Source organism: Pseudonaja textilis, chromosome 1, assembly GCF_049901715.1.
Source record: "Pseudonaja textilis isolate UNSWEBS1 chromosome 1, rPseTex1.2, whole genome shotgun sequence".
NCBI classification, from domain to species: domain Eukaryota; kingdom Metazoa; phylum Chordata; class Lepidosauria; order Squamata; family Elapidae; genus Pseudonaja; species Pseudonaja textilis.
The window spans coordinates 285,022,972-285,143,811 of NC_141990.1; the positions used below are offsets into that span (position 1 = coordinate 285,022,972).

The window sequence follows — 120,840 nt, forward strand, 5'->3', positions numbered from 1 at the left end:
TCTTAACTAATTAGGATAGGGGATAAGCATTTTCCTAGAATTGTTCTTATATCAAAGTTGTGTATTCAACTCTTAGTGAAGCGTGAAAAGTAAAAGATAGAATATTTGGCCCAACAGTTCTTTATACTATTCCATAAAATTGGACAAACATTTTTCATGATTAAAATAGGAATAGCTTTGGCTTTGTAAACTTTTGCTGGATATTGGGTGATAGGTTCTCAATGTAAAGATATGGAAATGTAACCCAATAATAATGGAGTATTATTAATGGAATATTTATTTATAAATATTTGTATGTCACAACATATTCTCATGATTGTGGACAGCTTGCAAAAAATAATAAAATATGTACATTTGTTATTGCTAGCTACAGTGATCTCTATACTAATCTAATGCTGGAAAGAATGGTAACTTCTAAAGAGGCTGAGAACCTTCTCTAGGAAACTGCTCATTCCTACAGAAAAATTGGACTTTGAAAACGATACAGCAAACTACTAAGAGTTAACAAACTCTGGGACTGCTCTGCAGAAGAGAAGTGGAAAAATAGGAGATGGTTCATCAGGGGTTGCTTAAGACATTTCTGGAGATTGAAAGAGAAATAACTCAGGCAGCACTTGAATGTTTAAAACCTTTGAGGTGTATGATCCCATCTGCAAGAAAGAAAAATATCAGTCTGTTTATATTGGACCAGTAGCAGTAAAGATCAGGAGCAAAAATAAATTGAATAATTATTTTGGCAAATGAACTGCACAACAGCCTGTCTTCTTTGAAACCAGAAGGACTGCCTATATAAAGCAGCTAATAAGAGAAGCATCAAATGTGAATTAAATTATTTGCTACTCAAAAAAACATTTGTTCAGATGAAAGAAGTTGGAGATTAAAAAGAACTGGAAGCTACTAATCAAGCCTTTTGTTGTGACAAAAATGTAATTAGATGGAGCTATTTTTTTCAACTGTACAAGCATAATAAGCAAATTTTACAAGCATGCATGCAGACATTTTGCACTTTGTCCAAGTGGTTTTCAAAGGCGATCCCATGAAGTGCATATTGTAGTAGTTCAGTCATATGATGATAAGGGCATGAATCACCATTGTCAGATCCTCCCACTTTAGGTAGACCTGCAACTGGTCCCCAGCTGATTCCTGGCAGCAGCCTCAACAAGCTCCTTTGGCAGAAGCCATGAATCTTGGAGGATCCAAAGTTGCAGTTCTGCTTGAAGAAGTATCCCCCCACTATCCTCAGTTACAACTGAAATAGAAAACTCTTCTGAACAAATAGCACAAATAGTAACTACATCTTCCTAGAGTGAACAGCAGCCTGCATTCATCCAGGTCCCAATAACCTTCGAACTCCCAATGAAGACTTCAAAAGCAACTTTAGTGGAGATGTAAAGCACACCTCACTGAGATCCAATGGTTTTATATGGATAGTGAAAAGCAAAGAGAATTTGGGGACAACCCAGCAGTGAATGCTCAACTTCTGATTCCTCAGCACCATCAGCTTGAAATGCACACTCAGGAAACAGTGCAATTAACCTCTCCAACTCCCAACCCTCATAGACCGACCTGAAGAATATCATGATCAATGGTGTCAGATGCTACTGAGAAGTCTCGTAAGACCAGAAGAAACACCTACCTCATTTTGATCACCACAAAGGATATCGACTAAAGCAAGGACTGTTATTTCCATCCCAAGTTCAGTTTGGATCAGGCTGAAAGGTGTTTGGATAATATTCATCTGGGCACTGTAAATGGATAGATACTTCTCAACTTTATTGACAACCTTCCCAAAGGGAAAGCAAGAGACCATAAGATAATTTCCCAACAGCTGGAGCCAGAGAAGCTGTTGAGAAAGAGGCATATCACTAGTGCTTTCAAAGTGGCTGTCCTCACTCCCTACCTCCTGGACTCAGTTCCTCAGCTTCCACTCTGCTACCACTACCATCACCTGAAGGAGCCAGGAGGGTGGATTTAACCCACAAGAGGCAAAGGTTACCTAATTAAAGTCTACAACTGAAAATGAGTTTGTTTGTTTACTTATAACATTTATAAAGATGCCCATCTTATATCAAATGTTGGCAGTTCCCAAACAGCAATTAACCATCAATAATAAAACAAAATTATAAATATATTAAAACCATAAACATTAAAAACATTGCACCAAAGTTGAACTTCTGATACACAGTTCTTCATAGTAATTTTTCACCCACCTCACCCTATTCCAGGGAGAAAAGCCAGGTCTTCAGTGTTTTTCAGAAAGCTAGGAGGGCAGAGGCCTGCTGAACTTCAGTGGGAAGAGCAGGGACTGATACTGAAAAGGTTCAGTTTAACTGCATGACATTCTTCAGGCCACACTTCAGACTCCACGAAGAGACAAAAACTATGATAAATAAGAGCAACTTTATCAGCAACGTGTTGTAATTTTTGACAATCATTCCCCAACAGGAATTGAGCACCTACAAACAGTGCCATTGGATGGCAACAGATTGGTTCAATAAGAGCAGAGAAAAAGAAAACTCTGCTGTTTTTACCACCATTGTGTAGATTCATATATAAGCTCATAGCTGTACTGGGTCCGTATTGATGTTTCTCTTCCTCCACACGTAATTCAATGTTGTCTCTGTGATTTCATGTCTTGGGTGCTCATTTATTCAAGACACTCTGATCAATAGAGGAACATTATTGGCCAACAATATAATCATGTAAAATGTGTTCCATTTCCAGGAAGCTACCAGGTGCTCAACAACTGCTTGCCAGATCACTACATTCTAATCTATAGGCTCCATCTCAGTTCAATGGGCACCTGGAGCTGGTGATCTTAATGGGCTGCACTACCCTACAAAAGTAGTGATCAGCAACAAATCTTACCTAGACCAAAAAGTGATGTGCATGATAAGAGATAGGAGCCTCTGTGCCACAGTGGTTAGAGTGCAGTACTGCAAGCTACTTCTGCAGCCAGCTGCCTACAATTTGGCAGTTCAAATCCCACCAGGCTCAAGGTTGACTGAGTCTTCCATCCTTCTGAGGTGGGTAAAATCAGAACCCAAATTGTTGGGGGCAATATGCTGACTCTGTAAACCGCTTAGAGCACTATAAAGCACTATAAAGCAGTATATAAAGCTAAGTGCTATTTCTATAAAGGACTCAGTATAACAGATGGGACAAGGCCATATTTGTTTTGGAAGACTCATATTGGCATGAAGGACTAGCAAGGAATTTGAAGTTCCCCAGTACAGTAGTAAAAGTCAAGGGAAGTCTAAGAATCAACCTAGCACCAAGCTGCAGGCTCTCCAGAAAGGCAGCAGGATGACCAGTACATGAACGAGACCCCTAACCTGCTCCTATTACCCAACTTCAGCGCAGGTATTCATATCAAATCAGGTCTAGGTAGGAAGTGTTCTGTGATGAGCAGGAGCGTGACACAAAGGCAACACAGTCAGGAGTCCCTTTATTAGCTCCAACTTTGCCCCCAATGTCCTGGTTACGTTCTGGCTGGAGAAAAATTCTCCCAGGAACAGCCTTTGACTGCAAAGAATCAAGTCCAAAACATGGTCAACAAAAACTAACTATAAGTCCAATCAAGACAAAATGAGGTAATTAGTCTGGCAAGGCAGGAGCAAGAATTCCAGACGTGAAGTTATGACAATAACTCCACATGATTGGGAAGACGCCAGGAACACAGATAACTAAAGTCAACACAAGATAAACTCACATTTGCTACCAGCAGCTGCCGCACTCAGCATGCATTTCTTTTAAACTCTTCTCAGCTGTGGCTAATGAAGGGAATCAGGGCCCTTTCCTCCCCCCATGAGGCATGCAATCCACGTTGCTCTCTTCTCTGTTCCTCCCTGTGTGCCCTAGGATGAAGAGGGGGTGGGCCTGGATCTTCCCCTGAACTCCCTCTCCCTTGTTCTACCTCCCCCTGCTCTGCCCAGCCAGATTTTGTCCTTCCCCAGTTTCTTCTGCAGCCAACGTAGCCACACTCCCACTCCCTGTCAGCTGTTCATCTTCCTCCTCGGATTCAGACTCCAACAGGGACATGACACTATCCCCCCCTGCAGGACCCCCTCCCCCGGGACCATGTGAACGGGGAAGTTGAGGAAACCAGGTGTGGAAGTCACAGACCAGACAAGGGACATGGACGTCTGGCATCGACCCAGGTGAAGTCCTCTGGTCAAAAATCTTTCCATGCCACCAGATACTGAAACTGGCCCTGCAACTGGCGTGAATCTTGGATGCTGTCCATTCATACTCTGCCTCTTCCTGAGGGGCTACTGGCGGTGGTGGAACTGGTCTATGCGGACTGTTGGCCGATACCGGGACTAACAAGGACCAATGAAAGACCAGGTGACTCCGCATTGTCTGTGGCAGTGATAGGCAAAATGCCACAGGATTGATTACCGCCTCGACCAGAAATGGTCTCAGGTAGCTCAGTAAGTACTGTCTAGAGCAGCGGTTGCCAACTGGTGGGGTCTGCGAGAAAATTTTGGTGGTCTGCAGAGAAATGTCACCCCCAGAGCACCCCCAAAGCAAATAATCCAGGCTGCGCAGGAACACAAGGCTTTGCCACCCACATGGCCCGCCCTCCCCACCCACTCACTCCTTACCTGGCAAACTTGCTTGCTAAGTTGCTATTTTTCCTTTTTCCCACCATCAGCTGTTCTGCTGTCCCGGGAGATTTAGATTAGCTAGAAAGCAGGAAATAGTTGGATTTCTTGCTTTCTAGCTAATCTTTAGATCTTCGGCTCTGCTTTTAAGCAGAACCGAACCTTCCTTAGGACTGAAGCAGTGCAGATTCAGGTATTCAATGGCAGAAACACAGATCTCTAAGTGAATCTGTGAGCAACTCAATCTGCCTGCCTGCTTTGCCTGATTTTGGGTAAAAGTTGCTCTTTTTTTTAAATAAAAAATTCAATATTTAGATACATTGTGAGTTAATTTTGTGAGTTTGCTTGCTAGCAAATGTTATGGGTTTGCTTGGAAGCAAATTTTATGTGACAGGCTCAGATAGCTGATCTCACAGATCTCTGAATGAATTTGTGATTTTCCTATGAGCTGTTCAGAGCATCCAGTAGTGGGGAGGTGCTCCAGTCTCTTCCCAATCAGGCTGGGCTTAATTATTAGGACACTCCTCCTCCTCTGCGGGACTCCTCCCTAGCGTCCCCAGTTTTTAGCTCAGCCTTCATGGGAACAGGCAGTTTTTACTTTGGCCAGAATAGAGCTAAAATTACCAGAGATTACAAAGACCCAGGTTTGGAGTTTAAATTGTGTTTGGGGAATCCCTTCATCATCAAGGAGTCCCTGTAGCTACCAACAGCTTCCTTATCATCTGGCCGTTGGGGCTCATTAAACCTTTCGCAAGAGCAAGCGCGACACCCCGAGCTCAAACTGAGGCGGCAGCCTCCAAACCACGACAAAGAGAAGCGCTTATCTTTACAATCATTCTGCTGCCTCTCCGAACATCAAGTGCACAGGCGGCAGTTGAGGCTTCCCCCTGCAGAATGCCTTCCAGGACAGAGACATTAGCGATTCTGAGCCTGTCCCGCCTGACGGCCTTGGTCCCCTTCCTGGGACCACAGTAGCTGCTTAATTACTCGTGATCATGCCACACAGCGGCCAGCATCATTTTAAACAAGCCACCTGGCGCTTATTAGAACTCTTGATGGCAGACTGTGAGTGGTTTTTCTCCCTATTAGGTTTCCCTTCCTGGGGACCAGGGGACAGGCATTCGTACCCCCAATCTTCCTTGGGGTAGGGATTTCAGGATCGTTGGCTAAGCCTCAAAGAATTCAGATTTAAGCAGCGCAACAGCGAGCTCCAGGCACAACCCGCCTGTGCAGGGCAGCTGTTGCAGGCCATCTCATCTCAAGGACCTGGCCAGAAGAGGTGTTCTTAATTTGGCTTTTAATTTGGCCTTAATTTGGTTGTAAATTAGTTTAAAAGACACTAGAATGGCTATTTGACATAATCCAAATTGAAATAAAATCAAATACTTTTCTCACAAAATTTATTATTATTATTATTATTATTATTATTATAAAATAAAACAAAAGGGGGAGAACTAAGTTCTTGATAAGGATCCCCTGCCCTCTAAGGGAGCAGGCCCCTAAGTGTGTGAACCACCTTTCACTGCAGCCTCTTTAACTATTGAGCTTGACAATATAAACACCATAATGGTAAGTGGCTACAACTCAAGGGCCAGAGCAGCAACCACGGCCCGGGACAAATCCACAGAGCCCAGGAAGTAATTCCAGTCCCTCATATGTTTTCTGACCTAGTCCAGAAGCAATGGACTTCTTCAGTGACATACTTCGCCCAACGGGATACAATAAGAAATTTTATAACCTGGCACCTGAACGTTCAAACTCTCTAAATACACTGGAAGTAGATGATCTGATAGTGGCCCTGGCATCCTCCTCCGCTATTCCAAGTGAGGTGGAGGAGGCTCTCAAACCTGAGGGGAAAAAAGGCAGAATTGGCTCTCCGTAGAGCACACATCTCAAATGTGTGCGCCATAAGAGCGGTTACGGCCACATCCTTCTTTACAAGGTCCTCCGTTAGATGACTTCACCACCTGAGGGATATCATACCAGCTTCCAATATCCAAGCGCATCAGGACATTGCCAAACTGATTGCTGCAGCAGAATTTTCTGCGGATGCAACTTTCAACACTAAAATTTTCTTCAAGGGCCATTGCATCACAAATCTCAGTGAGGAGATTATGGCTCAGGCATTGGCAAGCTGACACTAAGCACAAATGGAAGCTAGCCTCAGCGTCCATTTTGGGGGATAAGTTGTTTGGCAGTGCCCTCGATCCACTCTTGATAGAAACTAGGAACAAGAAAAAGATCCTCCCCTCTCTTTTTCGAAAATCGGAATCCAGGACTCCCCAGCCATTTTGGAGAGGCTCCTTTCGTCTCTTCTCTCAGGGATCCTATTATTCAAGATATCAGAGGGCACCAGTATACAGACAAGGGCAGCAGTCGGACAGATCCGACTTTGGGGACAGGTCTAGATAGGGAGGACAAGCCAAGAGGCAGTTCTACGGAGCGGGAAACAGGGCTTTCCACTGCCCCAAATAGGAACTATGAGGAAGTACCCATTGGGGGCTGCCTAAAATTATTTGCCAACCAATGGGATTCCTTGAAATCTGACGCTTGGGTCAGGGACACTATTAGATTCGGCTTGGCTCTGGAGTTCCAATCCACCACCACCACCACCAAATTTTTTTATGAAATGCCCACTCTCTAGGGACCCCGGGAAAAGATCTCTTATGCAGACAACTATTGCCCACCTATTGGAGATCCGGGCTATTCAACCGGTCCCACTGGACCAACAAGGTCAGGGATTTTACTCGCACCTTTTTGTGGTCCCTAAAAGTTCAGGAGGATGGAGGGCAATTTTAGACTTAAAATGCCTTAACCGATCCCTAGTAAATTTAAAATGACCACCCTACAATCCATTCTGCTTAGTATCAGACAGGGCAATGTCCTGACATCTATAGACCTCACAGAAGCATATTTACACATCCCAATTAGACCTTCCCACAGTAAATTTCTCAGGTTTTGCTACAATAATCTACACTATGAGTATGTCACCCTCACATTTGGATTAGCATCTGCTTCTAGGACCTTTACCAAAGTTCTAGCAGCCCTGGCCACTTTCCTCAGAGATAGGCCCATCCAACTGCACTGTTATCTTGATGACATTTTACTCTTGTCATCATCCATTCAACAGGCCAATATGGATACTCACATTACTCTAAGGACCCTTCAACAGCATGGGTTTTCTATAAATTGGGCAAAGAGTCACTTTTCTCCCTCGACTAGATTAATTCACCTAGGGGCCATTATCAACACTGTAGAAGGCAAGGTCTTCCTTTCCCCAGACAGACAGGAAAGTATTAGAGCAGTGGCCCCCAACCTTTTTTGTGCCATGGCCCGGTACTGGCATCACAAAATGATCCGCGGCCCGGTACTGGCATCAGCACGCATGACAAGGCAAGGCGAGCCGAGCGACTGGCCAGCAGCCGTCCCCCGCTTCTCCCCGCCACCTTCAACTCCTCCTTTGTACCTTTGTCAATGGGCTTCGCTTTGGGACGGCTTCAGGACGGTCACTCGGCTCGCCTTGCCTTGGGTGCTGAAAGAATCCTCGCACCTTAGTTTCGTTCGAAGCCCCCCCTCTTCGATGAAACTAAGGCACGAGGATTCCTTCAGGACCCAAACACCACTTTCCAACCGGAAAAGCTCACCCAGAAGCACTTTCTCGTCAAAGAAGATGGCGGCACCCAGCAAACCGGCAGCCTGGTAGGAAATGTTCCACGGACCGGTACCGGTCCGCGGCCTGGTAGTTGGGGACCTCTGTATTAGAGGATTGTCCCAGGAGATCAGAACCCTTAAAAGTGTACCCCTAGCCCTCCTATCTCAATTATTAGAGAAAATGATCTCCTGCATCTCTATTATCCCTTGGGCCCGATTTCATGCCAGAACTGTGCAATGGTTCCTGTTGCCGTACCAATGATCTGGGAGAGACATTTCCAAAATTCAAGTCACAGTACCAACAAACGTCCTGAGGTCACTTCACTGGTGGACACTACCCACAATCAACAGGGGTTGTCCTTTCAAGGATCCACACAGATCAATTGTCATGACAGATGCCAGACTGTTTGGATGGGGAGCTCATTACCATTACCACACGGCTCAAGGACATTGGACTGTCCCAGAGCAATCGTACAACATCAACTGGTTGGAGCTGCGAGCGATCCACCTAGCCCTATGCAGGTTTCTTCCACTGCTTTGGTCCAAACACATCCTCGTCCTGACCGACAACATCACAACAAAGGCCCATATAAACAAGCAGGGGGGCACCCATTCCAGGCAACTGATGAGAGAGGTGGGGAGATTGTTCCTGTGGGCCGAAAACAATTTGCTCTCCCTCAAAGCGGAGTACATAATGGGATTGTCAAATGTCCAGGCAGACTGGCTCAGCAGGGCCATGGTCGACCAGTCAGAATGGCGCTTGCACCCAACTATCTTTCAGGAAGCATGCCAGAGGTTTGGCCAACTGGTTATCAACCTGTTTGCCTCCCCCCTCAATTCACAACTACCATGGTTCATCTCACGATACCCATCACAAGGGGCAGAGGATGTCAATGCCGTCCGCTGTCGTTGGCCTCCCAGACTGCTATACGCGTTTCCTCTCTCCTGGTAATACCCAAGTTAATTCAGAAGCTTCTGGAGGAGAGGGAGAAATGTTGTTGGTGGCTCCCAACTGGCCCAGACGAACATGGTTCGCAGACCTGAGGGATATGTCGATGGAAGACCCATGGAGAATCCCACCGTCGATAGTCTCGCTCTCTCAAGGTCCAGTTCACCACCCGGACCCACAATATCTCCACCTAGCCATATAGAGATTGAGCGGAGACGTCTGAGAAGTGAGGAAATTTCCAACGAAGTCATTGACACCATACAAATGGCTAGATGCGCCTCGAAAAATCGAATATACAATGCCACCTGGTCCATCTTCTGCCGCTGGTGTGTTAGATCTCAGGTTGATCCTACCTCTCCATCGGTAGCACAGCTGTTAGACTTCTTACAGGAGGACCTAGATAAGGGTCTATTGCCAAACACCTTACGAAGACAAGTGGTGGCGCTAGCTTCCGTTATCTCTTGGGGTGACCTTCGCTCCATTTCTCATCATCCGTGAGTTCGCAGTTTTATTCGTGCCACTAGCAACTTGCAGCCTCCTGTAGTTCATCATTATCTAACTTGGGACCTTAACAGGGTGTTAACTGCGCTTACTAAAGATCCTTTCGAACCCCTGAGGACCACAAGTCTCTATTTTCTAACATATAAAGTGGCCTTTTTAATTGCAATAACATCAACAAGGAGAATCTCCGAACTGGCAGCCTTATCTGTAAGGAAGGATCTTTGTATTTTTCATTCAGACAGAGGGGTCCTTAGATCGGATCCAACCTTTACCCCAAAATCAATTCGGCATTCCACAGAGCATAAGAGCTGGTGCTCCCAAATTTTTGTCTGGCTCCATCTCATGGACTTGAACGTCAGTGGCATTGTCTTGACGTAAGATGGGCCCTACACATATATTTAGAATGCACAGCACCCTTTCAAAAGACAGAGGCCCTCTTTGTTTCATTTCAGCCTAAGACTCAGGGGTGCAAGATTTCCTCTTCAAAAATTGGTAGGAGGCTGAGAGCCTCAATTGCTAAGTCATATGAAATTCACTCGCTACCAGTACCCAAGGGCATAGCAGCCCATTCCACTAGGAGTGCGGCAACGTCAGCAGCATGGGCCACGCAAGCGCCAATACAGGAAATTTGTAGAGTGGAAACTTGGGCTTCTCCGTCGCCCTTTATTAGAAACTATAAAATCGATGTCTTTGCCTCTGCTGAGGCCTCATTTGGTAGGAGGGTCTTACAACGAGTCCATAGGGACTAGGAGCAGACTTAAGCCAGAGGAGTCCCTCCCTTAGGACAATCCAAGCTTTGGTATGTCCCACTACTGGATGCTCTGAACAGCTCATAGGAGAAAGAGGCATTGGTATTTACCTGATATGTCCATTCTCTTTGAGCTGTGAAGAGCATCCAGCCCCACCCATGTTCTGTCTGCTGAGGTACTGTTCCGGCCAAATGTTTAGATAGAGTGAAGTATAGAATATTTCATCACTTCAACTTTGCCAAAACTGGGGATGCTAAGGAGGAGTCCCGCGGAGAAGGAGGGGCATCCTAATAATTAAGCCCAGCCTGACTAGGAAGAGACTGGAGCACCTCCCCACTACTGGATGCTCTTCACAGTTCAAAGAGAATGGGCATATCAGGTAAGTACCAATGCCCCTTCTGTGAGCAACTCAATCTGCCTGCCTGCTTTGTGTGATTTTGGATAAAAGTTGCTCTTTTTTTATAAACAATTGTATGTATATACATGTATGTATGTATGTATGTATGTATATGTATATAATATTTACATACAAACCATGCCCAGCCAGTCACATGATGACCAATCCACACCCACAAATTAGGCCATGCCCACAGAACCAGTTAAAAATTTTGAATCCCACCCCTGCCTCTGTGTGTTTGTGTATGTGTGAGAGAGGGAGGGAGGGAGAGAGGTTAGATCAGATCTCTCTCTCCCACCCACCAACATCAGCAAGTCAGTCAAAATTCATATTAGTGATCCCCGGGATTTAAAATTATGAGTTTGGTGGTCCTTGAGGTCCAAAAGATTGGTGACCTGGTGTAGAGAGCCAAACTCAATCGCTTACAGCTAAAGGCGGTACATCATGATGATGCAAAGCATGTGTAGCCTCCTTGTAGTTGGTGTTGGACCATGTGGTGCACAGCTTTTAGCTCTTGCAGGAACATATCCAATGCCGGAACCGGGGAGTCAGGACCAAAGGGAAGAGCCATGGATGAAAGCCATAGCTGGTGAAGAATGGGGACACGTGGGTGGATGCATGCTGGGCATTATTATAAACAAATTCTGCCACAGCCAGCACCTCCACCCAATTGTCTTGTTGGGTATTGCTGAAACAGCCGAGGTTCTGCTCTAAGATAGCATTCACTCTTTCTATACCCCCATCAGTTTCGGGGTGATGAGTGGATGACAGACATGCCTGTACCTGCAGTTCTGTGAATAGGGTCTGCCAAAAGTGTGCCGTAAATTGAACCCCCCAGTCTGACACTATTTGGCCCAGTAGCCCATGCAATCAGAATACATGGGAGATATATAAGTGAGCCATCACCCTTGTCATAGGAAAACCCGCACATGGAATAAAATGGGGCATTTTGGTCAGCATGTCCACCATCACCAAAATGTTGTGGCGCCCTTCAATGGGGCAACACAGCTATGAAGTCCAATGAGACTGCACTCCAGGGTCTTTCTGGCATGGGTGGCAGCCTCAAGAGACCCGGGGGCACACCCAGAGCATACTTGGCCTGTTGTCAGATCCCACATGACGCCACATATCACAACATGTTATGGCGGAGTCACGGCCACCAAAACGTCCTAGAAATGAGGTGCAGCATTTTGAAGACCCCAAAGTGTCCTGCTGCCGTGCTGTCATGGCATTGGTGTAGAATACGGCCACAAAGAGGACCTCCAGGCACATAGATGTGATCCCAGAACACAGCACGTCCCCTGTATATGCCCAAGGAGTCTCCCGTCCCCATCCAATTCTTGACAACGAGCTGCCACAAATGGATCCTGCTGCTGATTCCACCCACTCAGAACATAGGTCACCTGAAAATCAAATCAGGCAAAAAACAGTGACCATCACACCTGACACTGGTTCAGTGTCGTAAGTGTTCTAAGTTGCAATGGTCTGTCCAAACCTCAACCTGGTGGTGAGCCCTTTCCAGATGGTGCTGCCATGTCTCAAAAGCAACCTTAACCACCAATAGCTCCTTGTCCCATATCGGATAATAATGCTCCTGACTCAACAGCTTCCGTGAATAATGGGCACATGGGAACAAGGTACCTGCAGGGGCATAGGCCTGGAGGAGTACTGCCCCAATGGCCACATCAGAGGCATCAGTTTCCACCACGAACGGCTGGAATGGATCAGGGTGTTTCAGAGGCAAAGGCGACCTTCAGGGCATTGAAGGCTTCCAGCTCCTTAGCAACCCAATGGAACTTCTCCCCTTTCTTGAGCAGATTAGAAAGGGGAGCAGTCAAGGCAGCAAAGTGGGGAATAAATGTGCAGTAATAGTTTGTGAACCCCAACAGTTGCTGCATATCTTTGACCCACTGTGGAGGTTTCCACAGGTTCTGTATTGTGATTGCATTCAACTTGCGATAATCATAGTACAGGCACAGCTCCCCCAACTTTTTCTTGACAAAGTCAATGGGGAGATAGAAGGCAGATAAACCCTTTCCAGAGAGCCTTCTCAATAAAGTCCTGCAAAGTCCCACAGCCAGCTCCGGTTCCAACAGAGTGTATATCCGACCCACTGACAATTTAGCATTGGGCAGCAAGTCAATCAGACAGTCATACAACCGATGTGGGGGCAACTGATCTGCCTCCTTTTCCCCAAACATGTCAGCATAGTCCACTGATTCTGCAGGTAGATCCACATCCACAGGCATAGCCACACCCCCTACATAGGTGCGTAGGCAATGAGTGGCAAACTTCTTGCCAGGGAACTGCACTGCTCTAGATGACCAGACAATCTGCAGATCATAGGCCTGCAACCACTCCAATCCCAGCACCACCAGAAAGTAAAGTACTGCAGCAATGTAGAACATGGCTTCCTCCACATGCTGCCCAATACGCATGTGAAGGGGTTTGGTTGCAACAACTACAGGTCCCGAACAAAGGGGTCGACCATCAATTGTTTCTACCAATACCGGCGGTGACACCTGCTGCTGGGGAATGGACCAATGCATGGCAAAGTACATGTCCATGAAATTGGCCATGGCCCCTGAGTCCACCAAGGCCTGGATCTCCACCGCTTCCTGATCAGGCATGAATACACTCGCTGTCAGCACGAGGTACTTCACAAAGGATGACTGTGGTGATGGCTGGCTTGATGCCACTTGAGCCCAACCTACAGAACCCTGTAGGTCAGATGCTGCCCATTTTCTGCCACTGCTGATGTAGCTGCTTTGGGTGCCTTAGTGGGACACTTTGCCGCCAAATGGCCTTGGCTGCTGCAATACAGGCATAGATCTTTGCGGCGATACCAATCCTTTTCGGCTTGGGTCAGGTGAGGTCAGGCAGCCCCCAATTCCATGGGCTCATCCAGAGGCACTACCAACAGTGGTACCATCTTAATGGGAACAGATGCAACCTCCATCCATCATTGTGCCTGTTGATGCTGAAGCCTGGCGTCGATGCAAAGGCACAGATGCATGAGCTCCTGCAGAGTGGGAGGAGCGCCAGCTCGTCCAGGAGCTCCGATGACAGGCCTTCCTGGAACTGGTCCATCAGTGCTGCATCATTCCATTGCAGATCCTGGGCAACCACCCAGAAGTCAGCAAGCCTCTCCCAACCTCAATTCTCTCAATCACCCGTTTGCTGTTTGGGCCCGAACAGGGTCCTCAAACATGGCCCTTAACTGATGACAAAACTCGGCATAATTATCCAATGACTGTTTGAGCTGGGTCAACAGGGGCGTTGCCCAACACACGGCAGACCCCAACAACAGGCTAATCAAAAACCCCACCTTATCCCAGTCAGTGGGGAAGTCCTCTGGCCGAAGGCTCATATAAAGCTGGCACTGCCCCCAAAATGCTAGAAATTGGGCCAGTGAGCCATCAAATTTATCCGGCATCGCTACTGGGCATTTGCGGCGTGGCCGAACAACTTGCATCTGCGCCACCACAGTCAAGAGAGCCACCTGCTGGGCTAGTTTGTCATTGTCTGCTCTGAGCTGATCCATAGTCACCCCACGTAAGACAAGCAAGTTGGAGGGGCTGGGAGCAAAATGTGATTTGGTAAGTTTACAAAAATGTAACCTGTTGGTATAAGAATTTATAGTTTCTCTTCAAGGATTAATCTTTATTAATTTTATTTTTTACATTATTTGTTTATTATATTTTATAGTTTATTTTTTTATATGTTTATATTGTTATATTATTTATTAATTTTTATCTGCTTCATTCTAGCTCTGAATGCTTGCATGTGAGAAAGTGAATGAGGTCCTCCAATGAATTTCATTATTTTGTACAGGGAGTAAAACTGAATCAGGTAGATCCTCTGTTGATTCTCACAAACTTTCTCTCTAGAGAACAATAAATTTTCCTGGATCTTCACAAGGCTTTTAATGCCACTGCAGCTGTTTAGAAATCACCTATCCCAGTACTGTTCTAAAGGTAAGAAGTATTCTTTTGTCCTAAGACTTGATCACTGTATCCATTTGATGCATGTTAATTTTCTCTATTGTGGAATTTGGCTCTATTACATTAAGAACAGACATGTTTTAATTCATGCAAATCTAGCAAACCTTTTTTTGCCCTTTATAATTTTCAAGTTGTGAAATGATTGTATGTCCTGTGCAAAATGCTTTAGGCAGGTCTGTTGAAATATCAGACTCATCTGAAACATGTAACCCTTGTGCTTCATTTATCAATTCCCTTTAAATTCCTAATCACAATTCAATAAACTTATTTTAATCTACTGTTCTAATGGCTTAGTTCTAAGATACTCAAGATGTTTCTACCTTCTTATTGTCGGGCTCCAATCCCGCCAACATCTTGAGGTGCGGAGCTCTGTTCCAGTTGTATCCCTCCTTTCTGACATCCTGCTGTGCGGAGTGGAGGCGGCGTTGCGGCTGTTTGCCCAGCTGTTGCATTTTGCCTTCAGGTTGGCGTTCTACGCTTCCCTGGCACCCTGTGCGTCCCCAGCGGTTCCCACAGTGTTCAGATTCCCTGCTGGGGTCTTGCTGGAGGAAGGAGTGGAGCCGTGCCGTGCTGGCTGCTGCAGGCTGTTCTAAAGACGGACTTGTATCTTTCAGGCAGGGTTAGAGAATTGTATCTTTAAGTCAGGGTTGGAGTGTAGAGGGAGTGATTAGGCACAGGGTGGAGGCATGTGAGGATGATTGCAGGGTGCTGTAGGTGTAATGATAGGGTTGTTAATACATCAGTTGGGGAGCGTGGCTGTATTGACAGAGTTATTGTATTAATTGGGGTGTATGGACTGAATTACAGGGTTATGCTATGTTAATTGGGGGAAGGAGGGTATAAGGTCAGCATGGAGAGGAGATTGGTCTCAACACTGACTTTGAACAAATCCTTGTTACTGTTACTACTGAATGTCATCTGGAAAGCCTACATTAAACCTTATCATCGTGTTTCTCTTCACTGTGAGTAGTGTGATTTCTGGTAAATGTGTCCAGCGCTTTACAGGCTGTGACACTTACGCGTCACACATTTCCAAATGGCTACAGATAGGTTGATATGCAGTGTGGTGCTTAGTACTCTCTAGAACTGTTATTATTTTTATATCTGGTCTGTATGGCTTCATGAAAGTATTGTAGCTTTTTTATACTGCACTTCCATGGTATGCTTTATTTTGTTCACCTGAGACATGGTGATGCATTTTGGTGAAGTTTTCAGACACTCCTTTAAAAGTATTGCACTGTATGGCTTTTAATTGTTTGGTTGTTTTTAATTTGTATGGTTTATGCTTTAATTATAAGCCACCCAGTCATGAATATATAAATTGAATAAATAAAAATAAAAGTGATATAGTTCAGGAAAAGATAAATGTGTGTTTTTTCACATGCCAACAAATGTTAATATGACATTTCAGTATTGTATATATTGTAAATTGTATTAATCTTTGTAGAATATAAAACTGTCTGGAGTATTTCATCATCCATGTAATTTTGCTTGGAACCTTGCATAGAATTCTAATTCATAGTGACAACACTATAATATTTACAGTTACTGAGATAATGCTGAAAAAAGCCTTGTCCATGTTATGATAATTGAAAATACCATACCAGCTCATCCATTCTCTCCAAAAGTGCTGCTAGTAAAATCCCTATACAAATAAAATCCATGTGGAATGTATGCTGTAAGTCTGAAAATAACTGATCTCAAAATGCTGACATACAGGTAAGTCCTGAAATGTCCAAGCAGGTAGCATCTATCAGCTAAAGCAATTATGGTTTCTGAAATATCAGCTGAGACCAATACATGCCTCCTCTGCAATAATGAATTATTTTCAAGCTTTGACCATCCATCCTTATACACAGTGACTAGATAATTGGGTCCTAAGCCGATTCCCAACAGTTAAAATTCAGAACATGTTTGCTGAAAGTAAACAGTATTGCAGCAGCTACTTTGCATATATACATTGAAAAACTAGGAATTTCTTAATTTATTATTGAAATGAAAAATGTTTAACTGGAACATGATTTTGCTTTATTTCCTTCAGTTAACCATATCCCAATTGTTGTTATTTTTTAAAAAAATCAATGTACTAATTTATTGGGTGATGCATTTTTTTTTCTTCCTGAAAGCAACTGATTATATTTATTGTATATAAAAAATTAATATGGTTCATTGAACTCCCTTAAAAATAAAAATGAATGTGGCAAAACCTCCATCAACGGGAAGATTATTTTCCCTACAAATACATTTGTTTCTATTACGAATTAAGAAAGCTTCGGTTGTTGCATAAAACTTGACAAAGCGAAAGGGAAAAAAAGGGAGAACGTTATGTAGAGTATCCTTTGCAATATCTGATATGGGATACCTGCAAGCGGAATGAGACAACTCAGCGTGGCGAGCTCACCACTACTAAGTCCCCTCTACCAACTCATCGCCTCTAAGTTGCTGCAGGGCAACTCCACATGGCCAACTTGCCTCATGGTCAACTCACTGCATGGACTACTCCCTGCAGGCGGCCAGAAGGAGAGCCAGGCAGGCAAGCAAGCTGGTGGGCAGAGCACAGAATGATGGCAGTAACCAGGAGCTGCCCATTTTCATGCCAGCCACTGCCGCCACTGATCTCCAAGTCTAAGAGGCCTGGGACTGCAGCGTTGGTGGTTTGGGTAGGCAGGTGACCAGGGGCATCCCATTTTCACAACCCCTGCCACCACTGCACCAAGCTGTGGGTCAAAGAGGCCAGGGATGGCAGCAGCTATGGGATGTGTGAAAATGGGGTGTCCCTGGGTGCCACCGGCTCCCTGCTGCCTACCCACCACTTCCATCCCTGGCCTCTTTGGCCTGGAGCTTAGAGGTGGCAGTGGGGGTTGTGAAAATGGGAAAGCTCCGATTGCCTCTCTGCATTCTGCCAAGCCACTTGCTCGCCTGCCCTCCTGGCTCTCCGTCCAGATGCTCATAGCAAGTTGTCTCCATGGTGAGTTGGCCGTGTGAAGTTGTCCTGTGGCAATTTAGCAACAGTGAGTTGGTGTACTTGGCAGTGGTGAGCTGGCCGTGCCAAGCTGGCCTTGGCGAGTTGTCCTAGATCCACCTGCAAGATGGTTGTTTAAAACCCGTAGTTCTGCAATACTTACCTCCATGAATGTTTTTTTTATGCACACAAGGAAACTGATAGCTTTTTGAACAAAGTAATTAGTGTTATTTTTGAAAGGCTCATACTGAATTGTAAATCAACATTGTATTTCTGTGGAACTCAACAAAGAATTCTTGACTATACCTGTAGTCCCCTGAGAATTGGAGACATGCAAGCAGACCCACACTACAGTATTCTTCATGTACTTTTTAAAATGTAGTAAAATTTTGTAAGAATATATGTTGTATAAGCATACGTTATATAAAAAAAGAATAAAAAGATTTGAAATATATTTGTTGTTCTGTTATGGGATTTATTTTCTGAAATTAATGACAATCAATTAATCCATAACAGTCTTCTAATATTGGCAGCATACAAAGAGAAGACAATTTCCACTTGGTACACAGTAAGGCAATGTAAATCACTTAGCTAAACCCTAGATCACGTGGAGGTATGTTATTCAACTTCAATTAACTTCTAATGAAAACTCTGAATCAAATTTTTGAATAGCTGTTCTTGTTATTTCTGTCTCTTCTATGAAATCTGAACCATTTCATTACACATTTGTGACTTGACTGCATAAAGAATGGCAAAGGGAATCCATAAATGGAGCAGGCATCTGCCAGGAACTGCTAGTTAGTTTGTGCCATCGTTAGATGAAAGACCTGAAATCTTTTACATAGAAAATAAAACAGCTTCACAACAAGACATTAAAGAGAACACAATTTTGAATGAAACTAGTAGCTCAGCAAATTGCGAATTAATTCATAATTTAAACAGAGTAAGCAGGAGAGGATTGGCAGAAATCCTAATTTAGGTAGGCAATACTTGCAGAACACTAGATCTTATTCAAGCACCAATGCATAAATAACAGCCAGAGCAAACCTAGTAATTGAAACTAGACAGCAAAAACAGTTGTATACAGCCCATAGGGAACAAAATAGATGTCATCTTCGTTTAAAATAAAATGCTTTGGCATAACTGAGAGACCTTGTAGTATAAAAGATATAATTACAGATATCCTTGACTTATGAGCATGATTGAGCCCAAAATTTCTGTTGCTAAGTGAAACATTTGTTAAGTGAATCATTGTGGTTATTAAGTTAATATTTATTGATTTATTGATTGAATTTATATTGCCGCCTAATCGCCCATGGCGACTCAAGGCGGCCTACAGAAAGTAAAACCATATTTAAAATTAAATAAATAAATAAAAACTAACAAAAATAATCAAATAAATTAATAAAGTACAATAGAACAAAATCTGGGGGAAATCACACACCCCAACTCCCTCCCACCCACCCACCCCCGCCCCGACGACAGCAGATCACATGAGCCATTTGATGGGCTCCATCCTGCTCTGGGTTCCCCAGGCCCGCTGGCAGAATCAGGTCTTCAGGGCCTTTCGGAAGAATATTAGAGAGGGGGCCATTCTAATCTCTGGGAGAATGATGTTCCAGAGAGAGGGAGCCACCATGGAGAAGGCCCTTCTTCTGGGTCCCACCAGGTGTATCTCCCTCAGGGATGAGACCCAGAGTATTCCCTGCCTCCCCGTTCTAATGCGTTGGGTAAATATGACTGGAAAGAGATGTTCCCTCAGATAACCTGGTTCCAAGCCATGAAGTAGCACCATTAAGTGAGTCTGGCTTTCCCACTGATTTTGTTTGTGGCCACATGACCCAGGGACACTACAACGGTCATAAATGAGTCAGTTGCCAAGCATCCAAATTTTGATCATGTGACTATGAGGATGCTGCAACGGTTGTAAGTGAAAAACAATCGTCACTTTTTTCAGTGCCTTTGTAACTTTGAACGTTCACTAAATGAACTGTTGTAATTCGAGGATTATCTATATAGGTTGCCACCAATCAAGCTGGCCTATGACCCACTAGGGAGATTTTAGATTTTTCATCAATGACATTTCAGCTTGGCTCTAGAAAAACTAAAAAGGAAAGCACTTTACATCTTCTTGTCCAATTGCAGAATTCCTGTCTACAACAAGCAACAATGTGTTTGTGTACTATTGTGTTGGATTGAGCAACAACATTCAAATGCCAATTAAGTTTTAAAAATACCTATGAAAAACCAATGCAAAGATCAAGCTTTGTGAAACAGGACAATGAAAAGTTAATTGTATACACGAGCAGCCTTAGAAATCCATTAAATAGATGAAATAATGTGCAACCTGGGAACAACTCAGCTCCTATTGCTTTCAGCAGCAGCAGCAAATACAGCCCTCCCCTGGGTGGGTGGCTTTCCTTTGATAGCAGAAGATATCAGGAATAGAAAATAAAGTGCTCCCAGGATAAGTTGTCAAGACTGATATAAATAAATAAAATGTCCCAACTGAAGGACAGCAGAGTTTGCTGAAACAGGCAAGAGTTCTAGTAATAACCATAGAAAATTCTCCACGGCCATTATCAGGAGTGGAATTCCTCCCTGGTTAGCAAAGAAGTAGCAAGCCAGTTTCACTCCACTTTCTGCTGCCAAGAAAAGCCGATGAAATTAATTTCCCAGGGATTCCCTTTAACGGTTCCATGCACAAGACCTGCCCTGACCCCACTCCTCTATGAGGACTTGCAGGTAACCTACATGTGAAGTAATAAAGCAATCTCAAAAGAAGGAAGTTTATACCCACCCTTGCACATCCCATAGGCACAACATTTGACACAACAGAGTTGGAAGGGACCTTGTAGTTTATCTAGTCCAACGCCCCTCCCCAAAAGCGGGAGACCCTATACCATTTCTGACAAATGGCAGTCCAACCTCTTCTTGAAGGTCTCAAGTGATGGCGCTCCCACAACTTCCAAGGGCAAGCTGTTCCATTGGTTGTTCTCCCTGTCAGAAAGTTTCTCCTTATTTCCAGGTTAAATCTCTCCTTGTTCAGTTTCCATCCATTATTCCTTGTCTGGCTTACAGGTGCTTTAGAAAATAGCTTGACCCCTTTCTCTCTGGCAGCCCCTGAAATATTGAAAGACTGCTATCCTGTCTCCCCTGGTCCTTCTCTTCACTAGACTAGCCATGCCGTTTCATCCCACCAAGTTTCTGTTATTCCAACTATATCATATCTACCTTCATATATTCGTAGTTCGAGTTCACCCTGTTTGTTCTCCGAACTTTGTGGATTTGTATAGTCACTGGAGATCTCTTTGTCTGGCACTGTGTTTCCTGTCTGCAAAACCTGTGTTGTGCCTGCCCGCCCCTACTTTCTTGCCACCTGTTTGATTAGTGCACATGATATGGCACTCACTATTAAATGCTTGATTTTGGTTTTGCAGCAAGGGTGATAATCTTACCTGCACAAACATCTATTTTGCATGCACTGGTATCCTTATTAATTTTAGGTTGCTGGGGACAGAAATGTTCTGTATCCATTAATTCTCTGTCCACGCTGTTCCGGTTAAATGTTTACACATGCACAAGCCCTATTTTGGGGGACTTGAAGGTGAAAATGCTTTATTAAATAGCTGCACCCCGAGACTACATTTCAGGACAAGAACACGCTTCTCTGTAGCCTTTAATGCCACTCCTTCCCAGGGGGAGACGGAATAACTTCTCCAAACGGCCTGGCACTTCCACCCATCACACCCTCCGGGGAGCTTTTTTCCTCGCCTTAATTGATCAACGTTTCATCCATCCAGGGCGTCTATCCGGTTAACTGAAGCAAGGCAGGAAGGGTAGCAGCACCGTTAAACCGAGGGAAGGCTGGGTGAAAGTCAGCAGGGAATCCGCGAGAGGGCGGGGGAACAGACGCCAAGACTCAGGAGGCTGCAGTTGCACACTAGGTTCCCTTGTGAAACAAGGCAACGTTACAAAGGCCCCAGAAATACTGAAATTAGAGTTATTTCTAACTCTAAATCACCGGGCATAAGATTTATGCAGAGTGCAATTTGGTCAATTCACCTCAGTCCATGCAAAGCAAGGACTGGATTATAAACAAGATTAGAAAGAGTTCACACCATTGGAAATCAGCAGCCAGCTATATCGTTTTACTTTTCAGCACAATCAGTAAAATCATAACTTGGCGGGCAGTCCGCGGAACACCGAAAAATCCAAGGAGGCGGGGGTATACGGCCTCCGCAGAAAGCCAGGCGAGCGAGGCACCGCCCAGCCCACACAGTCCACGCGGCGAAGGGTCGACAAAGAGGAGGAGCTCCGCGGGCCGTATGCAGATGAGGCACCGACGCCGTGCATTGTGGGGAAGCGGCAAGCGCGGCGCACGGAGGATCGCGGGTTGTGTGTTGCCCCCGCGGCCTCCCCTCGCGGTGTTCTCAGCAAATTACCGTATGTGAAAAGCGTGTTCGGGAGGACCTGGGCGTCGTAGCATGGGCCACCGTGACATGAAGTGAGTGTAGCGGTGGTGGGAAGGGGTCCCGGCGCGAAGCAAAGCATACTTACCTGGCAGGGGAGATACCTTGATCACGAAGGAGGTTTTCCCAGGGTGAGGCTCATCCATTGCACTCCGGGTGTGCTGACCCCTGCGATTTCCCCAAATGCGGGAAACTCGACTGCATAATTTGTGATAGTGGGGGACTGCGTTCGCGCTTTCCCCTGATTTCTCTGGTTAAAGAATAGATTTGAGGTGCTTTCTTGACACTTTTGATAGCATTTTTAAACTGATGTAGTTACGTCCGACCAAGCGCGAAAACTTGGACAAAGTTTCTCCAGTCCTTCACTTCATTCTCTGTTGTCCCCTTTCTTCTATTGCTCTCAATCATTTCCAGCATTAGGCTCTATCTCCAGTGAGACCTTCCTTCTCATTAGGTGGCCAAAGTATTTTGAGTTTCACAGAGCTTCTTTATGAGGGGTGACAAATGTAAGAATGGAAAACTTTATAATGTTTCACAGTTCTGAAGAGAAGCTAAAACCTTTGGTGATTGGTAAACTGGCAAAGCCACACTCGTCCCAGAACCTGCGGCCCGAAGACGTTCCCATCACCTGGAAATTAACAAATCTGTATGGATGATTTGGTGCCCTATGAGGAGTGCTCACCAAGAAATAAGAAATGGTCCCTTCTCCTTGTAGTGAACAGTTGTCCTAAAGTCCCCAAGTGAATCATCTTATTGCCTCCAAACAATAGATCAAAAATTCAACCTCTCAACCAAGGCATTGACGAAACATTCAAAATGCACTATAAAGCCCAGCTTTTACAGTGGGTCATTGCTAGAACACAAACCTATGGTCCATCTGCAGAAGCAACTTTCCAATCAGTATCGATCGTGGAAAATGCTGAAAGCAATTGATGAAGCAGAACCGGTTGCTTCTCTGCTTACCTTCTTTAAAAGAATAAGAAACACACAAACGTTTTTTCTGAATGATCAAACCATGAGAAAACTACACCTATATGTATTGATTTTGTTTGCTACTATTGTATGATTCGCCTGTTTCATATGTGTGTTTTGTATGGTATTCTCTTAAAAAAAGCTATACAATAAAATGAGGCCCCACGGAACCACCTCAGTTCCCTTAGACCACCACCGTATTTTGACCACTTTAACACCCAAAGTCCCACTAACACTTGTACTTTGATGGGGAAAAAAAATTCTTTGAAGAGTGTCAGTAAAAGAGCACAAATCTATTCTTTAACCAGAGAAATCAGGGGAAAGCGCGAACGCAGTCCCCCACTACCACAAATTATGCAGTCGAGTTTCCCGCATTTGGGGAAATCGCAGGGGTCAGCACACCCGGAGTGCAATGGATGAGCCTCACCCTGGGAAAACCTCCTTCGTGATCAAGGTATCTCCCCTGCCAGGTAAGTATGCTTTGCTTCGCGCCGGGACCCCTTCCCACCACCGCTACACTCACTTCATATCACGGTGGCCCATGTTACGACGCCCAGGTCCTCCCGAACACGCTTTTCACATACGGTAATTTGCTGAGAACACCGCGAGGGGAGGCCGCGGGGGCAACCGCGATCCTCCGTGCGCCGCGCTTGCCGCTTCCCCACAATGCACGGCGTCGGTGCCTCATCTGCATACGGCCCGCGGAGCTCCTCCTCTTTGTCGACCCTTCGCCGCGTGGACTGTGTGGGCTGGGCGGTGCCTCGCTCGCCTGGCTTTCTGCGGAGGCCGTATACCCGCCGCCTTGGATTTTTCGGTGTTCCGCGGACTGCCTGCTAAGTTATGATTTTACTGATTGTGCTGAAAAGTAAAACAATAGAGCTGGTTGCTGATTTCCAATGGTGTGAACTCTTTCTAATCTTGTTTATAATCCAATCCTTGCTTTGCATGGACTGAGGTGAATTGACCAAATTGCACTCTGCATAAATCTTATGCCCGGTGATTTAGAGTTAGAAATAACTCTAAATTCAGTATTTCTGGGGCCTTTGTAACGTTGCCTTGTTTCACAAGGGAACCTAGTGTGCAACTGCAGCCTCCTGAGTCTTGGCATCAGGTACTGAAGAAGGATGGATCCAGTGGTGGAGTAAATGGAGATGGTGGATAAATGATTGCAACTTTTATTGGAGTCTCATCATTTTTTTTAGTCTATGGTACTATATTCTGTTGCTGCAGAGTGTTCCTTTTGGCAGATGAGCAGCTATATGTTTGCTTACATAGTTTAATAAATAAGTAATAAAACATGCATCTAAGGATACACCAGAAAACGTTTCTGTAGACAGACCCAAAATGTCCCTTTCATATATTTATAGAATATTAGAATACTGATCATGCTTTCTCTGATGATTCAGAGAAACTGTTGGGTTAGTATACGGTCAAAACTTACACAACAGTAAATGTAGAATCATTTCAGTCATATTCTATGGTCATTGTACATTAATCTTGGGTGAATTCCTTAGGGCAGTTAGAGGATTTAAATATATCTGGGATCTCACTATCAAGTTTGGAAATTATTTTGTAAATTGTTTTTTTCCAGGAAGGATCCAAATCCTGCCCTGCTCTGACAGCACTAAAGAACTTCTGAAGGGTCAGACTGGCAACATCCAAGAAACCATCAGGAACCTGTAAAGATAGAATGAAAAGTTTAGGAAAAGTTTATTAATTTGACACCTGTATGGTCAACAATCAGCTTCATTTTAGCAAAACTATTGCACTGCAATGTTTGCTAGAAACTCCTATGTTCCCCAAGGTACCATTAATTTTATACCATAACTGATAAGTTGTCAATTCTTGGTCCCAAAACCACCTTCCTCTAGCCATTTATGGTTTAACATCAGAATTGGATCCTACCAAGCAGGGATTCATCCATTCAGAGTATCTTAATTATTCCATTATGTACCTGTTCTCTAAAAAAAACTTTATATGATTAACAATGTAAAAACATAAATATAAAAATCTATCCTCAGAATAACAAAAACATACATAGTGTTAAGCTTCTCCTTAATCAAATATGACAGGAATCCAGTACGCATTCAGGCAGGGCTGTGTATTTGACAGTATCAGAACAAGCATAGAGAACACTGTATATGTGTGAACAACTGCTCAAGTATTTGCACCACATGATGTGGTTATAATTTAAGCAGCTACTGTTGTTACCTCATTGAATGTATTTGGAAGAGAAACATCTGTTATTATTAGATAATTCAGGTAGTATTTCAACACTTTAAGTCTCTAAATAGTACAATGTAACTAGGATCACAAGTTTTTGAGGTGCAGGGATTCCTTAATTAGATTCATAATAAATAATAATGGTAAGCTAAAGTGATCTCTGTGGTATTCTGATTTGAAGAGATTGTGGACTGTGCTTTTTCTACGCTATTCAAATATAGTCTTACCTCAAAATCATTGCCTTTGTTGTAATGGACATTAAGGATCCGGAAGAGCTCAGAGTCCCTGGTAACAATAAGATCGCTGAATTCTGTAATTCCTTCCAAGAGAGCTTGCCTTGCAAATTTTTCCATCTGGATGTAATAAAATTCACGGAAATTGCTAAACCACTTGATGAGCTGGGAGGTGATACAGCGAGTAAACTGTTAAAAAGAGCAGTTAACTGTTAGAAAGAGCAATTTATCTATCTATATGTGTGTGTGTGTGTGTATGTTCCAGCATAACTCTGGAACACCTCAAGCAATTTCAACCAAACTTGCTACACAGATGATTTACCCTCTGGAAACAAATACTGTGGGGGTAAGACACCCCTAACACCCCTTGGGGAGGCGCCTTAAAATGACTTCTACTGTACAGCACAGTGGACTTGCCATGGTAACAGCTTCACAGTATTCCGGTACTCCACAAGGGGACTCCCTCTCAGCCCTCCAAGGAAATGCAAGTGCAATAAAAAAATGAAATACCAGCATAGACAATAAACTCCCAAGGAGAGGAATAGAAGACTTGCAACGCTGCGCGAGAGACAGTACAACAGAGTGAGTCCCAACTACAGGATTTTCCTGTCTAATGTAGGATTGGGATAAATAAATACCCTGGCAATGCCGGGTTATCAGCTAGTAATGTTGTAAATAACATATGCTAACTTCTGTTTCCTCCTGGACACTACATTGTATTATATCTGTGTATGCACCAAAAACATTCCCTACATAAGTAGTACTTTCATAATGAAGTAATTCGGCCTGAAATTTTCATTACTAAGAAATAGTAATAAAGTGTGATGTCACATGATTGTGCACTTATTGGCAGAAATTCCAGCTCTTTGGCTTGCCATCATTAAGCAAATCACTCTGGATTGTCATCACTTGAAGCTTTCTGCTGGCTTCCCCATTGACTTTGGTTGTAGGAAGCTGAGAGAGATGGTTGATCACATGACCACAGGATGCTACAATTTCATAATCATGAGCCAGTTGCAATCACATGGGGGATATTGCAACAGCCAGAACTTCGAGGAGGTCGTAAGTATCACTTTATTGGTACTTATATAGGTTCAAATAGTTTCTGAACAAGTTTTTAAACAAAGGTCATGTGTACAGTGTCAATCTGCAAGTATTTTGTACACACTTGGGCATAATATGATTGGTACTTAATTTTTACATCATCTTAGCTTATCTTTCCAGTTTTCACAAGGATCCATGCTCTGCTAAAGAGGATTTTGGAGAATCTTGTTAGCAATGAAATACATTAAAGTTAAGCTTACCTGTATATCTAGAAAATAAGCTTTCAACAGGGAAGATGTGGGATAGCGTGAGAAGAAGAACATCAGTTTAGCCTTTTTCAGATGGCCTGGGGTCAATGCTTCGTGGATTTAATCTGGAGTCAAGGAAAAAATATTTGCCCAACTTGGGGCTGTACAACCATCTAGATGCATAGGACAGGATGTGTAGCATCTATTGGGAATGCCTTACATTAAAAACAACTTTTTCTGCAATTAGAAATCAGCTACAGACAGCTCTCACGCAAGCCTAAGAAAACATTATTATTTTTTTGCTTTAAAGTGTTTCCAGGAGCAGATGCTACTTGAAAGTCCAGTGTGCTTCAGATTTTACTGTACTCCACAAATCAGATACTCTGCACGCAGCCCAATAAATGCTACATGTTGTCCCCATGAGATTCCTTTCTACTGATGTGTATCAATACAATAGCAATGTTATCAAGTGGGATTTTGAGGGAAAAAAAATCTAAGATGTCATCTTGGAAGACATGTGAAGAAATACAGATTAGCACCTAAAGGGTGATGTCCCTGCCAGAACATAAAGATGCCCACTAGTGCTACTATAATGGAAATATTATCTTAATCCCATGCAATGGGGACTAGCAACAGAGACCTATTTTTGATTTTTTGCTTCACCTGATTGATAAAAGTAGAAATCAGTTAACTCATTGTCATAAAAGTACCCCTTGGGTATATTCCAGTATTGTGTAACATTTCTGTCTAGTGGCAGCTTTTATTTTAAGCAGGCATTTAAATTCATTTTACAGAGTAGAAGGAAATAGCACAATTCAGGCTTCAGTTGAAGGTAATAGCATTCAGGCATCTTTCTTATAAATAATGTACCATTAATTTGTTTGGCAAATGGCAACTAAAGGAATGTGGCTATAGGCAGAAATAAAACATTTCAAAATGTTTTTGGAGGTTCCAAAGGGAACAATGTCTTAAGTCTTGCCCCTTTTTGTCCCTTACCCATTGGCCAAAATAGGCCCAATCTTTTTTGTGCAATGTCACTTTTTTAAGGGGAACAAAATGGGACAAACAAAGTCCTTGTTTGATTCAAACTGACAGGAAAAATGGACTCTAACCACTTCAGAAATGTTTGGGGAATATTAAATGGGTACTAATGAGCTACATGCAAGCTGTCTCTCCTACCCTAAATGCAAAGATGTTTTAAAGACCCCTAAAGGATATATTTCTTGCTGAGAAGTACACTCCATCCACCATGGCATGCATTTCAGCAAACATTGCATTTGTAGAAGGAAGAGAAGCCAAACTTTCCAAGCGAGGTGGATATTGTTTCATGCCTGATGGTTTGATTGGTTGCCATGGCACTTCTGAAGACTCAGGAGATGCCATTCTTGGAGGAGGACTCTCCCAATGGCCTTTTTGACCACAGAATAGCATTTGACTAAGAACGCCATTTTCTTGAACTTCAGAGGTCAAGATCAAGGGGTAATTCTCTGGTGCCTGGCAAGGTTTTCTCTCCGTTTTTGTATGGATGGAATGAATAGGAAAGCCTGGAGATTTTTCTGTGATTAGTGATATAGGACCTTTAGGAGAAGAGATCTTAGGAAGCCACTTACTGGGTATATTTCTTCCAAGAGCTGTCCCTATGGAATTATTGGGCAAATGAGATGGAAGGCTCGATGATTTAGGCAAGATCTTTTTCAAAACAGAATCTACAGCGTGTATCATTACTTGTGTTAATTCTTGTTTTAATATTTCTGAAAGTGTTTTTTCTTCCAAATTTTGAATGCCTCTTTCTTCTTTCTCTGACAGCACAAGGTCTCTTACTCTGGGTGTGCTTTTCCATAAATAATCTTCATGTTGGTCGTAACACAACACTTGACCGTTGGTGTCTGTCTTTCCACCATACTTCTTCAACAAGCCCATAGTTCTCTCTATACTTTCTTGGCTTGGATCAGAATCATTTTCCTCATCATGTTGAAGAAACCTCTCCCCAAGTTGCTTCAACTGATGTTGCAAAGCATGGAGCTGCTTCTTCACCTGAAGGAATTCTTCTGCTGAGATGCTGCTTCTATGAGGTCTTGTTAGGGAAATTCCTGGCAAACTTTGCTGTTGAGGAAGTTTCTGCTTCCTCTTGTTCTGTCTACTGCTTTCCTTTCCTTTCTCAAAATTGTGATCCTGTTCCCCCAGAGTATCGGACATTACTGGGTTTGGCATGATACTCATTCCCTGGATAATATTTTCCACTCTAGCCCTCTTAGCTTGTAGTTGTTCATTGTGGAATTGGTTTGTGTTACCAAAGCCACAGGCAGGCAATGGACTCATGGCAATAGCTTCCTTAGAAGATGGGTGCTCAGTTTTCTGTGAGCAGGGGAGAAGAAAGCTTATATCTAGCTCACGATTTAATTCTGACCGATTAAGAAGATGTGATATAATAGATTCATAATAAGGAGGGAGAAAAGAATAATTTCCTTCAGTACAAAACTCTCCTTTTTGTCCATCTACACATACAGAACTAGGAATATAATTATATTGATTAGCAATGCTATTCACATTCATATCTCTTTCTTCTTTTAGGACAAAGAATTGATATCTAGTGAGACACTGACAATTGTAGAGGGAGATACAACTTTTGTTTTTGAGAGCACAGGTGCCTTGGGACTTTGTTTTTTATACTTTAATTAGCCAGGAATCTGGAGCACAAAGAAAGAGTAAAATATGTTTAGTATTGTAAACACGTGTGATTAACTGTCAGTGTACAAACTATCAAATATTGAGGACTCTGCAAATAAAATAGTCAGTGCAAGAAAAACAGCACACTAATCTACATTTTAATGTTACATCAATGTTACATCTTGCCCAAGTTAGTAGGTTTAAAACATTCCTAAAGAGGGGCTTGTAGATGAATATGAAGAAAGTAACTTTTGCTATCAGGTTCACAGTGTAATAGGATTAACTGATTTCTCACTATATCATTTATCTTCTTGAATATATATTCTTGGAATGTACCAAGATTTCTGGACATTTTGGACATGGGATCTGGTAAAAAAAATAATACAGGTAATCCTAGACTTAATGACCACAACAGAGCTCAAATTTTCACTTGTTAAACCAGGCAGTTGTTAAGTGAGTTTTGCCCCATTTTACTTTTTTCCACAATTGTTAAGTGAATCACTGTAGTTGTCAAATTAGTAACATGCTTGTTAAGTGAATCTGACTTCCCCATTGACTTTGCTTGTCGGAAGTCAGCTGAAAATGTTGCAAACTGATTACATGAGCCCAGGATAGCACATCTGTCGCAAATACATGCCAGAAGCCAAGTCCCTGAATTTTGATCACATGATGGGGGGTGGTGTTGCAACAATCGTAAGTTGAAAAACAGTCAGAAGTTACTTTTTTCAATGAAGTTTATAACTTCAAACATTCACTAACGGAATAGTTGTAACTCGAGGACTAGCTGTACAATATTGAAAACTGATGTGCAAAAATAGATTGTTGATATTGTACTATTTGAATTAGTCTTATTTCGTTTATTGTTTCTCTGTCCCTTTTGTGTTTTGATTAGTTTTTGACAAATGGGACAGGAAGAAAATGTGATCATTTTTGGGGAACTGTTTGTAATTTTGCATGTTTTCCCTGCTTTTTGTGGGGTAAAGTTGATATTATCTTGCATTTTTCACACGTATATTTCTTTTCTGTTAATTAAGTTGAAACAATAATAAAGTAAATGTAAACTATTTGTGAGTTAGTTTAGAAGCTTAGCAGAGGCCAGTGTAATCAGTACTTGGATCGAAAACTATTAGAGAATATCAGGACTATAAACTAGAGTGAGAATCAAAAAACATCCAGAAGAAAGCATGACTACTCATGCCTACGTTGATATCACCGGGAATCAAGCTTGACTATCTTTATCTCCACTATCCCATATGCTGAAGCTGAATTAATAGCATACTGATCACTCATGTAGATTATTAGCACAGATCCAACATGTGCACAATAAGGAATGTCAGCCAGTAACTCAGCTAATGTTTTCTTTGCACTGTAAATCCTCACAGCAGCAACACAGACTATAATAAAAGCATCCCTCTTGAGATTATATAAAATGTTGGAATTACTGTAGCCCAGTGTCCTGTCTAGAAATGGGCAGATCTTGTATACCAATCTAGATTAACAATAGGTGGTCATAGTTATTAAGGTCAGTATCCAGCTGACAATGATAGCTTGGCAGCACTTTCAAACTGCAGAAGATCCATATCAAATAATTTCTCTAATTTCAAGACCAAAGAATATTTGACTCAAATGCCACTATTTTATCAGGTTTCAAAGTTAGTTTTACTGGACCTCATCCATGTCTAGGTTGTACAGTATATTGACTTTTCTGTTTCAAATGTCACTGAAAAGTATTGCTGGATCTCATCAGTATTATGACATTTTGCAATCCTTGAAACTATTCTAAAATGAAAATTGGGTGTCCCCCACCCCCAACCTGTATGTATCTGCTGGATCCCTTTATGTACTTTTTCTGTAAGATAATGCAGTCTTGTTGCTGAATTGGATTCCAAGAATGTGACTACTTTGGACTATGACATAAATTAGTTCAATCTCCTAATTTATGCTCATTAACTACATTAATTTTATGAATTATCACTTGCACTCCCATACCTTGCTTACTCGTCTGAATGAAGACAAATATACAGGTACTTAACAATAAATCATTTTACAGTTTAATGTTCTCGCCAAAACAACCTCTCAATATCTGGTTATGAGGTTTTGAGCCACATCAAATAAGATGCCACTCATGATGAAAAGTAACTTTGATCAAAGCTAACCTCAGAACTAGTTATAAAAATAATACAAAGAAAACCAATTTACAAGAAAAAGCATGACAAATAGGTGAATTTACAAATATATCAAGTCAAACTTCTAAGAAGGGAAAAATATACAACATCCTTCCACCAATAGATTACCCAACACTGATCCCTTTTCTTGTGTTCCCAGACATAAAACACTCACCTTGGCTTCCTTGTCTTTGAAAGAATCTGAAGCCTGCTGTTAAATGACAAAGGGCAGAGCTGTCAACAAAGACCTCCCTTTATTACTGTATCAGTCACAGATGGTAATGAAGGAAATCAAGAACAGCCAATCAGTTTGAGGAGCCTATGAATATGCAAAAGAAACCAAAATCCATGTCTTCTATTGCATCTTCTCAGTCAGTACACAGGAAGATGCTATAGTTCTGATGAGAAAGTATAAGTGTGTATATATATACAGGTGTCTGTATATATACATACACATACACACCAGAATAGAGTAGAGTGACCCTGGACGAATAGTATTATTGGTTAAGAATTATTGTTCCTAGAATGTTTGTGTTTAGTGGATATTTTGTGGCCAACTAATGCATAGAAAAATGAAGTTTTCTGTGGGAAAGTGTTATTATTTTGCATACCCTAATAACATACTATACTATGAATGACAATATTGTTACAGATAACAAACTGTTGCACTGGCTTTGGCTGCTATTCCAAACACACAACCACTTTTGTCTTGCTGATTATATCCACAATGAATGCATTGCAGATTTTCTCCTTTTGCACGGTTCTATTTTATACTGTTTAGTTACTGGGGTGGGGTGGATGCCATTTTGGCTATTTCCAATACAAGATACAGTCACTTGCTACCAGCATCATCGGGGGGCATCCGTGGAGGTTGAAAAAATTAAAATGTCAGCTACAACCATGCAGTCCAGCCCATTTTAGTGGAGCACATGCTATAAGAAGTGGGTTTAACAACGCGTAATTGTGCTTTAATTGCTTTAACCTTCTTGTGCCCACTTTCCTCTGCAGGTGTCAGCCAGGCTGTATCTGGATACGCCGTAGTGCCGTTTCACAGACAAACGACAACACAGCCCATTCGGAGCAGCCACCCAGGCACCCCGATCGTCCTCCCACCCCACCTTAAGAACAGTTGGCTGTTTTTTCTCCGTTGGCAGATGATGCTCAGTGGGAGAGGAAGAGAAATAGCAATCGAAATGCAAATAGGCAGCCTCAGGGCTCGGGCGCAACAGTGATCGGTACAGAGAGCAGCGCATCGGGCTGGAATTTTGCATGGTGAAACCACAACGCGGATTTCGTCATCTTCCCTCCGCACAGACGCCTATGCGGATCCACCCTCCATAACAGAGGTCTCCCACCTTGGCCCCTTTAAGCCTGGAGGACTTTCAATTCCCTTCAACTCGGCTTTGCTGCCTGGTGAATTCTGGGAGTTGAAGTCCTCCAGGCTTAAAGGGGCCAAGGCGGGAGGCTCCATAAATCTGAGGTTTGAACTGAAATGCGTTGCCCCTTTTCAGTTATTGTCCGTGTAAGAAGCGGCTTGTTTCATAACGCCATCTGGTTTAAAGCAGAGGCTTCGTTCGTTGCTTCTCTCAGGCGACTTTCCCTCTCCTTTTGAACAAAAAAAAAGAAAAAAGACCTCCATACACCGCTCAAGGACCAACTCCCCACATAGGACGCCCATCTCCAACGCCCCTCCTCTTTTCTCTTAGCTAGTCCTAACGACGATTCCGCCTTCCCTCGGTTTGCCTCGATTGGTACGTCCCGCTTAATTCGTCGTCCCCCCCTACCGCTGGACTACTGTTGGTCGGTCCCAAGTCGCATCCGGCCTCCGCCGGGGCCTGATTCCGGCGCGCGCCCTGGAATTCTTTCCTTTTTTTTTTTGCCGTTGTTGCCGCCGCGATGGTGTTAGTTTCCCTAGTTCGGGCTCGTTGCTTCGCCCGGGTGTTCGGCCGCTCCCTCTGCGCTGTTCAGCAGGTAGCTCGCGGGCAAAAACGGGCGGCTGGCGGGGAGGTCACTCTGCTTGGGAACCAGGGGCTGAGGTTGGGGAGCGGCCCCCAAGGGCACCGGGGAGAGGGTGACGGGGGGGGGGGGGAAGCGGCAGCGGAGAGGGAGACCGTCGGCTTTTATTACCCTCCCCCGCCCCCGTTTTAGCCGGCGCTTGATTATAATAAGCGCGAGGAGCAGCGGCTTGTTCTCTAAGGTGCCTCCCAGAAGGTCCAACCCCCATCTGGTCGCAAGGACACGGCGCCTTCCCAGTTGGACGGGCGAAGTCCTGCTCGAAAGGGGTGAAGTGGAGGGTTGGAAATCTTTGGGGCTTCGCAAGGCCGAGACTCTGCAAGGAAACTTGCCCGGCGCGAAGGTGGCTCTGAAGGTTGAATGAAATACGGCGAGGTTCCCCTTGGAGCACCCGGAACGTGAAAGAGAAACGGGGGGGTGGGGAGCGGTTTAAATAAAGAATTCTAGTCATTTCGACCCCCAGTTGCCCTTCTGCCCCGGGTCTGTGCAGCGAAGCTTTGAGTTGGCGGACGTATCCAAAACCACCTTCCGTCTCTTTATTTTCCTCTTCAACAACCACCACCCTGTGAGGTGGGCCGAGTTAAGTGTGTATGTGAGACACTGGCCCAAGGTCACCCAGCTGCCTTGCATCCCTGTTTTAATTGAATCTCCCTCTTTAAAGCAAATTCAAATATGCGTAATGAGGTTTTCTTTAGGGATGGTTGTCAACATTTGTCCTGAAAATTGTTATGCTATCACATCAAGTTTGTACTGTGTACATATTCTGTACAGTTTGAGGAGATGGGAAGTTTAAAAATTTGAAATGTAAATAAATGTAAAAAAAAAAAAGATGTCTTTCACATTTATTTCCAAATGTGTTCATAAAGCTTTGTAAGGCAAGCACAATGCTCATTAGAAGCATCCCCCTAAAATGCAATTGCTCTCTAGTCTCCACTATATTTTTCTTCATTCTTTTACAATAGACACACTTTGTACAACAGCGTCTGTTGCGAAGTGATAAGAAAAATATTGGGATGTAGCCTGTTTCTTCACTGGAAACTTAGTATACTTTTATGTAGCACCATTCAGCCCATATTGAGTGGTAATATAAAACCTTTTCTCAATATACAATATGTGAGAACAATGATGATTAAATTATAGCAGACCCCCTAAGTCACTATTGTATATGAAGAGTGATTTGTGTGTCCAGAAAGACCTAAAAAGTAGTTTTAAAAAGTAAATGGGCTACAGGTAAGTGAGGATTGGTCCAAATTAGTCATGTTTTCCCAGATTTTGTGACAGAATGAAAAGGGAACCTATTAGATAAATTTATTTTCTATTATGTGTTGTTTGGGAGGGGGGTTATTTCTTCTTTGCAATTTTTTTAAAATTGTACGCTTCCCAGGGACATTGGCAGTTGGACAGTCTATATATTATATAAATATATAATTAGATAATTTTTATATGTATTGTATAGCGTATTTAAAAAGGAAGGAATCTGCAAGGCTAAATGTAATGTTCTGTAGGAAAAACTAAGTATAAACAATTATGAATTATTATTATAAAATGAAAAACAGAAGGAACACCTTCAAATTGTGGACTTGAATATTTAGTAAAATGAGAAACAAATATTTTGGAAATGATATAAGATGCAGTGATGAAATATACATAGTTCCTCCAAAACAGCTTTATGCGTTATTTATCTTTTGAGACTTGAGTAGTGAGTTGTCTATAGGATCATTGAGTTTTTCTACAAATAGAAGAAAAATTTGACAGTACAGAATATACTAGAATGTGACTATAATATTTATTTATTTATTTTATATTGCCGCCTATTCGCCCATGGCAACTCGAGGCAGCTTATACAATGTAAAACCATATTTAAAACAAAAAATAAAAATAAAAAAACAATAAAAAACTAACAAAAAGAATCAAATAAATTAATAAAGTACAAGAGAACAAAATCTGGAAAACAAAATCACCCCCCAACTCCCACCCACCCCAACGATAACAGATCACACTAGCCATTTGATGGGCTCCATCCCACTCTGGGTTCCCCAGGCCTGCTGGCAGAACCAGGTCTTCAGTGCCTTCCAGAAGAGTGATAGAGTGGAGGCCATTCTAATCTCTGATATTCCAGAGAGAGGGAGCCACCATGGAGAAGGCCCTTCTTCTGGGTCCCATCAGGTGTATCTCCCTCAGGGATGGGACCTGCAGCATTCCCTGCCTCCCCGCTCTAATGGGTTGGATAGATGTTACCGGCAAGTATATATTGAGAGCTTAGATGGATGTTGTAATAGCCATCTACATTTAGGATAATATGCCATCTATCATCTTGCAGGAAGTCTGTATAGTCACTAAACATACCTTGATGGCACATAATCAATCCATGGATCTGTTTTCTCAAACTTCATGAATGTGGGTAGTATCTTCCGCAAGTGAGGAAGACATGGTATGATAAAATGGCTTAGCAGACAAGGGGAATGTTGTGGATATAATCCATCTATTTCAGCAAAGCTTTTGACAATGTTGATTTGACATTCTCATTAACGAGTTCTTAAAATGTAGTTTGCATATAGTTGTGAATGGCTGACCCCACTTATAAAAGTCAGCACTAATGATTCTGTGCTGAGTTGAAAAACTAATGGAGTTCTGTAGAGGTTTTCCTAGGGGTAGTATTATTCAATGTTTAATGTATCGGCTGAATAACAATTTTGATAAGTGGGTGACACACAAAAAAGAGATCTGGCCAACACTCAGAAAGATAGAACAAAATTGCCAACTAATCTGGTTGCATTCTAGAAGGAACAATGTCCTCTTAGTACAGGGGTGTCACCTGTCGAATTGGGCTGTGTGAGTGGCTGGCTGGATGAACCATTCAAGCACTGAGCTACAATAATGCTATTTTCCCAACTTGTTGATTGTGGCAGGGATGGACATAATTCCAAACAAAGTACATTTTTATTTTCGAAGAAAGCTTCAGATTCCCATTTGGAGTCCTGAATCATTTTTTAGAGTAAAATATATTGTTGGCAGCTAAGGCTTTTCATATTGGCATACAAACTTCTTGTACTTCTTTTTTAAAAATTAAATAATATTCAAGGAAGAAAGAATACATTTGAGGGCACCCTGAAGCAGTATCTTGACTCTGTATCTGGCAGTTCAGGGTTAACAGACAGGAATGCAGATGGTTCAAGTCTGTTATGGCCAAGCAAAACATGGTATAACAAGTAATGTGAATATAATCAAAGAATCATAATCTATCTTAAAATAATTTGTGTCAATAATTGTTTAAATCCAAGAATTTCAATTCTGCAATATAGAGCAGGTTATATTGAAGCTTAAAAGGCATGTCATTGACAGTCTTATTTCCCGTGCTAAGCCATGGTTTGTTGACTAACAACAGGAATGACACAGAACTAAGTCATAAACTGTAGTTTTCAAAATACAATGGCCGGTTCACAAAATATTTTAAATTATAGATAAAAAGATAGGTTTTCTTTTGCATGTTGTATGAACTAGGTCAATAGTGCATTCTATGTTGCATGGAATAAAACTTACTGAATTCTGTGAGATTTGGGGCATGTCAAATTATTCCTAACTTCTTTTTGCATTGGTGATTTGTATTATTTTTTTCTTTGGCAGGGAAACTGTCCACAAGCAAAGCGCTGGCTCTCTGGTGAGTGTTATGTAGGATTGGGCACTTCATAAAGCTGTAACAAGAAAAATCTCATCAACACTTTCCTAGAGAATGCAATAAGAAATAAAATCTGTTTTAATAAGCTGGCTATTAAATGGTTAAAAATAATATGAAAAAAATCTGCATGTGTTGGTAAAGAGTCCGGAGAATAGTTAGGTAGAATAAATAGCTCGTTCAATCGGTGATCGTCAAGAATTAGAGTAATACATACAAGGAATAACATAAAAGTTGTGGAGGTTTTTTTCAAAGTCCTGGTAACTTCAGTATTAAATAATGTTTCTGCTTAAGACCTACGAATGAGCAGTGGCAAATATTCTAATCTGTCCAGTGTACATTTATATATATGAAAAGGAAAACAGCTGTCATGTATTTTGGACTCATTTGGTTGAGATTTGTGTTCAAGATGCTCCATTTAAAAAGCACCTTTTCCAATCATATTTATTAATCATTTTTAATATATTTAATTTTTAATTAAGTCAATCAAGTTTAGTGTTTATCTTCATTCTACTCTCAAATTTTTGGAAAGCATTGCTAAATCCTGCAAAAGCACATACTGGATAATAAATTTTGGCATAAATTGCTTTGTGTAAGTATTCATAGGTTCACTACTACTTGAGCAACAAATTAGTTTGATTCAGTGTTTGGTTTGTAGATATTTGAAGACTCCTGTTATTTTTCCAGATGATTTTAACATAACCAATATCTTCCAAGTAACATTTCCAATATAATTTTTTCTGGACCACTTTGTTGTAAACATGGTTATTATTGGAGGAGGGAAAACTCATATGATAGTCTGTTGAAGTAGTAGCAAAGTCTTGAGGCCACTTAAGAATTTAGTGAACTTACTTTGATAGAAACCACTAAGGACAAGAGTCCATTTTGTCAGAGACATGATATAATATCCTAGATTAGATAGATGGATGGATCATTATTTGCTAGAGCTATTATATTACAGTAGGTTAGTAGGAAAGGACAAACACTGATGATACTAACAGTGGTCTTTTACAAGCCAGTTCTTGAATAGCAAATTATTGCATTAATGAGATGACCTATGCAGTGTGATTGTTAAAAAAAAAAAGCCTAGAAACATCATTGTGCCTTTAAAGCTACCTGTATACAAGATAGTCAAGACTATTAATTGAATAGAGTGATTCTATAGCATTTTTTATTTTCATTACATAGTCTGGGTAGCATCAGCATATTTATTTCTTAAGAGACATTAACTTTATCTCTTTGGTCAACTTTATAATATGGGGCTGGCTTTACAAAAATACATTAATTGTTAAGTATGAACAGCTATACTTTTTCTGGTAACAATCAACTCTTGTCCTTCCTAACTTTTATGCCATTTAAATCTCCTTGTCTTTTCTATACATGACTGTACTAGGTGACTTGATAACTTGATACTTTCTGTGCTTTCTGCTTTACAGGGGTTTCTCGATGTCAGGCTCTGGTATATGCTAATAGCAGGAAGCATTTGTAAGTATCTAACCTGTGAAGTCAGCAAGTGAATTGGCTCAAACTAATTGCTACTGAATCAATTGTTAATCAGATTATAAATGCAGAGAGCCTTCGGTACACTTTGGTTGAAAGTACCTTATGCCTGAACAAATCAGATATTGAACCAAGAATATCAGAATTTTTAAACTACCGTGTTTCTCATAAAATAAGGCTGGGACTTTTTTTTTTTGACCCCCGAAAAAATGGCTAGGCTGTCTTTTTGGGGGTGACTTAATTCCCCCCCCCTTGCATCCTTGGGTGGGCAGGCGGCGACAGCTTGGATGTTCGGGAGACCTTCCGCCACCATTGCTTTCCCTTCTCCCTTGCTGCTGCGGCGTTAGAGCAATGCCGCGGCGTTTGGTGCAGCCACGTGCAGCCAGTCAGGGCTCCTCCCTGCAACCGGAGCCCTGTGGAAACACTTGGCTTCAGGTGCTCCTGTCGCCGCCTTCCCTTTGCCTTCGTAGGTAAAGTGAATTATTTTAAAAACGATACCCTACTACAACACAGCCTCCCCTGCCCGAGAGTGCAGCCCAACCCCACGTGGGGAGGTGAATCTCCTGGGGCCGCAGTGCAGGATCGGCCCACCTCGGGAGAAGCGCCCAGCCGCCATCCCTGCCTGGCACCGGGCAGAGCACGAAGCGCTTCGCCTGGGGCGTCCAGCGCAGCTGACAGGCAGGCCCTCCTTCCCGGCAGCAGAGCTCTCACCAAGGCAGCGAGCGCCTCCCCGCCAGACTCTCCACTCATCCCACCAGGGCCACGCCAGAGCCATGCAGGCTGGGCAGAGCCAGGAAAGCAAGCCACGGGTGCACGCCCGCCTGCCAAGCAAAAGAGCCGGGCCGACCTGAGCTTGGCTTCCTTCCCAAGTCCCTCCAGCATGAATCCAAAGGTGCCACCGGGAGAGGCTGCCCGAGGCAGTGATAGGGCCCACCCGTCTGCGGTGAGAGAGAGCCTGAAGCCCCCGTCCTTTCCACCCCTCGCCCAGCCCGTCCCCGTCCCCACGCATCTCCAAATGTGCCGGCAGCTCCAAACGCTGCAGCCGAACGGGCATCAGGCAGAGGTGCTAACTCGACGGGGCTCATCTCGGAGGAGGACGCGGAGCAGGCCGTCGCCTTGCCTCTCTGTCCACGGATGGGTGGGTGCTACCAGTGCCTCGGGCGGTCTCTCCCGGTGGCCCCTTCGGGTTCGGGCTGGAGGGACTTGGGAAGGAAGCCAAGCTTGGGTCAGCCTGGCTCTTTCGCTTGGCAGGCGGGCGCGCACCCGTGGCTCGCTTTCCTGGCTCTGCTCAGCCCGCACGGCTCCGGCGCGGCCCTGGTGGGATGAGCGGAGGGCCTGGCGGGGAGGCGCTCGCTGCCTTGGTGAGAGCTCTGCCACGGGGCAGGAGGGCCCGCCTGTCAGCTGTGCTGGGCGCCCCAGGTGAAGCTCCTCGCGCTCTGCCTGGCACCAAGCAGGGATGGCGGCTGGGCGCTTCTCCCGGGTTGGGCCGATCCTGCGCTGCGGCCCCGGGAGATTCGCCTCCCCATGTGGGGTTGGGCTGCACTCTCGGGCAGGGGAGGCTTTGTTATAGTAGGGTGTCGTTTTTAAAAAAATTTGCTTTACCTTCGAAGGCAAAGGGAAGGCGGCGACAGGAGCGCCTGAAGCCAAGTGTCTCCACAGGGCTCTGGTTGCAGGGAGGAGCCCTGGCTGGCCGCATGTGGCTGTGCCAAATGCGGCGCTGCTGTAACGCCGCAGCAGCAAGGGAGAAGTGAAAGCAACGGTTGCAGAAGGTCTCCCGATATGAAGTGCCCCACCAACGCAGGCAGCACCATATCCGGGCATGCAACAAAAGTACTTCCTAACGGCAAGCCCCCCCCCCCGCCATTCCCCCCCCATTTCTCATGTTTACTATGGGCCTTAATTTGGGGGGAGGGGCTTAATTTAATTTTATGCCAATAAAACATGGTGGGGCTTCCTATTGGTGGAGGCCGTATTGTTGGAGAAACACGGTATTTGTGTATTTGAATTAGGTTATTATCTATGTAGTCTATGTTTTACAATTTATTTGAGTAGTTCACATAGTATATAACATGATAGCTAGAATATTGAGCCCCTAATTACCATCCTGTTTCCAAATCTTCAAAAAAAAATACTTTTGAGATTTCTGAATGTGGAATTCTACATTCAATCTGCAATGTAAATACAGAATCCCTAAATGCTATTATTTATGTGCAGTCTAATGTGCAGTCCGATAAATCATAGCATACCTACATTTCATCTGCCCATTTGGGAAAAGGCTGGACCTCTGGAGTTACAATGAGCAGCCTCATCTTGCCAGGATTCGATTTAATACTATTTTCCCGCATCCAGCCAATTATCAAATGTGAGCTGATATTCAAGGGAGCCACATCATTATTGGAAGATGTAGTACAGAAAAATATTTGGATGTCATCGATATGTTGATAGTATCCAGTTTCAGCTACAGTGATTAAGGTTTTCTATGATCTTATGCTAAACAATTGGTATATATGTATATGTTTGTATGTATGTTTGTGTGCACTTGCATACACGTATACATAAACACAGATGAATTTATTCACAGGCTATCCCTTCCTGAAATGCTTTAGGATCTATGCCTCTAAGTATATGAATCAGTGAGCAAGTTAAAAATATTGATGGGGCTACTGATTGACAGTCAAGTCAATCAAGACAGCAGATACAAATCTGTACTACTTATATACTGATATTACTTTTCTTGCTCTGCAGGCTAAATGGTTCTCGTGTCTTTACTATCCGCTATTTCAGAACTTCAAAAGTATGCAGTAAGTAAGCCCGCAGGCAGTGGAACATTTGATCTACATGCCAACTTTCTTCCTACTAAATTCATGTGACCTTGTTCCCTAATTTAGTTTATATCTTTCCTCATCTTAAGTAAGGCTTAATGTATGTTTTTTTAATGCCACAGATAGTTGCACTCTGGCATAATGCATCATTTCTGCATTTTTCTTCTTCAAGCACTATTTTTTAATAAAATCATCAATGCACGAATGTTATCCAGAACAAGATAAACTAAAAAGTCTACTGACCTGAGAAATGTATGGTTTGTCCTTTTAGTATTTTATTTTGATCAGTTTGAATAAATGATGACTAATTTTATTGACTGGCCAACCAATTGCAGTTTTATGGGAGAGAAAAAAATAATTACCCGAAAACAAATGGGTTGAACTTAATTCAAGAGAGAAGTGGCCTCAAACAGAAGTTATATGGTATCTTCCTCTACATATAAAAAATTTAATTCCTAGTAATAGCCATGCTGGTTATTGAATGCTAGGAAGTGGTCTACACACCTGATAAGAACAGATAATATGGAAGTATTTAAATTTGGGGCTCTTAATGATTAGCATTTTCTCTAAATTTATTTATCCATCGTTCCCAAGGGCTGAAATGCCAAAATGTGAAGCATTTTATGACATGTATCTTTCACAGGGGAGGAAGTTGTCACAGTGAACACACCAGCATTTGCAGAATCTGTCACAGAGGGAGATGTCAGGTGGGAGAAAGGTAAGAGGATTTTTTTTTGCTTTAGTCTCTCTTATCTGCTCCTCATCTCATCAGATGTTTTTCATAGCCTGTTAGGAAAATATGTTAAACATTCAAGTAATAAAAATATATTCTGAATACTCCTATTATGTAGGTGAAGATTGATCAGATCTGTTATTGGTTACTAGTTCAGTTGCTTACAAAACAAAGTATGCCTTCTGTGTTGATGTTTTAAGTCCACCGTAAGGAGATGTATATAAAAATTAGGAAAGGAAATGCTACAACACAAGTCCTGTTCTTTTCATTTTTTTAGCTGTTGGAGATACTGTGAGAGAAGATGAAGTAGTATGTGAGATTGAAACAGACAAGGTAATTTTTTTCACTAAAAGCAACTCTAAATATTTTGTCATTTTATTCATAATAATGATTATTGTCAGAGACAAAGTGAACATTGGAGCCCAGGAAATGTTTTCAAGTTATGAAATCTACCGGCCTTATCAGTCATGAGAGCCCCTAGCTACAGATCTGTACTATTTACTCAGATTGTTTAAAATTTGATGCTAGATGACTCCAGTTGATTCTAGACCACTCACAACAATGAGAGTAACAAAAAAATAACAGAATGCAAAGGATTAACAGAAATAAATACAAATGTAGCTACAAAATAATTACCAGATGGCAAACCAATCAACAAAGAATACGACATACAGAAGAATCTCATCTACCCTACCCCAGTAGATAGCTAGTTTTTCAAGGCTTACCGAACATTATCAAGATAGGAGCCAAATGGATCTCAAGGGAACCTTATTCCAGATAGCTGGCACAGCTACAGAGAAGTCATGTTTTCTGAGTCCCAAAATTTGATGCTGTTTAATTCAGGAGTCCTAGAGTTCTGTCAGATCATACTAGACAAGCAGACCCATAGGTAATCCTTCAAATAACAGGACCTTTTGCCATGTAGCGCTTTGTGGGGGAAAAACAGCATCAGATGCATCATGCTTTTTGTATTAAGCACATTTAATACTGTCATTTCCATCAAAGAATTAAAAATAATATATACAATTCTTCCCCCATTTTTAAAAGTTAAGAGTTGAATCAGGATTTATTAAATGGCCTCTGCTGTTCTATTTTGGTGCTTTATCCATTGGAGCATTCCAATCTTGCAAAATAGTCCTTCCACACACTTTTATTTATCATGCTTTCTTTATTTCAACAATCTAACTTGTTTTGAATGCCTGGTGGTATGTTGGGGCTGCTTTTTCTAAACAATTAGAATACAAGCCTTTTTCTTGATAAATTGCAAATCACTTTTATCAATACATCATGGAACTATCTTCTGCTGATCCCTATTTTATATTATTTTGAGTAGAAGCAGGTAAATTTAATTTAATAATGTAACTTTTGAATATAAAGAGCATTTATAGATGTGCTATGTCCTTCACTTATCAGAGTGTTATGCCCTTCACTTATCTTGGAATTTCTGCACCAGAATTGAAAGTTGGTTCTTAAACATTATATCACTGACTTCAGGAATTAATGAATGTGCAAATAATTATTTTAAATGAGAATTAAATTCAGCAAGTTGATTTCCAGTATGTTGATCAGGTTGTGATATTTGCATGGAACTGAGTTCGTTTTCATTATTTTTGTTGAGTATCCTATGAATGTAGCATTCATCCCTCTTCAGGACCAGACCTTTTTGTTTATTTATCTCCCTCTTACATTCAATGGCTATTTATTTTTTCTGTACAGACTTCTGTGCAGGTTCCAGCTCCAGCAGCTGGTGTAATTGAAGCTTTTCTTGTCCCTGATGGAGGGAAAGTAGAAGGAGGAACACCTTTATTTAAACTCAGGAAAACTGGAGGTAAATTTGGATCATATGATCAAAAGCTGTTTACCTGGATGACTTGGGTTAGTTGCTATTCATCTTACTTCATTACGCAATTGTGGTATAAATTGAAATATATACACGAAGTTCTAATCAGATTAAATCACATAAATTAGGTTGTTTTTCATCCTTTGGAGGTCAATTTTTCATATTAATGCATTGTAAACCTTTATGGCAAGTATAGGGAATTGATTGTAAAGTTTGTTCAGAGGACAAAAACATGCGTTTTTTTCATGGGATAAAATGTAGGATGCTGAACTCACAAGCAAGGACAGCTTTTTTCCCCTAATGAAAACTGCCATAGACAAGAAATCTGAGTTTCAGGTAAAGGACTTGATTGGTGAATCTGATCATAACTGCTTTCTGAAATGACCAAAAATGAAGGTTGCCTGTTCTCTTTCATAAACTGAACATGGAAATAAAGTGAAGAAAATAGACATGAAATTATTACTTTCTATTTGAATAGATGAACAATTTAGAATATAGTCTATAGGATCAGATTTAATTATGGGTGTTGTTATTTCTAGCTTATATACTCAATAGAGGAAGCAATGTAATAAAATAGCTATTTAAAATAGGATCTCTCTCTTGATTCATGGCTTCAGATGGTAATTCCATGGATCAAGATTTGGGTCATGCAGGAATAGATGATTTTAGAGCTTTAGAATCCTGAAAACTACTGTATTTAATAGAAATAGTTCTGTCGCATATTTTGCTGCTTTAAGCATACACCTTCCACACTGCTGTGCCATGTCCATCGTTTATGAGTGCCATTAATGGAAAAACAGCACCTTCTACGTTTACTGCTGTGGATTCTGGCCCGAGAACTTTTTTGCTAGACAAAAAATGCTTCTATTATCCATATATGTAATACTTTTTCATGTTTTTTTTACTAAGCTGCACCTGCCAAAGCCAAGCCAGCAACAGCCCCTGCAGCAGAGCCTGTGGCTCCTGCAGCGCCACCACCTGCAGCTCCTGTAACACCTCCTCCTGAAGCACCAATTCCCACTACAATGCCTCCAGTGCCCCCAGTGTCAGCACTCCCTGTTGATGCTAAACCAGGTGATGTTCTTGCTTTCCCATCTATATAACAGAAGGTCCTCAGAACTTAAGATTGTGAAATGATACCTAGTTAGAGGCATTATCCCCAAACTGAGCCTTTCATTTACATTCAGAGTATTGGCGTTGACTCGTTTTTTCCCCATTGACTTTCAGTGTCTGCAATAAAGCCAACTGCAGCGCCAACAGCTGCTCCTGCTGTGGAACCTGGGACTGGAAAAGGTGCCAGATTGGAACAAAGGGTACTTGGAGGTTTCTCAGTCTGGTGGGATACTATGTGAATATTCATTTCTGTAAGGAATTGCAGTATGATAACATTGAGGCACAACAGAAAATATTTTCATAAGACCCTCATGAAAGGCTGTAACAAAGTAACACTAAAGAGTTAAAGGCAATGGCTGAATCCAATAAAGTTCTTACTCAGTGGTCTCTTAAACAGGTGGTGAGTACAGGTAATTGTCCCTTTACAACAGGCCGCTTATGACTGAACTATCACAAACTATTTATTACCTGATTCTGAATGTTATGATGTCTGGTGAGGTGGGGTGGGGGGTTGGCAACAGATGTGACTGCATTTTGGGTACTTGGCAAATAGCCCACATATACAGTTGATTGCAGCTTCCTCCTCCCTCTCCATCATGTGAATGCGATTTATGAAGATTTTTTTTCTGGAAATTGGTATTTACTTCCAGTTTCTGGAAAAAAAACATCCCATAGCAAACAATGGGTTTGCTTTATGACCATGGCATATGCTTTAGGACCACAATGTTTACTTAATGACTACCTCAAAAGAAGACATGATGATCCACTTCATCCTGGCTAATGACCATAATTGCCAGTTACAGCCATAAGGCATGATTACCTATAGTGGAAATCGCAAACCCCTTTAGCAAGTAACACTACTGTGGATGGTTGAAATCTGGTTTCTTAAAATCTACCCTGCTAGGTTCCTTGAGGTTTCAGAGATAAACTCCTATGTCATACAACTTATTTTTATAGCATTTGACTTCTGATGCCTTGTGATATCATTTGTTTGTGTGTGTGTGTCAGCTAGGCAATTATTTCAGGCTAAAAATGAGTTTTTATTAACTTTTGGGTTCACTGCTCAAAGATAACCCATTATTTGTAAATAAATTATTCTGATGTGTTCATCAGGAAGAGAGAGGAAAAAAGGGCATGCTTTTAATTTGTTCAGGGTCTTCACTATTTTTCTGTGATTTGTTTCTGTCTTCAGGTAAAGATGAACAGAATGCGTCAACGCATTGCTCAGCGTCTGAAAGAGGCCCAGAATACATGTGCCATGCTTACTACTTTCAATGAAATTGACATGAGGTAGGGCTTTGTTCTCATTCAGCATAAGAATGCCTGGATTTTGACCTCCGTGTTTGAGATTCTTCAATGTTTAAAGAACATTGAAATTTTGATTCACCGTGCATTTGGGTGCTTTTTTTAAAAGCTGTATTAATGTTACAAGCTGATTATTTTGGCTAGCTTTTGGGGAAAAGTGGTACTATTTAATATTGATAGAAACTACAGGGAACCTATTGTTAAATACTCATCTCTTGCTGACAAAAATATCCAATCTTGTTATTTTCTCTATTAAAAATTTAGAGTTCCTGTATTGATCATAGCATAATACCAAATGTTTGTAGGGGTCTGCAGCTGTGAATAATTTACACAAGCTTTGCTTGAGTTCTTACCATTCTTGTACATTGTCTTCTCATCTCTAGTTAGTTAACTGTTGTTGAGTTGAGATGCTTATAAGAAGAATTCAGTTAGTTTAGCGGTTCTGGAGAACTCATTGAAGTTTAATGTCAGTATTTGAGGTGAGAGAGCCAACAGTGTTCAAGCCGAGTGCTTGGGTGGCCTGAGCACTAATGGATTTGAGGAGGGGGGGAAGCTTATGTTTCAGAGCATTAGGGAAATGATGCCCAAATCAAATTGCCCCATGAAATCTTATCCTCCTCCTTAAAGCAAAACATGTAAATATTTTGTGCTTAGAATATTAAGGTTGGCAAAATAGTTATGATTGGAAAGGAAGTGATGCAGCTTATCTCCTATTAGAGACTAATGGAAGTGTCACTTTACTCTGGCCTTGTGCTCTTGTTGCAATCAGTAATATGTTTTGCATTGATTACCGACTGGCGGTATGCCATAGAGCTGACTTGCAAGGATTCAGACTGAGGCCTTTTGCTTCCCCACTCGGGGTCAGTGTCTGCCATGAAGCCTGCTCTTGATGGCTTCCTCTTTCCAGCCACCACTTCATACCTACAGATCTTGTATCTTGGGAGGCTGTAATGTCTTTGAACAGTAATCCTAGCTCTAAATGAGATTTGGCAAAGAAAAAATAAACAGACTAAACCCAGAGGGACATTTCTGTTTGCTAAAAACTGCTTCTCTAAAGCCATATTGTCTAGGAGATTGATGATGAAGGTTGAAACTTCAATATCTACCTAGAATTATATGACACAATTATTCAGTTTAATTTGTGTGACTGGCTTCTCTTCCAGTAAGTAAGGAAAATTGCTGTTTGCTGTTCTGATTAAAGATGTTTTTAAAGTGCCATTATATTGGAGACTTTGAAACATCCTATTCCCATACTCAGATAGTTTGCTTTAAGACTGGCCAAAGAAATGGGCATGCTGTTTCGTTTTTTAGATCTTTTTTAAAAAATTAAAAAATGAATTTGTCTATGGTAGATAGACCAAGCCAACATAAAAATATTAAATTCTTTATTTTCTAATATAACATACTGAAGTTTCAGGAAAATTGCTGGAAATCTATCTTTCCAGGAGAGTGCTTGACTTGGTATTCTATCTTCAGTCTTGGACATTCTGTTATCTCTTGCTTGCTACCAAAGAAGCTTTACTGAAAAAGATAGTCAAATCTTGTTTATATGAACATAATTGACTATATCTCATCACCCCTTTATATCCTTGCAAGCCTGCTTTGTTACCACCATGACCAAAAAGCACTTCTTGGGCTATATTTTGTTTTTCAAATGTGTAACTTCTCTCTTTTTTGAGGATCTCATCAATCACAAGTTTTTGATTCTTCCGTTTCCTCTAGACCCAATTCCCTTTTTTGTATACTTATTTTGTGATTTATGATCCTAGGTTGAATAAATTTAGAGAAATTTAGAGTGTACTTTCCTTGTATGGGAACAGAATCTGACTGATATTTATGTATGAATTGTAGTAAGTTATGGTTGAAAGACTCATTATGAAATAGGATGAAGTATAAACATTACTGAATATATTATATTAAGGAATAAAAAGAAAACATTACACTGTAAATATTTAACATTATTAATAATTTTCAATCTTTCTTAAGTAACTTATTAGTAACCAACATCAGATATTTGGCTATTGCAAGACAGCAAAAACCTAGCATGATTGATATTATTTTTAATAAAGGCAGTAAGGAGATCTTGGGAAGCCTCCCTATTAATTTTAAAAAAACCAGGAGAATATGTTCCACTGAATGTATTACACTGTTACAAGAACAAAATCTTTATACAGTATGAATATCTCAACAGAAGTGATTCTAGGACATTTAATCAAGCCTTAGTAAAAACAATCCAATATTTACTGTGGTTAAGGTTATTAAATAAAAACCCATTTGGAAGGCATGGTTATTTCTGATGCTGAAGTTTTGTAATAAATGTTTAACCTTTTACTTTCTGAACAGTTATTTATTTATCAAAGCAGATTACATTGATTTGATGTTTATTGTCTTTAAAAAGTTCATTAATTATGTTAGTTCATTCTTGAAAAGAAAGCTGAATTACTGTGTCCTTGAACATTAACATTAGTCTTGTTAGCAGTTTTAAGAATACAGAAGCTATTAAAAACCTTGGTATCCATTAAAGCATTTTTTTAAATTTGGAAAATATGCCACTCAATCTGAGATTTGGATATGCATTTGTTGATAATAGTGCCGCTTCTTGTGTGAGGCTTTTGTATTTACATTAAAAAAACATACATGGCATATTTGAGACACAAATCAATACATAAGTAGATACCAGGTGAAATGTACTGCAGATTTGAAAATCTTTTGTAAAATTTTTGGTAAATATTCTTATGATGATATTTGCAGTAACATCCAGGAAATGAGAGCCCGGCACAGGGACAACTTCCTGAAGAAGCACAATATGAAATTAGGTTTTATGTCTGCCTTTGTGAAAGCTGCAGCCTTTGCTTTGCAAGAGCAGCCTGTTGTGAATGGAGGTAAGAAGCCGGGGCTGGAATTAGCCCTCTTTGACATTAAATCTTTTGCTGCTAAGAAGGTCCGACTGTCTTACTGATTGTGTCATCTGGACTTGCCTTTCTCAGCAAAAGAGTAATCAAAGTGGGGATGAAAAAGACCCTCTGATTTGCATCTGGGAACATTTCATCAATAATAAGGAAGATGGTTTTATTAGGAAATGACAGTTTCCCAAAGCTTCTACTGTATCCTCTGAGAGGATACTCTCCCACTTTGAGAAAATCCTAACTTACTTTTGCACTATGATATGCAGAAACTTATTTTTTCACTATGATTTGTGGAAACATATTTTTTTTCACCATGATTTGCAGCAGCCCTAACTTGGCTTCCTACCTTGCCTCTATTTTTTCTTTTCTGTAAGGCTTTACCCCCTTGGCTTCTAATTTGAAAGTTCAGCTTCGGAAAAGAGGCAGGAATTTCTATCACTTGTACTATAGTATGGGGAAATAATGAATCAGACTTCCTTTTGCCGCCCCTCTTCAATAACTGGAATGGGAGACTACTGAGGGCTCCAACAAGAGGGCAAGATGTATGATAATAAGCATATATTTTTAAACGTTGTTCTGCTCTTTCTTCCAAAACTGCTGCACAAGTGGGAGGAAAAAAAAGTACTTCTCTTCTAAGCCCTCTAGCAAGTACCAAAGGCTTAGAAGAGGAATAGAGGTTTGTCTTACTTGGCTGATGATTTGAATAAGGTAAGAAATAATGGATGCCAATAGGCTCCACACTCCTATTCCTTACTTTATTCAAACATTGTTTAAATAAGACAGAACTTTATGCTCTGTCTTATCAGAGGTCTTGGGAAAAATGTGAAGCAATTTAAAAGAAGGAGCAGGATACATTGAAGCTACAATCTATTTTTCAGATTGGAATAAAATTATTTTATGTGTTGCCTCAAATTCTCTCTTTTGAGATTTGGGATAGCTACCATTCCCAAATTAATGACTGGTAATATTCATCCAGTATGAAAGATGGGAAAAATTGCTTTAAATCATAATTTTTTTTCAGATTTTGCAAGACTTTTAAAAAATGAGAGAAGCTCAACACATTGTGACTATATGAGCTCACCCTTGTAGATATTTTTGTAACAATACACACACAAGAAAACAAAAATGCAGTTTAACCTGCCTTTTTCCAGGATGTGTTTTCAACTTCCCAGTCCAATTTCAACTTATCTGCACACCTAGGATGCACACACACACACACACACACACACTCACTCACTCACAGAGTGGGGATCTGCAACAGTAGGGATACTAGCCCACACTGTATCCCTTGCTATCTATCAGGCTGCTTGTTTTTGAAAACAACACAGAAAGATGGTATGTAGCACCATCTTTACAAAAATGCTTCTCGGTCTTCCTTAAGAGTCATTGTTAGATAAGAACAATGCCAGAAAGTGCAGCACATATATTCATACATACATACATACATACATACATACATACACACACACACATATACATACATATATACATGCTGTTAAAAAAAAAGACAAAAGTAGCCCTGAGTGGTAGATATCATCTTAGAGTCTAGAAGAAATGCATTGAGATGTAGTTTTATATTTATATTAAAATTATCAAAATCAGTACCTTACTAGTTGGTAAACAGATTTTTTTTATGAGGGGGACACAACCATTATGGAAAATATTGCATGAACCAATAACACTCCAAAAGTGAGCATATGTAAGAGCATTATAACATACTGTCAAAATTCTAATTATATTCATTGGCCCCAAAAGATTATTTGGCATACACAAACAAGTTTGCATTAGGGAATATTGCAAAAATATGTTGTAGAAAGTATATACAATCTGTTAAGAAAAATATACCCAGAAATACATACACATTTTTGATAAGCAATATAGAAATCTGATTTGAAATTCAGCTGAAAAAAATTAGAAACTGAGTGAAATTAAAACTCACAGATATGTATTTCAAGTAAACTGAAGGAACTAATTCCCAGCAAATAGGAAAGTACTGGATAGGTCTTGATTCCTATTATTATATAGTTATTCTAAATTGAGTCTTGACTGTTGGTGTTGCTCTGTGTAACACGTACTTTCCTTTTTCAATTTAGTTATTGATGATACAACCAAAGAAATTGTATACAGAGAATATGTGGATATCAGTGTTGCGGTGGCAACTCCTAGGGTAGGTATTATGGAGACAATTTTCACCTTGCCAGTTGATTGCTCACATTTATGAAAAAGGGGTTGCTGGGGATAGAAGTACGCCACAGCTGGCTTTATGAAATGGAAGATGTTGATGTTTTCTTACTCTGCAGTGACAGATGAAGGTTACTCCTGCTCAAAAACTGCATACAGGTAATCCCTGAGTCACAACAGTTCACCGTATAACATAGCCCTCTCCCCATGTTCTTACGACCCAGTCCCAAAGTTACAAATGTTGCAGCACCAACATTCAAACAAACAAACAATAGCAGAGGCACTTCAACATTTGCCCTGCCTATTCCCCCCTCCGGGCACTCCATAGCCATTGGGTCTGTGGAGATTCACTCACCTTGTGATGATCTAGTGAGCCGTTGGTTCCTTTGCCTGCTTCCGTGTATTTGCAGAAAACAAAGGCTTAAAGTAGTGAGAGATCACGCAAGATCTCACACTACAATACTTTAGGCCTCTTATCTACAAACCTAGGCCTACATGAAATCTGTTGCAAAAAAAACTTGGTAAACAGGGAAGTTCTCTTTGTTTGCAAAGCTTTTTGTCCCATAGAGAACAGAGGCCTAAAGTACTGTAGTCCGAGATCACATGAGATCAGTAGTACAAGATCTTGCACTACAGTAGTGTAGACCTCTCTTCTTTGAAAACCGAGGCCTGTACCAGATGTGGCTGAAGAGCGCTTGCAAGCCAACGAAACTTTGGGGCAACAAAATTGCCTTGTTTCAAGCCTCCAGTCAGCTTGCAAATGCTTTTTGTGCCATTCCAGTTTCTGCAGGAAGAGCACTTGCAAGCTGATGGGAGACTTGAAGCAATGCAATTTCGCTGCCCCCAAATCTTCTTGGCTTGCAAATGCTTTTTGTGCCAAGACTGCAAGCAGGCAAAGAAACCACAGTAGAGAGGCTGGAGAGGAGACAGATCTTCACAAGGTAAGTGACCCAGCACAGGAGGGGTGAGGGGAGTAATTGTGGAGACCCCAAGGGAGGGAGCATGAGGTGTCTCAGTGGGTTGGGGGGAGGCCTTAGGTGGTCTGAAGCAGGTGGTCTATTCCATCGCTAGGCCCCCACCGCCTTCCCCACCCCTGAGATACCTCGTGCACTTAATGACTCACATATTCAATTAGGGAATGCGTGGGTGAAAGCAGGGAGTGATCGTGGTCAAGTTACACGATTCACTCCTACAAATCCTCATGTTACAAATGTAATTGGCAGGCTCCATTATATTTGTAACTTGAAGACTACCTGTAGTAGTTTTTGGACAAAACTCCATGGTGGTAGAAACTATTTCTATTTAATCTTAAATGTAATCCTAGGTAGCGGAATAAAAGTTCTTGTCTCCTGCATTTGTTTCCTATTTTATTTTTGAAGCAAGTAAGTTGAATTCACTTTCATTTTTCTGCTTCTGAAGGTGAACTATTTCTGAAGGCTTGTCTTTTTGAAGTCCCACAGTCCTAGTGCTACTAGATCACTGGGCATCTAAATACCTGTTTCACACTGTGTGTGTCTGTGTGCAACAGTTAGCAGAATTCTGATTCCTTATAGTTTTGCACTCAGTTTGACTACTTCCCACTTAACTCCTTCTCTCTGGCTTAACAAGCCCCAATATCCAGTGTGTGTCTCACAGTAAATTCACGGGGCAGTTGTTCAAATCCCTGACTCATTTGCTGTTGGGAGCAGTCTAGCAGTATGTGCCAGCATCTTGCTCATTCATGGTATAAGCTATAATTCTGCCTTATCTTGACAGATGAATGTAGTCATGGTCTAACATGACAAATATTCAATGATAAACTCAAAATATTAAACATATCCTATACATACTAAGAAAATGAATGAGCTGTTATAGTTTGAGATCGTTTTAAAAAGGCTATTTGACTCAATGAATGCTGTTCCTTAATTAGCTTTTTCTATATTTCTTGAAAATGTTAATATTGTTGGTTTTTATTTCCCATAGGGTCTAGTGGTCCCTGTCATCAGAAATGTAGAAACAATGAATTTTGCTGACATTGAGCGTGCAATCAATGAACTGGGAGAGAAGGTAATCACTCTGAAGGGATCTTCAAAAGAGACAGTAGAATCCACATGTTTTCAAAATAAAAAATAAAATGTAGCTTGCAGAAATTGAAAGTAACAGAATCAGAATTCCCATTCAGCAAGTTGAGGAAAAGACAAACGATATCTGGGTATTCTCTACTGTCATTAACCTTAACAGTTTAACATAAGACATTCCTTCATTGTTAATTGATCCAATAAGCATCTGGGTAGTTTAGCATTTTGTTTTGAAGACTAGCCAGAAAGATGTCTCCAGAAAGTCTGCAGCTGTGGAGGATAACTTTCTTCTTCTTCTTACCAAGTATAAAACTGATTTTATTTTATTCTTATTTATTTATAAGCCACCTTTATTATTTTTTTATAAACAATTCAAGGAGATTAACTTATCTAATACTCGTTCTTCCTCCCATTTTCACCACAACTATCCTGTGAAATGAATTGATCTGAGGGAGAGTGACTGGCCAAAGATGGCTCAGCTGGGTTTCATAGTTATTTGCTGGTTTTCTGGTTTCTAGCCTGGTGCCAGACTGATCTTGCCTAACTATTCTAAAACTATACCATATCAGGAACAGATAATTTTCTTCCAGATAGTAGAACCATATATACTTACGGTTTTTTTTAAACATCCAGAAAGGTTATCTCAGTGTTGTGTGGCAGAACAGGTTAATCCTTATCATTCTTAATAGCGTGTGTGTATGCTCTGTACTAGAAAAAATCATGTCCCACAAATCAGCCCTCTGCTCAGTGCAGGAGCCACCCACAGCATCTCTAACAGGTGATCATCAAGCACTAATAACTTGATCAAAGAAAACTCACTGCTTCATATGGCACCCCATTCCCTTGGCTGACAGTTTACACAGTCAGGAAGTTGTTCTTGAGATCTAGTTCTAACCCACTGGATCTGGCCATGAAACTAAAAATTGCTAAATTTCCTCTCAGTCATCTCATCTATATGCTGAACATGTCCTGATCCTTAACTGTTTGTCAGTGTTCCAAGTAACACCCCCAACAGAATCAAAACTCTGAGGCAGGCATATTCCTCAAAGTATATATTTATTAGGCATGTCATATTGGCACATCTGGGGAAACCTGACTATAAAGTCCCTCGGGTTTCCCCCTAGTTAAAAATACATTTTTTCCTCCTGCCCCCAGCAACCATCGCATGGCCCAATCAGGTCACAGTCCAAAGTTAGTCCTGCCTCCTCACACCTGGTGGGAACATTCTTGGTTCTCAGAGGAAAGAATTTTATTTTGGTTACAAAGCCCTTGCTATCTCTACCTCCCATTACCACAGCTTGCCCAGCCACTGCTGTGGCAGCTCTGAAGGCGCCAAGGGATATGGCTTCAGAGCTGACACTATTCTTCATACAGCTTAGCTTGCAGAACCTAAGTAGGGGTTTTCTGAACTTTTTGTTGTTTCGGAATACATTGCTGTCACAATTCTCCGCCTCTGTGAACTTTGAAGGGACTGCTACCTTTTACTAGTGATCGAGGCAGGACAGTAACACATTATTGCCTTTGCTCTGATAAGGGCTCGTATTTGTAATGTCCGTGTTTGTTCTGCTGAGAGTTGACACCCAGATACTATTGTTTTCTGATTTTCTTTTTAATATTCCAGCATAAGTCATTTGTGGTCATTTTTTTAATCTCATTTCAGGCTCGCAAGAATGAGCTTGCCATTGAGGATATGGATGGTGGTACATTCACCATCAGCAACGGTGGAGTATTTGGATCTCTTTTTGGAACACCCATCATCAACCCTCCTCAGTCTGCTATCTTGGGCATGCATGGCATCTTTGACAGGCCTGTTGCTATTGGAGGCAAGGTAGGCTCCGTGGAGATGATACCGAAATTTTAAGGGATCTCTTAACATTACTCGAGTCACTGAAAACCACTTTTCCATGATTAGCTCTTATGTAGCTCTTTTCAGCAGAGGTTTCTTAAATGGCCATCTAAATGAATATCAAACTCCTCAATGCTGCTCATAGAAAAGCACATCCTGTTTGGTTATGTTAATGTTGATAAGATTCTTTAGTTGAGAGGAAGGGAAAAATTGGTTAGCTTTAATCAAACAGTATAAAAGATATCATAACTGAAAACCTTGACTTTTGTGACTTATTTCAGAAAACAAAACCAGTGTTCAGATAATTCTTTTGAGCTATAAGTGATTTTAAAAGGATTTGGGTCTCATAACTCAAATTCTTTGCCAAGAAGTCAGAGATACATTTATTCAGTTTATATAGCCCTCTACTTACCAGGCAATTCAGGTAAGGATTAAAAACCAGGGTTTATTTACTTACTAAGAGTTAAAAAAAAAAAAAAGCAAAGGAAAAATGATGAAGCAGTGCCTTGGGGGCAAGTTACAAAACTCATCTAATTACAAAGAATTAAGAATTTAAAAGACCTGATTCTTTTCCCAAGTACCAAGTGCCTGGGAGAAGAATCAGATCTTTGAGATTTTCTTAAAGGGCTAAACAACCTTTTGGGAAGGGGGCTGATTCATAGGGCACTTGATGTTTTTGGGTAGTGTAGAGAAAGTACAGTAAGTGAAACAAATTGAGGCAGAGAATAACTGCCTAAGATGATGTTCAATTTAACAGTGAGACTTCTCTTAATTTAGGTTGAGGTGCGACCAATGATGTTTGTGGCGCTGACGTATGATCACCGGTTGATTGATGGGAGGGAGGCAGTGACTTTCCTGCGCAAGATCAAGGCTGTGGTAGAAGATCCTCGAGTTCTGCTGCTTGACCTATAAAGGGTTACAGCACGTCCTATCTCACCCCATCCAGTAGACCAAGGATACAGCACCAGCAGATAAAACAGAAGACACTGAGGAATCAGCAGGGCTTCATTCCAGTCTTTTCTTCCCTAGTTGCAAGAGGTGTTTTAAAAGGAAATTTAAGAGATACGCTCTCTTCAGAAGAGTTGACTTTATTCCCAGAATAAATCAAAGGCTGTCCTGGTCTATTCATGTATAACCTATCCTTCCTACCCACCTTGTCCAATCCAATTAGGTCTAACCTTGCCTCATTCCCGAAGGTTATTGCAGGAGGAGAAACTACTTGCTTCTTGGCTAGAGTTTCCCTCCCCACCTGGTCTTGCACAAAATTTCAGCTTTAATTCATTCTCTGGAGCAAGATGCCAGAAAAGAGATAAATTGCTGCTGGGTCTCTGTTTTAACATGATTACTTATATTTTGCAGAGTTAACAGGGGTGGGGTTGGGGGACCAGTTGTCTACCATTATTCTTTACACAGTGCCTGGTCTTACCACCTCCATAATAAAAAGATATTTATTGTACACCCTCCCACCCATATTTTTTTTTGGCTTTTACAGGCACTTCTGATGGTAAGACCATAACCCAAAGAACTTTTTATAGCCTGTATTGGCATCAAGCAACTTAAGGATGACTTTCAATAATTTTTCTTTGCTCCAGTTCTTTAAAAACACGATCATAGTATAACTCAGATTGGGAAAACATAAGAGCTACTTTTAAAACTTGAATAAGGCAGAATTGGTGTTCCTTCTTACAATTGGGACCAGTTCAAACTGGGTAATCTCCACAACTGTCCTAAATTCCATCCAATTCTCCTTGATTGACTTCTTCAGCTGTGTCTACCATGGTTTGGCCTGATGTGTGGTATTGTGAGTTGGGACTAGAGTGTCTCTGGCCTATATCCTGACATAAAATGACTGCTGGTTCATGGGGACATATCCTTAGTACGATAGTGTGCACATGTATTGTTGAGTAAGAGGGTTGCTAGTGCCTGCAGGGTTTACTACTCTTGCCCACTGCACAGAACTTGTAATTAAAATATTTAACAACAGATTTTAAAACAAAATAAAAGAAAGAAATTATGCATGAGTGTTGTTTCTGATTATCACTTTGATGATTAGAAAAGTTTTTCCAGCCTTTCATAGAAGGGAAATGAAATGTTTCACAGGGAGCTCTTGAGAATTGTTACTGCACTTGCTCTAAAATATAACCAGATGAGCTAATTAAATGAGAAATCTTCAGCTACTGAAATTTCACAAAAGTAAAATAACTGAGTATACAGGTGAAACTCGAAAAATTAGAATATTGTGCAAAAGTTCATTTATTTCAGTAATGCACCTTAAAAGATGAAACTAATATGTGAGATAGACTCATTACATGCAAAGCAAGATAGTTCAAGCCGTGATTTGTCATAATTGTGATGATTATGGCTTACAGCTCATGAAAACCCCAAATCCACAATTTCAGAAAATTAGACTATTACATGCAATCAATAAAACAAAGATTGTACATCAAACAATATCGGACCCCTGAAAACTTTAAGCATGCATATGTACTCAGGACTTGGTTTGGGCCCCTTTTGCAGTAATTACTGCCTCAATGCGGCATGGCATGGAAGCTATCAGCCTGTGGCACTGCTGAGGTGTTATGGAAGACCAGGATGCTTCAATAGCGGCCTTCAGTTCTTCTGCATTGTTTGGTCTCATGTCTCTCATCTTTCTCTTGGCAATGCCCCATAGATTATGGGGTTCAGGTCAGAGGAGTTTGCTGGTCAATAAAGCACAGTAATCCCACAGTCATTGAACCAGGTTTTGATGCTTTTGGCAGTGTGGGCAGGTGCCAAATCCTGCTGGAAAATGAAGTCAGCATCCCCATAAAGGTCGTCTGCAGAAGGAAGCATGAAGTGCTCCAAAATCTCCTGGTAGACGGCTGCATTGACCCTGGACTTAATAAAGCACAGTAGATCAACACCAGCAGATGACATGGCTCCCCAAATCAACAGACTGGAAACTTCACACTGGACTTCAAGCATCTTGCAGTGTGTGCCTCTCCATTCTTCCTCCAGACTCTGGGACCTTGGTTTCCAAATGAGATGCAAAAGTTGCTCTCATCAGAAAAGAGGACTTTGGACCCCTGAGCAACAGACCAGTTCTGTGTTTCTTTAGCCCAGGTAAGACGCTTCTGACGTTTGTTGTTCAGGAGCGGCTTGACAAGAGAAATATGACATTTAAAGCCCATGTCCAGGATCCGTCTGTGTGTGGTGGCTCTTGATGCACTGACTCCAGCCTCAGTCCACTCCTTGTGAAAGTCCCCAACACTTTTGAATGGCCTTTTCCTGACACTCCTCTCCAGGCTGAGGTCATCCCTGCTGCTTGTGCACCTTTTTCTTCCACTTTTCCCTTCCACATAACCTTCTATTAATGTGCTTTGATACAACACTTTGGGAACAGCCAACTTCTTTTGCAATTACCTTTTGAGGCTTTCCCTCCTTATGCAGGGTGTCAAGGATGGTTTTCTGCACAACTGTCAGGTCCGCAGTCTTTCCCATGATTGCAATTCCTACTGAACCAGACTGAAAGACCATTTAAAGGCTCAGGAACCCTTTGCAGGTGTTATGGCTAAATTAGCTGATTAGAGTGGGACACTTTGAGCCTAGAATATTGAACCTTTTCACAATATTCTAATTTTCTGAGATTGTGGATTTGGGGTTTTCATGAGCTGTAGGCCATTGACTTGTTGGGCTTGAGACTAGATTTGGTTTTCCCCCAAAGGATTTAAATATGATCTAATGTGTTCTGTTTTACACGAACAAATAAACTGTAATGTGTTTGACTTACGTGTGCTAACCCTCAGCTACTGGTCCAACAAGTCACTGTTAGTATCATTTACAGATTCATATTAAAGAACTATACATGTGCATGAAGAAAAATGTAATGATTAGAAAAATAAGGTGCCACCTTCTCTAGGCACTATTTAGCATGTACTGTATCTAAATTCACTTCGTATTAAGTATTAAATGAATCAATCATATTGCAAAAATATTTTCCAAGATTAACCAGAACTTCTTTCCATTTTCTGAGGAAGAACGTTTTTCCCTTGATTCAAATGAAGTATAATTTGTCCATTCAACATTCGTGTATGCTATGTACCTGGGGCCTGGTCAGCATGACCGCTTTCATACATGTGCCAAAACTAGCCATTCCTTGGACAAAGAGCACTGCTAGAACTGTAGCATCAGTGTGGCTTTTCTGGTACTGCCCAGCCTAGGCCTTGCTTGAAAACCTTATTTGTGGCAGGTGGCAACATTTCTAAAGATTCACACAAGTCCTTGTGCTCCAGTTGTTTTATTGATGTTACAGTAGTTAGAGACAAAACAAGGGATAATCCACAGAAGTCCAAAGAGTAGTCTTTTGCTCATTTTCTTGCCAGGTAAAAGGTGGTGTCAGATCTATAAAGAAGTCACATTTTTGAAGGGGAAATACATGGCACATAAAAGTTACTGAAAATATCCATCTAGTGGTACATTCGTGAAAATGCATAACCAACCTGTAAAGTTGTAACATGCTTCAAATAAAAAATGGGGTGAAAAATATGAAAATTTTATAGGGCGAATATATATGCAAGAGAAAGTTACAAGAATCCTCTGAAAGTTGAACTAAACATGACATATGGAAAGAGAAAATACAGTAGAAAGTTTATCTCCTACTCATTTGGTTTGGGAGGAGGAATCTTATCAAGTAGGATAAAACAAGAAGACCCCACTTATACTATTGTGAAGGTACATCAGATTTTTGTCTGAAGTACCAGAACTTGCAAGGGTAGGATGCTTGACTTCAGTTTCTATTTGGGTTACATTGGACATCTTTAGGGATCCAAATTGGTCATCACTGCCTTACAGGAAACTTGAAGTGCCTATGATTTTTATTTCACTGCTGCTGGCACACAAGTAGGAAAAAGAAAAGAGCAGAAGTGTTCTTTTGAGCATGGAATTCCCAGCCCAATTGTGTGGTTTCTTCCCTAAGTGACAGCAAGTGACAGTGTCTCAGATTCATTCAGCTTATAGGAGCAAGTGCTTTTCAATGGATGTGGATCATCTGGAGCACAATTCGACAGATGAACTACTCCATTTGGTTCTATTTGGCCCACCAAGCATATTTCTTCCACCATCCCTTGCATTTAGAACTTAGTTTGCAACCATCTTATTCCATTGAATCGAACTGAAAAAAATGTGTGACTTAATCTTGCTTGCACCATTTTCACCAGAGTTCAAACGTTGCTTAGGATCATACTGCAGCAGCTAAAAAAAAAAAAATTGTAATTCAGAATTGCACTGCATGCAAAACATTTTTTTCTTGCTAATCTTGCACTTCCCTTGCTTGAATAGCCACCTCACCTCTGAGAGCAGCGATGAAGCAGACTGGCTGAGCTTTTCTGGAAGATAGATCTGGGTGTATGGATGAATCCCTGAGGGATGATTCTGTGATAAAGACTGAAAAAGAAGTGCTATTTAGAAATTAGATTATTAGCTGCCTTTGCTTATAAGACAATATCTTTACTGAAGCACTCACTAAAGGTGACAATGTATTAACAAAATTTGACCACTACCAGTAAGTAGGTTTCAAGTGCAGACACTTGGTACGCTTGGTAAGCATAGTTCATGATTAACGTGAGTTTAAATTAATGCAACATTCTGTTTAGTGCAAATCATACAACAATATCAGGTCATGTTTAATGCAAACAAAAATTCAGTTTATGCAAGGTTAGTGCATGTGCCATCCAGAGTCACCTTAGAGAGGAGATGGGGGGGCGGCATCAAAATTTAATAAATTTTTAAAAAATGAGCAGTTGAGAGTATTAGTGCTAATCTAGCATTAGTTTTAGATGTTGCTACAGTACTTCAGTCTGCACTTATCTTCACGTATGCATGTACTTTATATGCTGATGCCTATCATTTTTGTGATTTGTTTTCATTTGTTTTAAGAAGTGCTTTTAATGAGCAAAAGGAGACTTTTTTCACATAAAAACACTACAAGTACAAAAAAGATGGGGCTCATTACCACTTTTTCCACTGTTACTTCCATTGAGCTGTAACCAATTACCATATTTTACATACAATTCTAATTCTAAATTCCAATTACCATATTTTACATACAATTATTCTAGAATTCTAAATAGTGCACATTCAAATAGTAAAAAACTTCATGGGATTCAGTATCTGCACTAATTAAAACCTACTTCTGTCATAACTGAACCACCTCACATAGAACATATTACATACCTTAAAACACAATATCAAACCATGTCCTTCATAGTCCATCAAACTATCATAAATATCTACTATCTACATAGTGATATCATCCAATAATGATTGAATCCCCTCCAGAACAATTCTGTTTTCACTCTCTTCTGGGAAGCCCATGATGAAAAAACTGTCCTAAATCCATGAAAACTGGAGTTTGGTTAGCTGAACTAACTGAATCACCATAATGGTTGATTTGCTTCTATGTGGAGGCAATATTACAGGTACTTTGGTCCTAAGCTAAACTGAATTTTAAAGCTGAATTGCAGTGACTGAGAAACAGTGCAGTAGTTATAGATGTTATGATGGTATGGAGGCCACTGCATTTTGTATCGGTTGTCTTTAAAAGGCAATCTTCAAAGGCAGTGCTATACAGAAGAGATTCAGAAACAGCCCTATGTAAGCGTGTTGCAGTTTTGCTGACGTGTAATTTATTTATTTAGTCAAACCAGTCTTAATGACTGGCCTCAGTGTGCACCAGGCTCTGAATGACTGGGGTCAAGGTCATGGACCATCGTCACCATGAACACCTGAGCCACTTATGATCCACCTTCCAGGGAAGGCAAGTTGAAATCCTCCAGAACAGTCAGTTTCAGGAACTCCACCACCAATCCAGCAATAAGATCCAGCATCTCAGGCAGGGACGAAGAACAGTCCAAAAAAGGCTCCCCACCTGGTCCTAGAACTGAGCTATTGAAGTTACATTTCTAGCTGGTGCTATTGGTAGCCATTTTTCTGTGATCTTAATACTGGATTAGATTACACATATCGATTCAATGTCTTCAGGCTACTTACCACTCCAGTCAATAATTCATAAAGCAGCGCTCCAAAACTCCACCAATCACAGGCTTCTGTCAGTTCAGAAATTCCACCCACTTCTGCAAAAACCACCAAGCACATCAACTTAAATTAAAACCTTGAGATGTAAAAAAAAAACCCGACAGTGTCAAAACCTTTAAATATTTTGGGAGCCATCTTATAGTACGTTAAATATTTTTAGAGCTGTTCTGAATATTTTTTGGAGCAGCCCTATGAAGAGGGGTCCAACTCCTGGTCCGTGAACCGGCCCTGGGCCGCAGCATGCCAGAAGCCGGACCATGCAAACAAGTGAAGCCCCATCCACAGGATGCAGGCAGCACACGAAACTATGCCCCCTCCAGCCCACGGAAAAACATCTCTCCACAGACCCGGTCCCTGGTGCCCAAAAGATTTGGGGTCACTGTTATAAAAGCATTCCCACTGCACTATTGTTCATCCCCTTCCCCCAGGTAACAACTTTGTATATGAACCTCCCCAGATATAGAAGGCAGGGTTACAACAGTCCTTAGCCATACCTGGAGCACAATACAAATCATCTACTGCTTGGCTGCTGCACTGTGGCTCAACCTCACTCCACTGGCCAAAGAATGTGAGACGGAGATGACCTATGAAGAATGTCAACAACAACAGTTAGCTCTGCAAAGCCAAGCAACCCTTTTTCATTTCTTAAATTGAATGACTCATTTTATCCCAGGTGCACATCTGAAGCCCCCATTTGAATATACAATGATACATGCAGTCCATCATTGTTTCCCTTTAAGTCAGAGGAAAAAAGACAAAGATGGGTCAAATGACTCTAAAGAGCATTGTCCTCCCAATATTTTGACAACGTTATATCTTAATGAAAGAATATTTATTTTACATCATATTATGAAGCTCAAGGAAAAGTGAAAGTGACTTTAAAAAAAAATCACATATCACTGCCCCACATGATGGACAAAAGTTTTCTTTCAGTTCTATCTTAAGAAAAACCCTACCAGTATCGTCTAAAAGCAAATTTCGTGGGTTGAGATCCTGGCACAAGATTCCCTGTTGGTGGAGACCTTCCAGAGCCAAAATCAATTCAGCTGCCCAAACTTGGATCTGCTCCTCATTTATGACCCAACTGACAGGGGTATGGCTTTGGGCAACTGGTTCCACTGAAGATCCATGCCATCCTATTGTTGATTGGGTTTTGAAATCTTTGTGATCAAGAATTGGTAACCTCTGCATAAAAGTGTCTTCTTCTCTTGCTTCTATCTTCTCTCTGTTGTCCTCTTCAAGAGTTCCAGCATACAACTGATTTTGCCATGGATTTTCTGCCTTTGATTTGTTGTATCCTCTTGTTACCTCTAGGGCAGAGTGGCTAAATCTTTCGCCTGTTTGTGGCTTTGGTTCTGGCTGAAGAGTCTCTTTTCCAGAGACATTTCCAATGCCATAAATTGTCATAAATGAATCACAGGATCTGAAAGTCAGTCTCTGACTGCCTGAATGATTAGGTTCTTGAGGTACTGTTTTGCTTGTAGATTCTGTAGCACCAGGAAAGGGATGGGTTGTGCTTAGATTCTTCTTCCATGGTCCACCTGCCTTTTCAGTATGCCATCTGTGGTCACTTGAGCTTCTAGAAGAAAGGTGGCTGGATGAATGTTTCACAGACATCAAAGAATCCATTTTTTTCAACAGGGGACGATTTACAGATACAGGAATTTTGCCGTTTTTGTTTTTGGGATAGATCTTGCAGCTCTGCTGGGAGTCAGAACCAGTTTCATGAAGGTTTTCTATGTGCTCCTCTTCCCTGATATACCCAAAATCCAAAGTGAGCTTTGGACTCAGCAAGGGAGAACGGACAGAGGCAGAACCATGATGGGAGCGAAGATATGACCAGAGGTTTCCTCCTGTAAAAAAAGGAGAAAAGTAAAAGCTAGAAATAGTTGGAAACACTGCAACCCCACATATCTATTAGCTTCGCCTATTATTCTTGCCAATACTAGCCACTATTATTAATCAGAGGTCAGGTGGCTCACTAGAATTCTTTTTTGCTGAATCACAAACAAGTAATTATCTTCCTATACGTGGGTTGCAACCTTGCTTTCTGCTATTGGCTGAGCTGTCAATGGGATCTTCTTGTGGTCTCTCCATGTTCAATTTCTTGCATAGCTTTTTTTATATTTATTGGGGGAGAACTGTTAATCTATGCTAGCAAAAAAATTTAAGCAGCCTGACAGGATTTTTTTATTAATCAGAAAAGATGATATGACATATTTCTCACGCATGGATTTTTACAGAAGACAGGTCTGGGAGATGGAATCAGGAATCCAACGTATCTAGCAATAAATACTCACCTTTCACATGTTCCAAGTGGAGGAAGATGGAATCCTTACTTACAGAATAGCGCAATAATTCTGTCATAAAGGGGATTCCATGAGGGATGATGGTCTGTCTTTCCCGGGTCTCCACGTAGGATTTGGGGATACTCTGATAAAAGTAAAATAGTATCAGAAAAAATAAGCTAAGGATATTCTTGGGCCAGAAGAGGCCAGTAGCTTACCAGTGGGGTTAAAAGTCCATCCTTGTTCTTACTGTTTCTTCTTCAAAAAGCATAGATGAAAGTTGACCTTTAAAGGCACCATTCCACATAGACCACAGAATTCCTTCATAATTTGTCTAATATACTATCTCCTTTTAAAAAATAATTTTCATTAAAAGAAAATTTTACAAATATTTTACAAATATTTTCAAAAGAATAAAAGAACAAATAAACAAGAAATTATAGAAGAAGAATAGTTAAAGTAAAAGATAAGATTGATAACCATTATTGTCATTTTTAGTGAGCATGCTGGCATATATTAAAAATGAAATTATATTGCCCACTTTCAAAAGAATACACACAGAGACACAGACACAGACACAGACACACATTAATCCCTGTCCATTTTGAATACATAGCAGAAAAAAATCAAACTTGAGAGTTCACAAGATTTATGCTGTACGGAACAAAGCTGTGAATCTAGATGTTCTGCTTCAAAGGCCATGAAGCCTCCTCCCAGAAGGTAACAAGGAAAACTGATCATGGAGAGGATGTGTAGCATCCCTGACAATTCTGCAGACTTTGCTCAAACAGTGCTTATATGCCATGTCCTGGATAGACGGAACTACCAATATTTTCTTCTGCTGTCCTCACCACTCTCCGCATGTTCCTGTCTGAAGCAGTAAAGCTTTCAAATCAGACGTAATGCCATATTACAGGATGCCCTCAATCATCCCTCTATAGAAAGTGGTAAGGACCGGGGAAGAAAGATGTACTTTTCTCATGCGACACACAGAAAATGCAGGTGCTGCTGTTTGCTTCACCAGTATCTCAATGTTGAGCGACCAAGCTAACCTACTCGTCAGCTGCACACCCAGAAACTTGATGATGCTAACCACCTCCACAGTTGAGTCATTATATATAAAAGCGAAATACCACTCACGCATCATCACAAAATCTCCAGAACTGTAAAGCCTACTAACTTGAAATTTGGCACATATGTTCCTCTTGGCTTCTAGGTGCTCACTAAGAAAGGATTTTTCGAAACGACCTTCAGAGCATTACTATTTCGTGTCAAACAAAATGGTCAAACAAATGGCAACTTCAAATCTCAACAAATAAATACTCTGTCTTACATATTGGCAAAAAAAATCAGAAAATAAAATACAAGCTGAATAGTCAAGACTTTTTTTGATGATCCAAGCTCTGTCAAGAACCTTGGAATTCTCATCTCAAATTATCTAAGTGCTAGAGCCCACTGTAACTACATAGCCAAAAAAGTATTAAGAGTTGTTAACTTAATCCTACGTAGCTTTTTCTCTGGTAATATCACACTACTAACTAGAGCATACAAAACATTTGCTAGACCAATACTCAAATACAGCTCATCAGTCTGGAACCCACATTATGTATCTGATATTAACACTGTTGAGAAAGTCCAGAAATATTTCACAAGCAGAGTTCTCCACTCCTCTACTCATTGCAGAATACCTTATGCCACCAGACTTGAAATTCTAGACCTAGAAAAGCAAGAACTACACCGCCTTCGGTCTGATCTAAGTATAGTAGATAAATTCATACATTACAGTGTCCTACCTGTCAATGAATACTTCAGCTTCAACCATAACAATACAAGAGCATACAATAGATACAAACTCAAGGTTAACCGCACCAAATTTGATTGCAGGAAATACGACTTCAGCAACAGAGTAGTCAATGTCTGGAACACTCTACCTGACTATGTAGTTTCTTCCCCAAACCCCAAAAACTTTAACCTTAGACTGTCTACTATTGACCTCACCCCTTTCCTAAGAGGTCTGTAGGGGGCATGCATAAGTGCACCAACGTGCCTACCATCCCTGTCCTATTGTTTCTTTTATTTTTCTTATATGTATCCATTTCATGTATTCATAAGTATGTTTATTCTTATACCTATCATCTTGTAAGCGATTGGCAAATCAAATTAAAACAAAAAAAAATTTCCTTCAGAACAAGAGATGTCAATGGCTTTTTTTGCATAATGCAAAATTGCTATGGGCCAATAAAATAGGCCCAAATTAAATAAATTGGGTCCAAATTCTCAACCCCCCCTCAATTAGTTCCTGCTATCATACTGTCACTGCTGGATTAAAAACAAAAACAAAAAAACCCTTCAAATCCAAAGGTTCAGACACAGTGCTCAGAACAATCCAGGCTGCCCAAACGGTCACATTTAAAAAATGTTTAGTATCCTCCTATTCTGCAATGGTCCCAGAAACACAGATTCAGGGGAAAACAATTCAATGTTACTTACACAGTGATACCATATCTAGAACCATAAAAGAGAACAGGTAAAGGGAACGCCACATACCTTCAATATAAAGGTGTTCCCAGTAGCTGGATCCTGCACTATTTGCACCTATAAGCAACACAACATATATCAACATCTCAGGATGGGCCTGTTCTTATATTAATGTTGGTATAGGTTGTTCTGTTACCACCATTCTTTGAATGACTAACATTACAACGGCACTGAAAAAGGTGATTTGTGACAAATTCTCACATTTATGACTGTTGCATTTCCCGCCCCCTCCAGTCACGTGACCAAACTTTGAGTGCTTGGAAAGCAACACATATTAAAATGGTTGCAGCATCCCAAGGTTGTGAGATTATCATTTGCAAGCTCTCTCCTAGAGAGCTTCTGACAAAGGCAATGGGGGAAGCTAAATTCATTAAACAACCGCATGATTCACAACAGTAGTGATTTGCTTAATCGTGGCAAAAAAGGTTGTAAAACGGGGCTTAACAACCACCTGGCTTAGCAATGGAAATTTTGAGCTCAACTGAGCTCATAAGTTGAGGACTACCTGAAATCAACTGGAGATATATTTTTTGTATGCTTTATTTGCAGTTTTTCCTTTAACAACCAGCATTTTTTATGGACAGTGCAATAACTGGGTTAACATATCTGCCTTTAGACCCTAGAACACTACCAATTACTTACTCTTTAGATTTCATCCTCATCCTTCTCTTAATTCTTAGATTTTTCAAATCAATTTCAGAATTGCTCGGTCTTATTGAGCTTTTTATGTTGGACATACAGGTAATCTCTAACGAAAATTCCTTCACGTTCCAGATGTTGAGTTTACTATCTGTGATCAGATGCTGATTGTTTCTTAGACTGTCTTCATCAAAGATAAACGCTTGCTTTAAAGAGGCTCCAGTGTGAAAACATGACATTTGCTACAATAGGCAGATTAGTTTTTATAATTCTCTAGGACGGCTCATTGGTTCTCTAGGACCATTCATCCCTACTTCTGTCCCACCCATTTTACAGCTCCTCTTCTGGAACATTTGTATGGTCTGAAGCAGAGGTGGTTTTCAGCAGGTTCTGACCAGTTCTGGAGAACCAGTAGTAGAAATTTTGAGTAGCTTGGAATACCACCTCTGACTGGCCCCACCCCCATCTATTCTCAGCTGATTGGCTGGGTCTTCTTTTTTTGCCCTGCACAGGAGAACAGAGCTGGAAATCAGGTTAGTGGGGTGGGGAGAGAATGGGGATTTTACAGTATCCTTCCCCTACCACGCCCACAACCCACACCACGCCCACAGAAACGGTAATAAAAAAATTTGAATCCCACCACTGGTCTGAAGCTACATATCTCCAGCATAAACAGTGAGTTACCTTATCAATTATTCCCACTACTTTACAGTGCTTGAGATTCTCCACTGGAGTGCAGAGCGTCCTTATCGGACGAAAGCGAAGACTGCTGTAACCCTACAACCAATAAGGAAGGAAGCACATCTTCATTTGAAGTGGTACAAAATGGAGTCAGACAATTAATAGCAATTAAACTTTACTGACCTTTCCAAGCCCAAATGTGCTGCAAATATTACAGATCAATCATAATGTTAAACGTATTCTAGGACTCAAATGGAAAAGACTGTGGCCATGTGTTAGGTTCCATTAACATCAGGACAAACTTCCTATCATCTTCTCTACCTCTAGTATTCCATTCCTCCCCAATTTAACAGTTTAAAAAGCATATAGTGAAACTTTATGCTATGAGTAGGGATGATACCTTGCTCCAAAGCAATATATTTAAAAGTGGTTCAAAACAATGGCTTAGAAAAGGATCCACAAAAGAAATTGACTGAGGTTTTAAAATATAAGGGGAAAATTACAAACAAAGGAACCTAGGTAATTATTTCCTATTGGATTTACAAAAGAATTTTGTTAAGGCCTTGAAGAACTCTGTGAGATAGGACAAAGAAGGAATGAAGAGAAATCAATGATATTTGAATGAATTAAAATTTTTAGAAGTAGAAAGGAATATAAACTTGGCATATGGTTAAAACAAGATATGTAGTTATTTCTGGAAATCCCTTATGGACTTTCTGCAGACACAAGAACTGAAAAGTCTATTGAGATTCTCAGTCATCCAGATCCTGGTTGTCCCAAAGGTGCTTTTTCAATAGGCAACTAGACTTTTTGGTTTTTAAACAGATTAACAGAGTTGAAAGGGATCTTGTAGGTCATCTAGTCCAACCCCCTGCCCAAGTAGGAGACACTACACCATTTCTGACAAATGGCAGTTCAATCTCTTCTTGAATGCCTCCAGTGATGAAGCTCCCACAACTTCCCAAGACAACTTCTGTTCCACTGGTTGATTGTTCTCACTGTCAGAAAATTTCTCCTTATTTCTAGGTTGAATTTCTCCTTGATCAGTTTCCATCCATTATTCTTTGTCTGGCCTTTGGATGCCTTGGAAAATAGCTTGTCCCTCTTCCTCTCTGTGGCAGCTCCTCAAATATTGGAACACTGCTATCATGTCTCCCCTGGTCCTTCTCTTCACTAGACTCACTAGCTCTGAAAAAGTTTCTTGGATGAGAAAAAGAAAAACCAGAAAGTCCAGTTGCCTCTTGAACAAACACCTTTGAGAGAACCAAAAAGATGATATTTTATGGATTTGTTGATAGGTAAGAGATGGGATATGGGATGAAGAAATAAATGTTTGTAACTTAGAGGGGGTGAAGTCACTAAATCTGTTGATTTAGTTGGAAGTCACTTCTTTATATATTTTTCTTTTTTTATTATTATATTCTTACTTTTCTTTTTCCTCTTTTTTCCTTGCATTTTTTAATCCTTTCTATTCTTTTTTCTTTAAGTTTAGTTCATATCAGATTTTATTATTACAATCAAAATTCTTAACAATTATATATTTTTTTTAATTTACAGTGGTGCTTAAAAGTTTAGAAAATACATTTTTAAAATATTTCTGCATAAATACGACCTAAAACGTCTGTTCTTCACACAAGTCCTAGAACTAGACAAAGAGAATCCAATTAAACGAGTCAAAAACATTATACTTGTTTAATCCCAGAAATGTTGATTTTTCAAGTGTCTGAAAAAGCATGTTAGAAGATGGCAGTGGCAGCAAGCCGCTTATATGTTGCCAAGGGAACTGCATGGATGACAGGAGTCAACCATGAACAGGAGTCAACCTCAACTCAAGGACTTCTTTATAATATCGTAGTTATGTGACACAGACACACAAATCAATATTAGGTGAGCACACCTATGCAAGCTTTCGACTTCCTATCATGGATTAAAAATATAGGAGAAAATAACTGAATATAAAAATTCCAGCCCCAGTATTAACTAAGTTTGTTTAAGGGGAAAAGTCATATTCATGAATTCAAGTAAGAAGTTCGTTTACATCTGAGAATTCTGATAAAACAGAAATGAATAGAAACATTCCAAACTGAATTTAGGAATCCAGAATAATTTAGGGGAAATATTCTATTGTGTTGTGTTGTATTGTCCAGGATTCAACATTTAATGAAATTGGAAGTGTCTATAAAGAAGTGATTGGAATTGCACAAGCAAAAAAAAGACAGTGACATTAATTATTAGGGAGAGATGATTTGGTCTAGTTTTTGGCACAAGGCTAGAAGACAAGAGCTCCTGAGTTTTCAAGGTCTACTTTGACCATGAAAGCCAGCTGGGCATCGCAGAGGTGGTATTCAGCAGGTTCTGTCCAGTTCTGGAGAAATTTTCTATAGCAGAAATTCTGAGTAGTTCAGAGATCTGGCAAATACCACCTCTGACTGGAGATTTTACAGTATCCTTCCCCTGCCACGCCCACCAAGCCACGCCCATAGAACCATTAATTTAAAAAATTGAATCCCACCACTGCGACCCTGGATTAGTCACTCTCTCTCAGCCCAGCCCAGCCCATCTCACAGGGTTGATATTGTGGAGGAAACAAAAGGAAGGTGTGATGGATATATTTGCTGCCTTGAGTTATTTATAAAAATAATAAAGGTGGGATATAAGTAAGAAAATAAAAGTCATTTCTACCAGCCCTACATGCAACCTCCTGGTTTAAAATACTGTATCTATCTAAACATTAATTTTATTTTAAAATATTTTAAACTATTGCTTTCTCACACTTCTGGGTGCACTCAAAATATAGCAGAAAAGTTTTTAAGCAAAGGTAAGATAACCATTTGTCTAGGAGAGTATACAAATTTTGCTTTGGGCAGGATGTTGGAATAAAGGATCTGCAATTTTACCAGATTATTCTGTGAGGCACTGAACTGGCAAGTGACTTAAGCTAAACCCCCTTCGGTTTTCAAATCAAGGCTAGCATCTTTTCATGCTAGAAAGCTCTTCATTATGAAGGCATGCCTGTTCTCTTCCACAAATCCTGCTTTAATCCTCTCTGCATCCAGAAATGTTTCCAACACTGGACTCACTAAAGCAGGGGTCCCAATTCCCTGGGCTGCAGCCCATTACTGGGCCATGAGCGGTTTGGAACAGGGCCATGGAAGTGGTGGACAAGTGCAGGCATGCACACCCCCAGATGCGCAAGCAGCAGCCGAGCATATGTGCCCACCACTCACCCAAATGGAGCTGGACGCACACTTGCCAGCCCCTTATGCAGAACCATCCCCTCTTCCCCCACCCCACTGGTCCACAAAGCCAGAAAGGTTGGGGAATTCTACACAAAAGGATCTACCTAGAATCCTTCAACACTCTACAACTACAGTTTCTCACCGTTTCAGTGGAATTGCCACTCCCCAAATTACGTTGTAGGTGGCAGTTGAAGATCTCCTCTGCCCGCTTTAGATATTGGGTGATCTTCCTCTTCACGGCTTCACGGCGCTCCTTGTTAGGATCCACTGTCAAGAGTTATGTGCATTAATTTATGTTGAGGCCTTCTTTGTTTATTTGGCTTTTGTGCCAAGTTGAATTCTGAGCCACTTACATATCCTATTCAATAACCAAGAGTCACTTGGTTGAGTTGGGCAGATATAGAAATTGAATAAAATAAATAAAGTATAAAAAAAAGCCAGCAACAAATTACACTTCCCCACTGAGAAACAATCAAAATTCTTTAAATGGTGTAGTGGTTAAGGTGCTGGCCTAAAAATCAGAAGCCTGTGAATTCTAGGCCTTCTTTAAGCAGCAGAGTTGCCTGAGTGACTTTGGAGTAAATGTTTCAGCACTACCCACTTCATAGGATTGTTGTGCAAAAAAAAAAAAAAAGGAGAGAGCATTGTATAAATTCCCTTGAGTTTACAAAATAAACTCCTAACAAATAAGACTAGACATATGCTTGTTTTCAATATGTCTACTCGTTTTCCTCTTATTGTACTGCTTAATTTTCCCCATTTCTATAATTTTATGAGCTAGAATACCCCAAAGTGCCATCCAGAGCAATCTAGATCAGGGGCCGCCAACCTTTTGGACCTCAGGGACTACGAAACTCATAATTTTAGATCCCAGGGACAACTAACTGATTCTGTGGGCATGGCCTAATTTGTGGGTGTGGCTTGGTGGTCATGTGATTGGCTGGGCATGGCTTGAATGTAAATATTATAAATATTTATATAAATATTGAATTTTTTATATAAAAAAGCAACTTTTACCCAAAATCAGGCAAAGCAGGCAAATTGAGTTGCTCACAGAATCATTCAGTAATCTATCTATCTGCCATCGGCTAGCTCAGTCTCTCAAATTTGCTTGTGTGAGTCTGCACTGAATTTGCTTGCAAGCAAACCTTCAGTCCTAAGGGAGGTTTGGCTGTGCTTAGCTAGAAAGCAAGAAATCCAACCATTTCCTGCTTCCTAGCTAATCTAAATCTCCCGGCACAGCAGAACAGATGATGGTCGGAAAAATAGCAACTTAGCAGACAACTTTGCCGAGTAAGAAGTAAGTGGGCGGGGAGGGTTCCCACAAGCCATGTGGGCTTGGCAGCCTTGTGTTTCTGCTCAGCCTGGATTAATTGCTTTGGGGGGATGCTTTGGGGGTGAGATTTCTCTGCGGCCCACCAAAATGTTCTTGTGGCCCACTGGTTGGCGACCGCTGATCTAGATCACTTCGTGCTTTAAAGTAGTATAACATTCATCTGCCTGGATGAGTCATTTGGAACCTATCCTAAAAATGTAGATTAATCAACAGAAGAAAAACACCCTTGATGATCATGTAAGTCACCAAGTACAGTCCATCTTCTCCAGGATAGTTCAAAACTGCATCTTACCTTGCACCCCATTGAGCAGCACATCTACACTGTTCTTGTAGTGGTTGAATGCTTCTTCATAGTCCTCACTTACATCCCGTTCCAGAGCCAGGCGGATCTGCTTAGCTGCATCCACCAGGTAGTCACGCTTCCCAGGACCATGTATGTCAATACTCCCTGGTGCAACCCGGCTTCGAATTTGTTCAAGATATATGCGGGCCTGGGAGAAAGCTCGGTTACAGGACTCTGAATCCATTTCCAAAAAAATATCCTAAGGGCACTCTCCTTAAGAAGTAGCCATTCTCAAGAGATTGTCACCATCCACATCCTGCAATGCAAGAGACAAAGGCACAATTACTCCGAGCATCAGCCATACAGGGTAGAAATGAGGAATGATGTGACTTAATTACCTCTGAAAGGCCACAGATATACATACCTATGACTGTCAACATAGGTGCTTTGCATGTCACAACAGCAACATTTGCAAAAGGGAATCTTCTAAGAAAGATTCTCTTTTGCAGATTAAAAAAAATAGGGGACTTTTCTTCTATAAACTGAACTCAGGGGTGCTGTCAGGGCAAAATGAACAAGTCCTCCAAAGGTAAGGAAAAAGAAGGAAGAGTAACTAAATCCAGATCTAAAGCTATTCCAACTCTGTTATTATATCAAACTCGGATATTCTATGCAACTAAAATCTGCAGCATTTGCAAATATTACAAAGAATTATTGTAATAAGGGCCACTGTTAATCAACTTTTCCATCCATGATACTTAACTAAAAGCTACAGTGCTGCTTTAGAGAAAGAAGCAGCAAGCGACTAGGATCTGATATCTGGGATGCAGCATTAGGACTACTGGGTGGGGTTGGTTAAGAATCACACTACTTAAATTTGCTTGACTGAATGGCCCAAAGTAGCAGTAAAAATAAACGGACAACCCCTTATTATGGGCTATACGATTGGCACAGGAAAACCCCAAACAACCACTAAGGAGGCCTAAGAAATAAGAGGAAGTTTAACTCTTTGCTGCCAGCCAGAGGTTATCTGAATGGCCTGTCCAGATATGATATCCCGGTGTAAGGAGGCTGAAGCAAATGCAGCTACTACTTTGGATTCCTGTACCGGGGTCAGGTGGACACGAAACGGTAGCTGCTAACGGCTTAAGACCAGCCTAATATGGGAAAGGTTGCTTTTCATGCTGGACGCCCCAGACAAAGATGGTCTCGATTCCCGCGGTGCAGACAGGGATGCTCTCATGGAGAAATTCCTTCTGGCTTGACCTCCTGCAGGCATCCCAGAAGGCTTTAAGTAAGACGCCGCTAGAAGGAAGCATCCATTGCTAAAACTGCAGAATCACGGGCATAAATTTAGCAATCCGGCGGCCTTATATGAGCTTCGCCATCAAGAGGGGCACGAGGAACTGACCTCGCCTAGCCCTGCCTACTCCACCCCGAGTCCAAATTACCAAGGAAACTGCGCTGCAGTTACTGGCATCATCCCGGAGATGATGCAAATCCGTGCAACTGGACCGGCAAGGGAGACAGGTGGCCACAGAAGGCTCAGGAAGGGACGTGGCCCTCACAGATATCCACGAGTCCCGGCAATACCTTGAAGAGCTGATGGCCCCGAGAGGCTCGTAAGAGCGGAGATGAGGTAGACGGGACCTCCCACGCCCGTCTCCATCTCAGCCCGGGTAAAAGCTGCAACGGCCCGAGGAATCAGGTGTAGGCTGCAACTTGTACGGCTGTAGCCGTCCGCGGTGGTCTCCCATTGGTTGAGGATGAGCTCATCCGCTCGTCTTTTAGAATAGAGCTCCAATCGGCGGGATCCTCCGGCGTTAGCCTGCGGGATCCTACGAGCTAGCGTAGGGCCATGGACGGACGGGAGGGGCTGGCCGGGAAGAGCGGGGGGCGGACACACAGGATTTCAAGCTTCAGGAAGGGACGTGCTGGGCTTGGAGAGGAATGAACTGTAGGAGATAGTAAAGGCAGGAGGAGGAGGGGGGGGACGATCGGTTGTCCCCCGAGATTGGAAATTGGTGTATCTTCTCAGGAAACGGGTTTAGTTTCTTGTTAACTATTTCCCTCCAACCTCCACACCCTTTCAGCACAATCATTACTATTCCTCGTCTGCGGGAAACCAGAGCGCAAGCGTTTCTTTGCAAGACAAGCTCTGGGTCTCCAAACGGTCACGTGGGATTCTATGAAAATGGAGGGGGGGGGACCAACTATTTTCTGATAACCTATGCTTAACCTCTGCGGTATAATGTCAAAGTAAGCATCCCGACTTGAAAAGAAACCATGCTTGACCAATTAACCATCTCTAATTATTGCAGCACTTCCTTTCTCATTTCATGCCTGGAGCGTGGCTGTACAAATTAACGTCGTTTACAAAACTAAAAGTCTGGAGTGATAACAAAAGCATCTATCTTTTATCTCGGTATTCTAATTTGATTGGGGGTGCCTCCGTTTCAGGCAAAGTGGTGCCTTCTGGATCTATATTTTTGTATTCTGCCTCGAAGAGCCATCCTTGCAAACTTTGGAAAGTGCGTTCTGTGGGTCACTCTCTCTTTTTTTAAAATAAATAATACATTTGTGTTAAAAATTACAATTGCTAATGTAAAATAAAAATAAAATAAGTAAAAGTAGAAGATACAAAGAAGTAAAAAAAGAAAGAAAAATAGAAAAAATATAATAAAAAAAGAAATTACTTCCCCCCTTCATCACAAGAAGTGTGAACAATTTTAGTAACATCATTTTCTCTTAAAATATAACAAATTCTTCCCATATCTCATGTTTTATCCATAAGCAAACACTGTACTTGAAACCTCATTATTTCAATCCTAATCAGCAAAAGCCCATCAAGGATTACCACAGATTGACAGTATTGTTGGGAAAATAGCAGTGGAAATATCAGAGTGGACATGAAGGGTCTTTGTTTGTCTCTGAGCTTGGTTGTTTTCTTACATGCATTTCATTACCCAAAGTGATGAGAAAATGCTACATAACAAATGCTACGTCCATGCTAGTGGTCAGTGCTAGTCACTGATGATGTTACCTAGTTTGTATAATGACATGTCTGCAACAAAATAACCAAGCTCAAGAGATTCTTTTTCAAGCAACAACTGGACTTTGTTTTTTCTTTGAAGACATTTTGCTTCTCATCCAAGAAGCTTTCTCAGCTCTGACTAGATGGCGAGGAATGGAAGGATCCAGTCAGAGCTGAAGAAGCTTCTTGAATGAGTGATGGTTGGAATGCAGTTGTCAGCCTTCAAGATTTTCTCCCTTTGCTTTGCATCTTTCAGCTGTCATAAGTAACGGGGAGGAGGGGGGAAAAATAGGGGAAGTGAGCTGGAGGTGTTACAAACTAGGACTGTATAAACTGGTGGGGGGGGAGTACATTCTTGTTTAGGTTTCTATTCCTTGCTTAGCTTTCTCTTCTATGCTATGCACAGCTGCAAACCTTTATCAAAGTATGCCAAGGTCAAAGGACAGAAGCCTCATCACCACCTGGAGATGTTCACATGATGATATTCACAACTTCTAATTGGAAGAAGCATTTGAACTATTGGGGGTGGGAACATTGCCATTACTTTGTATATGTGATTTATGCGCCCATTTTCTCAGATTCAGAATTCTTTTGTTGCTATCACTTGATTTCCAGTAAAATATATCTTTTCTCTAATTAAAAGAGTCTAAGTATTTCTTTCTTGGATTTTAAATGGAGCACCAGCTGACAGCAGTACTGCAGGTTACTCCTGCTGCCAGCAGTTTAAAAGTTTGAATCTCACGGGCTCAAGGTTGACTCAGCCTTCCATCCATCTGAGGTCAATAAATTGAGGACCCAGATTGTTGGGGGCAATATGCTGACTCTGTAAACCCCTTAGAGAGCTGTAAAGCACTATGAAGCGGTATATAAGTCTAAGTGCTATTGTTATTGCTATTCTTTTGGGTGCCCATTGCTACAATTTTAAACCCAAGAAATATCTAATAAATACTATTAGATATGGCTTGACAATTTGAAAAAAAACTTAGGGAAAATTTCCTACCCAAAAGGAAAAAGTATGTCAATCACAGAAAGTAGCAAAAATAGAAAAAAAAAGTCTTATAGTTTCTATCCTAACAATATCCTGTATGAAATTTCTGCATTCTTATGAAGATGGGTAAGAAGTTTCCTTCAGATTTGGAACTCTCTATCAAACCAAAGCTACGAGGGCTATCCACAAAATAATTACGTTTTGTGATAAAAAAAAAAAAAACAAAGTGTAGGAAAAAATTTTTATTATATACACTTGAAAGTGACACTTAAATACTACTTTTCAACATATTCACCGAACAAATTGAGGCACTTATCATAGCGGTGAACAAGCTTTGTAATTCCATTGTCATAAAATACAGCCACCTGAGATTTGAGCCAGTCAGTCATGCCCGCCCGCAGTTCCGCGTCGTCGTCAAAGCGCTGTGTTCCAAGCCAGGTCTTCATCCTCGGAAATAAGTGGTAGTCGCTTGGTGCAAGATCGGGGATGAAGAAAAATCTCCCACTTGAAAGCTTTCAGGACTTCTTGAGTGCGATTTGCTGTGTGTGGTCGGGCATTGTCATGCAAAAACAAAATTTTTGAGCTTAACTTTCCTCTACACTTGTTCTGAATTGCTTTTCTTAGTTTTTGCAACATTTCACAATATCTCACAGAGTTTATTGTTGCACTATGTTTCAGAAAATTGATAAGAAGCACACCTTGCCTATCCCCCAAAAAACAGTCGCCATAATCTTCCTTGCAGAGAACGTTTGCAAACATTTTCTTGGGTTTGGGGGGGAATTTGTGTGCCCCCACTCTATAGACTGCAATTTGGTCTCTCTGTTCACATGTTTGACCCAAGTCTCATCTCCAGTTACGATTCGATCAAGAAATGAATCTCCATCTTTGTCATAAGAGTACAGAAATGTCAGTGATGCGGCCATACGCTGACTCTTATGGTTTTCTGTCAGGATTTTTGGCACCCATCTTGCACAAAATTTGTGGTAGCCTAGCTTTTGTGTAACAATTTCATGCAACAAACTGCGTGCAATTTGTGGAAAACTAAGCAAAAGTTCCGTTACTGTGAAACGGCAGTTTTCACAAATCTTGTCATCGACTTTCGCGACAAGTTCATCAATCACAATGCTCGGACGTCCACTCCGCTGTTCATCATGAACGTTAGTTTGGCCATTTTTAAACTTAATGCACCATTGGCGCACTCCACCTTCAGTGATGATGTTGTCCCTGTACACTTCACACAGTTGCCAAAAAATTTCAAGCGGTTTATGTTTTTTTGCCAACAAAAACCTTATCACTGATCGCACCTCACAACTCGCGGGATTTTCAATTGCAGCACACATTTCAAATGTTTGCTGTGAAATAACGGGTAACGATACGAACCTCCCACTAGCACGACTAGATGCAGACTGAGCGGCAGACGCACAGACCAAAGATGGCCACGCTAGCTCCGCCCCTTCTTGCTACAGATGAAAACGTAATCTATTTTGTGGATAGCCCTTGTACATTCCAGATCAAGAATTCAGACAGGTCATAGCCAATGTAAACAACTGAATTGTTGACATCTCTAAGTCCCAGTCAGTGAAACTACAAGTCAGAAAATAATTGCCTACAAAGAAAAATTTGGCAACCTCTCACAAAATATCTAGTTATCATTACTACTATAAAAAAAAAGTATTTCAAGAGTCATACTGCATTTATTTTTACAAGTTTACTTGTCTATCACACTCACATTGCAAAAGAATAGCTTTGAATGATTTGCCCCAAGTCATGTAGGAATCATGCTGGCTTTCTTCTTTAACAGCCCAACATATTGGATTGTGCTTTCTTTATCTCTGGTAAATCATTCAGCAATTCAGAAGGATCACAACTGGAATTTATCTCTCATACAATCCAGACAAGACAAGTTCTTTTTCAGAAGAGGGACTAGGGTGAGCCAATAAAAATATTTTCAGAATCTGCATTTGGGTTTTGACTATAAAGTGGTTTTTATTTAGAGTCATTTATTTGGAATGTTGTTGCACTGCATTGACTGAAAAAGCAGGAACGTGCGTGCTACTTTACTACATAAAAGAAAAGATTTCAATCCAAGAGGACCAAGAATCTATTGCCATTAAGTTACTATGATATAAGAAGCAATATTCTTCATTGGGTTAAATTCATGGTCTATTTAGTTCTTTACTTTTATGGATTTTGTTGAATATAATAGTTCACAAATGTAGAATCTTGGGAAAATTCCACCATGTTCACACATGTAAAATCTTGGGAAAATTCCACCTTGTTTTTGTATGAATCAGTTAACAGCTGTAGATACAGAAATAATTACGACATAATGAAGCTTGTTTGTCCTTTCTTGACCAACAGTTACTATTTCCCAACCATCTATTTCACTATGAGTTCACACTATACACAGACACACAAACACACACACAGCATCTCATAGCAAATTATTGCAAGAGTTGTATGCAAAAGGTATGCCATTATACTTTTTACAAACTTCTTATATTTCAATTTCCCACCATTCAAGTTCTTATCTTGCATGTCATAATTCTCTTCCAGGTTTATTCAAACCTCAGGAAATTTATATAAGATGGGCATAATACCTGTCTTTATCTGTTCTTTTTGTTACCTGTGCTTTTTGGATAGCTACAGTCTCTAAAAAGTTTTCCATAAATTGGTCACAGAAGCTAATTTAAAATCTAGCTGTGATCTTGCCCACTTTCTTACAATTATTAAGGTTAGATCTGTGTTCAGGTCCACTATCATTTTAAAGCTCACTGGAACTTACTTTTCTTTTATGACTGATTGTAAACCTGAACTATTGTACAATGAGATGGACAGGCAGGAATACATTAGTTATCTGAACCTGCATAAATCAGCTGTGAGGTTGTCTAGAGCAAAGCTGGCTGAGGAATTCTGGGAGTTGAAGTTCACAAGTCTTAAAGTTGCCATGGTTGGAGACCCCTGGTCTTGAATGTGGCTGACCAGAGAATTGATCTACTTTGTGAACTTTGTTTTTCAACAACCGTTCTCCCTTCCCCCAAACCAGCTATAGAAGTAGTCCTTGACTTACAACCGTTTATTTAATCATTGTTCAAAGTTACAATGGCACTGAAAAAAGTGACTTATGACCAATGATGGGATTCAGCCGGTTCGCACTGGTTTGGTAGAACCCATACCTAATTTTTTTTTGAGTTTGACGTGTTAGACGTGTTCCAGAAAATCTGTATTTTCCAAAACATATCTGTTTTTTGTTCAATTTCCTTCCAAGTGAGGGGGAAAAAAAACCCCAAAGTCGGGGGTGGGGAGGGGCCTGCACATAAGGCAAAGTGCCAACGGAGCGCCAGGGAGTTGGGAGGGTGCTGAAGTGAGCGGGTGTCCTGCCTGTGGCACCCATGCTGGCTGCTCCTTCCTGGCCAGAGCTGGAATGCTGCCGCATTTAAGTGCCAGCAGATAGGTTTGTTTCAGTGCCTGGTGCCCAGATGCCCTCGCTTCCCCCAAGCATTTCTTTGCTAACCTGATTTCAAGCTTCATCGCATTTCTCATTGTCATGTGCAGGGAAACAAAAGTTTGTGGGACAAAAAAAAAAGTTTAATCAATCAATATCAACTACTTGCGCAAAAAAAAAATCTCACAAAATTGGAATTGATTGATTGAACTTTTTTTTTCAGTCCCACAAATGTTTGCACACGACGGCGAGAAACACAATGGAGAACTGTGACAGAGCTGAAAATCAGGTTAACAAAGAAATACTTGGGTCAAGTGAGGGCATCTGGGCGGAGGTAGGTGGGGCAAGCGCTGCAGCACTGCAGGGTAATGGAGAAACGGGAAATGGAGCAGCCAGTGCGTGAGAAGGACGATGAGCAGAGAGAAGAATGAGGAAAAGCAGCCTCCTCCTTCCCTCATGCTGGCCACTCCAATTCCCGTTTCTCCATTGCAGCACAGCGCCCAGGAACCACATTGACAGCGGAGAGTTTGGGCGATGGCCAATCTGGCTCGCCCAGAGTCAGGTTGGCCATTGCAGGAGGCTCGTCCCACATATGCAGCGGAGCTGGAAGATGGGAATGGGCCACGCCTCCCATGACAACCAACTTGACCCTGGGCAAAGCGGTTCTCTTAAATTATTTGAATCCCACCACTGCTGGTGACCATTTTTCACACTTGCAACTGTTGCAGCATCTCCATGATCAGAATTTGGATGCTTGGCAATTGGCATGTATTTATGATGGCTGCAGCATCCTGGGGTCATGTGAACACCTTTTTTGCAACTTTCTGATAAGCAAAGTCAACAGGGAAGCCAGATTCCATTAACAACTATGTTACTAACTTAACAACTATGGCAAGAAAAGTTGTAAAATGTGACAAAACTCACTTCACAAATGTCTTCCTTAGCAATGGAAATGATGGTTTCAGTTGTGTTTGAAAATCAAGGATGACATGTATGAACAAAATCCAGTAAACTGATAAGCAAGTACTATGATTTCTACTGCAAGATAAGCAGAAGAGCTTGCAAAACATGTCAAGCACAACATTATATTTTCTTGAGAAAAATGATTTTGCGGGGATAATCCAGAACTAATTTTCCTGGGGCAACAAAGGCCTACATGTACACTAAATTGATAGGAACTTGAGCAGGAACTACGTTCTCTGCTCTCATTTCCTTGCCTGGGGCTCTGATTTCTGAAATACTGACTTCTAGAATATTATTTGATAAGGAGTTATAGCTCTTATTTATCAAGGTTAACTTGCTGTTTTAGACATGTTTTATAGGAAGGCGTGTTCTCTGGGTATTAGCCCTGGTGAAAAACAAGACTTAGGATTGGTAAAGTTTAGCTCAAACTTTTCTTCCCTTTCATTTCTCAATTCCCAACTGAGAGACAATATCCAGAAAATATCCAGGAGGAAGTATTCACATTTGTCTTAATAGTTTAAGTTCTCTAAACTCCAAATATTTGAAACATAAACCTGCTGCTGTTTTCTTGTATTTCCATTTTACTCTCAATTCTGCAGAAACCAGAGTGAAATATTAGCTTTATGTAGAAAGGGAATGGACTGAGATAAACAGGTCTTCATTTGATCCTGGCAGCAGTCCTCTGATGCAATTATATATATATATATATATAAAAACCATCTCCCTCAGAATGTCCTGACATATTCTCACTGGGATGTCGTCTTTACTCCTCCCTTTTTGCTCTTACTTCAAGTGAGCAAGCTGTTATCAGACCCCTGAATCCATCAGTCAAAATTGTAACTTCAGAGGAATGTTGAAGAGGACTTAGCATTTAAAAAGAGGCATTGCGCACTGCCCTTGGCTGAGAAAGCAACAACTATCATCAAATGGCACACCTGGAAAAAAAGCACAGAAGAGACTCAGCACCAAATAAATAAATATCCAAAGATGTTAACATGTAAAATGGACAGCTAGAACTACATTTCCTACTCTATGTGCAAACTCTGGTTTCTGCTCTGCTGTAATAAATACATTATAACAGAAGGTGAAATTTATGCTAATACCACTATCTACATTAAAAACCTAAAATAAAAACCCAGATACAGAAAATAAAATAACATTCCGCTGGGTGTAAAACCTCCATGAATTTCTCCTATTGGCTGAATTCTTCTTTAAGCTGCAAACATTAGTTTATTATTCCAAGCTAAACTTGTAAGGAATATATTGAGGTTCAGTCTTAAAATACTGTAGCACAATGCTTTTATGTTGACAATCTCAAAACAGAATTATTTTTCCCCTTCAAAAGAACAAGGCAAAATTATTAGCCATAGGATATGGCAATTATAGGTAGTCTTTGACATGCAACCACAATCTTGGTCATTGAACAAAGTGATTGTTAAGTAAATAGCCCATATGACTACTTCATTCAATGACCACAATCCTGGCTCTTCCAGTTGTGATCATTAATAATTATGTGAATTGTTACACATATGGAGTGAAAGAACTGCCTAGAATAGGATAGGATAGGATAGCATAGAATTCTTTATTGGTCAAGTGTGGTTGGACATGCAAGGAATTTGTCTTGGTGCAAATACTCTCAATATACATAAAAGAAAAGATACATTCTTCAAGAATCATAAGGTACAAGACTTAATGATAGTCATAGGGTACAATAAGCAATCAAATCATACTAGGAAACAGTCAATACAACTGAAGGAAGGGAACTCCTGGGATGTAGAAATGGAGTCCGAAGATTTCCCCTCCCACTTGTGCATGGAAAGGAACTCCTGCACTGGGCTGGAGAAGCAAAGATCCTAAATATTCAAGCTTCATTTCTCCAGCTAGCCACATGAGTTCTCCTCTTCACTGGAAGAACATTTCTATGCTGAGCTGGGAAAACAAAATGTGGATCTTTGGAATCTGAGCTTTCTTTCTCGAGCCAAGCACAGATCTGAGCTCCGTTCCTGAACTCTGCCACAGGCAGATCCTGAAGAATTAAGTTTCATTTCTCTTGCCCAGCATTGGAATTCCCCCTCCTCTCTGTGCATTGACCTTCATTGGTTCTGCACCTTCCTTAAAAGTAATTGTCTTTAAATTAGGCTATTCCCTTTTTAAAAAGAATTTGGTGGCAGGTGTCACTAAACGTGGGTTTAGCACCACTTTTATGCTCACATGCTCATTGGCTGCTATGGCCCTAAACTAATAGCCACTCATTCAGATCGTTTGACAGAAACATTATCTAAGTAGCCATGAAAAAAAAAAAGAACACAGCAAAGAAAAACTATGGCTGTCTACTCAGATACTTACAATCACCCCGTCCCAAAATCAAAATCAGGGAATGGGGAAATGGGTGCAACTGAATCCACACTGACGCAATACTTATTTATAAAGTAAGATGAGATTTCCAGACCAAGATTCCCCCCACCCCCGCCCGCCACCCCACTGGCTTTGCATGATCCAGAAGCCAAATCAGGTACTGATGGAAGGAAAGATAGTCTCTGCTTATGACTCTTACACCATAGTATTCTTTTTCCTCTCCCTGCTGTTGATACTCACATGGAGATCAATTTTTGGGTCTCTGCTTTTCCCGCTTCTTCTTGCTGCGTCCCTTGAGTCTCCTCCTCCTTTTGGAGGAAAGGTGGGGAAAAGAGTGGATGGGAGATAAGACATTGCAGAGAGTCCCAGCCTCCAGAATCTTTACTAATGCTACTTACCTCCCTGACTTCAGAGCATCTTGTCGGGGCCTGGGGGAAAAGAATTAGTCACTTTTAGTTTATGGTGGTGTCTGCTCCACGCATATACAGAGCACCTTGGAGATGTGATGCTACACACCCAGCCAAGGGAAAAGGTAGATTCCCTAAAAGAGTGTCCCATAGTCTGTGCTCCTTAAATATAGTTCATGCTATACTGACTTTATCGTCATGCTGGCTGTGTGCCAGATGATTCAGAAATCTCCAGAAACTTTGATGATGGCAACAGTGGACAGAAAGGCTGAACTCTAGCACAGAAATGGGGAAGCTTTTGACATTTTCTAAGACCAGAACTACAATAACACTTTTTCATAAGCAGGAAGGGAGAGAAAAAGAATTAGGGCAGGATCTGGAAGAGGGAGGAGACTGCCTGGAATTAAAAAGAATCTAAAGTAAAACTTCAACAAGACTTCTAAAAGATACATTTTAACTGAAACTTTGCAACTAAATAGTAACCTCAGGAAGAGAAAGTGAAAAAAAAAGAGCAAAAAAGAAACAGCTTGCGTGTATTTGGATTATTTGGTGATCTTTGGATTCTTGGTTATTATATTTGAATGACTAAAATCAATCGGGTGGTTGTTTAAAAATTTATACAATGGCACCACTTCTGGATGAATTGAAAATGGAACTTAAAAAGTACAAAGAAGATGCACAAGAAGGGAAGGGTTCTTTTGGCTTCGTTTTTCAATTCTTAGAAATGGAGATTTGGAACTATGAGAAACAACAAGAAAAGACTGCAAAACAAGAAGACTGGAACAAAGAAGAAGCCATCTTTAATGAACAAGTAACTCTATGTGGTGAAGAAAAAGGAAAGAGGGGAAAGAGAATGGAGAATTTAAGACTTAAAAAAACAACCAAAGAAAAGAAAAATAATTCAAAAAATAAGTATAATACTGGAAAGCAACAGAAAAGCGGAATACAGAAGAGAGAAATAGAGGTAGAGAGGCAAGGGGGTAAAAAGGGGAAGAGAAGAAGAGAGGGAAGAAGGAAAGGAAAAGAAGTTACAAAGGACCGGAGCAAGATACAGAGAAACAGGACCTATTTAGAGATAATGGGTGAAAATCTAACTGAAAAAGGGATTCTGTAAAGGTACATAAGATTGTATTGTTATATTAGTAATAGAATTAACTTTAGAAAATTGGAAACAACGTATGATTAAAATGAGGGATAAAATAGTGTAATTTAGTGAAATGTTTGTGAATAAAATAAGTGAAATAAAATAAATGAGAAAATTGAATTAGGAAGGAACAGGAACATTTTAATTAGTTAATGTTTTATAAAATATAAGTGAAGGGGGGGAATTAGCTATGGAAAGCTTATAATTGTTCCCATAGAAGTATGATATTTAATTGAAAAGTAATGTTAAAGATGTTAAGACTTTAATGAATATTAAGATTAATGACAGAATTGAATTGGAATGGAATGTTTTAATTATATACATTTATAATTTTTTCTTTTTTTAAGAAAAGTAGAAAAGTGTATATTTTAAGAATGTACCAAGCAGAATCCGAATGGCAGTTATATATTATATTGAATGTTACAACTTTAGGGAAAAGATATAAAGGCGTCATACTCCAATCAGTAACTACAGGAGAAATTTTGTTTAATGAGAAAAGATAATAGATAATTGAAACAGGACAGACAAAAAATATAAATACAATGATTTGAATTGAGATGAGATAATTAAAATAAAATTGAGAAAATTAAAAGAGGGGAGAAGCTATGCAGAAAATGTAAAATAGTAATAAGATATAGAATAGAATATAAAAATGACCATGAACCTGAATTTGTGCCTGTACGAAGAAATGTAACCTGGGATTACGCTACTTTCAAAAAAAAAATGTTTTATTTGTATTTTTTTTTCTCTTTGTGAAAACTCAAATAAAATTTACAAAAAACAAAACAAAACTTGACCCCGTGGTTCTAAAGTCAGCCATTCTCTAACACAACTCATGTGCCTCCATGTGCATAATGTCATGTGACATTAAGAGGCGATCTGAAGTACCAGTTTCTGAAGCATAATAGCAAAGACCTCAACGAAGAGGCAGACTCTCAAGGAGAAGGGTTTATTAAAAGCCTGCCTTCCCTTGTCCCCTAATTTGGACACTGCAAAGCACCGGATGCACTTACCAAATGCCACAGCAAAGTTGCTCACCTGCATTCACATTTCCTGTGTTCAGTAAATGACAACTCCACGAAGGGTACCTGATTCTCTAGGTTGATCTTCTTGAGCTGAAAGGGTAAAATCTAAGTGATTTGTTGAGCATCTTTATCTCTTTGCACTTCTACCACTTGACCAAAGAGCAGGGTTTTTTTAAGTATGACTCTGTTCCCCAGAGCCATAGATTAACAAAGAACAATCTGTTTTTCTTTCACATCAGAGGGAAGCTTTCTTGGCCACCTGTATCTATTGGCCAGATGAGACAAGTCAAAAACAATGTACGCTTGTAAACAGTGGTATGATGAGAAATATTTAATAACCAGCTGCATTGGCTCCACTGCTACCATTCCACCACAGAACAGCTGATTGGGACAGAAGGCAACAAGGCTCAGCCCTACTTTTATCCCATAAAATTCCAGAAAATTTAATAACCAGCTCTCACAAGCCAATGAGAGCTGGCTTCAGAAACACCACTGCAAGTACTCCATTACATATGGAGCCATGTGATGCATCTGAGCTTTATTTTTAAAAATAGCAATCCAGGAGGAACAATAATAAACAGAATTTGGGCAATGTTGGGAGAGTTGTTTTTCATTTTTTATCATTGCATCAGACTTCCAGGGAAAATAACCACTCTGAAGTTACTGTTTTCCAATGGGGCAAATAGTTATTTAGATAAACAGCTGATATCCCCTTTTAGGCAAGTAGCAGACTCAGGGTAAGCAATTCTTACCATGAGGCAGATAGGACTCACCTATCCATGCCTTCTACAGGCAGTCCTCAATCACCAACTGTTTGTTTAGTAACTGTTCAAAGTTACAACGATTAGAAAAATATACCTACCAATCCTTGCATTTATGTCTGTTGCATTGTCCTGCGGTCATGTGATTGCTATTCAAGTGCTTTGTGACTTGTGTACATTTACGACCATCACAGCACCCCATGATCACAATTTGCAAGCTTCACAACTGGCTTCTAACAAGCAGAATTAATGCAAAAGACAGAAATGAAATTATAAGTCATGGTCATATGTCCTCTTCCTTAAGCACTGCTGCTCTTAATGAGAGAGTTGCTGTTCCCGATCGTAGTTGGTAAGCAATTTTATATAAACAGACACACATATAGTTAAAGTAAAAAGAATACTATACAAATTCATACATAAATGTAATGTGTTACCCAGTGTGGTTCTAAGGCAATTCCTTCATCTGACTCCGTGGCCGAACTGCCTTGTTTCTCTTAAGACAACATTTCTCAACCTCAGCAATCTTAAAATGTGTGGACTTCATCTCCCAGAATTCCTCAGCCAGCATACTAGCTGAGGAATTCTGGGAATTGAAGTATACTATCTAACTGTCCTATACTATGGAGCTGTAGAGTTTTGAAAAGATGGGAAAATAATATACCGCTTTTACTCAAAATATTAAGAACAGTTCCAGTTCTAGGGGAACCTCAGCAGTGGACATTAGCTTCTTGGGAGCAAACTCTGAATTGCATTTACATGAAGCAAACCAGCCTTGACAGCTAACTGCAGAGAAAGTGAGGAAGTGACCCTGTGCTCCAGGATAAATGGAACTACAGTCTTCTCACCTACCTCCATAGTGATATTGGCCATTTCCACTGGGACACATTGCAGTGCCTCATCTCTACAACATCCACAGCAGCGACGCACAGAAACACAGGATGGTTTGAACACGTGCTCCACTTCATGTGGGTATTCTGATACAACACTGACTAGTTTCTCCAATGGCTGGCAGGAGCTGCGATTCCAAACATCAAAAAAGGATACCACTAAAAAACGAAAAGAAGTATGAAAGTAAAGTACTTAGTTGCCTGTTTTGTTTTTTTCATATATCCAATGCTGGAAGTGCATGTAGGAAGCCACTGTGTCTTTCTCTTGCTTGTTTTTCAGACTGCACTAGAATATTGTGCCCAGTTCTTGTCCAAATTTTGACAAGCTGGGAGTGTCTCCAGACAACAGTAATCCAAAAGACAGGGAATCTAAAAGGAAAAATCTTTGCAGAACATTTGGAGCTGGTGTGTAGGTGTGGGCTGGAGAAAAGACTGTGGGGGAGACTTGATAGCTGCTTCAAATGTGTAAAGGATTATTATACAGAAGATGGGACAGAATTTTTCAGAGTTGTTCCAAAGAAGAGGACAAAAATAATGGCCTTAAATTACATGGGTGTAGATTTTAGTCAAACATCTGGAAAAACATTCAATTGGCAAGACTTCCTTCAGAGATGGTAGGGTCTCTGCTGCTGAAAAAGTTTAAACAGAGGCTGGAAAGTCACCTGCTGGGAATACTATAGCAATAGATTCCTGCACTATGCAGGGAATTAAACAAGATGTTCTCCATCATCCCTTACATCTTATGACTCTAGGACGTTCCCTTGCCTCTGTTTTAGTACTGTCTCCCTCGAGGCAAGCAACACATTACTCATATGTATTAGGGATTCAGTGTCCCTTAAAAACAATGCCTACAACCCCACAGGTTAAATTGCAATCATTCTGAGTCCAATCAAAATTCTTCCCAAAATGGTGGAAAAATTGAAAAATTTCAGAGCTTTTATGAGATCTCATTCCTTGACCTCACCCAACATACTTTTTTTTGAAGGGCAAGAATCATTACTCATTGCACAATAATGTCTGCCAAGTAAATAATAACAATACTGGATTTGCATCTACTGAATAGCTACGGTTCTTCAAGATGTTGAACAAAGATCTTTTCCATTAAAACTTCGAACTGTAATCATTAACTGGAAATTATGAACTAATGCAAGATCAGTTATATTAAAAGTAACAGTAAACTGATTCTTTGCAGTTAGCAAGATTTTAAAAATATACAAACAGTATTTGGTGGGAATGTGGAAATTATTGGGTGAAAAATGGAAGACAACCTTGTACTGTGTTCATATTACAAAGAAAACACTAGTTGAATCATAGTGTCTCCCCTTTATTAAATCAATTTCTACAGATTTCAACTATTTCAGTCCTTATAATCTAAGTAAACAAAGTAGTAATTGAAAAATGGAAAGGATAAACTTGTAGGGGATTGTAACATGAGAAGTTACAATCAAGAGTGAAGAGATTCTTAAAAAGGGTGGAGGGTCTTTAAAAGAAATCCAAAGGATAGCATCAGAGCACATAAATAGCCTCCAAGATTCTTCCCATTATAGATTAGACAGACAGACAGACATATATAGTCCAAATCCACACTATAAGAGAAGGTCATGCTTCACATATTTCATACTCACCTGGTCCTTCAGTAGTGCTGTTCTGAAGAACCACATCTTTCATCTGGGAATAAAGGAGAAAAGGGGGAAAGGTAATTTTCCCAATACATTCCAGACCCAAAAAGGTAAAAAGGCTGACATAACATGCCCCACAACCCTTCTCCAAGACATTTGGGAACTGTAACAACCAGACTTTTAATTACAAATGGCTTACTGCTGAGAATCCTGGGAGTAGCAAACTCCATGTCTACAAAACTGAATTCAGAGATATGTGACATTTTTGTTACTGTATTTCATTAAACAAATGATAAGATAAGAGAAGTGTCCACTAACTTCATCTCAGAGTTTGCTAGAGTTCAAACATTCATTCATCCATTAACAACAAAAGTCTGCCTATGGGTTGATAAAAGATCTAAAACTAAAGACAATGCCTTCCAAAGTTTTAGCAAGCTCATTCCAGCAGAGAATGAGTAGGAAGAATGATCATTGTCATACTCTTCTTATATACTTTTAGGTTTTTCATCTTGGGAAGAAATTCATTCTAGCAGCAAACATTTCTCTGAGTACTGGGAATGGATTAAGAAAATAGGATTCAATCGTCCCACAAGCTGAATCCCAACATATCCATGGAAATTGCTTTTTAATACATTATCAAGATCTGAGAAAAAGGTCCTAGACATTTCTAGGGTAGCTGCAAGAGGGTTTCTAAGACTTCGTCTAAGACAAATCAGCTCTTTTCACCTTCAGAATGGAAGACATAAAATACTCTATGGATTTACTGGATGCCTTTTGGTGATTAGTTAAAATATGGATGGGGAGATAGTAGCAAAAGTTGCTAGGTCAGATCACCCTGATTTATTTATTTATTTATTTTTATTTTGGAAATTTTATATAGCATCTACTCGCTCATGGCGACTCTAGGCGGCTTACAGAAAATAAAACACAATATAGAAAAAAATAAAAATAATAAAAAATTATAAAGTAATAATCACCCACCACCCTCCTCAGTGGCAAGACACACTCCTATCAGTCATTTAATGGGCTCCATCCCACTCTGGGTTCCCCAGGCCCACTGGCAAAACCATATCTTCAAGGCCTTCCAAAAGAGTGTCAGAGTTGGAGCCAGTCTAATTTCTGGAGGGATGATGTTCCACAGGCAAGGAGCCACCACAGAGAAAGCCCTTCTTCTAGCCCCTTCTTCTGGATACCTCCTTAGGGTCGGGACCCACAACATTTCTTGCCTCCCCACTCTAGTGGGTTGGGTGGATGTGACCAGCAAGAAATGACCCCTCAGATAACCTGATCCCAAACCATGAAGAACTTTAAAAGTGACCACTGCACCTTAAATTGCACCTGAAAGTAAAGAGGCAACTAATGCAACTCCCATAGGAGTGGTGACACATATGCGCACTGAGATCTGCATAAAACCATGTAGGCTGCTGCATTTTTAATGAACTTCCAGATGCTTTTCAAAGGTAGCCCCATATAGAACATGTTGCAATAGTCCACATGTACAGCAGAATTCTACTTGTGTTTGTAATCTGACTGAATATTCTAAAACTATTTACTGTCTCAAATGCGATGAAGGATGCTGTTCCCTTGCCAGCATAGAAAGAAGTTTTAACTACTAGTCAGATTCGTTTCTGTGTATGCAGTTGTCCTTCATGAGAAACAGCAAAATGTCTTGAGTTCGCCCTGACACATAGTTACATGGAAGAAGAGAAAACTACTACCCAATCAAATCTAGAAGAAAACTTATACATTCAGGAACTGTCATTTCTAATAGTTATCTTGGTATGATTCATGTGATGCTGTTATCCTGTCTTCATGAGAAACAGCAAAATGTCTTGAGTTCGCCCTGACACATACTTACATGGAAGAAGAGAAACTACTACCCAATCAAATATAGAAGAAAACTTATAGATTCAGGAACTGTCATTTCTAATAGTTATCTTGGTATGATTCATTTGATGGTGTTATCCTGTCTTCTTGCAATTCCCAACTTTGTTTTAGAAACACAAGGTGTCAGTCTAACACACAGTTTCCCATGTCTGGCCATTCTAACATTTATATAAGTGGAGAAAGATTTGAAGACTCTTTAATGATTAAATGGAATGGAAGAAAAGAAGCGAAAGGGACAAAATAGAATTAAATGCTAGAGATGCAGCTTGGTAGTCCTAAAATTAGGCATGAAAATAGCAATATGAAAAGAGTATGGTAAAAGAAAAACATACTTTGACTTAACCTCTACATAAAGAAAGGTGAGTTTTTCCCCAAATTTTATTGTCAGTTAATGAATTTGATTGTTAGAACTTTGAAATACTAATTCATAACAATGTTCACTAAGAAATGCTTACATAAGCACAAATACAATTGTATATAATTGAAATTTAATAATTTGATCCCTGCCCTGCATAAAAATGAAAAATGATCAGTCATTTACAGTAAATAACAAAGGTTGACAGCAATAATCCATCACTACCTGTTTTATATAGACATTATTTTGTTTTAGTCAATGAATAAATCTGTAGATTATTTGTATATATTGAGTAGCACTATGAATGGGCTAGCCATCCAGTATTTCTGCTTTTGAAATTTTTTGTAGTCAACTGAAGTTTGACCCAATGAATGATTGTACTGAGCTACTAAAATCTAAGGAGTTTCTACTGGCTAATACTGGATACTACTTTTAGCAGATGGGCTGAATTTATTCCAAACCTGCCTCAGAAACTAATGGATTTTTTTTTTTTTTTTTGCAATCTGATGCTGTCCAGATGCGTTAGATTACAATCTCCATGTTCTCAGTCTCTGGGACCAGGCCGGCTGGAATGTTGGATGTTGTAGTGTAACACCAGAGAGGGTGTTGAGCTAAAGAAAGCCAATCTAGTGTCAAGGAGCAAACCAAGACTAGAAGGCATCCAGCAACAGATTTTTTTTAAGTGTAGTACCAATGAGCAGAAAAACCAGTCACCTCTTCTTTCTCAATTTTTCTTAACTTACTTTTTTCCTTCTTTCTTTCCCTTTTCATATTGTATTAGGCCCGATGTAGAACCCACTAAGAAGGCTCAAACCACGTTACTATCTAGTAGATAGGGCATCAGCTAGAAATGTCAGGGCTGTAAACTGTCCTGAAGAGTAACACTAAAATAATGGCAGCAATGGCAAATCGCTTCTGTATCATTGCCATGAAAACAGCATGGATGTGTCCAGGTCAAGAGTCTAGTTCAACTTGAAAAAAGTTTTATTTTTTTATCATGTCTACTAGGTCAGGGGTCTCCAAGCTTGGCAACTTTAAGCCTGGTAGACTTCAACTCCCAGAATTCCCCAGCCAGCTCCACTCAAGTAACCCTCTTTTATTTTTTAGAGCACTTCTTCCAAATCATTTATGAAGCATATGCCAGCCTATTCCTGAAAACTCTTTACCCTGGGGTGCTTTTAGCGAGACTGTTCTTGACCCCCGTGACCTCATTGCACAGGACTCCCCTGGCTCTAATTGTCTGTGTGTGGACATAACAACTTTAAGTTGTTAAGAGTTAAAAAGAGATACTTCGGGGAGATAGCAAAGCATCAACTGCAGAATAGAAATAACTGAATTTCTCTTTTGAAAAAGCTTGACAAACTTCAATGAAAAGAGAATTCCATGTTCTGCACAGCAATATGGTCCTTGGATTATTGTATGGGTCTGGAACTTGCATTTCACTCTTAAGAAAGTGTAGAGGAGGTTGGAAAATAGAATATCATACTGTATGTTAGAATGATTGAGGCAATTAAAGAACGTTAACAAAACACTACTGAATTTAAACATGAAATTTGGTTCTCCATCCAAGTTGTACCCTTATCTATATTAAAATTACTGTATCAATATTTTCTAAATGGAAAGATGTGTTGGGAATTCCCTCCATCCCTTTCTCCAAGCCCGGTAGATTCTACATCCTGCTCTACCACATCAAAAGTTTTACCCAAGTCCCCAGGTCTGCTGCTCGTCTGCTGCTCTTCAGTGCTGAAGCTCTTACCTTGCAGCTTCTGGGCTGGTGCAGATCTTACCCTTCTTCTATTAAACATTTCTAACCACCTCCTACACAATTAAACATTCAGGTCAGATGATCATGACGATGTGGGGTTTAATTTGTGCCTTGATGTTCTGCTCTTCATCTAGGAAACACTTGCCCGTGTGGCTCCTACAATTCCGAGACCTGAGCAAAACGTCGAGGTCCGTTCCCCTTCCCGTTTGGTTCTTCTCGTTTTAGTAAAGAAAGACAGCACTGATCTCCGGGGATGAATAATAATAATAATGATAATGATAATGATAATGATACTACTACTACTACTACTACTACTACTACTACTACTACTACTACTACTACTAATAATAATAATAATAATAATAATAATAATAATAATAATAATAATAATAATAATAATAATAATAATAATAATAATATCATCGCTTCATCCTCTCCGAGAAGATCAGGGGACACGATCGCAAGCACCACTACGAGACCAAGGAAAGTGACACGGGAGAGTAGCGGATTCGGGCACCACACGCCCAGCAAACACACTGAGGATACGAAATACGAAGCTCCGGCACACATCCACCCCCCAAATCTCCTCCAGAGATCGGGAACGATTAATCAGCCAGTTCCGAAGTTCACCTCACCTGCGCGCCCACCACATGCAGAGCAAGAGCTACCAGAAAACCTCGGAGAAGTTGCATCGCGGCCGCCAGGCTCCTTCCCCGATCAACCACTAGACTATATCCACTGCCGGCTTTCGGATGCTTGTGGGACGCAGCGAAGGCGCCTCTGGCTTCCCGGATCCCCCGCGTCGCTTCCGCCAAGAGGCTCCCCGCGTCTCTGACTCAGGTTCGAATCCCGCTCGCCTCGCTCCGCCCGAGGCTGCAGCGACTGGGGGGAGCGAGAGCGTGGGTCGATCCTGTCGCCCCAGGCAGGGCCATGTGAAGGGTGGCCGCCTTCCTGCTCCTCCCACGGCCCCTGGCACTCCGCCCTGCCGCTGCAGCCCCGGGGATTTCTGGAGGGCGTTTCCGGTGACCCCGCCGGGATCGTTTGGCTGACCTGGCGGACGCGTTGCAAGAGGACTCTGTTGCGGGAAAGCCCGAGTGACTCCGCCGGGAAGGGCCAAGGTTCTGGAGTAACGCCTGCCTACTCCGAGACACGCTCCTTTAGACAGTCCATCTAAGAGAGTTCAAACATCCTTCACTCCCAACACAGAATAACATACACACTGTGTAAATATTGGATGATTAGTTAATTATCCACATTTTAAATAAATGTAATTGTTGTGTTCCATATTTTGTATTTCATTTTCCATACTTCTACATTTAGTTGTATATTTTGTTTATACGTGATAGAGGTCTGAGGGGCTGCCACAGGGAGGAGGGGGTCAAGCTGTTTTCTAAAGCACCTGTAGGCCAGACAAGACATAAGGGATGGAAACTGAACAAGGAGAGATTTAACCTGGAAATAAGGAGAAACTTTCTGACAGTGAGAACAATCAACCAATGGAACAGCTTTCTCTCGGAAGTTGTGGGACTGCCATTACTTGAGACCTTCAAGAAGATATTGGACTGCCATTTGTAAGAAATGATGTAGGGTCTCCCACTTGGACGGGGGTGGGTGGGTTGGACTAGATGACCTACAAAGTCCCTTTCAACTCTGAATATCTGTTATCTGTTTACTTTTTTAATTTTAATGAAATTTACCCTGGATGTTTGAATTGGTCATATAGTTTTACTCAATTTTTTTACTCAATTTAGTTTTACTGCTGTGAAGCAGAGTAAGTATGTTGCTTACACAGTGTCTTACTGGTAAATGATAGACAGACACATGTAAATACGAATTAATATGTATAATATCAAAATAACTATTCATGGTTGACCTGAGTTCTATAATCTCTGAGCATGCTGTTTTCTTGCAGAGATTTCATTACCAAACTAGGTAACATGAGTACAAATAAGTGTGGGGTTTGCTGAGAAATATAATATAATATAATTTCTCCTGAGTGGGACAGAAACTTGACTGGCCCAAGAATCAGGTTCATTGCATACATATATAGAGGCCCCTCTTACATTTGCCGAATCTAGTAAGCGTTGGCATCCATGGGAAGTTTTTTTTTAAATCAAAATAACAGGCATAATTATATATAATCAAATTCCCGTCCCTTTTAACAAGCATCAACATAATAGCGCGCACATTGGTGCCTCATTCAATGGAGTATCCACACCTTCACTTGATTTCTTTTATCCAAATGGCACTGATTGTAAACATCAAACTTTTCTTCACTTTGCATTCTACAGTATAATAATAGAGTGACTTTTTTGTCAGATTTTTGGCTTGAAGCAATTAGTTTTCTTTGGCATGTCATTGTTTTTTTGCACTATTGCTTCTTACAACCTTGCATATATTTATTGTGACTTTATATATATCATTTGGTTTTATTTCTTTGAAAGCTGTGTTTGAGACATTTGTTATATAAATAATATATAAATATAATAAGAAAAAAAGAAATGCTAGTTTCCGCTTAGAGGAAGTAATGACAGTGTTCAGGGATTTCTTATTTTGAAACTTGGGTAGAAAGTGCTGAATAATGGACCAGCGATCTGAGTCAAAATAAACCAATTCTTATTTCTAATTAAATTAAGATTTGGATTTAATGTTTGCCAGCTGTCTTGAGAACTTGCCAGAGTAGAATTCAGGGTGTAAATCAAATAACTGAGTAAAATAAACAAAGAACATTCTGCTGCCCACCACTGTTCTGAATTTTAAAAGCTCCATAAAGATAAAAGTTTGTTTTTCCTGTACCGGATGCTTCAGGTAGACAATTATCTATAAGGAATGCTTTAATTCTAATTTCTCCTGACTTAGTCAAGAATATACAGCCATGTAAACAAAAAATTAAGGGGAGGGGATAGCAGTCTGCCTGTCCCTTCTCTGCCCAACTTTCTACATTCTCTTTTCTTCAAAATTCAGGTCTTTTTCATTCAGTGTATGTTGTTCATATGTACCAAAACTCTCATAATTCTCTGCTATGCTAGCTATACTGGGTCAGTTTTATGGTAACCTGTCCAACCCTTCTAGAGAGCATTTGTTTGGGGAAGACTTGTTTAAATGTACTCATAAAGTAGAAAATAACTAGTTTGTTTATCAGGAATGGGAAACTCAAATATTAAGCACAAGTCACATATTATAATGCAAATAATACATTTGGAAGAGTAGGTTTTTTTATTAATGGAAGAGGAAGAGTTGAATTCCTCCTGCCCATCCACATGGTCTGCAATCTGACTGGTTTGTCTAATAAACAAGATGCTAATTGGAATAGAGTATTTGTAACTCAAGGTTCAATTGTGGAATTTTTGGTGCTTTTAGGGTTTAGTTGTTTGCTTGCAGACATTTCACTACCCAACTAGGTAATATCATCAGTGTCAGTGAGTATGGGGTTTGCTTCTTGTTTATATACTAAAGTCTGCCCTTCCAAAATCTTCTTGGTTGATGCATATTTTAACAAGATGCATATTTTATTTTCTTTACTTATTTATCTCTTAAATTTATATGCTGCCCATTTTACTATATCAGGAATCCTGGTCAGCTGTATTGATATTGTAGTCTTACAAGCAATATCATTTCTATATTTGGCTGCAGGAGAAATAAGGAGGAATTCAGTATGAATGGTCAAGGACCACAAGGTATCTACTGTATAGTGATTTTATTGACTTAGAATCTAGGAATTGTTGTCAAGGCACCAGGATGGGGAAAGCTATGCACACAGTTCACCACACCAACCCTCTTAATGTGTGACTTCAGCTCACATCTATTACTAAAACTTCTGAAATTTAATTGAAATCTACACACTAAGAAGTGCCCAGGGTTTGGAAAACCTGCTTTATCACATGTAATGGAATCATGATTATTCAAAGCACTTTGGTAGTCCCAAAGCAGGAGTCCCCAAACTTGGCAACTTTAAGGGTTGTGGACTTCAGCTCCCAGAATTCCTCGGCCAGCATAGCCACAAGTCCACAAGTCTTAAAGTTCTCAAGTTTGGAGACCTCTGTCCCAAAGTTTAAGATAATACCTTGAAACCAGATTGTATTGAAGAACTGAACTAACTGAACAGGACCATAAAAGGAGCTTCGTTTTTTTAAACAACTTTCCATTTAATCTCTGATTCTGCTTTTTTCACTCTCTGGCATTTTCCTTTCTTTTTTAAAGCACCATTAAGATTAAGAAGTCAGTTCCACAGAAACCAACAGAAACATTAACTTTGCTGATCTTGGATATATGCCATAAAAATAGAATTTACTTTGTACATTTTTATTGTTGGTGGTCCACAAGCCAGATCGGATTATATGGGGCCCTGGCCTATATGAATAGAGGTGAGAATTATCCAGGCTCAGGAAGGAAAAAATTAAGTAAGAAGCTTACTTGTTTGCTTGCAGATGTTTCATTGCCGAACTAGGTAACATTATCAGTGCAATATTTTAATTATCTTTGGTATTTTTGACACCATATAGCAAAGTTGTGGTTTGGATTTTACAGGTTTGTAGCTCTAACAAGGAATGTCACAGTGTTCGTGTACATGTGAGTTTGTGTGTGGTCTTCTCCTTCTGTTGTTTTCCTCATTCTTTCCAAAATATTTGTTTAACCATTTAGAAATGGTACAAACCATATTTTGAACCCTCTTGTATACTTAACTTTATGCATTAGTTCTTAAGGGTGGGGAGAAATTCTTCACTAAGTTAAGGATAGTTCTGAAGGTGAAAGGCATTGATTGTGCCATTTATTTGTCTCAACTTGTTGTCTGTGTCCAGACAATTGTCAGATATCAACATTGACTTGAATGTGTTCCCCCCCGCCAAAAAAAACAGGATTTGTGTGCATCCATGTGTGTCTGCATATGCTTACCACAGTAACCTTGGCTCATTATCAAAAGGCTGAGGATATTGGATCTGATTGGTATTTGGATGGAAAACCATCAGGAAATTCCATGGCTGTAGTCTAGACTGGGAAATAAAAATTGCTTATTGCTACCAAAAAGCAATGTGGATGTAGCCAGCAAGAGGACAAGCTCAATTAGAGATAATCCCCCTAGTACTGGAAAGCAGAGAAAAAGACAAAGGAACAGCAACCATGGTAGAAATATAAAAGATGGATGAAATTGAAGTAAAAGAGGTATTGCAGGCTGGTGAGGATAACTGTGCCCAGATAAGATTAGCAAACTTTTAAAGAAGACTCCCAATACTGGGTGCAACATCATACAAACATGTCTGAAAAAGTCATCATAAAACAAGTAGCCCAAGGAATTGCTTGTTTCACATAAAAAGCCCAGGAGCACCCTGTTTACATGTCATAGTTAGGCAGAACCTGCCCCCCCCCAAATGCTCTAACAGCACTTAGTGACTTTGCTTCCTTATCATCAATCATCTTCTGTGAAAATACCTGAAAGCAACTTAGTCATAGAAGTCACTAAGACTTGAAAATTTAGTGGTGATTTACATAACAGTGCTTCCAAAAACAAAGCTGGCCTTCAGAGTCTCTAAAGTGGCCCTTGGGATCCCAGCCCACATTTTCATAGCAAACACACCTAGTTTTATATGGCAGAAAGTCAGTTCTGAATTCCTGCGCTTGATTAAGTTAAGGCTGGGTTTGGTTTCAGGATGTGTGGAAGAACTGCAAGCATGAAGAAGAGAGACGGGAAGCAAAGACTGTTATCTTCTCTCAGAGTAAGAGATACATTTCACTTCTTCAACAAGAAATGTGCTGTGATTGTACAAAGAGAATTAGCCACAGCAATGGTACCTCCCCCCCACCCCCCAAAAAATTATGGGATACTTTCCCCTGAATACTTTGCCTCTGTTCTCTTGCTCCACCCAAGAAAAGGAACTATTATTCTCAGACCTTTTAGACATCTTGTTAAATATTCAGCTAATTTTTACCTTACTTTTAAGATTTTGTACAGCCACGTTTTAATTACCCGGCTAAGCTTAGTTTTTTTTGGATTTTCATTCTTTACCATTTTAATGGTGTCTACTTTCTTTTTATGAATACCCTGCTGGAACTGTTTTTAATTAAGGTAGAATAAAATATTTAACCACTCTATTCTAATTTCTGGACCTGCAGTTGGCAAGAGAGGGTTAAGACTAATATGTTAGCAAAGGTAATACAAGATACCAAGATAATGGTCTGTGTCTAAAACTATTAGTTAACAGAAGAGAGGAAAACTAAGAAGGCTGCAGAGAGCTAGAAAAATTATTGTACAATGAAAGGCACAATGTTTTCACCAACATCATAGCCTCCTCAGGAATCTTCCATATTACTCCTGAAATTTTCACCATAGTTTTGTCCTCTTTCTGAAAAAAAAAGAGAAAAAGATTGAAAGAGAAAACTTTAGAGAATGAAGTGGAATAACTCAAAGAATTAATCAGAGCCAGTGTTTAAGTTAGCAAAGCTTTAATAAATGTACAACTTGTATTTCATTATATGAGTGAGTGAGTGAGTGAGTGCGTGAATGAATGAATATCTTAATTGTCCTAAATTCCTAAAATAAGGCAAATACCAGTTTGGACAGAAATATAAATCATAATTAAAAATATAAAAAGCAAACAATAGGGGTTGATTTTTTCACCCATGGTATAGGAAGCTTACTAATCCATGGAATGTCTTCAGCAACCAATGATTATTTTTTTTTAGGGATAGAAAGATGGAGCTATTTTCTGCTTTGCTTTGCATCTGGTCAATCTTTGGTAGTGAGAACAGTTGACTGATCTTATCTACATAACTTCCATTTCATCAACACCTTCCAGAAACATGGGAAAACCTGGACACGGGGGGGGAAAAAAACCTCAAAAGAAGTGTTGACTGTGTTGAAGTCAAAGGAGAGAACAATGCCACTTTCAGGAGACAGGAAAACTGACGTTTGTCCTGAGAGGAGAATTTTGCTTTAGGGCATTTTTCTTCTGCTGGCAGGTGCACAAGACAGTTTCCCTGCTCTCCTCCAGATGTTATCCTAGTACTTGCTACTGTAAAAGCAGATTAAAATTCTTAATTGTGCAGACAGATGATACATGCTCAGACAACAAGGCTTCTTGTCACTGAAAAGATTTGTGAGGGGGAGGGTTCCCAAGTCAATTTTTGATTCCTGGCGACTCCCTGGACAGGTCCTTGTAGTTTTCTGGGTCAATTTCTTAGGAAGGTTAAGAAAGACTAAAGATGTTGCAAGATTGTGAGAGTAAACCCTCTGAAATTACAACCAATAATCCTTTAAAAAATGGTAGACTATTTATGAATGATGCATATCTTCTGATTGGAACTTTCTTAGAACAGCACTGTATTAGTATTCAGTAAGAATATATTTATTGATTCATATAAAGGAGTTTTATGGCTGCCCATCGTATATTTATTGATTCATATACTTTTATGGCGACCCATCATATATTTAATAACTCTGGGTGTTCTCAAAAGCAATATCTGTAGTCCAAGAGGTTGCCAATGATAGGAACAGAATATCTCATTTGGGGGCATAAATACGACCACGTGATAATGCTCTGATGTTGAGTTGACTGGGCAATTGCATTTGGCTTATCAGCTATATTTAGTGTATGTGTATACAGATATATACGGGGGGAGAATCTTTTTTACATCTCTATGGCTGGTCTGTATCTTTCTTCAATATCAGGTCCTCTAGCAGAAGCCTGCAAGTTTGGAGTTCTACACAGTATCTTAGCTAGAATAGAATTCTTTATTGGCCAAGTGTGATTGGACACACAAGGAATTTGTCTTGGTGCAAATGCTTTCAGTGTACATAAAAGAAAAGATACATTTGTGAAGAGTCAAGAATCATAAGGTACAACACTTAGTGGTAGTCATAGGGTACAATAAGCAATCACATCATACTGGGAAACAGTCAATAAAAATCATAAGGATACAAGTGACAAAGTTACAGTCATACAGTCACAAGTGGGAGGGGATGGGTGATAAGGAGTGATGAGAAGATTAATAGTAATAGTAGTGCAGACTTGTAAATAGTTGGACAGTGTTAAGGGAATTATTTGTTTAGCAGAGTGATGGCACTCGGGAAAAAACTGTCCTAGTTGTTCTGGTGTGCGGTGCTCTATAGTGTCATTCTGAGGTAGGAGTTGAAACAGTTTATGTCCAGGGTGTGAGGGGTCTGTAAATATTTTCACAGCTCTCTTTTTGACTCATGCAGTATACAGGTCCTCGATTGAAGGCAGGTTGGTAGTTTTTTTTTTCTGCAGTCCTAATTATCCTCTGAAGTCTGTGTCTGTCCTGTTGGGTTGCAGAACCAAACCAGACAGTTATAGAGGTGCAGATGATAGACTCAGTAATTCCTCTGTAGAATTGGATCAGCAGCTCTTTGGGCAGTTTGAGTTTTCTGAGTTGGCACAGAAAGAACATTTTTGTTGTGCTTTTTTGGTGATGTTTTTGATGTTAGGTGTCCATTTTAGGTTTTGTGATATGATAGAACCTAGAAATTTGAAGGTGTCTACTGTTGATACTGTGTTGTCTAGTATTGTAAGAGCTGGTAGTATGGGAGGTTTCTACCACCATTTCTATGGTTTTGAATGTGTTCAGTTCCAGATTATTCCAGTTACACCACGAGGCAAGTTGTACAACCTCCTGTCTGTATGCGGATTTGTCATTGTCTCAAATGAGACCAATCACTGTTGTATCATCAGCAAACTTCAGTATTTTAACAGATGGATCGTTTGAGATGCAGTCATTGGTATATAGGCAAAAGAGAAGTGGAGAAACCACACAGCCTTGGGGTGGGGGGGCTGTGCTAATTGGACAGGTATCAGATGTGATTCTGTCTAGTTTCACCTGCTGCTTCCTATCTGTTAGGAAGCTTATGATCCACTTACAAGTGTGTTCAGGTACTGCTAGCTGGTTTAGTTTAGTAGAAGAATGTCTGGAATGATGGTATTGAATGCTGAAGTCTACAAAGAGGACCCTTGGGTAGGTATTTGGAGATTCAAGGTGTTGTAGGATGTAGTGCAGAGCCATATTGACAGCATCATCTGTCGATCTATTTGCTCAGTATGCAAACTGCATGGGATCTAACAGTGGATCTGTGATGGTTTTCAGGTGTGACAGCACTAGCCTTTCAAAGATTTTCATAACTACTGGTGTTAGAGCAACCGGTCTGTAATCATTCAGTTCCCTGATGGAGGGCTTCTTTCGCACTGGGATGATAGAGCATTTGAAGCCAGAAGGAACACAGCACATCTCTAGTGATTTATTGAAGATTCAGGTGAAGATGGGAGCCAATTGGTCAGCACAGACTTTTAAGCAAGAAGGAGTTATCTTGTCTGGCCCTGGTACTTTTCCTGGCTTTTGTCTGTGAAATAGATCTTGCACTTCTTTTTCTGTGATCACCAGAGGTTGTGAACCCAATGGGTTGGGGTCAGTTGGCTGTTATTGGTGTGTTTGAGATGGGGGTTGTGGAGATAAGTGGCTGTAGTTTCCTTTCAAATCTGCAGTAAAACATATTCAGGTCATCTACTAGCTGTTGATTTCCCTCTGCCTGGGAAGGAGGTTTGCTGTCGCCAGTGATGTTTTTAAGAGTTTTCCACATGTTTGCTGGTTCATTCCTTAACTTTTCAGAGTAGCTTCTTTTTGCTGCTCTGATCTCTCTTGTTAATATGTTTCTGGCCTGATTGTATAGCATTCTGTCACCTTTTCTGTAGGCTTCCTCTTTGGAATGACGTAGCTGCTTAAATTTAGCTGTGAACCAAGGTTTATTGTTACTATATATTTGCAGGTTCCTTGTTGGTACACATAGGTCTTCGCAGAAGCTGACGTGATGTTACAGTATCTGTGAGCTCATCTAGGTCTGCAGAGGCATCTTCAAAAACATTCCAATCAGTGCAATCAAGGCAAGCCTGAAGCTTCAGCTTTGCCTCATCAGTCCCTCACTGATTTAATTGTTGGTTTCATGGTTTTAAGTCTTTGTCTATAGGCAGGTACAAGGTGAATCATGCAGTGATCAGAGTGTCTCAGAGCTGCTTGTGGTAAAGCCAGTAGGGATTTTTAGCCAGTAGGTTTCTTTAGCTGGCGGATCATGTCTGGGTCAGCTCTTCATTTTTCTTGACCCACTATTAGCTATCAACTGTGTGATGGTGACTTGTTCATGTTCCATCTAGGAGATTGTTGTTGTCTACTCTCAAGTCCTGTAACGACTTTACACTGGTGTTATGTGTCTTTGTTTTTAACCCATGTGTTCTTCCAGTTTTGTTCCGTTTCTGGTATTGGTGGCTATCCCATCACTATGTTTTTGCACTGCAGTTGGGAGCACATTGGATGATCTTTGCAGAACAGAGCATTTATCTTCTTTGCTTCTCTAATGAATCTCCTTAGCCTATAGCCAGTGCTGTGAGCCTTTGTTTATCAGTATTTAGGGCTTCAGATGGAGACAGGCCCTTGTATTTTTTTTTCAGTAACCAAGGCTTATCCCTAAACTCCACACCCTTTTATAGTTCCACCAACTGAGTTGTCTTGATCTTAGCTTCCAGCCTTATTTTCCAGGGGTGAGCAGGCAATGGGCTGCTTCTTACTCAAGTAGCCAACTAGGGATTGTCATGAGAGCTCTGTTGGCATCTTCTAGCTGTCTAGCACACTATTTGATGGTAATTTTCCACTGAACCTTGATGATCCGCCTTGAGGGTTGACTGTAGCTAGTTTACCCATTATCTTATGCTTCATATCAGCTGATATGTTCTGTAATAGAAGGGGGAGGCATGGAGTTTTCTGCTTCATGTGTTGGATATACATCTGTTTGTTCTTCCATGGGTTCTTGAGTCCAGAATGTAATGTATAGTCTATTTCAGTTGTTAGAGCATCTTCTTCACTATGTTGAAGCACTGGGTAACTTAACTGTTTCCTAGTGTGTATGCTGGTCTTCTGTACATCCATAGTTCCCTCCAATGTTTCAGTCAGTATATACCCTCTCATTAATTAGGTCTAGTGTTGAAGCAGTGTTTCATCAATTTATATCCAAGGTAGCAAAGCGAAGTGTTGGTGGGGTCTTTGCCCAAGAACCCCTACAAGTAAGGTAGGTACCAGCTGAGATTTGAATTCTACTTTCCCATGTCAAAGGATGGTGTTCTAATCACTATGCTATCCATCTACCCCATGTGATGATACTCTGAATTTGGGTTGGACTGCTTTTTGGCCTGTCAGCAATATTTAATGTATACAAATATAGACATTCGCCTTAATTTCACAATGTTGTGGTATCACGATTCAAAAGGAATATTTCTTTGTGTGAGACAGGAATGAGGTGTGTTGCCCACAGTTTAACTAGTCCAAATTGTCCTCCTCACCACACCTTCTCCTCAGCTGCCTTTTTCATGAGTAGGATTCCTGTGTGTTAAGGCAAGGACATTCATAGATTTTTTAAAAAGTAAACAAAGTAGCAACTGCAGGCTGATTTAGAACAATGAACCACCCAATCAGTTAGTTCTCTGATGCATATTAGCCCCTCTTTGAACTATTTTGACCTGTAGGAGGGTAAGGGAAACTAAACCTGGATTACCCATTGACTTTGATTGTCAGAAGGTTGCAGAAGACACATGACCCCATGACACTGTAACCGTCATAAGTATGAGGCAATTGCCAAACATCTGAACTTGGATGGCATGATTACCGGGATGCTAAATGGTTATAAATGTGGACAATGGTCATAAGTCATTTTTTCAGTGATGTTATAACTTTGAACAGTCATTAAATGAACTGTTGTAAGTTGAGGACTACCTATGCTTTCAGTCTCGCAAGAGTCTGTCAATGTATCATTACTATAAAGTAGAATGAGCTCATCTGGTTATGATTTCTATCTGGTTACGCCACAAAGCCACCCCCATCCCTTATGTTCTCCCGGAAAGGCATGTTCCAGGTGCCTTAGAACAGCAGTCGCCAACCGGTGGGCCGTGAGAAAATTTTGGTGGGCCACAGAGAAATCTCACCCCCAGAGCACCCCACAAAGCAATTAATCCAGGCTGCGCAGAAACGCAAGGCTGTGCCGCCCACATGACCCCTAGGAACCCTCCCTACCCACTCACTCCTTACCCTGTAAACTTGCCTGCTAAATTGCTATTTTTCCTTTTTCCGAACATCATCTGTTCTGCCGTGCCGGGAGATTTAGATTAGCTAGGAAGCAGGAAATGGTTGGATTTCTTGCTTTTTAGCTAGTCTTCAGATCTTCAGCTCAGCATAGCCGAACCTCCCTTAGGACTGAAGGTTTGCTTGCAAGTAAATTCAGTGCAGATTCACGGGAAACAAATTTGAGAGACTGAGCTAGCCGATGGCAGATAGATAGATCACTGAATGATTCTGTGAGCAACTCAGTCTGCCTGCTTTGCCTGATTTTGGGTAAAAGTTGCTCGTTTTTAAATTAAAAAATTCAATATTTACATGCATGGTGTGTTGTGAATTAATTTTGTGAGTTTGCTTGCTAGCAAATTTTATGTGACAGACTGAGCTAGCCAATGGCAGATAGATAGATCTCTGAATGAATCTGTGATTCTGTGAGCAACTCAATCTGCCTGCCTGCTTTGCCTGATTTTGGGTAAAAGTTGCTCTTTTTTCATAAAAAATTCAATATTTATACAAATATTTATAATATTTACATACAAGCCATGCCCAGCCAGTCACATGATCACCAATCCACACCCACAAATTAGGCCACCCCCACAGAACTGGTTAGTGATCCCTGGGATCTAAAATTATGAGTTTGGTGGTCCCCAAGGTCCAAAACTTGGCGACCCCTGCGGTAGAGTATTCCAGAGATTGACCACTCTCTTGCTGAAGTCCTATTTCCTGAAATCAAGTTTGGTGCGAATAACCTTGAGTTTGTATCTATTGTTTGCTCTTGTGTTGTTATGGTTGAAGTTGAAGTATTCATTGACTGGAAGGACATTGCAATGTATAATTTTATGTACTATACTTAGATCAGACTGAAGGCGTCATAGTTCTAGGTTGTCTAGGTTTAGAATTTCAAGTCCAGTGGCATAAGGCATTCTGCAATGAGTAGAGGAGTAGAGAACTTGTCAGGCACTAAATGATGTATTTTTGGGAAAAATTATGCTCATTTGCTTCATATTATAGTGGATTTCCAGATCTATATTCAAATGACCCTTGAGTTAGTGGTAGTACCTTTGTGTACATTTGTATGAAAATAAATGATCATGATATATACATAATCTGTTTTGTTAATGTAACCAGAAAGATATAATACTATGATAATATTATAATTTTATTAATAGTTATTGAGCAATGGTTCATGAGCAAGGTTTTCATTTCATTTCCAGAACCTGTTTTATATTGTCTGGACTTGCTTTTCAGTATTAGGACAGCATAAATAATTAGTATTACAAGATTCTTAGGATAATAATTTATAAAATCAGGCACAAATTTGCACAGTCAGTTGCCAAGAAAGAAAGTGCTACATTAGAAATGCTGATTTTTAAAAAAAAAAAACAGGTTGAATGCATCATTGTGTCTATGTGGATCAATCTAAAATTATTATCTTTATATAAGAAAACCATGGTAGATTAGACCAAAGATATATCTGATTTATTATGTTAGGAGATGCATAAGTATAAGACATTCGTGATGAGGCTATCTTCTGTATTTATACAGAAACAGAGACATATTGATATTGATAGTAGTAAAAAGTCATAATGAGTAATAGTCAATATTTTGATTTACTGTATATTTGAACAATTCATTCTATAACATAATATAAGCACACTTCATCCTAGACAATTCCATACTTTTAAGTATTACATGCTGTAAGAACAGATACTTCAGCTTCCCTAAATAGTCTTCCAAACACTGGTATTACAACAGAGAAAATCATTGTGGTACTTTTTTCCCTGTACTACTACATTTTATACATCTCTGTTTTTTTAAGAAAATGTTTTTTTAAACTTCAGAAACATTTAAATGAATATCTCTTTAAAAATATTATAGTATCATATCATAATATCATAATAACATCTATAGCACTACTTAGAAACAAAAGAGCAATATAATTATATTATTGTTATATAAATATTACATACAGGTAGTCCTCGCTTACCCATCACATTTGGGGCCAGAAACTCTGTTACTAAGCAAAGTGATCGTAAAATGAAACGCCACATGATTGTGACCAATTTACAACATTAGTAACAGTACTATTAATTTTCCTAGTGAAGAGAACACAAAGAAAAAAACCCTTAGGAAATGAGAGAGGGGATGAGGAAAGAACCAAAAGCAATTAAATAGACAAAAAATCTAAATTGTTTTTAATTCTCTCTCTCTCCCTCTCTCCCACTCCTGAAATCATCATATGAATTGCTGTTCTTTATCACATGTTTTCCAGTTCATCTGCAGTTCAGATATTTCAAAACTGATAAAACAAATCTCTATTGCCCTGGAATAAAATAAAGATGTTTTGTTCAGTAACATAGGTTATTACAAGGATAATTTGGAAACCGTGGGATGAGTCTTAAATTGTATCTCTTCCCATAGTTTAATATTGGCAATTCTCAGGAACTTTGTTTTTTTTACCCATAAGTCTCTTTGGTATTCCTTGATCTAGACAGCAACAATCCCACGATTTCTCATTTTAATTAGATTTTCAGAGGTCATATTGCTTCCTACACATGTCCATGGAAAGCTTCTTGTACAGCTTCTGGTTATCAGGAACGTGATGCTGATTGGTAAGATTTATTCATTTTTTTGACCTCACAAATAGGATTACCCTTTGCACGATCTTAGATCTGGACTCCACATTCTAAATTTATCTTTAGAAAAAAGAGAATATTGTGATGAGGTAATAAGTAGCGATAAATTATTCTTAGTCTTAACTTCAGATTATTCATCTTTATGAAATCACAAAAGCAGTGAGAAAAGCTTAATCATAATTTACTTTTCCCATTCATTTTTGATGAATTTTCTTAAAGTATTATTTAAGTCAAGATCCGGTAAGTATGTTGTTTTTCATGAAGTTGAAGGTAGTTTATTCAAGACACTCAATCACATCATTATAATTTGTCTCTTCATTATGCTTAAGAAACAATTTTTAACTTTGTTAATTTATTTGCTTAACTGTATTTCTATCTGCTTACCATTCTCCTCCAGGCTTTTCGGGTGCATTTTATTGTTAATAATTTTATTGTTAATAAAATGCTGAGGAAATTTTATCTGTTCTAGAGAGAAATAACAACATGAGACAGTGGTGGTATTCACCAGGTTCTGACCAGTTCTGGAGAACCGGTAGTGGAAATTTTGAGTATTTCAGAGAACTGGCAAATACCACCTCTGACTGGAGATTTTACAGTATCCTTCCCCTGCCATGCCCACCAAACCATGCCACAGAACCTGTAGTAAATTTTTTTGAATCCCACTTACTGCTATGAGAACTGAGGAAGCCATATCAAGTCAAGGAATTGTGATAACATGGAAGCTAGAGAGAATATTGCTAAGCAACAGAGAAATGTTGGATTTATTTCACATACATTAGTATCTGAAAAACACAGAGCCAAAATAAATGAAATGAGAAGTCCTAAGTAAATTCCTAGATTGGTGAAGCCAAAGTTGTGAGAATGGTGAAAGCTAAAACTTGGTGGGAGAAATCAGGTTTTTCTCATATTTGCAACTCTCGGATGGGTATCCTAGTTTACAATAAATCTATTTGGGATTATACAAGTTAGTCACATTTAAGGGGAAAACACTTTTGAATAAGAAGCTTGTTGCACATAAATTGAAGGGAGATGGTTGAAGTGATAGTTCAAACTCCTAAACTTCTTCCTTCATTTCAAAATATCATTGCCTTACCTAATGGATACTTAGTTGGAATTAGGCAGCCCTTTTTAATACGCAAAAGGAGCTATTTTCTAGTCACAGCTAAAAGGCTGCTTCCCACAGTCCAAGCCTGTGTCCCAAGAGTCTTTCTGTAACTGGTTATAGTGGCAATGTCTGTAAAGGTCAGTTTTATAAGTGGTTTTATTTTTTTTCCCAGGCTGGACTGTTTGCTGTACTGGCATGTCTCACTCAGGAAAAAAAAAAAAGATCAGAGTGGCACTACCAGATTTATCCAATAATATGTTTTTGGTAAGATGTCCTTGCTTTTGTGAATACTTCTGCCCTAACCCTATCTCTGACAATTTGAAAGGAGGTCCTTTGTGAGGTTCCTTTTCAAAGAATTTGCACAACTCTAGTAATTGTCCTGCATTCTTCAGAGAACTTGAAAAGGGGTTCAGATGTCACCTTTCATTGTCTCACAACATCTCTTATTGCAAAGAAAAAACAGAATGGGTTTACAGCTCCTTTTGTAAGAACTATTCACTAGGCTTAGAATACATTACTGCCTACTGAGACAAAGTAGCAAATAGCACAATTCCCAATCCAATTAAAGTCCATAGTACCCAGACTGATCAAATTATTTTGACACCTCAGACAGAAGAATCTCTCTTCCTCCTTGATAGTACAGTATAAATTCAATGAGTAAAACAACTTTTTCCTGAAATGTTGCTGTGGAGACCTCCATGTCCAAATTAAAAGAAGAGCTGGCCCTGGCACATGAAGTTTTAATTACTGACTCGTTAAGCATCAGATAAATATTTTCTCAAAGTTACGTTTCTATTTCATTTTTCTAGCACATATTTTCTCATTAAATAGTTCTGTTCCAATAATACATTCAATGCAATGTTATTGTCAGGATTCCGGCAGTTACTCCAATTAAATCATGAGCCTCAAGCCATACTCCCAAAACTAAAAAAGATTTATTTGAAGGTAACATTCTATATCCGGCATTTACCTGGGTGTAGCCAACCCTGAGATACGTAATTCACTGTCACCCTTGATCCTGCTTTCCCCCCCACCCCTCTGGGTGTATCATCCAATGAAAAACATCCACAGCCAAGAGTCATCAATCATGCTCTCCAATTAGATTTTTGTGTGGCAGAAGCTTTAGTCATCTAATCAGTGTTCGAAGAAAATATGAATGGAATGTACTTTAGATTCAACACTGCCGCCTGCTCTTTGAAAGTCCCCCCTTCTTTCTGTTGTCAACTATAAAACGTGTATATAAAATGGTTTATGAGTTGACAGTTACAACTTGTATATCATAAAATTATGATTGACTATTTGTGTTTCTTCTTGAAACTCTTTTTCAGGGGACAGTATTCTTCCATTAGCTATTTTAGCTCTGTATTGTTTTTTAGAGATAGAATGTATCTGAGATGTTCTGCTGCATTCTGTGTAGAATTCTGCTTGGGTTATTTTTCAGTTATGTTTTTTATTGGTAGGTATTTTTCTCCTGCAAGCCACCTTAAAACATGTGAGTGAAAAAATGACTAAAAAATATTATATTTACTCAAAAGGAAGACAATTCCCCACTTCCCCTCAAAACCGATACTACCATATTTCAGCAAATCTAAGCAAATTTATTTTTAAGATAAATTATTTGGAAGTAAAATTGCCATCCTTTCAGTAAATAAATTTTCAGTTCTGTTAAAGCTATATACAAATCATAAAATAAATACCCGGCCGAGAGGACCATAGCTGTAAAGCACTTCACTTTGCTGGGTTAGCACACTAGCCATAATGTTGATAGAGACCTTTGACAGAGTTTACTGGTCATGAAATGGAGGCCTTTCCTGAATTGTTTGTCTCAGCTTTTCAAAGGGCCATTTATTGTCTTTTCAGTAGAAAACTGAATGATCAAGCCATCTAACTTCTGCCTACAATATCCTTCCTATAAAGAAGATCCCAGGAATTATATGGACACAATTATAACAGTATTTTATTTTGCAATATTCTTTTTTTGTACTGATAATCGATCATAATAAAGTTTATTGTTGTTATTCTATAATAGTCTTTTTTTTACTTCGTCAACTTTGTGTATCTGTTTCATCCTTTCTTCACCATATTCAACTGTTTTTCCTTCTTTTTAACATTGTGGTGTTAATTTTCAACAAGCTGTTGTAGTGAACTGTGTTTGGGTAAAGCTTGTTAGAGCTGGCAGACTCACTTCACGTCTTGGGCAAGCAATCTGGTGCCCTCCAAATATTTGAGAGCACAGTTTCCATAGTGCCTTCATATTGGTTGTGCTGGCTGGAACTGATTGAAGTCAATCCAAAGCATTTGAATGGGATTTAGTTGCGTACTCCTGTTCTACACTCTCTGGAACAGTGAGGGATTTTTTCTCCTCTTAAGATAGTGCAAGGAAATAGCACGATGCCCAAAGAAATTTATCTTATAACACTAGATATCTGGCAGCAAAAGCTAGTTTTTCCAAATTAATTATCCCAGGAGCAATATTGTGGAAAATAAGGGGAAAACTGGTATAAGAAAAAAAAAGTATGTGCCCATCTCTTATTAATTGTTTAATTCCTAGTATTCCTCTGATGAAGAAGTATTCCTTTGAAACAGAGAGGGAGTTGGAGTATGACAAGGAACACATATTTTCTCATGCCAATTTTTCTCCCTATTATCTACCAGTTCAATGTGTTTCTTCTTGTTCCTGCATTTGAGCAAGCAATATTATACCACTGACAGTAATATTTAGTTTAGTATCTCAAAAATAAACAAATACGTCAAATAAACAAGAAAATGTTGTGAGTACGTTTGTGTGCATGCCATAAAGTTTTAAAAAGTTTTTTAGCAGATGAAAGTGTCCCTGTGATATGTAGACTATACATCATAGAAATATAGAACTTAATTGTTAGATATTATTAAATGCAATCAGATTTTCAGAAAATCTATCACCAATGCATATTTAAAATTTAAAATATAGTATTATTGATTAAATTGTATTTAAATCACCTGATTTAATGTTTTGAATTAATATGTAGTTTGTATATATTTTAATATTTATTTATACTTTTGCTTCATCTTGGTTTATACCAGAGCAGGTATAAGTCAAACATCTGCAGCTGCTTCTCATAACACAGGATGTTGTAACCTAAGCTAATGCATGGGATTAGGCTACCAGGATAATTGATTTCTTTTTCTTTAGATCTGAGAAATTGTTAAATCTGGCTGACTTTTAAGGAGTTAGTGGAACTACCTCTGCGGTATGAACATGTTATGAAGATGATGGATTCTGATTAGGAAAGGTATAGTCCAGCTCAAAAATGGCCACTATGGAATATATAACAGAATAACAGGAAAGTATTTCATCACATACTATGCACAGAATCCTTGCCAAGCTGGAATTCAAATGCCATCTTCTTCCACCCTAAATACTTGCCAGTTGCAAGTGCCTGAATTTTGATCATGTGATTGTGAAGATGCCGCAAAGATTGTAAGTGTGAGGAAGTCACTTTTTTCAGTACTATCATAACTTTGAATGGTTTTTAAATGTGTGGTTTGTAAGTCCAGAACTACCTATATTCTGAACTATAGCTAATTTTTATATCAGCAAATACTGTACTTTTGCTCTTTATGAAGTGTTACTGCTGCATGATCTATAACTAAATTAGTAATCTAGAACTGATTTCTATTAATATAGAATATATCTTTGAAGAAAAAGTGAAATGAGAACTCAGTATTTTTACATTCCAAATCCTTTTCTGAATATACTATTATTATAAACTAAAACCTATGCATTTTAGGTTAATGAAACCTACCTACTAGATCATTGCCAGGAACAAAGTACATTTGGTAATAATAAGTTTAGATTTTACCAAAATCTTGTCTCCTATTGCAAGAGATATAAGGAACCAGGCAGCCTAATCGCTCCAAGTTAAATAACCTTTTTCACTGTTAGTCATATACATTCATCAACAATTACCGGTAAAAATGGTTCCCAGTCTTCCATTTGGATTATTTTTTTTGAAGATCCAGAAATACTCCAATTGACATTAAATTCCTAAGGGAATTTCTAGTAGTTTGCAAAAGCATTGGATTTTGTTCAGTCTCAGCCTTCCTGCACCCCAGGGGGCTCAAAATAAACATCCAGGCAGACTTGAGACTGTCAGCCTCCTCTCATATAACATCCTTGAAATAGTCTCTGCTTGGGTTGCTTGGCTATACTTGTGCCCCCTGAATTCTTCCTTCCTTCCCTCCTTGCCATACTCTCTGCTGCTTTCTTTACGCCACCCTTGCCTTCGATCCTCAGCCCTTCCTACTCAGCTTCCAGCTGTACTGGAATGAACCAGTTGTGCTCATTCTTGAACCAAGAGGTTGTGGTCACTCAGGCTTTAGTCATCTCTCATATTGATTAGTGCAATGCACTGTCCTTGAAACACACTTAAGAGAACTTCAACTGGTACAAAATGCTATTGTACAGTCAGCTATGTTAGTCTCACAATTAGCACAGGTTACACCTTTGTTTATGAGCTGTGCTGGTTGTCACTTTGCTTAGTTCAGTTCAAGGTGCTGGTAATGGTCTATAAAGATCGACATGGCATGGGACCTGGTTTCTTGAGGAACTGCCTCTCCCCAATTACATCTCATCAGATTTGGCAGCAAGGTCATGCTGTGGCCTTCATCAGCTAGGAAGCATCATGAGGTGGGTCCCAGGAAGGTAGCAGATATGGTACTCAGCAGGTGCTGACCAGTTCTGGAGAGCCAGTAGTGGAAATTTTGAGTAGTTCAAGAGAACCGGCAATACCGCCTCTGACTGGCCCCACCCTCATCTATTGTCTGCCTCCTGAGTCCCAGTTGATCGGCTGGGTCTTCTTTTGTTGCCCTGAACAGGAGAATGGTACTGGAAAGCAGGTTAGTGGGGTGGGGAGGGAATGGAGATTTTGCAGTATCCTTCCCCTGCCATGCCCACCAAGCCACACCCACCAAACCATACCACACCCACCAAGCCATGCCCACAGAACTGGTAGTAAAAATTTTGAATCCCACCATTGGAAGGGAGCCTTTTATGCCAGGGACACCCATCCCCCTATTTTCCCTTTGCAGTGAAACAGAGGCTTCTCTTTCTCTCTTGAGTGAATGAATATGTTTTGGATGGTACCATCTAAGCATAATCCCAACGGTTTTCTGCTGCATCAGGTGCAGGATGCATGTTCAGATACAGGCCTGCAATATAAACCATTGTTTAAAGGAGGCACAAATGCAAGTGTTATTTTTATTTATATTTCTTTTATTTTTCTTATATGTATCCATAACTATGTTTCTACTTATACCTGTTACCTTATAATTGCTTGACTAAATAAATAAATAAATAAATAGATGTCGCCATCTTTCCTCCCCATGCTCTGCTAGCTGGCCTCAGTCATTTGCTCTTTGCTTTCATCTAGGCTGGGGACTCTGCAGCCCATTAAGCAAAATCGCCATGGGAACAAGAATGTCTGGGGCTGCCAGACTCTCTTCATGTGGTCCATAATAACGGCAAGATCTTGTTCCGCTGCAGTTTGGAGAATAGGTAGATTAGAAACAGCGGGGTAGGTGGGGGAGTTCATGTTAACAACTCTCCTTGTGACATCATACTGCACCAATTTGCTCTGGGAACTTGAACCCAGGAAAGCGCAGTCATGAGATAAACCCAGGAGGTAAAATATTGATGTAAATCTTGAGTTTATATGTCTGAGAGTGGGAGAATAAGCTCAAACTGAAGCCAGACCTGGCTGCTATTCTGTCTCTATCAGCAGCTATATCTGTAAATATCAGTGACTGAAGCTTTTCAAAACGCGGGGAAATTAGCTGGCAGTGAAGTTTAATCTGCATACCAAGCCATTGTGGCCAGCACAACTAGGAAACCAGATGCAATAAAGGCGAGCTTTCATTGATCAAGCCTGCAGCAGAGAAACGGTCACTGTTTACATTCCCCAGATTGTTGGATGCAACGCTCTGAGCCCAAGAGAAGAATTCATCCCCTAGAACGTGATTAGCAGGTAGAGGTTTTACTAAAACGGGGAGGTGGTACAATATTGAGTGAATTGATCTGCTTGACTGAGAATCCCCTTTACAAGTAGTCCTTGACTTACAACAGTTTTGCTTAATGACCATTCAAAGTTACAACAGCACTAATTGCTTGACAACTGACTCACATTTATGACGGTTTACAGTGTCCTGGAATCGTGTGCTCCCCTTTTGAGACCTTTTGACAAGCAAAGTCAGTGGGGAGACCAGTTTCACTTATGAACCATGTTACTAATTTAATAACTGCAGCGATTCCCTTAACAAAACTCACTTAACAAATTTCTCACTTAGCAACATAAATTTTGGGCTCAGTTGTGGTCATAAATTGGACCACTGTATGGACAACCTGTACTATGCAATCTGTCCTTTGAAAGAAGAGGCAAAATTGATGACACTACCTAGGACTTCCATGGTGCTTCAAAATATGGACATAGCTAGTTAGTGAAGAGAAGGACCAGGGGAGACGTGATAGCAGTGTTCCAATATTTGAGGGGCTGCCACAGAGAGGAAGAGGGTCAAGCTATTTTCCAAGGCAGCCAAAGGCCAGACAAGGAATAATGGATGGAAACTGAACAAGGAGAGATTCAACCTAGAAATAAGGAGAAATTTTCTGACCATGAGAACGATCAATCAATCGGACAGCTTGCCTTCAAAAGTTGTGGGAACTTCATCACTTGAGACTTTCAAGAAGAGATTGGAGTCCCATCTGTCAGATAGGGTCTCCTGCTTGTGCAGGGGGTTGGACTAGATGACCTACAAGGTCCCTCCCAACTCTGATTATCTGTTATCTGCTATATCCTTCTAAGACTATAAATAAGCATGGAAATCCAAAAATACAGATTTTTTTTTCTTGAGGATAAATTAGGTATTATCCTGATATCCCCTTTGTTATTAAGAAGGAGATGTTTAGATGATCAGGTGGAACTATGCCTGCTGGGCACTGGGCACCTCTATATACATGTGATGTGGATGCCAGATATTCCCCTGCCAGCTATTCCTTCATCATGATTGTGAAAGGATTGTAAGTATGTCTGTTTTTCCTCTATACTGGAATATTCAAATATACATGTGAGTGATGCTACAGTAGAGATTTTGTACCTGTCGACAGCCAGAAGCTTAGGTACTTTTTGTATTGTGTGGAGGGCATGACAGACAGATTAGGGGTCTCAAACAAAATTTACCTGGGGGCTGCTGGAGGCAGAGTCTGGGTGAGGCTGGGCTGCATAATATTATACTTTATATTATACTTTATATTTATATTATACACTAATATTATACTTTCATATCACGGTAGGGGCCACAGGATATCGTCCTGCAGGCCGCGAGAATGAGACCTCTGAGATAGAAGCAGTCCCACTGTCTTTTAAAATTCTTTGAACCCCTAAAGATTTCATTTGAACTTCAACACTGGAGCAGGAAGGCAATATTACTAGGCAATATTAATTCCAGTAACATTAAACTTGCTAACATTTAATTGCTATATGCAGTGTTGAAAATGAATTATTGCAGGTAATCTTTGACTTATGACCAGTTAAAGTTTAAAGTTACAATGGACTTTTAAAAAGCTACTTAACAACTTGTTTTTGAAGTTAAGATGGTTACACCCCACCCCCATATCATATGATCACATTTTGGGCCCTTGGAAACTGACTTACCTTTATGGCCACTCCTAATGTCCCACGGTCAGCACACATTAATTAGAGAAGATGCTTTGAGAAAATTGTCTGGATTTTCTGTAAGTCCTTCTTATTCCTTTTTTCTCTTCTCTTCTAAACACTTTCCTCCAGTTGTATAGAAGCGGGGCTGGGAAATAAATGGAAGTCACTCTTTTGGGAGAGACAAATAGTTGCTATGCCTAATCATGAACAACCCTCCAGTTATGATGCCTTTTGTCTCAGTAGCAAATCAAGTATTACCTAAACTCTCATTCCTAATTATCTTTGCGGAGTTATAGAAATGAACTCTAGTTTTTATCAACTTTGCCTTTTTATAAATGAGAGCGCATACAGTGTAGAATTGCCTATGCTAATTATTTCCCAGGTTCAATGATCTTTAAAAAGTGGTATGTTTGACAAGAACTGTTACATTAAAGATAGATTTAATCGTTTGAAGATATCCTTTCTGCTCCTGATGTCTTCCAGTTACTAGGAGTGCAACTTTAATTTGTACTATGATCCAACATATGCATAGTGCTCCATGGAAATTATTCTGAGTTACAAATTTAAAGAATAGAACAGATAGTAAAACTAATAAAATGCATCTTTTATTACTGAAAGCCTGGGGGAGAGTCTCCTAACAGATATGGACATGAGACTGAGAACAGTGTAACCTGGACACAGTACCTATGACCAGGGATGGAATTTAAATTTTTTAACAACTGGTTCTGTGGGCAAGGCTTAGTTGGTAGGCATGGCTTGGTGGTCATGTTATTGGCTGGGCGTGGCCAACTCAATATCACTCACATTGAGGCACACATCTCCTCGCCTGGCCTCTCATGACTGTGGGGATGCTGCAACAGTCGTAAGTGTGAAAAATGGTCATAAGTCACTTTTTTCAGTGCCATTGTAACTTTGAATGGTCACTCCACACAAGCAAAGTACCAGCAAAGGAGGGGAAAAAACTCCAGAGAAGTTCCAGAGACAGGAAGTCTAGTCCTGCCAAGAATGTAATAAGGGTTAACGGAGAGGCAGTTTCTGTAAGCAACTCCAGAATGTTTCCTTCCTGCCTTCCTTACAGGATTAGGCTAGTAATTTCTTCTAACAACCAGTTCTCCAAACTGCTTAGAATGTTAACAACCAGTGCTAGCGAATAGATGCGAACTAGTAGAATCCAACTCCGCCTATGACAGAGTTGTATACATTAAATCAAAAGTAACATTGTTGTTTTTTATTATTTATAATAATATACCATCCTTCCTCTTAAAATTGCCCAAAACATACTCTATTTTCTTTTGGACTTTGATCTGCCCTGTGGCAAAGCTGACATTGCTCTTGTGCCAGCCCATTTACCTCAGAGCCCTAAACTACAAAAATAAACCACATAGTTCCGGCCATGTGCAGCTGGAGGTGAATAAGAGCCTGCATGCTTCCTGCTGTTGATGACCAAAATGTGGCAATGAGAATAACAACACGTGCCACTTCCCCCAATTGTCAGCTTCCTGAACAAACAGAGACCTTTTACACCTGGCACGGAATATATTTATATTAACAAAAATTGTTAGCATATTTCTTGTGGTTTACATGAAGTTAATTGTAATTGGTAATACAGTTGATATAGTTTTGAATTAAATCTATATATGTAAAAGCGAAATACCACTCATGCATCATCACAAAATCTCCAGAACCGTAAAGCCTACAAACTTGAAATTTGGCACATATGTTTCTCTTGGCTTCTAGGTGCTCACTAAGAAAGGATTTTTCGAAATGACCATTAGAGCATTAGTATTTTGTATGTTATTATTAACACGCTCTGATGCTAAGGCGTTCTACTCCACCTCCCCACCTAAAAAGAAATCTGTTCCAAATGCAAAACACAAGCAGAGAAGAGAAGTTCAGGATCCTTGATGTTTCCTTGCTCACACAGGAGACAGGCCGCTCCGCGAGGCCGCTTCTATTAGCCAACGAAAGCTCCCTTGAAGGCAGGAGTCCCCAGCCACTTCAGGGCGAGGCGTGGCTGCCCGTGTCCCCTCGCCATTAGGCAGTGTCTTTCGGGTGATAGAAGCTCCCCAAGGGCAGTCACCAGCCAGTTTGATCGGCTGGTAGAAGCGGTCTCGCGGCGAGAGGAGTGTGTGTGTGTGCTTGCCCTGAGGCCACTTCTACTGGCCGATCGAAGTGGCTGGTGGCTGCCCTTGGGGAGCTTCCATTGCCCAAAAGACACTGCCTAATGGTGAGGAGACACAGGCAACCATGCCTCACCCCGAAGTGGCTGGGGACTCTGCCTTCAGGGAGCTTTTGTCAGCCAATAGAAATGGCCTCGTGGAGAGGTACGTGCGTATGGGCCACTCTAGGTGGGGGAGGAAATTAAGTCGCCCCCGAAAAGACGGCCTAGCAGTTTTTTGGGGGGTCAAAAAAAAATAAGGCCCAGCCTTATTTTGTGAGAAACATGGTACATACATACATACATACATACATACATACATACGGTCCACATCAGCAAAACTAAAATCCTTCACCCATCACACTATGAGAAATGGAAATAAATGGAGATAAATATGGAAATTTATTGCAAATATTTTAATGATTTCTCCTACAAGTGAAAATCCAGGGTGGGATTCTACCGGTTCGCACCTATTCGCTAGAACCGGTTGTTAACATTCTAAGCAGTTTGGAGAACCGGTTGTTAGAAGAAATTACTGGCCTAATCCTGTAAGGAAGGCAGGAAGGAAACATTCTGGTGTTGCTTACAGAAACTGCCTCTCTGTTAAC

General features: G+C 40.2%; 4 protein-coding genes, 1 long non-coding RNA gene and 2 other non-coding genes across 15 annotated transcripts; 3 read left to right on the plus strand and 4 right to left on the minus strand.

The window, feature by feature from the left end:
- The first annotated feature begins 22,372 nt into the window (after positions 1 to 22,372).
- LOC113444707 (U1 spliceosomal RNA) lies at positions 22,373 to 22,536 on the plus strand. The gene has a single exon (XR_003375285.1). It is a non-coding gene; the product is annotated as a U1 spliceosomal RNA (small nuclear RNA).
- Positions 22,537 to 23,578: 1,042 nt separating this feature from the next.
- Positions 23,579 to 23,742, minus strand: LOC113444713 (U1 spliceosomal RNA). Its single transcript, XR_003375289.2, has one exon. It is a non-coding gene; the product is annotated as a U1 spliceosomal RNA (small nuclear RNA).
- A 154-nt stretch (positions 23,743 to 23,896) lies between these two features.
- On the plus strand, positions 23,897 to 32,881 carry LOC148128237 (uncharacterized). The gene is made up of 3 exons (XR_015741095.1): positions 23,897 to 24,163; positions 24,856 to 25,068; positions 32,853 to 32,881. It is a non-coding gene; the product is annotated as an uncharacterized LOC148128237 (long non-coding RNA).
- On the minus strand, positions 24,424 to 33,218 carry PROX2 (prospero homeobox 2). 3 transcript variants are annotated; one of them, XM_087921952.1, is made up of 4 exons: positions 32,020 to 32,859; positions 27,025 to 27,137; positions 25,715 to 25,909; positions 24,424 to 24,941 (listed from the first exon to the last, which is right to left on the minus strand). In XM_087921952.1, the coding sequence occupies exons 2-4, from the start codon at positions 27,085 to 27,087 to the stop codon at positions 24,756 to 24,758; spliced, it is 444 nt and encodes a 147-aa protein (XP_087778078.1). In that variant the 5' UTR covers positions 27,088 to 27,137; positions 32,020 to 32,859; the 3' UTR covers positions 24,424 to 24,755. The 3 variants fall into 3 exon arrangements, 1 of the variants encoding a protein (XP_087778078.1); XR_015741094.1 differs by lacking the exon at positions 24,424 to 24,941 and adding an exon at positions 32,941 to 33,218 and having other exon boundaries at positions 25,888 to 25,909; positions 27,025 to 29,699; positions 32,020 to 32,052; XR_015741093.1 differs by lacking the exon at positions 24,424 to 24,941 and having other exon boundaries at positions 25,888 to 25,909; positions 27,025 to 29,699.
- A 48-nt stretch (positions 33,219 to 33,266) lies between these two features.
- Positions 33,267 to 57,847, plus strand: DLST (dihydrolipoamide S-succinyltransferase). Its single transcript, XM_026711806.2, has 15 exons — positions 33,267 to 33,815; positions 37,482 to 37,515; positions 38,967 to 39,015; positions 41,776 to 41,831; positions 42,496 to 42,570; positions 42,863 to 42,918; positions 44,302 to 44,413; positions 45,335 to 45,499; positions 45,653 to 45,738; positions 46,731 to 46,828; positions 49,595 to 49,725; positions 51,843 to 51,916; positions 53,893 to 53,976; positions 55,648 to 55,815; positions 56,611 to 57,847. The coding sequence occupies exons 1-15, from the start codon at positions 33,741 to 33,743 to the stop codon at positions 56,743 to 56,745; spliced, it is 1,398 nt and encodes a 465-aa protein (XP_026567591.2). The 5' UTR covers positions 33,267 to 33,740; the 3' UTR covers positions 56,746 to 57,847.
- Positions 57,848 to 60,093: 2,246 nt separating this feature from the next.
- On the minus strand, positions 60,094 to 75,790 carry RPS6KL1 (ribosomal protein S6 kinase like 1). Of its 6 annotated transcripts, XM_087921954.1 has the most exons (12): positions 75,502 to 75,606; positions 74,333 to 74,489; positions 73,918 to 74,224; positions 72,432 to 72,556; positions 69,054 to 69,146; positions 67,740 to 67,787; positions 65,205 to 65,337; positions 63,861 to 64,757; positions 63,354 to 63,488; positions 62,860 to 62,942; positions 61,159 to 61,254; positions 60,094 to 61,062 (listed from the first exon to the last, which is right to left on the minus strand). In XM_087921954.1, exons 3-12 carry the CDS (start codon positions 74,150 to 74,152, stop codon positions 60,949 to 60,951), a joined length of 1,959 nt encoding a protein of 652 aa, XP_087778080.1. In that variant the 5' UTR covers positions 74,153 to 74,224; positions 74,333 to 74,489; positions 75,502 to 75,606; the 3' UTR covers positions 60,094 to 60,948. The 6 variants fall into 6 exon arrangements, with proteins under 6 accessions (XP_087778080.1, XP_026567580.2, XP_087778079.1 ...); XM_026711795.2 differs by lacking the exon at positions 74,333 to 74,489 and having other exon boundaries at positions 63,399 to 63,488; positions 75,502 to 75,790; XM_087921953.1 differs by lacking the exon at positions 74,333 to 74,489 and having other exon boundaries at positions 75,502 to 75,783.
- A 7,106-nt stretch (positions 75,791 to 82,896) lies between these two features.
- Positions 82,897 to 95,573, minus strand: PGF (placental growth factor). 2 transcript variants are annotated; one of them, XM_026705240.2, is made up of 7 exons: positions 95,179 to 95,573; positions 90,543 to 90,585; positions 88,880 to 89,076; positions 87,283 to 87,359; positions 85,092 to 85,121; positions 84,934 to 85,001; positions 82,897 to 83,273 (listed from the first exon to the last, which is right to left on the minus strand). In XM_026705240.2, the coding sequence occupies exons 1-6, from the start codon at positions 95,233 to 95,235 to the stop codon at positions 84,941 to 84,943; spliced, it is 465 nt and encodes a 154-aa protein (XP_026561025.1). In that variant the 5' UTR covers positions 95,236 to 95,573; the 3' UTR covers positions 82,897 to 83,273; positions 84,934 to 84,940. The 2 variants fall into 2 exon arrangements, with proteins under 2 accessions (XP_026561025.1, XP_026561034.1); XM_026705249.2 differs by lacking the exon at positions 84,934 to 85,001 and having other exon boundaries at positions 95,179 to 95,511.
- Positions 95,574 to 120,840: the final 25,267 nt, after the last annotated feature.

Coding starts and splice junctions, on each gene's coding strand:
- DLST (XM_026711806.2), top strand. CDS start 33,741: ATGGTGTTAGTTTCCCTAGTTCGGGCTCGTTGCTTCGCCCGGGTGTTC. Junction 45,739..46,730: donor GTGCCAGATTGGAACAAAGG/GTACTTGGAGGT, acceptor TTCTGTCTTCAG/GTAAAGATGAACAGAATGCG. Junction 55,816..56,610: donor CTGTTGCTATTGGAGGCAAG/GTAGGCTCCGTG, acceptor CTCTTAATTTAG/GTTGAGGTGCGACCAATGAT.
- RPS6KL1 (XM_087921953.1), bottom strand. CDS start 74,152: ATGGATTCAGAGTCCTGTAACCGAGCTTTCTCCCAGGCCCGCATATAT. Junction 64,758..65,204: donor CCACTTGGAACATGTGAAAG/GTGAGTATTTAT, acceptor CTTTTTTTACAG/GAGGAAACCTCTGGTCATAT. Junction 61,063..61,158: donor CTTCATCGCTGCTCTCAGAG/GTGAGGTGGCTA, acceptor TTTTTTTTTTAG/CTGCTGCAGTATGATCCTAA.
- PROX2 (XM_087921952.1), bottom strand. CDS start 27,087: ATGTTCTTCTTCTCACGCTATCCCACATCTTCCCTGTTGAAAGCTTAT. Junction 25,910..27,024: donor CTTATTTTCTAGATATACAG/GTAAGCTTAACT, acceptor TCTTTTTAACAG/TTTACTCGCTGTATCACCTC. Junction 24,942..25,714: donor ACAAAGGCAATGATTTTGAG/GTAAGACTATAT, acceptor CTATCTTTACAG/GTTCCTGATGGTTTCTTGGA.
- PGF (XM_026705240.2), bottom strand. CDS start 95,235: ATGCAACTTCTCCGAGGTTTTCTGGTAGCTCTTGCTCTGCATGTGGTG. Junction 90,586..95,178: donor TGCATGTGGTGGGCGCGCAG/GTGAGGTGAACT, acceptor CTTTATTCCCAG/ATGAAAGATGTGGTTCTTCA. Junction 85,002..85,091: donor GATGCTCTGAAGTCAGGGAG/GTAAGTAGCATT, acceptor TTCCTCCAAAAG/GAGGAGGAGACTCAAGGGAC.